At 38.5% G+C, this 123239-nt stretch overlaps 7 protein-coding genes and 1 pseudogene across 19 annotated transcripts; 5 read left to right on the forward strand and 3 right to left on the reverse strand.

The window, feature by feature from the left end:
- Positions 1–10558: 10558 nt before the first annotated feature.
- LOC104597860 (calcium/calmodulin-regulated receptor-like kinase 2) lies at positions 10559–22600 on the reverse strand. Of its 3 annotated transcripts, none has more exons than XM_010259604.3 (8): positions 22283–22600; positions 18475–18757; positions 16114–16267; positions 14089–14215; positions 13085–13170; positions 12913–12984; positions 11316–11519; positions 10559–11229 (listed from the first exon to the last, which is right to left on the reverse strand). In XM_010259604.3, exons 1-8 carry the CDS (start codon positions 22512–22514, stop codon positions 10930–10932), a joined length of 1458 nt encoding a protein of 485 aa, XP_010257906.1. In that variant the 5' UTR covers positions 22515–22600; the 3' UTR covers positions 10559–10929. The 3 variants fall into 3 exon arrangements, with proteins under 3 accessions (XP_010257906.1, XP_010257908.1, XP_010257907.1); XM_010259606.3 differs by having other exon boundaries at positions 18475–18854; positions 22283–22527; XM_010259605.3 differs by having other exon boundaries at positions 18475–18897; positions 22283–22429.
- Positions 22601–24543: 1943 nt separating this feature from the next.
- LOC104597859 (DNA glycosylase superfamily protein) lies at positions 24544–27453 on the reverse strand. Its single transcript, XM_010259603.3, has 5 exons — positions 27025–27453; positions 26307–26364; positions 26127–26210; positions 25859–26000; positions 24544–25192 (listed from the first exon to the last, which is right to left on the reverse strand). The coding sequence occupies exons 1-5, from the start codon at positions 27407–27409 to the stop codon at positions 24914–24916; spliced, it is 948 nt and encodes a 315-aa protein (XP_010257905.1). The 5' UTR covers positions 27410–27453; the 3' UTR covers positions 24544–24913.
- A 7053-nt stretch (positions 27454–34506) lies between these two features.
- LOC104597857 (GDSL esterase/lipase 7-like) lies at positions 34507–36402 on the forward strand. The gene is made up of 4 exons (XM_010259602.3): positions 34507–34810; positions 35047–35177; positions 35326–35580; positions 35700–36402. The coding sequence occupies exons 1-4, from the start codon at positions 34567–34569 to the stop codon at positions 36171–36173; spliced, it is 1104 nt and encodes a 367-aa protein (XP_010257904.1). The 5' UTR covers positions 34507–34566; the 3' UTR covers positions 36174–36402.
- A 4105-nt stretch (positions 36403–40507) lies between these two features.
- On the forward strand, positions 40508–45341 carry LOC104597856 (GDSL esterase/lipase 7-like). Of its 2 annotated transcripts, XM_088902776.1 has the most exons (6): positions 40508–40640; positions 41010–41299; positions 41405–41526; positions 41664–41912; positions 44658–44910; positions 45057–45341. In XM_088902776.1, exons 2-6 carry the CDS (start codon positions 41056–41058, stop codon positions 45269–45271), a joined length of 1083 nt encoding a protein of 360 aa, XP_088758902.1. In that variant the 5' UTR covers positions 40508–40640; positions 41010–41055; the 3' UTR covers positions 45272–45341. The 2 variants fall into 2 exon arrangements, with proteins under 2 accessions (XP_088758902.1, XP_019053431.1); XM_019197886.2 differs by lacking the exon at positions 40508–40640 and having other exon boundaries at positions 40945–41299.
- Positions 45342–56334: 10993 nt separating this feature from the next.
- On the forward strand, positions 56335–78617 carry LOC104597855 (uncharacterized). Of its 6 annotated transcripts, none has more exons than XM_088904045.1 (6): positions 56335–56843; positions 66505–67879; positions 68288–68407; positions 68523–70565; positions 70654–71048; positions 71124–76684. In XM_088904045.1, the coding sequence occupies exons 1-4, from the start codon at positions 56439–56441 to the stop codon at positions 68534–68536; spliced, it is 1914 nt and encodes a 637-aa protein (XP_088760171.1). In that variant the 5' UTR covers positions 56335–56438; the 3' UTR covers positions 68537–70565; positions 70654–71048; positions 71124–76684. The 6 variants fall into 6 exon arrangements, with proteins under 6 accessions (XP_088760171.1, XP_088760170.1, XP_088760172.1 ...); XM_088904047.1 differs by adding an exon at positions 65299–65427 and having other exon boundaries at positions 56386–56843; positions 68288–70565; XM_088904044.1 differs by having other exon boundaries at positions 68288–70565.
- Positions 78618–93107: 14490 nt separating this feature from the next.
- LOC104597854 (UDP-glycosyltransferase 89B2 pseudogene) lies at positions 93108–95184 on the forward strand (annotated as a pseudogene).
- An 887-nt stretch (positions 95185–96071) lies between these two features.
- On the reverse strand, positions 96072–97776 carry LOC104597853 (uncharacterized). 2 transcript variants are annotated; one of them, XM_010259596.2, is made up of 5 exons: positions 97654–97776; positions 97494–97561; positions 97263–97410; positions 96662–96723; positions 96072–96547 (listed from the first exon to the last, which is right to left on the reverse strand). In XM_010259596.2, exons 1-5 carry the CDS (start codon positions 97739–97741, stop codon positions 96260–96262), a joined length of 654 nt encoding a protein of 217 aa, XP_010257898.1. In that variant the 5' UTR covers positions 97742–97776; the 3' UTR covers positions 96072–96259. The 2 variants fall into 2 exon arrangements, with proteins under 2 accessions (XP_010257898.1, XP_010257897.1); XM_010259595.2 differs by having other exon boundaries at positions 97263–97413.
- Positions 97777–117016: 19240 nt separating this feature from the next.
- On the forward strand, positions 117017–121554 carry LOC104597852 (uncharacterized). Of its 4 annotated transcripts, none has more exons than XM_088902415.1 (7): positions 117017–117720; positions 118027–118063; positions 118171–118407; positions 118538–118585; positions 119699–120114; positions 120238–120320; positions 120464–120522. In XM_088902415.1, the coding sequence occupies exons 1-6, from the start codon at positions 117419–117421 to the stop codon at positions 120308–120310; spliced, it is 1113 nt and encodes a 370-aa protein (XP_088758541.1). In that variant the 5' UTR covers positions 117017–117418; the 3' UTR covers positions 120311–120320; positions 120464–120522. The 4 variants fall into 4 exon arrangements, with proteins under 4 accessions (XP_088758541.1, XP_088758540.1, XP_010257892.1 ...); XM_088902414.1 differs by lacking the exon at positions 120464–120522 and adding an exon at positions 121257–121554 and having other exon boundaries at positions 117019–117720; XM_010259590.3 differs by lacking the exon at positions 120464–120522 and adding an exon at positions 120975–121086 and having other exon boundaries at positions 117019–117720.
- The last annotated feature ends 1685 nt before the right edge of the window (positions 121555–123239 follow it).

Consider the following 123239-nt stretch of genomic DNA (forward strand, 5'->3'; position numbering starts at 1 on the left):
TATAATCTTCATCCCATTTACTTTGCTCTATATTATGGGCAGTTTGGAGTGTTAGCTTATATTTCTGTTGATTATAAGTTTAAAAAGCCAGTTATTAGATGAAGAACCCATATTTCCATACATACTTTTGCTCCACGACGTCTCTGCAATGTGTTTGTTTCTGCGCCTTCCGGTGTCAAGGAGGATCGCTGAGTTTGGATGAAGAGAAGAATGGAAAGAAGAAGCTTCAGATTCTGATAGCTGGAGGTGGTATTGGTGGGTTAGTCCTGGCTCTAGCAGCCAAAAACAGAGGATTTGATGTCAAGGTGTTTGAGAAGAATTTGAGTGCGGTGATAGGGGGGGATCAGCATCTAGGCCCAATTCAGCTCCTGAGTTGATAGTGCTATAAATTATAGATAAGAATGTCGCAAAGCAAATCATGAAAGTTGGTTGCATTACCCTCGAGAAGTTTTCTGGTGCATCCACCAGTGGCCTGTGTTAAAGATGATTGTATCATCATTGAAGTACTTTGAGGAGGATTCGTGGATCATGTTAAGTCTGAGTGTCTCTTTCCGAGCTCCAGTAGTGTTAGTAATCTTCCATTTTTTAATGAGGAATGGCAACCAGAAGAACATGATAGAATGGAATGCTTTCAGTTGCCCAGGGAATGAAGCTGCAGTCAAGGGACCCAATTAGCCTTTCAGTTACAATGTTAGACACTGCCAATCTACAAAATTGTAAAGATGAGCTTCCTTGAAGGAATGGTGTTATTTTAACTAAAAACATTCAGCAACAACGATCTGAGTTAGACCAATGCAGTGAATGTCAGAGACTGCACACAATTTAGGGAATGCCATTAAACTAAATTCAAAGATGAAGGATACAAGTTATATTTAGATTTTAAACGAACTAGATATTAAAAAAAAAAACAAATACAATTTATTCCGAATGAATAAATTGCCTCCACTGCAAAGAGAATAACTTACTATCACAACTCCCAAAGGAGAAAACATCACCATTTATACCCGTAACAGATCATTGGCTTCATGTTTCCTCTTCTTCTTTTTCAACCTGCAATGTCACTCTTCTGAATCATCCAATCCTTCATGTTCAACCTCCACAGTCTTCCTCTCTTTTTATCCTTTCTCTTCTCGTCATAAATTTCTAAGCCTCCTCTTCCTTCTCTACTGTTTCCAAGCAACTTTTCTAGCGTTTGTGCTCGAATCATCTAGTTTTCAATTCTCTGTGGAATCGGACCAGCTTGTTAAAGGAAGCGGAAGCGCGTCTCAGGTAGGCAGAAACAGCTTGTGAAGCACCGGCATCAACTGACGTAAAACTGGATAGAACTTAAGTTGCTTTCGAGGGGGTGATCGGCTTGTAAGAGACTAGCGACCCTGAAACTGCCTTCATTGGCACTTAGATCAAAGACAGAACAGGGGGGATGAGATGAACAAGAGATACATGTCTCACTCCAGGATGTTGCACTTCTCTGTGAACATCCTTGGGTGTAGGATTATACTGATCTCTCCCTCTCTGTGTGTAGGGCGTCTGCAAGACTGCAACTCTCTCTTCCTCTGTATTTTGGTTTTTGCACTTCTCTGTGAACAAAGAGAAGGGAGAAATAGAAGTCGTGTCTCTCCCTTCCTTATCTCCTTATCAAAGATGTTGCAAGAGGTCAAAGTAGAGAATGTGTAGCCGTCGGTATTATTCTTTACTACTTTAGTGGGTTGGAGATGAGATGGTTATCTAAGGGAGTGAACAAAGAGAAGGAAGGAATAAAAGTGGAGCTGAAGAGTAGTTGAGAAGCAAGTGTTGCAGAGGTCACCGCCGCGGAGTTGTCGGTTGGAGGTGGCAGTGGGGGTGGAGGAGGTGGCAGCAACGGTGTTTGTGTTTGTGGCTGCCGTGAGCGGATGGTTAACGATTAAAGATATTTTTGGGTCAGTTAGGTTTTAACTGAGAATGGCAAGAAAATGAAAATAGAGAGAGTTTAATAGGGTATTTTGGTGATTTAATGTTTTCGGTTATCTGATTTAACGGTGAAAAGGGTATTTGTCACAGTGAAAAAGTTCAAGAGGTCTTTGCTGCAAATTAAAATATAAGGTCTTTATGAATGTATAAGCGTGAGGAATCATCTCCTCACAAATGGGCGCCTCACAAACACATCCATCGTGCATTGACACATCCACCGTGTATTGGGACATCTCTCATGAATATTTATTAATAAGTATGGGAGATGTTCCCAATGTATGATAGGATGTGCGTGTGAGGTGCCAATTGTGAGAAATAGATCTAGTCTCGCATCGGTAATATCTCCCATGAATAATAACTAATAAGTACCAGAGATGTTCTCAATGCATGATAGGATGTGTGTGTAAGGCGCCAGGTGTGAGGAGTAGATTTGGGTCTATGTATAAGCCGGATGCTGATTAGGGATGAATAGATTGATGATGACATCAGAATTTATTTTAATAATGGATCTTATGAAGGGGATTCAGCAGCCGTAGATCGTAATTAGTACCATTGAAAAGTCAGTTTTTTTTCTTGGATAACTGAGTGGGTATTTATGTGGCGGGCCCGAGGATTAACGTATTGATACGATACTCTCGATATGGGGCATATCGTATCTGTATCCATGACCATGAATCATGCGTATTGGTACGATATGCCTCCGTATTGGGTCATGTTGCGTTGTATCGGTGAATACGATTCAATACACACTGATACAAAGGCGTATCCATGTCTAGTTTGACAAAATTGTACATTAAGTATTTTTGGATTGTTTTTCAACTTTAATACAAGTTAAACAAATAGTATTATGAAAACTAAAATAAATAATTTAAGATTTATTTTTTTCAAAACATTTTAATAAAAACTAAAAATTATAAAAATAATATATTTCATCTACCTTAGATGATTTATATATTTTATTTTACACATAATTATATGTTAAAAATAAAAACATTGTTATTATTTAAAAAAATAGTTACTACCTTAAATGTTTTATTTGTTTTATTTTACAATTATGTGTAAAATAAAAACATTATATGTTAAAAATGCAAAGATATTTACTATTTAAAAAATAGTTTTTATTTAAATAAAGTACTAAATTAATAAATATTTTCAAAAATTAATAAAATTTGAAAAGTATAATTATAAAATTGAAAGAATGATAATTATTGTACAATGTTTGAATGTTCTAGCGTCCCAGTATTGTTTATTTTAATATTTCTCTTCATAAACCTATTGAAATATGTCTTTATATCTTATTCATAGATAATTCAGCTTTTGATTTAGTATTATTAATGTATTTATGTGATTGTATGCATTTCTTAAGTCTATCCAAGAATCTTTCTCTCTTTCTTAAACACATGCATATGTACACATATAGCTAAAAGCAAAAATTTTGTTGGGAGAATGACCGTTCAGCCCAGGGTCAGAATTTTTAGGCCCAAAATACAGTTGAGGTGGATGCAAGTTTGGGATTGTGTTATGGGCCCGCGCGTAGGATCTCGTCACGGGTCGGTCCATCGGGAGAGACTCCTGTCTTCCCTTGCCCTTGCCCTTGCGTACGGACCCTATTGTGGCAATCGCGTGGGTGATTTGTCCAAGAGATCACCCGAACTCTCCTAACACCTTTTTTTGGTTAAAAACTGAATGCCTTTTCTTCAATTCGTAGCTCCTTAAATAGGAGGTTACATAAGGGAACTCCTTGTTGGATTCGGCTAGGCTAGGTAATCCAACTTAACTTAAATTCTTAATTACCTACTCCTAATGATAACAACTCTTAAGATAAGATAAGATAAGATAAGATAAGATAAGGGATGAGGAATGAGGTAGCTGGCGGCGAGTTGGCGAGCAGAGCTAATGTGGCAAGATAAGTGCGGACCCACTCTAATGAGCTGTCATGTTGACCTTGCCTTACTACTGCTGTCGGGCGGGGCGCCTCACAGTGCTGCTGCAGTGCGGTGCGTGCTGCTGCCGTTGGGCGCGTGCTGCTACCGTGCGGCACTGCCGGGCGGCGCGTGCTGCTATGCGTGCCGCTGCCTATGACTGCGCCGCAGTGTGCTGCCAGTCGATGTGTCCATAACATCACACCCCTCTTGGACTACGAGCTTGTCCTCAAGCTCGAGTTCGAGGTAGGCGCTGTGAAGATCGATCCAAGGGATCCAGGTGGCCTCAACTGATGGTAGTCCATCCCATTCTACTAGAACCTCGAAGGTACCATGATTGATGCGCGATCGTGCAAGAGCTCGAGGTTGGAGGATGGGCTTGCCGTCCTTTAGAGGGGGCACTTGGTCCGGGGGAGTCCCTGAAAAAGGCTTCAGGAGGGACACATGGAAGATGTCATGGATTCTGTTGTGCTCTGGTAGCTCGAGTTGATAGGCAACCTTCCCGATCTGCCTGAGAACTTTGAAGGGCCCGTAAAATTTTGGGGCTAGCTTGGGGGGTCCTTGGCGCCTGAGGGAGAGCTGCCGGTAGGGTTGGAGCCTCAGCCAGACGAACTGTCCCGGTTCGAAGGTGACTTCGCGGTGGTGCTGATCGTAGGCGTGCTTCATGCGCGCCTGTGTCTGCTGTAGGCACAAGGAGACATCGGCCAGGAGGGCGTTGTGGTCTTGGAGGCTGCGGTCTACTTCTTCCAGCCGTGTTGAGCCTAGTTCGTACGACAGGAGGCGGGGAGGGTCTCAGCCATATACCACTCGGAAGGGAGTCATGCCAAGGGAGGAGTGGTAGGACGTGTTATAACAGTATTCGGCCCATGGAAGGCACTCCACCCAGCGTCTGGGCTGGTCTCCCACAAGGCAGCGGAGGTACATCTCTATTGTCCGGTTCACCACCTCTGTTTGGCCATCCGTCTGTGGATGGTAGGCGGAGGAGAAGGTGAGGTCTGTTCCCTACAATCGGAAAAGCTCCTTCCAGAAGGCGCTGGTAAAGATTGGGTCCCTGTCACTTACAATGGACTCGGGTAGCCCATGTAATCGGAAGATGTGGCCGAAGAAAGCGTGGGCCACTGAGACCGCGCTGTAGGGGTGAGATAAGGGAAGGAAATGGGCATACTTTGAGAAGCGGTCCACCACTACAAATATCACTGATTTCCCTCCCACCTTGGGTAAGCCTTCTATGAAGTCCATGGAAATATCTGCCCAGATCTAAGTGGGGAAGGAGAGGGGTTGGAGAAGGCCTGCTGAGTGCAAGTTTTCCCACTTCTGTTGTTGACACGTTGAATAGTTCTAGATGAAGTCCCGTACCGAAGCCTTCATGCCCTGCCAGTGGAAATCTGCATGGATGCAGTGCAGCGTCTTCTGGATACCCTCATGTGTGGCGTTGTGTATGCTGGAGATAACGGAGGGAATTAAGGGGCAGTTGGTTGGAAGATAAATTAGGCCCATGTACAGTACCAACCTGTCCTGTATGCTCCAATTGGAGTTGGCCATTCCCGCCTATATTGTCTTGAGTAGATTGCTCCATTCAGGTGACTGTGGCAGTTCATTCCGAATGTCTTCCAGCAGGGAGGCCCTGGGCTATGAGATCACATGGAGTAGCATGTCGTCTTCGCGGCGGGATAAGGCATCTGCGGCACGGTTCAAGGCCCCAGCCTTGTAGTCTACCCGGAAGTCAAATCCAAGGAGTTTGCTGACCCAATGCTGCTGTGGCGAGGTGGTGAGCTGTTGTTCCAGCAGATATTTGAGGCTGTAATGGTCCGTCTTGACTATGAAAGATCTGCCCCACAGGTATGGCCTCCAATGTTGCACTGCCTTAGCTAGACCAATAAGTTCTCGCTCGTAGGCGGGCAACTTTAGGTGGCGGTCGGCCAGCTTGCGGCTGAAAAAGGCGATGGGGTACCCTTGTTGCTGTAGTATCGCGCCTATGCCGGTGCCGGAGGCGTCACACTCCACTGTGAATTCAAAATCAAAGTTTGGCAACTATAGAACCGGTGTGCAGGAGAGGGCTTCTCTTAATTTTACAAAGGCTGCTTCAGCTATGCTGCTGTGGCGAGGTGGTGAGCTGTTGTTCCAGCAGATATTTGAGGCTGTAATGGTCCGTCTTGACTATGAAAGATCTGCCCCACAGGTATGGCCTCCAGTGTTGCACTGCCTTAGCTAGACCAATAAGTTCTCGCTCGTAGGCGGGCAACTTTAGGTGGCGGTCGGCCAGCTTGCGGCTGAAAAAGGCGATGGGGTACCCTTGTTGCTGTAGCATCGCGCCTATGCCGGTGCCGGAGGCGTCACACTCCACTGTGAATTCAAGATCAAAGTTTGGCAACTGTAGAACCGGTGTGGAGGAGAGGGCTTCTCTTAATTTTACAAAGGCTGCTTCAGCTCATAGGAAGGTGTTTTTCTTGAGCAGACTTGTTAGCGGGGCTGCCAGCAGTCCGTAATTGGGAACGAACTTGCGGTAGTAGCCGGTCAGCCCTAGGAAACCACAGAGGGCCTTGATGGATTGCGGTCTGGGCCATTCTTTGATGGTCCGAATCTTGGAGTCATCCACAGTGACCCCTTGACCGCTAATCACATGTCCTAAGTAAAGGACCTTGCATTCCCCAAAGGAGCATTTTGACCATTTGAGGAAGAGCTGATGGTGTTGCAGGAGCTCAAGAACAATTCGCAGATGTTGCACGTGCTCCACCCAAGATTTACTATAGACTAGGATGTCATTGAAAAATACCAAGACAAATCTACGGAGATGGGAGTGAAACACCTCGTTCATCAGGGCCTGGAAAGTGGATGGCGCATTGCTAAGAACGAAGGGCATGACCTAGAACTCGAAGTGGCCATGGTGTGTTCTGAAGGCTGTTTTCTCTACATCTTTTGGGGTCATGCGGACCTGGAAGTATCCTGATCGAAGGTCTAGGTTGGAAAAGTACTGCGCTCCATGGAGTTCGTCTAACAACTCATCTACGACTGGGATGGGAAACTTGTCTTTGACCGTCCAAATTAAGTTCTCTATAATCCACACAGAATCTCCAAGTCCCGTCTTGTTTGGGCACCAGGAGAACTGGGGAGGAGAAGGGGGAGCAGCTGGGGCGGATGATCCCTTGCTGCAACATGTCTGCACACTACCTTTCTATTTCATCTTTCTGCCGATGTGGGTAGCGGTAGGGCTTGACAACAACGGGATCTGATCCAGTTATCAGAGGGATTTGGTGGTCGCAAGCTTTGGGAGGGGGAAGCCCCTTGGGCTCCTTGCGTACAGACCCTATTGTGGCAATCGCGTGGGTGATTTGTCCAAGAGATCACCCGAACTCTCCTAACACCTTTTTTTGGTTGAAAACTGAATGCCTTTTCTTCAATTCATAGATCCTTAAATATGAGGTTACATAAAGGAACTCCTTGTTGGATTCGGCTAGGCTAGGTAATCCAACTTAACTCAAATTCCTAATTACCTACTCCTAATGATAACACAACTCTTAAGATAAGATAAGATAAGATAAGATAAGATAAGGGATGAGGAATGGGGTAGCTGGCGGCGAGTTGGCGAGCAGAGCTGATGTGGCAAGATAAGTGCGGACCCACTCTGATGAGCTGTCATGTGGGCCCCGCCCTACTGCTGTTGCCGGGCGGTGTGCACCTCACAGTGCTGCTGCCGTTGGGCGCATGCTGCTGCCGTGTGGTGCGTGCTACGCGCTGCCTGGCAGTGCATGCTGTGCGCTGCTGGGCGGTGCGTGCCGCGCGCTGCTGGGCGGTGCATGTGCACTGTCGAGCGGTGCGTGCTACTGTACGGCACTGTCGGGCGGTGCGTGCTGCTGTGCGGCCTGCTGTGCATGCCGCTACCTATGATTGCGCCGCAGTGTGCTGCCGGTCGGTGTATCCATAACAGATTGATGCCAATTTATGGGCGGACATTGATGTATAGGATGGGGGTTTTTGAACTTTTGAATGTTTATAACTCTACAGTGAAAATTAAAAATCTACATTGAATCTGTCCGTAATTTTCCATATTTCACAGAATATTGCAACGGTATTAAAAACATTTTCCAATGAGAGGTATTCCCAATACACGCTGAGATGTATATATACCGATCACCTAACGTTCCATCTTAAGCACAGAATTCCAATTGGAAATACATTATTTGGGAATGGGAAATATGAATTCTTTAACGGTGAAAATCAAGTGAGCCCAACGTTTAGAATTTGATGCCTTCATTGTATGCCGTGTAAGTGATGCGTAATACAGTCAGCTAGCTGGATTGAATTTAAAGTCACGAAGATCAGCCGTCCTTGTCGATGTGTTTTACTTTTGGAATTATCTTATCTCTCTCACTCGCTGAACTGACGTGGCATTCCAATCTGTAACAGCAGTAGGTGGTCCAGATACTTCAGGTTGATTTCGGATTAGGTAAAAATAATTTAAATTTAAAAAAATTGAAGAAAAATTATATGAAAAATGCCTAAATTAAAAGAATTAATCTTAAAATTCTAAATATAAAATATAAAACTTAAACATTTAACAATTTAAGAGTAAATAATAAAAAGTAAAGACTAAATAGAAAAAATTAAAGAGTGAAAACTTCTAACAATGCATAAATAATCCCAATTAGATTTGACAATCGGGTCAGCAGATTGACCCATGACCCAACCCAACCCAACTCAGTTTTTTTCTTTTTTTTTTTTGGTTGGATCAAATCGGGTCATTTTCGCATTCGGGTAACTAAATACGAGACCCTAACCCTGTTTTTTCAGGTTGGGTTGAGTCGGATTCGCAGGTTGGGTCAGCTTTTTGCCAGGTCTAATGATGATGGATGATGCCATGCAGATTTGGTAGAGAAAGAAACCCAAATGACTTTGAAATGGGTTTCATCGAAACTCAAGATCATCAATTGAATAAACAGTTTGAAGATTTGGTAGAGAAAGAAACCCAAATGACTTTGAAATGGGTTTCATCGAAACTCAAGATCATCAATTGAATAAACAGTTTGATCAAGGTATTTAAACATTAAGAAGAAGAAGTTAAAGAGGTGAGATCTATAACTGTGAGTATTGTTTGTGCGTCTGTATATCCGTGCTTAGTGGGGGGGACTGCCGGACTGGAGTGGAGTGGGAAGAGCGAGGTTTCTGGGTGGATAAGCCCAACCAGTCAAAAAAAATTCAGGAAATTCAGAAAGCTGTAATGACGTTCCTTGCATTCAACTATGTCTGACAAAGCTGCTTGACCATCACTAAGGGGGGACATGACAGTTGAGCCCAGGGTCAGAATTTATAAGCTTAAAATACTGTCAGGGTAGGTGTCAAATCAGAATTTATGCTAATTCACAGACGGCATTAGAATGTGGATTATTGACCTTTTGAATATTTATAACTCTGCAGTATAAATCAAAAATCTGCATCAGGCCTACCTGTACTTTTTCGTTTTTTTTAATAAAACAGAATAATAACAGAGGGACTACACAGTGAATTTTTTTCCCTTCACAGTTGATGGACCAAATTATTCAATTGTGCTCTATATATACACGAAACATGATTTACTTTTATATTCCAATTTTACCTTTTAATCAGAAAATTAAAGAAAATATGGGATGAAAGAAATAACAAAATTTTCAGAAAGACAAAGGGAACTCTCATACAGCTACAACAATGAATCAAATATCACCTGAGAACAATCAAAAGTCCAGTCAACAAATAATTCCAATCAAGGAAGCAATTCAGTACCAAAAGACTGTTCATGTGTACACTGATGTTTCCTTTTTCGTGACACCCACACGACAGACACTAGTATAGCAATGTACTCACCAAACCATTACAGCCAGAAATCAGTGTAAAAGCACGTAGACCAAATAAAGCTGAACTATAAAATTATGGGCAGTAATTCAAAATGGCATCAAGAAAATGGTGATTTTTGCAGATGCCGAATCCAAGATAGAAAAAATCACAAGGGTACGTACCACTATATCAAAGTATCAAAACATGGTTCTAAATATCGATGCAGGGGTGTCTGTGTCGGTACATTTTTTTTAGTTTTATTTTTTTTTAAACCAGTTCAGAGGGATTGGTTTATGACTGACCCGATACAACTCCTGGAGGGGCATATCGATAAACCATCAATATGATACATATCGGCTGATACATATTGATACTTTGAACCTTGTATCAAGCAGCTTTTTTGTTGTTTACCATGTAAAGTGTTAAAACATTTTTTTATATATATAAGCAGGAAAAAGATCATGAAAGCTCATAGTATGGCCAATAGAGCTAGAAGGATCAACAGGAATATTTTGTCAATTGAAGCCACCGTTCTTGATGAAATTGTTATTTCTTAAGTGCATTGCTACCTTGCAAAAAAAGAAGGAAAATAAAACAAATAGGAGGTTTTCTCCATAGCTTTGGACTATCTCCTTCAATTGACTTCTCTAGTTGCATTAGACCAAGTAGCATCAGCAGGTGGCTTTTCATGACCAACCTATTACTCCTATTATTTTCCACCATTGCTTCAATAAAACTGCACAATCTCTTATTTGAAACTAAAGGTTTGGGATGGTCATGTCGATAGCCACGTATGGGGTTCATAAAAGGAGGTCTATTCCACCTCTGTAGCAACAATCCAGTTGCCATGTCACTGAATTATTATCCAAATGAAGATTAGTAGAAGACACCAACCAAAGATATTTTCCTTTGAAAGATTATGAGGATATCAACAAGTACAGATGGATGCACTTTTGCTTCCGTATCAGTAATACACTTGGTTGAGTAAAATGATCAAGAAGACTACCTGTACATGGTCTTAAACCTCCGTATGAGTTGATCCAACAACTCTCTGGGGGAACATGGACTATACAAAATAAAGTTTGTCGTCTCTTCTGTGAAACGCCAGAAAGCATGTCATTAGGACCTCACTGAGGGCCAATCAGCTCCTTCAAAAGCTTTCACCATTATGTTTTGAACTTCTCCCATCATCAGGAATTTTGTGCCAAGAAAAGTTTTTTTTTTTTTTGGGAAAATTTTCCACTTCAGACTAGTCCTATACACTCTCTCTGGTGCTGATTATATTACTCAACTCCACTTGTTGATGCTCTATCTGCTTTACAACTTTTGAAAGATCTCCAGTAAAAGACATGGTCATCGTCTCTTCCTTGGTGAGGTGCCGCTTTCTTATCTTTGATATAGCTTGTGAAACATCTCCAATTGATGGTCGCTTTCTTGGGCTTTTGTGGAGGCACCTATAAGCAATGCTGGCAAGGAGCCTCACTTCCTTAAGGTTGCACCTCCCAACAAGTTGCTTATCAAGTATTTCATCCACACCATCTGAGTTCATTGCCGCCTAGAGAGAGAGAGAGAGAGAGAGAGAGAGAGAGATCAGTGATGAAATTTTCTACAATATAGATTAGAGGAGGATGAGAAACTTACAAGATTAACATACTCCATTAGGTTTTGCTGAGGGTGGATGGCTGTAATAAGTTCAAATATTATAATTCCAAAGCTGTAGACATCACTCTTCTTTGTGAACCTGTTTGTGGACATGTACTCTGGATCTATGTAACCGTAGGTACCCTTTAAGCCTGACTTCCTGCCATCAAAGACCTCTTCCTTGGACAGACCAAAGTCGGCAACCTAATTGGATGGTTGAAAGTTGTAAAAACACCAATGACATTAAGATCACACAAATAACAGAAGTAAGGAAAATGAAAGAAACTTAATGCAAAATACTGTATGATATTTTTCACCGTATAAAGTATGTTAAATGGCTGAGCATTTCTTCTGTATTTGGTATGTTACGTATGAAAAAACTTGTGCATATGTCAATCATGAACCAATGCTATGATGAGGCCCATTGTTTAGAAAACCGGATTGGACCAGCCAGTTGGACCAGTTGAACTGTGACTGGGCCCCTGGCCAGTTTGGTCATACACTAAAAATCATGATTCATGAAAAACCAGCCAAAACCGGCTGATTGGCCTGGTGAACCGGTCCCAGTTTATGAAACCGCCAGGGTCGCAACATGAAATAGAAACTTAAAAATGGTGATGACAAGACCTGAATCCAAGATCTCGTATGTGTATTGCCTTGTTACCATTAAGCCATATCTTTATTTGCATTTATTTGTGCCTCTTTAATGTATATATTGCTTTAATATACATGTAAAATGTAAGTTAAGAGACTTGAACCCTGGTTGTTTATCTAAAAAAAATAAAAAACTAGCCATTTGTCCACCACATGTAAGTATAATAGTTTCTGTAAAATATATTATATGTAGTATTTATATGACCTGCAAAATATTTATGTATATACCACATCATCACAGTTCAACCTCTGGTTTAACCACAATTAAACCTCTGATCCATGAACCCCTCCCTTTTCTGGTTCTATGCCTGGTTTTGTTCTCTGAACATTGATGAGGCCTGTGTATGAGTAGGCATGGACCAAATTGTTTGTTTCTCCAGCTAAGAATATTGACATTGTAAGGATAAGATAAACGACCTGTAGTGAGGATCTTCCTCTTCTCTGTTGTCATTGTCTTTTATTTTAACCCTTTAGTTTCCTTCAGGAACTTAGGCTTCAAAAGTATTAAGGAAATTCCTACTAGTGTCTAGCTTCAAAACAGGCATTCAAGTTCCACCATATCAGGTGGTACTAGAAGCTATTTCAAATCCCTATGTGCAAAAATGATTTCCTGATTTGGACAAGGAATACAATCTCAATAAGACCTGTCAACTTTTTATTTCACAATGATGTCAATAAACTCTAATCTAGAGTATGCAGTAAAGGAATTGATTGAACTTTAGAAAATGGTGGTTACAAATAGACTGTTAGACTATCAACTTATTTTGGAGAACTTTATTGGAAAAAAAGTTTATTGTGTATCACTCAGATGGAACACTGCACTCTCTTAGGAAAAGCACAAATGTCTTATCTACACAGGGGAGTTTATTCTGAAACCTTGCATTTGTAAGTTGTATTCAGTAAGAAAATGGGAAAAAGCATGTTTATGCAGCAACCTCCATACCTTAGCTCTCATTGATTGGTCCAACAATATATTAGCGGATTTCAGGTCCCGGTGCAGGACAGATGGGACTGCCTGTTCAAAGAATCCCATTTATTAATCTCGCCAGGCTGGCTTTCTTGTGCAAATAATTCAATGCATTTCACCAAAAAAAACGTAACAACATCAAACATACCCCTTCGTGAAGATATTCAATGCCATGAGAAACATCTAGAGCAATTTGAAGCCTTTCTTCCCAGCTCAAAACCCTTTCTCCTTCACCTACATGCATGCACAATAGAGTACTATAACAGAGAACTGCAACAGCATTTTACTAATCTAAAGTAAATGTTGCATTTTCTCTAGGATCTCAATTCTTTCTAATGAACTGAAACACCATGTCATCTTCTTATAATCAGCAACTTAAACAGTAAATAGGCGTACCATGTCTTGTATAAGATGTAGCATGAAGTACATTATTGTGCCAAGCAATACTTTATTTTGTAGTCCAAACAATAGAGTCCAAATATACTCTATGTGAATTCTGCTTGATGACCCATCAAATAGATTATTTATGAATTGAATTTCCAGATTGATGACCATATGGAGCAATTGTGGGCAAAGGAGAATCAAGTGTTATGCTGAGCTTCAACATATTGTGATTCCACTTCCCTTATTTTTGTGGGTAAGTTTGAAGCATAAAAATGCCCACTGCTCATTAAAAAAAAAAAAAAATGTTTACTGCTCATCACTCATCAGTAACTCAATTTCAGCATAAGGCCAACATTCCAGGCTTAAATACCCAAGCAATAAAAGTAGAATCTTTTCTCAAATAAGAAGCAATAAAAGTAGAATCCCTTAAACAAGAGTCCTCTTAGAATCAATCATTCTATAAACACCCAGAAACAAGAAGTCTCAGACATTTTCACTGGACTATTCATTATAGAACCATTCAGGCAACATGAAACTCTAGTGAATTGTTTACGTTCTATTTCAAACATAACCTTCAAATACTGGCAAAAGTTTGTCTGTGCATCCAAGATGCAAGGGGAATATTTAATGCAATGCTTCAATTTAAATAGATCCCTTCCTTCATTATCTAATACAATATGTAAAAGAATACTATCATACAACATCAAAGTTGCACTGAAAGAGAAATGTGTCCCAGGACAGAGAAAAGGAAAAGGGACATATACTTACAATATAGAAGGTTTTCCAAACTTCCATTACTCGTATATTCATATATCAACATGTGCTGACCTTTATCTACACAGTAACCAACCAAATTCACAAGATTACGGTGGTGCAGTCTGCCTAGCAAAAGAACCTGCAGAAAGATTGGCCAAGGAACAGTTACACAAACCTCTCATTCCAATGTAAAGTAAAATTCAGGAAGGATACCAGTAGTAGATTGTTATAGGGCCAAGTTCAATTCAATAGAACCTGGGTTGCATTGGTGTTGAGGCCCAACCCAATGAGCTCATTCTTAAACCCAAGTTTCAAGGATAGGGTCAGATTAGGTAACTGTTGGTTGTGCAAGGCTTGTTATAACTTAAAATATCATATAAGCTAAAGGTACATAGTGTTGAGGATGGTAATTCCCAAGTCTAAAACTTTTTCGTGACTATGGAAAACAATAGAACCCAAAACCATAAAATTAAGTTATTGGCATCCTTACAAAAAATGCATATGAAATACAGTTTGATAAATGTAAAGCCAGCAATGGTTCGGTTGCATTGCTAGGTTCCCCACCCAAAACCAATCTGATTGAAGTCCTAAGCTGCCACCCTCAAACAAATAAAGATTGAGTAAATGAGTTGGGTTTGGGTTAAGACTGATCTGAATGACCATACCTTAAACAAAGGCAGAAGAGGGAGAATTTGGTGATAAAGTATATTTAGAAATGTATCATTTCTTACAGAACATTTCATCCATAAAACATTTTCCTAAATTTGGTTGTAATGTATTTTGCATAAACAAACTTGAACTCTAAAACCCAAACACAAAACCAAGCTTTTACAAGACACAGAAGCCTCTTCCAGGAGAGAACATGTAAGTTGGTTGTGAAGAATTGTTTTAACAATAAATTAATTTCCAAACATCACAGAAGAACTATGGATAGAAATTGCATGGATAAGGTATGTTATGTTGCTATGCAAATAGCAGGGGGCCCTTCCATACTCAACTCAACTCAGCATTAATCCCAATTATTAGCGTGAGCTAGAGTGCTAGACAAATCCTGCTCCACCCTTATGCTTTAATAAGGGCCATGTTTTCTGCCAAAGTTTAAGTTCTTGAATCATTTTTTTTACTACTTAAAACCATGTTTTCTTTGGTCTTCCACTTGCACCATTGGCCATGTATGCAGTATGCACATAACAAAATCAACTCAGTTGACTTTCTCTCATCTAGTCGTTAATTGGAGCCATTTCCAAGTCCTTTCTAATGCATTTGCTTCTTATTCTATCCTTTCTAGTGTCATCACTCGTCCATCTCAAAATCATCTCAGCCACACTCATTTTTGAGCATGTTGTTTCTTGCTTGCCCAACATTCTGTCCTTTATAGCAATGCTGGTCTTGTAACTGTCTCACATAACTTCTTATTTTAGTCTCATTGGTACATGCCAGTCAGACAGCACAACAAATGCACCTCTCTACTTCAACCACCCTGCTCTAATTCTATGAACAACATCCTCTTTAATTTTCCCTTTATAAATGATTGATTCAAGGAACCAAAAGTTGCTAGTTTGGGGTACCTCACTACCATTATTACTAATATATTTTTTAAATTGCATTACAAGTACTTTAAATCAAGGTTTAAAGTATCAATATGATACATCCCATATCGGGTGTATCGTATCATATCTTTGGCTGACTGAAATGCATGTTTTAAGGATTTTCTAGAAACTTAGTTTTTTAAGTGTCAAATACCCCTAAAACCAACCCCCCCCCCCCGGTGAAAATATCAGAGTAGAAAAGTTAAAAAAAAAATAGTGTTTTATAGTATCAAAACACCTGATACACATTTTCATGCATATAGGGTGTATCAATACTATGAACCTTGCTTTAAATCCAACTTATCTTGGAGCTTTTTGATTCTGAAGTATCTCTCCATTATTCTGGCTTTACACTCAGCCTGTCATTAGTCTTACCAACAAAACTATATAACAAAAAAAGATCAAAATATAAGACATCTAGCAAAAACATTATAAGCTTAGCACTTACTTCTGTTTGGAACTCTTTTTCTCCCTGTCTAGAATTAGAAGCAAGCACCTTTACAGCTAACACATCATTTGTAGGTAGTGTAGCTTTATAGACTGGGCCAAATGATCCTTGCCCCAATATAGTTGTAAAGTTCTGTGTGGATTTCTGAATATCCCTGTAAGAAATTGAAAAGAAAAAAGAAATAGATAAGTAGTTACAATAGAATATTCACTTAAGGTTACATTAGCCAACAATGAACTTTAAGATCTTAAGGAGAAAGACCATTTTCCATTACTTATATCTACACCTCATAGAAACTTCTAAGAACTAAAAACTCCTTGAAATGGAACTTATTGTGAGTTATCACATAGCTAATCTCCAGGAAAAGGAACAATTACACACACAGACATAAAAGATTACTGGGAAAAAGGAACAACTACATGAAAGTTAAAGGAATCCAAAGAATAATGCATCCCATTCAGCCAGAAAATAAGAAAAAGACATCCCCTTGAAATCCCTGAGAAAAAAAAAAAAACAAGAGACTATTAAATTTTAACTTGATAGATTAGCCACGATTACAACCTTCTTTGAACTGTTGCTGGTTTTAGAGTACATAGAAGACAGATCAAAATTGATAGATGAAATACATGAATCAGTTAGAATGAGTCTGTGCTCAGGATCTTTGAATATGTTTTAACTTTGGATCAACTAATGAAGTCCCTCTGAGTGATATCTGTCCCCATTTTCTTCTCATCCAATAAAAAGTTATCATCATCATAATCAGAATCTCAATAATTATGATATATTGTTTTGTGTTACTATATTTATACAGGTAACAAAGATTTCATTAGTGCAAATTGCAAACCAAAAAGGGAGACAATGCAAAGCATTGGAACAGTTTACTTTTTATTTACGGAGTAAAATAGCATTAAATCACAACTATACCTGTTCACGGGCCGGGCCAGGCTGGGTTCGTGCCTGGGTTTTGTCTATGTATCAACAGAATACATTCAGGTCCGAGCCTGAGTCCAGCCCTCATAAAATCTGAAGCCCGAGCCCGACCAAAAATTTAAAAACAGAATTTGTTTTCTTTTTTTATTGAATAAAAATGTGTTTTATTTATAATAAAAGCACTAAAAAACTCAAAAATAATAAAAGATCTTACTATTACTTGAAAAAGAGAAGATGAACAAAGAAAAAATATTGTATATATATTTTTTATTATATAATATATATTATCAAGTCGGGATCAGGTTCGGGCTGGGTTTTTTTGAGAAAGCTCGACCCCTGCCCGAAAAAAGTCGGGCCTGATGTTTTAGGCCCAATCCCAAGCCCACAGGCCTAAAATCATGTCCAAGCCCAACTTTTAACAGGCCGGACCATGGGGCTACCCGGCCCATGAACAGGTTTAATCGCAACAGTTGGGTAGGTCCATTGTGACCTGGGTGACCAGGGTTTTAATCTTGGAAATAGCCTCTTTGTATGTGCAGGGGTAAGGCTGCATACATCTGTCCCTCCCCAGACCCCGCATTGGCAGGACCTTCATGCACTGGTCTGCCCTTTTAGTGAAATAGCACTAAATGTGTTATGGATGCCTTCCTCGGGAAGACGTACCATCGCCGCCGGCAGCAACAGGCCCCGGGCCCACCGCCAGCAGCAGCAAGGATTCAGTGATGCTCATCCTACCCAGTTCGGCAACAGCAGCCTTATCTAGATTAGATTAGCTCATTTTGCTTGTTCTTATCTAATTGTTCTTATCTCTTATCTTATCTTGTTAATAGCTTATTAGATTAGGATTAGCTTAGCTTATCTTATCTTGTTAGTAGCTTATCAGATTAGGATTAGCTTATCTTATCAGATTAGGATTAGCTTAGCTTAGCTTATCTTGTTAGTAGCTTATCACATTAGGATTAGCTTATCTTATCCTTAGCAAGATAAAACTGGAAGTCTTCCCTATTCAGCAAGGAGACTCCCTTTGATTAGGACTCTTGTAATCTCCTATTTAAGGAGACCCCATTATTGAATGAGATATCAAATTATTCAGTCAAGAGTGAGTTAGGAGAGTTGGTGATCTCTTGGACAAATCACCGAAGGTGCCAAGATAGGTTCATCACGAGCAGGAAGGAACAAGATCCTATCCGTGACGAGATAGTATTCCCGGGCCCGTGACGAGATCCTATTCCCGGGCCCGCAACAAAATGATAGAGTGTTTGCCAGTCCATCCTATCTGTCTCTAATATGCACAGAAATAAGTGGATAAAGAGGAAGCAGAAAGAAGCATGCATAATGAATTAATGATGCAACAATTCTAACTTTCTTTTAATATATTACTAATAAATTCATTTAATATATTAACAATGGAAATTAATATGGAAGACGCACTTATAAGAGTATCTTGGGATGCTAGATGCTGAAGCAAACAGATCCTTGCTGTGTTGGTTCCACCAGGATTGCTGAACATTTTTTGCTGGGTGCTGTAGCCCATTAGTAGTTATGGAACTTGAGAGAGATGCACTGTAGTCAATGCTTGTATTTATGCCATTTGTGCGAATAGGGAGAGTTGTTATACTATTCTCATCGGCATATCGTTGAAGATGAAATCTACTTCTGTACCATCTTATAGCAATAAACGCACAAGATGCAATCAAGATGCCAAGAGCCACACCTACCGAGACACCAATAATAACCAAATTAACTTGATGCCTCATTCTTTGCTCTGCTCTGACATTTGGAAGGTGAGAACATCTTTCTACTTAGATGACCTTAGGATTCATATCACATTACAGACATTAATATGAGGTAAGCCTACACAACATCTCCACAAAGAAAAAGTTAGTAATGACAGCTAATGTCAAGAAATAGGAAGTGCATGTATTATGTTCCTTCTCAGAGATGTTTCTTTTCCTCCAGAATGGAAATATTCAACTAAGTAACAGAAGGAAACATGCAATTGTTAAATACTTTCAATGGTGAAAGAATCCTTTCAGAATGGATTTATCATTTTCAACAGCGAAATAATGAAAACTTCTCCAAGGCAGATCCAAAATTGTGAATGGAACTAGAAACTTGCAGAGGGGATACAAATATAGGATTAAAATTCTATATCACAAATATTTTCTGGTCATTCTGTATTACAATTTTTTTTTTCAATTAAAGAAAATCCTTTCACAGAAGTATAAACTAGAACCTAGAACCCTATATAGTATTCAAGGTGTTTGCTTCATCAAAGATAAGTTTACATGGACTCATTCTTCTAGATGCAACTAGGGCTGTCACGGACTGGCTTTGGGTTGGACCTCATCCAAGTCAAAATGAATTTGGATGGACCAATAAGACATATTGAATTGGACCTGTCCAGACTTAATGGTCCAAAAGTATTTATTGGATTGGATTGGACCTGGTCCATCCGTAATGGATTTATATTGGATTGAGTCAGATTGAACCAATATCTGGTCTGACAGAAGATAAGAATACAAGTGTCAATGGACCAGGTTTGGATTGGAATAAATCTAAATTAAAATTAATTTGAACAGATTGGACAGTCCAAACATTGAATTAGACTGGTCCAAAATGGTCCAAAGTATTCATCGGATTGGACTGGACCTGGTCCATTTGTAATTGGATTCATATTGGACTGGATCAGGTTAGACCAAATCCGGTCCAATTGACACCTCTAGATGCAACAAAGAATAAGGCTGATGTGAAACCATGCTTAAACAAATAATGAATTTAATGGAAATCGTTTAGGTTTGATTGCCTGGTGAAGAACAACCATGGGTGACTGATGTGGATGCCGGTAGCAGCAGCAGTAATTTAGTGTTCTCAGCAGCAGCAATTTAGTGTTCTCATCCTATCTTATCTATTCAGTATTCTTGCCTTATCTGCTTTCAGTAGTAAGGATTAGTAGGAGTCTTATCTATTCAGTGTTCTTATCTTATCAGTTCAGTAGTATGGATTACTAGGGAGTCTTATCTTATCTCATCAGTTCAGTAGGATAGATTAAGGGGGTCTTATCTTATCTTATCAGTTCAGTCTTATCTTATCTTATCTTATCAGTTCAGTAGGATAGATTAGTAGGGAGTTTTCCCAATTAGCAAGGAGTCTTCCTAAAAGTAGGGCTCTTATCTCTTGTAATCTCCTATTTAAGGAGCTGATTTTATTCAATAAAGGCATCGAAAATTTCAGTCAAGAAAGAGAGAGCAAGGAGAGTTAGGTGATCTCTTGGACAAATCACCATTAGGGCGTCAAGATAGGTTCATCAAGAAAAGGGAGGAACAAGGGAAAACAGGTGGTTTTCCCCGTGGACCGACCCGTGACGAGATCCTATTCCCGGGCCCATAACAGTGACCATCAGGAAAGGTTCACTTTTCTTTTTCCTTGGATCGAAATAAGGGTTTAATATAGATTCCTCTGTGACACACAATGGAAATGACCAGCATAATAACAACTGTGATGCATCCTTTCAAGGCTCCATCTTAGAGATTTTCTTGATTTTAAAAATAAAAATTACAAGTCCCTTGATTCAGTTTTTATGTTCTTTAATAAAATTAAGAAGATTCTACTTGAACAGTAAGAGGGTGCCTAAAGATTGGATGCTTGCAATTATCTAATTCTACAGATTTTGGAGCATGAGATTTTCTTGGCAGGACCAACCAACTTATGTCTCACGATGGGCTGTGCATTTATTCTGATATTATTACCTATCTATGATCTTATCTCTTTTCATATACTTGAAATTCAGGTCATAGATCCCAGAGAGAAGAAAAGGCTCATAATGTAACATGAGAAATGTAAAGGAACACCAAGATTGACATTACTTTTATCTCTAAGTACATCCAAAATAGGAAAGAATAAAAAGATGGAAACAGGAAGTACAAAGATTTCTGATAGAAAATGAGTATAGATCATCCCTGAGGGGAAAAAACAGAAAAAGAAAGCTTCAGAAAGAAACTTCACCCAGCTTGTCCTCAAAGAAAACAATGAACATTATCCAACCACTAATACAGTTTATAGACCCAAAATAAAATGAGCTATGTGGTAGACATGGCAATCCCATTAAGATCAGATAGTCAAACTTGAAATTGCTAAAAGGATTAACAGTATGTTAATCTGTACAAGGAATTAATTAAAAAAATACATAGTAAAATAATATATGTTCTGTGCATGCATACAGGCACTTCTTTTTGTATATGCCTGAGGATTTCCTGCACTCCTATATCCATTTCTAACTTCTGACATGGGAACCTCAGAAGACATGACATAGTTAAACGACTCTTATGACAAGATTAAAAATGTTACTAAGAAAACAAATTTCAGGATACAAATTGGATACCAACATATTGAGGCAAAACTAAAGCCGTCAAAATTACACAAATAGCACATAATCAAATACTAGTAAATGGAATCCTTAGGGCATGTCAACATCCTAGAAGACAAGCTATCCTTGTTAGATGGCTGAAAATAAGAAATGCAAAAAATAAGGAAAAAAATTGCTTCCTAACCAAATATACACATATGGAAGGCTGCTACCTTGTCCTACTAAAGATAAAAATTGAACTTCCAATTCTGTAGTTGTTCTATCTACAAGAAAAGTAGCATAATGGGATTCTCAATTTCCCAGCTATTCCCTGTCCTTGTTTTGGATGCTAACGTAGATTTAGATCGAAGAATTATTTTCATTTTTCTAAATGAAAAATAGCTTATTTACGTCTAAGCTAATCCTAATGTCCAAATAAAGCATAATGAGCTGAAAAATTACAACATCAAAATTGATTATATTCCCCAGAAAGATTACATCATTGGGAATCCAAATAGACCAACCCGCCTTGTTTGCAAAATGCTAAACTTTAAGCACTTAAAATCACGACGAAAGCATCAAGACTACATATGAATTGAACTCTTGTTCTCCTTTTGATGAGATAACTACAATGAAATCATTTGTTTCGAAATTTGGAACACTTGTGAGTTCAAATAAAATCATCAAAATTTCGACAAACTATTAAACCCCGAATGCCCCAGTCCATCCCTTTAAATCTACTACTGCAAATTCAGTCACTGGTCGACATGTTAACCAGTAATTTCAAATGGGTTCTCTGAAAACTCAAAATATATGAAGACCAGGAAAGCCAAAAGTATCTAAAAGTTCAAAAAAAACAGAGTAAAAGATAAGGGGGAAAAAAAAGAAACTAACCATGAAAATGCGATCGTTTCAGCAGCATGCCAGTATTCCTCGAAACCAGTAAGGATAGATGAAGGAATCCAACCTTAAGAGGTGATAATACACAAAGTATCCTCATTCGGTGGAGAAGAAGACAGAAGACCCTTAAACGGGAGGGTGGTGGGCTCGATTTGATTAAAGAAACATAAGGCTGCAGAACAGAACCGCGAAGAAGTCCACGTAGGAAATCTATCGAACAAAACATTCGGTTGGTATTTGATTCGAGCCTACCAAAGTGGAATGAGAATGTTAAAGGGGGGGGCGTAGTTGGTATTTGGTAAACAAGAACACCACCATATCATGGACACATCCACCTAAACGATTCCGCTTTTGTTTTTCGTTTTTCGTTTTTCGTTTTTCGTTTTTCTATACAAAAATGGTTCCGCGCCTCTACTACTCCACTTTCGAAGACAAACCCAATAAAGAGGGCTACAACCTTATTTATTAGGCGTATGTTTTTGGCATGTCCGATTCGAAAGATTACAATTTTAATTTCAATTTCGATTCCAACTGTAAATCAAACAGACTCTCAGATACTGAATATCATTTACTAATTAAGTTGTCACTCGTGGAGGGATTCAGATATTGCTTCACAGGGGTTAAAGTTCTTTTTTTTATTAAACAAGGGTCGAAGTTTGAATTCCAGTAAATAGGTAAATGTTAGTCTCCAACTCAAACAAGGGGTTCAGTCTTGCAGTCCACATCATCACCGTGCATTGTCCGCCCTTCCGGTATTTTGAATTTATCCAAGCCACATTGTCATTAGCACTATGTCTATGTGCCTTTTCGGAAGGTTTTCATTTTAGAATGCGTATATGGATGGGCTTGTTTTGGATGCACGTAGAACGGGCCTCAACCAATCCTGCCACGCGGAAAATTTCTAGGTCAGCATTCTCATCCACGTCATGGGCTATTGATGGGCTTGACAAAGTCCAAAGCTGAGCTTAGAAGACCTAAGTTTCGAATAGTCGAATATCACGGACACGAAATCCCTACATTATTGATGTGCCGGTATTATTTGACTAGACGCCGGCTACACGCTTAGACCCAATACTCCAACCTTACGCCAAATCTAAGCTAAGATAAATCAAGTAGTCCACTTGTCGTCCATCCATGGTTAAACACCAACTAATGAGGGAAGCACAAGGATTGTGATATATTTGAAATGCCCAAGCATGTTGTCATTGAATTAAACACCCAAAGGGAACAATGAATGCCTGTTATTATTAGTTCAGTCCACCCTAAAAATCTTAATTCCACCGTACAGATGGGGCAAATCTTGATCGTGAATTGATGTCAAATTCATAAATAGGATGCAGTTTATAAGGGGAGTTACTAGTAGATTAAGAGGGGACTGTCATTTTAGATTTTTGGGGGGGAGTGCAGTCTATTTATCCCTTATTATTATTTACTCGATCACATGATAAGGAAAAAGAAAAGAGATTGAAGCCATGTAACAAGGTTCTTAACTTCCACAAAGTAATTGAAATTGATAAAATGGTTCAAAAATGATGTAGCATGAATCTCTACTTCTATCCTCATATTGGATATCAGATTTTCTTGGTGCATCACATAGGATCCACTAATAGAAAGCGCCAATTTTGGCCAATTCATAGAGTTAGGATCCCACCCCAAATTCAATTGGTATCAATTATGTCCTGAATCTAAATCAGCCAAAATATTAGTAGATTGCATCTAATTCATTGATCACATGCAATTTTGTATTTGCCGCCAGTGTCTGTATTTAGACTTTTTTTTTTTGTGTGGAATTACAATATTCTGATCAGACAGTAGGTAGAAATTAAGGTTATGTTTGATTTGAAGGAAAAGGTAGGGAAAGGAAGGAAAATTCATACAAGGTTTATAAAGATTTTTTTTACCTTTTCTTTCTTTTTCCTACACTTTCCTTCAAACCAAACACAGCGTAATAGGGATCTAGGGTGAAGATAAAGAAGTATGCATATAAAAAGACTACCGGGCATACCGGGGAGAGTTCTGTGGAATTAATCCCACATTTGTGCTGTGGAAGTAATGTCGAGTGGTCATCTGATTCATCTCAACTACTGGGTCAGAGTTCTAATAACCCGGCCCGGATGATGAACTATTGAGCTGTTTTTTCCTATACCTAAATGGGCCAGCGGTTTAACCATCCAGATCAACAGGTAATAAAATCAAATAGCAGTATAGCACTTAGCATATAAGCCCAGTAACCGGCTGAACGGGTCAACAAGTCATTGATCGAATCAAAGGGTTTTTGTAAATTAGCAGGTTGGACCGTTGGAGGTAGTATTGTGACAAATCATTGGCCCAACTGGACTGGTCAAGAATGGGTTGAAAATACTGATTTTCATTTTTTTCAACAAAATATTAAATATGCTATTTTTCTTTAATTAAGCATAAAGAAACAAATTAAATACAATGGTTGGCAATCCTTGGATCCCACTCTCTACGACAAAGTTATTGGACTGCACCAAATAGGCTGTGTTAATCTATTTCACCCATAACTTTTAACATAAACAAACTCAATCCCCCTACACTTATAAATATTTTTGCTTTTTTTTGTTTTTTATTGTGTGTGTGTGAACTTTGAACAACAAAATGAAGCTAGCCATGCCTAAAAGGTCTCTCTGCAAGGCTCACACATTCACTAAACCTAAAGCAATCCACCAGATGATCGATGGTCATCCCTGAGGCTTGCATAAAAGAATACACAATCACAGGCCCCACAAAACGGAACCCTCTTCTCAGTAGATCCTTGCTAATGGCCTCTGCTTTTGGTGTTCTTAGGGGAACATTTCTTGGGTATCTGTAATAGCTGATCATTGGTTTGTAATCCATGTATGCCCAGATATAGCTGCTGAATGATCCAAATTCCTTCACAATCTACATTTCACAACCAAAACAATCAAAATAAATGCACAAGTTAATTAACTTGTCTCTTAAAAGTCACACAAATATTCTTGGCCTTAGCATTCATGGATTGAAGTCTAGAGTTGAGAATTTTAGGGGAGATGTTTATTCTTGACCAAATTCAGTGGCTTTGTCCAAAGCTGGACTAGTATTCGACCCTTTGGGCCTGTTTCGGAGGGTTCAACTGCATTGACCGAACCACTTTAAAGAAACTATCAAAATTATCTTCATCGGAAAGTCAATTTTTCAGCTCAATGTAAGCATTTTTAAGATTTCTCAGTTTTTCACCAAAAAATAGCTCAAAGTATCAATACCCCCTGATATTCTAGAAGAGATGTATCAGTACTCTGCACCTAACTCTAGGCCTTTTTTAAGTTTTTTTTTTTTTCTTTTTCAAAAATAAATTAGGGCCAGGGGGTAGGACTTAGGCTTGCCTACTTCCTGAAATGGGCCAAATTCACCTTGTGTTTTGAGCCTATCTTGCGGAACTCTTCCTCATACAGAATGAATCGTATTAAAATTTTAAACCTTGGTGGAGCATACTTTATAACGTCAGAAAACGCTGCATAAAAGCCCTCTTAAACGGGCACTTAATCCTTACAAAAATTACAAAACCAAAGCATGGGTTCTAAAACTTGCCTGTATTATGCATTTGGAATTGTCTATTATGCACCTCACCCTGCTCTCTGCTAATGCGAGCTCTTCGTTGGAGCTTATCTCTCTGATCTCTTTCTCCCCCAGCTTGGCAACAAAACTAGGATTGAATTGACCAAAAGCTTCTCTATATCAATCAAAATTCCACGTTAAAAGAGTAATATATATCATCGAAAGTAACAAACCATTGAAAAAAATATCTGAAGTAAAAGTATTTATTTCAATAGAAGATTACAAGCAGTAAATTATGCACCTATATAGTTCCTTTCTTTTCACGATTTCAGACCAATTGTGATCCATCAACAACCCGGACAATGCAAGCATCTCAAACAGTTGACTGTTCCAATATTATTGAACAATTAAATGTGAATTATTATCCATTAACTATTAAAAATAATAAAAAAAGATTAAATACAGAGCTTAAAGAACTCACTTGTCATTGTAAATCGGAACTCCCCATTGCTCATCATGGAACACAACATAGGCTTTATCTGTTTGGAATGACAAACCAATATGTGTAAGCCCACTTATTTAGAAAAAAAGAAATACTATTTGATTCAGAAGTGCTGAAATGTCATTTTTAGAGTCTACCTAATAATGGGCCGGATAACGACTGAAATATAAAGAGCTAATATTTTGATCCATAATGGGCCGGGCTTTCAAATCATCCTAACAACTCTAATTGCCAAATTAGATTAATATATTATGTTATGCTCTTGCATTCCCAAAACAACCCTTGGTAGAAACTAGAAAGGTTGACAATTTCTTAATTTCAAATAACTAACGCCCTTGTAGCCTCTTTGGTGAACGTTGTCTCCAAAAACTAAGTTTGGTGGAGAGAGAGAGAGAGAGAGAGCAACAAACACTGAAGCTACAGACTCAACTGCTATCTGACGGAAGGTTGTTGAGTTTGCCTTAGTTCTAAAGAATGTTTATGTAAAATGTACAGAACATTTATTTAGATTAGATTAGATAATACACCGGATGTTGCAAATTCTAATGCTCAGAGGTTGCTGTAGAATTTTCAACTGCCAATGTTAAGTGGATAGCTTATAGTCTTAGAATTTAGAAATAGCTAGACAAGAAGAAACTTCAAGTTTGAACTTCAGGGTAAGAATGATGAGCTTAGACGATTAAAATTTGGAGCTTACCACTATTCTTTGTAATCCAGTTACATCTCCTCAAGCCCCCACCACTGAAATCATGGATCTCCTGTTCGACATTAGTAACTGATGATACTTCCTTTCTATCAGGAGGTCCAAGTCCGCGAAGAGAAATTGGTGTGACTATCGGAACAGGAACCGATGAAACCTTCCTATCCAACCGAGCCCGAGAGATAGAATCGCTGAAAGAAGAATCATTGGAATTTTGTGACAGAGATAATGATGAGAGTGATAGAGATGAAGCACTCTTGTGAAACCCAAGTGGGTAAACCTTCTTGAGATGTTTGGATAAGAAGCTTTGGCCTGCCGGTTTCTCCCTCTCGAGGCCGCCGTTCCTCTGCGAAGCATGTTTTCTTGTATTTTGTTTAGACATGCTTGAGAGTGTTGAGACACAAAGCTTACAATTACTGTTCTTGAAATGGGACAATGCCAAGGTTGGTTGACATTTATAGCCGATGGCTTTCTGATATTAGATGCGATCAAAAGCGACACAAGTCCTAAGCTGGTCGGTAAAACGCGAATTTCAGGATGCATTACTATAACCTCCTTGATTCTTAAGCAAGAACGTATTAAGATAATGTTTCAGATAGACACCTCGCAACTAAAACAAGAATTGAGAGAGAGAGAGAAAACAATTTGTAGAACGCCAACAGACCCCTGAAACTGAGTTGCTCTGCAACCCAGAGTCTTGGACAACAAGCGCTGGGCCAGAACTCTCTGAGCCTACATTCTCAGCTAATTTGGGCTTTGGATAATGTAACTACGATAAATCATATCCCTAACAATTTCATATATTTTGTTCTAGCTTTTTGTTTTTTTTCCTGGTAAACTCTGTTGTGGCAAAAGAAAAATTTTGATTTTATATATATATATATATATATATATTAAAGAGAAAAGAAATAAACTTACCCCTATCACAAATTTAATTTAAACTTATTTTTCCTAATAAGGGAAAATTCTCAATTAGTTCTTTGTATTTTGGGTCTAGTGCCACTTTGGTCCCCAAACTTTAAAATGTGACAATTCAGTACTCAAACTTTTAAAAACGTGACAATCCAATATTTGCTGTTAACCATTAGTTAAGTGGCATTTGAAAAAGACACAAATGCCCTTTGAGTGTCATCTAATTTTTTTTATTAGTCATCCAAACATTTACAAAAGGTTAACAATTTCAGATCCTTGCCTCTTCTATTCAAGAAAGTTGGGATCACCAGAATGCCTACTCAAAAGTGACCCCAACTTTCTTTAATGGAAAAGGCAAGTAGGATTTGAGACTGCTAATTTTTTGTCAACGTTTAGATGGTATAAAGAAAATTAAATAACATTTAAAGGGCATTTGGGTCTTTTTCAAATGCCACTTAATGACTGATTAATAGTTAGTTAACGATAAATACTAAATTATCAATTATCTCATTTTAAAGTTCAAGGACTAAAATGACATTAGACCCAAAGTACAAAGTATTAATCGAAAATTTTCCCTATAAAATATACGGATGCTTTTTTTATATATTTTCGTTTCCTCAATTCAAAATAAGGGAATTATCTAAGACCTCCTTTGACTCTACTAATAATGTCAGAGACCCTCTTGTAAGAGAGATTCCATCAAATGTCACACAAAAATGCAAAAGTACTACCATACTCATCATTCATATGTGCTATTTTGACATATGTATTTTAATATATCCAAAACGTGTATTAGAAACATCTTCCGATAATGATACCAGAACCGATGATGTCATCATCGAAAAATGCTGTGGGGCGGAGATGTGAACTCCTTGTGATCTGACGAAGGTCACTCCCACCTCCCCCTATGTACTTTACAGGTTGATCCGAAAATATTGTTATTACTTGCAAAAATTGGTATATCATAAGAGGATGTTACAAGTTGGTGTGAGAAATGCTGTATTATAAGGAGCAAATCCTGAATTCAGAGGATCCATCAATATTCTAGCTAGCTGATGGGTGGTCATGTGCGGTGGCAACATGCATTAGTTACAGTTAAACATCACTTTAGTATATATTTAGAAGGATGCTTTCACTAAGAGATCTCTTTGGCAAGTGAAATTTGACGTACCAACTTCTGTATGTTATTTGAGCAATAAAATTAAAATAAAAGAAAGGAATTTGTCACCTTATGCTTTGACCGGATCTACTACAAACAAAATTCTAAAACGGGTAAGTGATATTCCCAATCAGAAGTAATAAATCATATTTATTATTATCTGCTAAGGGTTAACGTTTAAGTTGGGCGGGCCCGGGTTGGGAATTTGTTTTAAATATGAAAGGGATCCGCCCAGCCGGCTCGATGCAGTGTCAAATATTCAAATCAAGTATCCCACTTGTTGCACCCCTATCACCTGGTTATGTATGGGTTGTTTATACACTCTTCATGAACACTAGGGTCAGTTTTGGAGAAAGATAAAATTTAGTGATCAGCAATTTTAGTTGCAGTGTTCATCTCAAAGAAAATGTTATGAGTGAATTCCAAACTTAACTCCTACTCCAAGGACAAAGAGTGCGTGAGGGTTGAGACCTACCCTTTGCCTGCACAGAAAAAGAAATTCCATCTTTCATGTTTCTGTATTACAAAATACAAATTATACCTAGTTCAAAGAGCTCTTATTGGGGATTGTTTGGAAATAAAAACTCCGAATCACATCGATTGGATTTTCTCTCCTTACCCAATGCTGGCATGGGCTGACGTTCAAAGTTACAACAATACAGAGAGTACAAAATTGCGCACGACAACTTCAGGGACAAGCAAAAATGGCTACATGTATTCAACAAGTTGGTCAGTCTATCTCTATCTGCTGGCAATCTTAAGAAATTAAGCTCAATTCCTCACCTTATGTCGCAAAATAAAACCCGCTTTTGTCGATACGATACGTTTACCTTGTTTCTACACCATTATATATGGGATTGAACCATTGCTGTATTTATTTAATTTAAATCATCTTTCTAATAATTGTTTCCGTTTTACATATTCTTCTTTTCACTACTTCCTCATTCTTTATGTTTAAGTGTAATTGTTTACGTTGAAGTTGACGCTTTACCTCTTTGACCAATATGGTTCATTAATTTTTTAGACATGTTTGCTTTAAAAGAAAATAAGAGAGATACAGAAATTTGAGAGAAAGTTATAAAGAAATTTTGTGAATTTCTGAAGAACTTCCCCTCAATTAACTTTCTGCTAATAGCATTAGGGATGTTCGCCTATGATGATTAAACAAACACTTATATGTATGCGCTGGTCAGCTGCATGGGTACACGTTTTCATCCTTCGCGATCTTCCCTTTTTTTATTAAGGCCGTATTTGGTTTGAAAGAAAAGATAGGGAAAGGAAAAGAAAGGTATTTCAAACCAAATACAGCCTAATTGTTTTTTTACATGCTTTTTAGTAGAGCTATTTACAAATTCCTTGATGCACCCTTTTTTCCTTTAATTATCAGGAAAAAAAAAAGAAAATAATCTTTGGGCCTTTCTGTAAGGATTAGTTTAACACAAACCAATGATAATTTTCCACGCACGTAATAAATACATGAAACCCACAATTGCAGTTTAATTTCTCAGTGTGGATTCTATGTATTTTATCACTATTGTGAAGGATTACCGTTAGTTTCACAACCTGTTGATCAACTATCACGTTCAGCTGATCTGAATTCCAATAGTTATAGATCACTTAGCTCCTATCATGGTTGGATGTAAGCATTTGATCATCCAAGGGTGCCATGCCCCCCCCCCCCCAAAAAAAAAAAAAAAAAAATCTCCACTGCAATACAACTTTTCATGCAAATTTCCTCTCTCCCAATGGTTGCCCCCCTATGGGTCCATTCATATTTATTTACTAATTAGATTCTGGTCCCTCTCATAAAAAAATTCTCGGCTCCACTCCTAGTTTGATCAGTGTAGATACAATCTGAATTTCATCTCACAAAATTAGCCCACACACTGTTCTTACAGCACTTGCAGCCATGCATTTGGGAATATCTCTCTACTTGTATGTTTTTATTCATAGAAAAATGTTAACCAAAATGCATGGTTGGAAGTGTTGTGAGTACAGCAGGAGTATGAAATCCCAACTACTAATATTCCAGTGATAAATAACACCTGTCCCTAGTCATGTGACTGGAGATTTAGAGTCTAGACAAGAGGAGTTCAGATCTGCTCCTCATAGAGCGCCTTACACCATCATCATAGCGCATCACAGCCATGTATTAGGAACATCTTCCCACGGATTATAATATTATATACAAGAGATGTTCTCAATGCACATTTGTGATGCACTGTGAGGTTGATGTCTCTCATGGTATTTGGCATACCAATGTATCAGTCATCCATCGATAGGATATGTATTACATGACAAAATGTTGAACCTTGGTTACTACAACTTTCCCTTTCCGTCCCCTAGCATTCTCTTTTGTCCCCCAGTGGTGTGGGTGAGAATAAAAACAAGGAGAATACATATCCTATCGATGAGTTGAGTCGAATTTATCATTTAATTTGACTCATTGACATCTTTATATGAGATTTAAGATTTTTAAAACCGGACCGGACAGGGAACTATTCTGGGGACCGGTTTTCTAGTCGAATAGTCCAACCATCTAGTCTGAACGGACAGTCTATTCTAACAAAAAAATTAAAAAGAAACAAAAAATGACCAAAAATCATTGTCCGGATCGACAGTTTGACCATCTGGATCAGCGGTTCATTGATCAAATCAATGGTTTAATTTTGGCCAAAAAGCGATTTTGGAATAAAATGGACTGATTCCCGGTTTTTTTAGTCTGATTTTGAAAACACTTATGAGATTAACCACTTTACTAGGATTTTGATTTGAATTGTGGTCAGAACAACTAAGCATAACTCAAAAATATAATATTTGAATTGACTTGGCCCAATTAAAAATGTCATAAGTTTCTTTCTAGATCCACTTTAATTTTGCGTAACTAGGTCTATGCATTGCAATGTGTTCCAACTAATTTTAATTCAAAATTTTTATTAGGCAATTCCATTAATTAGTTATCTTAATTCTTAAATATTAAAAGATAAATCGGATGGTTCCACCACCAGACAAGTGATTCATGTGATGTAATTTGCTTTTTTTCATTAGGTTAATATATAAGTTTTTTTTAACAAGCAATGGCTAATTCATTGCATCCAATCATCTATAAATACAAAAATGTTGGGAACAATTGACCAAGTGTGGTTGATCTAACTAAATTACAAGAGTATTTTGAATTTGAATACACTACCCTATTGCTTGTACGAGGAGGGTTGTAGAAGACTATCGATTGTTGAAATATTAGTAGAAAATTCCTGTAGTCAGCAATGATTCTGTTTAATCGCCAAGGGACCTAAAAACTGGAATCCAATAGAAATCCGATTTTTCTACTTCCTTGTGTATTTATTTCCTAAATTTTAAAGGTTGCGTAAAAGAATATATTATGTTTTAGAAAAGTTTACGTTTACGGTCAATCCACAATTATTTTCTAGTATCATATATTTATGAATGTATACATTTATGAATGCATTTGCATATATATATATATATATATATATATATATAAAATCAAGTTGGATTTGAATTGGGTCAGGTTGGGATTGGACTAACCTACAGTCAGCCATGGTTGTGTTTAAATGCCAAGGGACCTCAACTGGAACCCAATAGAAATCCGAGCTTTCTTTTGTTAAATGTATTTATTTCCTAAATTTTAATGTTTTATAAAAAAAAAAAAAAACTGTTTCAAACTTAAAATTTGATGTCCAAAAAGAGGTGACTAATTAGGTGGTGTTAATCAAAATTTACAAGGTGCTTTGATTGGTCAAATCTTTCTCCTATTATAGTATGTATGTATACATTTATCAATGCATAATTGCATATGTATACATGTATGCATGAACACTGAATACACATATCCATAAATACTTATATGCATGCAAATCACTTCAGGTTGGTCAAAGCTTCAATCCTAACCCAACCAAAAGTGAACTTTAGTCCATTCCAACACAACCCAATCCTAACTTTACAGGCTGGGTTCGGGTTTGGGATTGGGTTAACATAGCACAAGTTGCAGCCTCTAAATCCAGGAGTGAGTGGCAAAGATGATTGTCGATGGTGGGGAGATGTTCCCACGTTCATACCCACAACCCATGGGGAGATGTTTCCAATAGTGATAGTTCTTGTGGGTACAGATAAGAAAACAGTTTGTGGGTAGGAGATTTGAGGTCAAATGGTACATCTATTATGCCCGAAAGACATGATATATACTAGTAAAAACAATTGGGGTAGGGCTGCAAACAATGCATGCTTGTTTGATCCAGTGGTAGTCAAGGCAATCCAAATTTGATCAGTTTATAATTGAATCCAAGATCCATCCCTGTCTGTTCTAATATGAACCAATTCTATTCCATTCAAATGTGTGTATACTTAAATATCATATAAAATTTACATCGTAGTAATTATTAGTAAAATAGTCATAAATTCAAGTTTTAAATAAGTCATTTTCAAATTCTACAGGTAAGATTGGAGGACTTGAACCAAGATATATAAAGGAATCAAATTTTGATCTTCTTATATCTAATTCAATCCAATCCCCATGCAGCTTTTAATTGGAATATTGGAATATTTAGGGAGATCACCGTGGTTATTAACTTCCAAAAACCCCTTTAATAAAATGCCTGTTGGGGTAGTGAAGATCAATTTTAATGGTGCCTTGTCTCACTCACATGGGGGAATTGGTGTGGTAATTAAAGATTACACTGGTAATTTTTGTTTTGGGAGAGTTGTGAAAGTTGAACGAACTACTACTCCTGAGGAAATAGAAGCACAAGCTGCTCTTTCTGCTTAGATTGGCGATTGATTTGGGTGCTTCTTCTGTAATTCTTGAAGGGGGGATTCCAAGATTATTATCAATTGTCTGTCGGAGATGCACTTCTCTCCTCCTTGGTGCATCAAAAATCTGATCACGAATTGCAGACTAACATTGACCAGAATCCCTCAATGCTCAGTTAGTTGGATGTGATCGCATTTCATTAATATTGCATGCAAGAGTTGGGATCACGTACCAACACTGCATGTATTGAATATTTTTTGACAGGTGATCCAGACTCTGCATGAGTCTGGATCCTGACCACATGGCAGGAATTCAAAACATTTTTATGAAGGCTCAGTTTAAAAGCAGTACAAATGCAAATATGTACAACATAAATACATACAAAATATAAGGTTTTTCACTTACATATTTGCATTTATACTTCTCGGCCTAAATTGGTGTGATGCATGGAAATGGTGTAATTAATTGCCGATGTGCAGCCAACGGAATGCCATTTCTGCGATCTGGAATTATTTAATGGCCATTCATTATCTAACAAACTAAAACTATCAAACTAACTAAGAACTATTATCGGGCGTAGTGATTGAATCGTGGGTCCAACAAAGGACCTTATTTAAACCCCCCCAAAGCCCTTTTCTTGTTTGTAGGACCCCCTCTCAGATTAGTCCCCTAAAATAATAAGGAGAGAGGCAAAAGGATGAAGACAAACAGTTATGTTCCCGTCTTCTTCTTCTGCCTTCTCCTTCACATTTTCCCTACAGCTAAATCCCAGAAACCGCTCGCACCTGCTTTGTACGCTTTCGGAGACTCCCTTCTGGATGCTGGCAACAACAATTATCTGCCTACTTCTGCCAAAGCCAATTTTCTACCCTATGGTATTAATTTCCCTAATGGACCCACTGGCCGATTCACCAATGGCAAAACCTCTGCAGATATCTTAGGTGAGATTATTATTCTTATTCTTATTAATTATTTAATTAAGTTGCACATAAGATTATGACTGTGGACTGATGGAGAAAAGCTTTATAAGTAATACTCCAATTAGTTGAGAAGCATTATTCAATGTTAGGGGTGGCTCAGATCCACCCCAAATAAAGCCAAAACTCGTTGGTTAATTTATAGGACACTAATGTTTAATCACTTTGATTGTCTTGTACATGTTTTTAATTCCTTTCAGCTGAATACCTTGGGCTACCATTCCCCCCTGCATATCTGAGTCTTTCGGAAGATCAAAAGATGGCAACCAAAACTGGTATGAATTATGCATCTGGGTCATCTGGCATCCTTGCCGGTACGGGAAAGATTATGGTAACAACTCTAACTACACTCGCGATCGATTAGTTAATTTGTACTAGTACTAATATAATAAGCTGGAATTTCATTTCCATTTGGAGGGTGGAAAAGTTGTTAAGTGAATCTCAAAGCTAGACATTTCTTGTGCATTAATTAATTGCAGGGGGATAACTTGGAGTTGGATAAACAGATGGAGCTTTTCCAGGATACTGTGAAGAATTACTTGCCAAAGCAATTCAGTAACGTGCAACAGCTTTCCCAATACTTGTCCAAGTCTATTTTCATGATCAGTGCAGGCAGCAATGACTTTATACTCAATTTTTCTTCTCAATATACACGCAATGGTATCTCAGTACCAAAAGTTACTCCCGAAGCCTTTTCTGAGAAACTCAAAGTTACACTCTCAGAACATTTGCAGGCAAGCCAAGAATTAAAATAATCTAGCTCACTCGATCTTGACTCGTCACATATTGATCATAACTGATCACATTAATTTGTAATTACTTACCGATTTGGGTTTTTCTTTTCTCTTTGCAGAGGCTATACGAATTGGGGGCTAGGAAGTTTATAATAAGCGAGGTCGGCCCCCTCGGATGCATCCCGGCGGTGATCAAAACCGTGAAACCTATAGGTTCATCGGGTTCGTGTACTGAAGACATAAATGAGTGGGCCAACATTTTCAACCAGAAGGTCGGTGCATTGGTAAAAGAGTTGAGTGCCAATCTGCCGGGGTCGATGTTCGTTAACATGAGAGTGAACTCATTAGCACTCAATATACATGACAAGCCGGCAGTATACGGGATTAGAGAAGTAAGTGAGCCATGTTGTGCAGGGGCACTCAACGGAATTCTGCTCTGCCCTCCCTTGTCACCGGCGTGCCTCCTCCCGCAAACACACTACTTCTTCGATCCCGTCCACCCAAGCCAGACCGTGAACACCGTAATCATCAGACAATGCTTCAATGGTTCAACCATATGTCTTCCAAACGTTCAACAGCTGTTGCAAGCCTAACCTGTGCGTGGGAATAAATAAGTGGGGACTAATTTGAGTTGGGGGCTCCTACCATTATCTACTTATCCCCACTTTTTATTGAAATGGCATTTTCGATTGTCAAAGGCTCTTTAATTTACTCCTCCCAATCTCACTGCATCACCGATCCATATTACATTCATTTTTGGTTTTCGCTGGTTTAAAAAAGGAAGCTTATATCCTTCGTTTGTGATCATTTGGTAAGGCAAAAGTTGGTGTCTAAGGATACAGGATTCTTAATAATCAGTGTGGTCCTACTGTAATGCCCAAACTGGCCGTCTTCCCTGCATTAGGATCATCAATTTCCACGATTCAGAAGATCCGTACACGTTAGGCAAATGCTTATCATGAAATGAGAGGTTTTTCTCAAAAATGGCAATTTCACCCATTGATCGGGTTCAGGGTGGGTTTCGGAGTAACCTGAAACTCTTATGGATTGGGGATGGGGCAGGGATGTTATTTGTCCATCCCAACCTTGTCTCCAAACCCCACCCTGAATAATAAAGTTTTAGGTAGGTTTTAAAATAAATAAAAAATAGATTCACTAGTAAGAATGACCATGATGGGTGAACTGAAATCAATCCCCACAAGGGGGCGCCCCACAACGTCCCACAGCTCATCATTTCTGGCACTTATCATTGGGAAATGTTTTTAATACACAGCCGAGCGGGGATGTGCTGCTGGACGTTGTGGGGCGCCCCCTACGAGGGAGCCAAGTATATAGTGGTGGGGGTTCCTTGGCCCCCCAAACTTTTTGTTAAACTAATATTTATATAGTTACTAAGTAGAGGGAAGGTAAAAAATGTAATAAAGTGGGTCCTTAAAATCACTCTCTAATGCTCCTCCAATTCCCAAAATTAAAATTTTTTGTTCATTTTTTCTTAAAAGAAATCACCCAAACCTTCTCACCCCATTTCCCTACACACCCTACCTCTTATACTCATCTTATTTTCTTGTTTAACTTGGCCCCTCCAAGAGAAAATTCCTGGCTTTCACCATTGGGTGGGAGAAGTGTTGGTTGTTTCCGGAACAACATTATTAATGGTTCTCAATGGGTAAAATAGGGATTAGGAAATCTTTGCTATTAACAACCCTTAAAGGTTCATTATCAAAGGGCATGTTTATGTTATGTGGGCTTGATTAGAATGCATATATAAGTAATTTTTGAAACCACAGGGTATCTTCAAATAGTTTTCTTAAGGTATATATATATATATAGCAAGACGGTCCATGTCACCATGCCTCTCCTTTCTCTAAACCCCTTTTCTTATTTTCTTTTTTTAATTCCACATAATTATCCATTAAATCTCTAATTCCTATTTATCTCCTAAATTATCTCTAACCCCTATTTATCTCTTAAGTTGTTTCTATTAACAACCCTTAAAGGTTCATTATCAAAGGGCATGTTTATGTTATGTGGGCTTGATTAGAATGCATATATAAGTAATTTTTGAAACCACAGGGTATCTTCAAATAGTTTTCTTAAGGTATATATATATATATAGCAAGACGGTCCATGTCACCATGCCTCTCCTTTCTCTAAACCCCTTTTCTTATTTTCTTTTTTTAATTCCACATAATTATCCATTAAATCTCTAATTCCTATTTATCTCCTAAATTATCTCTAACCCCTATTTATCTCTTAAGTTGTTTCTATTTTAGTACAGGGAAAACTATCTCTAATTCCTATTTATCCTCTCCTCCATTTTTTTTCTACATCTATCTAAAGAAAGTTTCAATTAAAAATTTTCAAAATTATTTAAATATTATAATGAAATTATATACTAACATTAACATATTTATTAAAAACACAAAAATATATTATAATAGATTTAATAATATTCATATTATTAATAGTTCTATATTTTTACAAAATTCATCGTGAAATTATGTAGTAACAATATAAATTATAATTTTATGAATTATTCAATTTAAATGTTGTTCAAATAATAAATATTTAACATTCAAAAATAAAACATTATTTAAATATCTAAATATCTTAAATAACATAAAATTAAAAATAGTTAAATAATTATATAACAAAATATCTAATACTACTTAATAACATTAAATAAATAAAATTCAAATAATGAAAAATTTTAAATATTTTACATATTATTTAAATATTTAAATAATGAAATATTTAGCATGACTAAATTTTAAATAGTTAAAATAACAAAATTATGTAATAAATTTAAAAACTTTCTTAAAATTAGAAAAATAATTATAAAAGATTACATAATATTCATATTAATAATAATTTAAAATTTTACAAAATTAATAAAGAATTATGTAATAATACTACTAAATAAAATTTTATGGAATAATAAATTCAATAATTAATTAATATTTTAAAAATCTAAATAACAATATTATTTAAATAAATAAATAATATTGTAAATAACTAATTCCACTTATATCAATTAATAATTATAGAAAATAACTTTCAAAAAATTAATATTTATTAGTAATAATTTCACAATAATAGTGTATATTCATTATATGTTTATATATATATATATATACTAAAATTAATATTAATTGTACTTTTAGGAATTATTTATTGTATTTTTGATGAATATTTTTTCAATAATTATTTATAAATCTATTTTTGTTTTGCTATTTAACAAAAAATTATCAATAATTATTAGAGATTAAACAACTATTATAAATTTATTTTTAGTAATTATGTATTTATTATAATTTAATAATTTATTGATTAATATTTATTAGAGATTAAATGATTATTTAATATTATACTATTTATTGACTAATTTAATATATTTTCAATTTTTATTGTATTTTCATTATAAATTTATTTTCAATAATTATGTATTTTTTGTAAAAATTTTCAATAATTATTCAATATTAAACTATTGCCATTTATAAGATATTAGACTATTAATTTAGCTGAAATTAGGTGTTCAAAGATTGGTTCAGTTCGGTTGCAAGACTATTTCACCAACCAAATCGACTTGGTTGGGTTGTGAGTTTGTCACCCAAAAACCGATTGACCATTAGTGAAAACCCACCAACTCGTGTTGTATCAGTTTGGGTCTATTTTTTGTTTAGTTTGTTTGTTCAAAAGATTTAAACCTAATAAATTACAATGGAATTATTAAAAATTAAATTTATGATATAAAATATTTTAGATTAAGAAATATGGAAATTTTCCCACTTTCCTATATTAAAAATTATATTTAAAATATAAAATAATATATATCTATGGTCGGGTCAATTCAATTTTGATCGGTTTACAAATGACCAAACCAAAACTGACCTAACTTGGTCAGATTGGAAAGTTGTTAAACGAAATTCGATCGGAAATACTAAAAAACCGACTAACTCATATCGAGTTTGATCCAATTAATTATAAAAATATTAAAATAAAAACAATTATATACTCTTATGTATTTCTATTGTTTAGCTTTCGCTTAACAAAATCAATATATTGCACAAGTCCCTACTAGTATATATATGAAAAATTTATGATGCCAAAAAGACTTCCAAAAAGACTTTGACCATCAAAACCCTTGTAAATTTTGATGAAATTCCATAATCAGTAACAATTTTTATTATGCCCTTCATTGGTTATAAACTTTTGGGGTTTTTATGATTCAGTCCACCCCTAGGTGGAGCTAGGATTTCCTAGGGTGGACCGAATCCTGCCCGTAGATTGATCATTGATACTAAATTCAAGGGTAGGATATAGTTTATTGGGGGGCTACTAATAGACTAGGAGAGGACCGCAAAAAAGATTTCTGAGAGGGATTGCAGTCCAAAAATCCCTAAATTTTTCTGATACCGTATTTTTCCATATCATAGTCAAACCCTATTAAATATACCTTAAAAAATGATGTATAAATACCGCACGCAAAGATACCAGTCTCAATGATCTGGAGACAAATTCATACACACCCGGCTGAACTATGTACGTGGGTTGAACACATCAGTGCTCACTCTGAGCCCCATCTGGGACGCAGCTATATTGAACACTGGCGTGTTGATATGTAATTCAGCCGGGGGTGTACGTTTTTGTCTCCAGCTAATTCGCTCCCTAAAGATACCTACTTTTTTTCGGGAAACGATAGTATCTATACTATAACCTCGTCAACCAGAGCTACCGTGCATTGCCCATTTCCTCTTTTAGAAGCATCAATCAAAATTTATCTTGATTGATTGAGTATTTGAGTTATCAAGTGGACTTATCCACTTAACCATGATGGTTCTCGGGCTCGGATTTTTTTGTAATGTTGGGTTGGGTAGTAGAGATGGCTGTAGGCTGTTGTTTCAGACTTTTAGTCGGAACTAGCTATGCAGAATTTGAAACTATCATGGTGCCATTCTTCTAGTTTAGACCGGAAGACCCGGGCTACGCCGAAGCCGAACTCAATGGTTCCAAGCTCCCATTACTTTCGAGAAGCGGATCAGTCTGGCACGAGCATCAAGGTGTAGTAACTCTGAGTAGAGACTACTCTGCGCAGCATTTAGTGAGGACTTCATTACTGTAATTTTTCACTTTTCTCGAGTCAAAATCGAAATACGTTGAATCCTTTCTCTCTGACTTTGTGCTCATATACTTTTGTTAAGTTTGTTCATGATTTTTCTAATGAATATAATTAAAGTTTAACAGGAAAAGAAATTCTTTCTCAATTTTTTGTTTAACTAGAAAACAAATCTGAATATGGCTGATAATCGTACGTAAGTGTTGTTAGATGATCTGCGTCTGCGACACTGCAGGCAGAGACGACTCAGTGCTCTTCACTTTTAAACTCTAGGAAATCTAAACCTGTACATATTTATTTGCTCGACGACCAGGAAGGAGCTCCCACTCCTGTCAAGTAATTTATCTGCTGGAGCAAGGATGAGGATTTGTTCTCTCGTCGTCCCAGCTGGTTTCAGTATTTTCTTTCTTCTTTTTCCGATAGCCAGAGCCGAAACACCTCTCGCACCGGCGTTGTACGTGTTTGGAGACTCTCTGGTGGACAGTGGCAATAACAATCTACTACCCACGATAGCCAAAGCGGATTTCCTGCCGTATGGGAAAGACTTCCCCGGCGGTGTCACGGGGAGATTCACCGATGGCAAAACAGTTGCAGATTTCGTAGGTAAGCTGGAAATTCCACCTCAAATATTGAAAACCAGAGTGCTTTCTTTTTCTTTTACTATAATTACTTTAATTCCATCAACGCCGCTTAATTCTTCTTCCCCAGCTGAACTACTTGGGCTACCATATGCTCCTCCATACTTATCCTTGTTGAAACATAATATATTAACCGGCTGGAATTACGCATCTGGATCATGCGGCATTCTCCCAGAGACTGGAGCCCAATTTGTAAGGAATCATGTTTATCTCCGTCTCCGGTTCTACACAGCTGTTAGCTCTTTCTTAGCATGTTTTTCCGGCGATGGTTCGGAGTAATTAATGAATTAAGTCATTAACGAATGGCCGGGGGTGTGTGCACTGTGCAGGGCAAATGCCTGAATTTGGATAACCAGATCGATTTGTTTCAAAAGACTATCAGGAGAGATATGAAGAGACAATTCAACAGTTTAAATGAACTTTCAGACTACCTGGCCAAGTCCATATTTCTGGTCTCCATTGGAAGCAATGACTACATCATCAACTACCTTGAGCATGATCTTTGTAATATTAGTAGAATCTACTCCCCTCAGGCATTTGCTCAGCACCTCACCGACAGACTTTCTGGGTGTTTTAAGGTAAACTTTCATCCACTCTCTAGCTAGTACTTAATTATATATTATTCACCTCTAGTAAATTCAACGGCTGCAATTTGCCTATAGAGACCAAGTCCACGTCACCCATATCCATGGTTAATTACTTAAGATTAATTAGTAACCTAGGCTACTGGCATGGCCATAGCTAATTAAAATGAACATTTCTTTCATCTGCTTCCAGTAATTAATTAACAGTCAGTAGCTCTAACTTCTATATAAGCCCTCCAGTCCTATTTCCAATTTTCCATGGTAAATAATTGGCCAAGGTAGACATGCAATTCTCAGTTTTTAAGTTCTTGGGCATATTTTAATATACATAGTATAAAAATATATAAATAATCAAATACAAATATATATATATATAGTACAAAAAAGAAAGTAATTAATGCGGAATATATATATATATATATATAAATAATCAGCTAAAAAAGAGATTTAATTTCCTGCATGACCCCACCTATTTCTACCATGTACAAGGACTGCCTGCAGTGGGTATGGTGGCCAATCCAAACCATCCATAAGATGAAGGGACCCACACTGAGTTTGCTACATGTTCAATTCAACAGTTCACATGAACAATATATCTCACCCCTGTATTGGTAACTTGACAATTAATATTAAGTTATTAATTCTTCAAAGTTTTGACTTTGAATAAGGGATTTACTCCCACTATATTAAACCAAAATTTACGCATAGAAGAGATCATTAAACCAAAAGTTTTCCTTTGAATGAGCCCCGTAAGAGGAGGGGGAGTGGGAGAAATTAATCAGGACTCCTTCTGAGCTACAAATAGTTCACAGCATCTAAGATTTCTATCTTCTAATCTTTTTCTCCGTATTTGTGGGCCTTGAGAAGGGTATATATATTTTAGGGGATGAACGATGAGTTAGTAATTAAGTAAACAATGACTATGCGACTCTTATTTTCTACGCGCCATACACATGGTGAAACCCATAAAAAGCTAAACCATGACTATTAAACAAACAAATTTGTCACATCTTTCTATGAACCTCACCTTTTTCTGCTTGAACGGATTGAGGAAAAAACAATAATTGTACAAAGTCCTTGTTCAGTAGCATTTCTCTTTCTTTGGTAGCTGACAAAAAAAAATATCTGATTCCCATTTACAAATTGGTAGTCCTTAAAATCTGCATTAATATGTTTTCATTATAAACAAGGAATGAGAATAATGTTCAAGATTTTAGCTTGAAAATTTTACCTTAGCTAAGCAGAAAATAACTGAATCGGACCTAGCAATTGGTGTCCTTAGCACCATATGACAAAAGGTAGAAAGTCCCACAGAGATACCACAACTAGTCCCTTTAATGGGTTTGAGAAACCTTGTTTTCAAAATTCTAAAAATCAGAAAAAAAAAAAAAACACACCATAACCGGACAGGTTTTTTAAACCCAAAAGGGTTTGATCTACTTGACCGGCTCTGATATATTTATTGAAATAATTAACTAATGATTAAGAAATTTAATAGAAAATGAGTTTTAATAATTTGTTATATTGTAAAGTCCCACAGAGATACCACAACTAGTCCCTTTATGTACTATTATTTTAAAACCTCACTGATATTTGTATATATATGTAGGATGAAGTATAGTAAACGTTTTCACTTAGCCCCATTCACTTTTTCGTAAATTATTCTTACTCAGGTAAAATACACTTCCTTAAGTATCAAGTAAATGCAGTTATCTATATTCTTTTATTTTTTAGATAAATAAGATAATGATCATTTTAATCATAAAAATGGATCATTAAAAGGGGTATTTTGTTCCACCTAAGTGTTCATAACTTTTTCTCATGTAAAAGAGTTATTTATCTATTGGATAAGTGATATCCAGGAAAATAAATTTTTTATGATCCCCAGATAAATCTGAAAAAAAGAACATGAATTTCTTAGTCTGTAAGAACCAAAATTCTATTGACCAACTTTCCCCTCTCTCAAAATCCCAAAAAAAAAAAAGAGTGCCCCCTTGATGTTAATTTTAGTATCATCAGGGTTATGGACTAAATTAGCTAAACCAATGGTTGGACTAATAATGGACCCATGTCCAAATGTCTTTTATTGGTCAATGAAGAAGAGTCTTAAGACTTCCCTTCAAAGAACGTTGTCATCATTAGGGCTGTTCATAACAAGACCCAAACCGACCAATCCGGTCCAATCCAACCCGAGTTGGCCGGTTTTTCTTCATCACCAATCAGTTTCGGGTTACAAAAAAACATAAACCGATGGTTTGGTTTGGTTCGATTTTGGTTTTCACACATGAAAACTGAAACGAACCGACCTGAACTGACTTAGATATTATATATATTTCAGCTTTATTTCAGAAATATACATATTATATATAAAATTTTTTATATATAAAGTATCAGTTTTAATCCATCAAATCATTTTTAATTTTCAGGCATCCAACCTTTGCTTTCTTAGACTTTAATCCTTTACCGTTCACATCGAATGAATCATTCACAAAACCGATCCAAACCAACCCAAACCGATTCAAACCGACCAAATCGGTTTTACTTAGTACTAAGCCGGTTTCGATTTCATTTCTAGATAAACCGACAAAGTCGGGCCGGTTGAAAAAATGCCAATAAACCGACCCAACCCGACCCATGAACAGCCCTATTCATCATCATCATCATCCTCATAACAAAAATAATCATAATCTTTTGTTTGCTTTTAATATCTTGGCCTATGAATGGATAAATATGGCACAGAGGCTATACGAATCGGGGGCCAGAAGGATTGTGATGTTCGAAATTGGGCCGATCGGGTGCATGCCAATATTTACAAGAAAACTAAAGCCCAGGGGACCCTGCGTTGAAGAATTCAACCAGTTGGTATCATACTTCAATAGCGAGCTTTCTGAAATGCTAAAGGGATTGACAACTTCTCTCCAAGGCGCCACCTTTGTATTGGCACAAATCAACAAGCTTGCATACGATGCAATCACAAATCCTTCGAAATATGGTAAAATTCAGACATATTCCACCACTACTACTACTTCTTCTTCTTCTAAGATTTTAGATCAAATATTTTTAACCCTACTTCAACATACAATCTAAGAAAATAAGTTGAGTTAATGAATCCATAATTAATGCATTAATTTTCTTCAGGGCTAACAGATGGAACGAACCCATGTTGCATTGCGGGGATTGATGGAACTTGGCCATGCATACCGAGCTTATCGTCGTGTCCTAATCCAGACCAGCACTTCTTCTGGGATGCTTTTCACCCCACTCAAGCTGCATATTCACTCATCTCCACCCGTTGCTTTGAACATCCTTCCCCCTGCTTTCCAACCAATATTCAACAGCTTGTGCAAGTTTAAGAAACACAAAGTAATGGATTAATCTTCTTAGCAAAATTAACCCCAATAAAAATCTATATATTACATTATCTTTGTCTTGTTCCCTCTTTTTTAGTCAATACTAATATTCTGTAGGGTAGGGGTGTTCAAATTTGGTTGATAAACCAAAAATCGAACCAAACCAAACTGAATAAGTTAGTTCGGTTCGGTTAATTTGGATATCGGTTTGGTTTGGTTTTTTTTCTTTAAAAATTTGGTTTTTGGTTTCAATTCAGTTTGGTTGATCTTTTCAATTGAAACAAACCGAAAACTGAATTGGTGATTGTATTTAATTAAATATATAATATTCTATTCAATACTTTATACTTAATTAATAATTATTATCTTTTTCAATGGGTAATGATCAATTCTCAATTCCCCATTGTGCTTTGGGAGGTTGGGCCTATTCTAGCTTTTAATTAATATATAATAGTTAATTAAATAGCTTAGAGACTCTAAGCAACTAGAGTATTAAAGTCTATACTAATTATTAATTATTCATTAATTGTTTGTAAAAATTGAGTGTAGTTGCTTTAATAATTAGTCATTCAACTGTTCATTAAATTATTGTAGTTGCATTAATTGTTCATTAAAACCTAGACTAAAGATTAATAGATAGTTGTTTATTAATCATTAAAATTGAACCGAACCAAACCGAATTCAGTTAGGACCGATTCGGTTTTAAATTGTAGTCTGGTTCGGTTTGATTCGGAGAGATGGTCAAACCGAATAGTTGGTTAGGTTTTCGGTTTTAATCGAATCGAGCCGAACCGATCGATTATACACCCCTACATCCAACTATGTATATGGCAATTAGAATTTAGGTAGTGGCAGAGCCATGGATTTTCTTTTGGAGGGGCCAAGTTAAACTAGAAAAATGAAATAGGGAGTAGAAGAGTAGAAGAGATACAGTTTCAAGAGAAAAGAGACAGGAAGGTTTGGGTCAATTTGATGTAATACAGGATTTGGACCAAATGAGTAAACATTTACAAAGTTGGTTTTCGAAGGCCCATCTTAGTATATATAGGGGAAGGATGATGCAGTATAAGAGAAGGCCAATAAGTTCTATGCAAGTTGGTACTACTCCAAGACACATAAGAAGTTGGGATGGTGTTACTGACCCAACCGAGTAATCAATTACCAAGTTAGCGGCTTAGCGCCAACACGGAATTTCTTAGTTCGAAATTACCAAGCTAGCGCCAGCATGAAATTTCGATCTTAGTTCAAAATTTACCAAGTCAGCATCTATCTTAATTCAAAATTACCAAGTTAGCATTAGATCATGATTTCCAAATTTTTGTTCAATTAGGACTTTCTTTTTGAGGAGTTTTAGTACGATTCTATTATGGAGTGTTTTCATAGATTATGAAACTTTCTTGTAAGATCCATAAGGATGTAAATCTATATAAAGAGTAGATAAGGAAAAGCTAAATAATAGTTTTTTATATTGATTTTCTCTTAATTATTCAGTGAAGAGTTCTTCTTCCTGTTTATTCGGCTTTTAATCTTTTATTTGAAGCTTCTCTTAATGTGGTTTGTTTCCATATTGTGCCATTTATTACAGATTTTTTAAAGAAAAAATAAATAAAAGTTTTTTTTTTTTTTTTAAGTTGGAGGAGCATTATAGAGTGATCCTTGGCATTTCAGTTCACGTTTTTTTTTTTTTTTTTTGGGAGGGGAGGGAGGACCCAACTTACTACATTTTTTACCAAAATTCCACTTACCAGCTATATAAATGATAATTTTAACAATGGGCTAAGGACCCCCCACTAGTATACTTGGCTCCGTCCTTGGGGTCCGTTTGGTTCACATTCGGAATCAAAATAGTCTATTCCCATAGTCTATTTGGTCCAAACAGGAACAAGAATGTGATTTGGAATCAATTGGAATGAGATATCATTCCCAATGGAGGAGGATGGAATGACCATTCCCTCATATGGGGGAATATTATTCCACCAGGAATGGGAATGGGATTCCAACTCCACCCAATCAAACGTTGTAATCCAAATGGCCCATTCCAATTCCAATTCCATACCCCTATACCTACGAACCAAACAAGCCCTTAAATCATCTATATAATTGGATTGAATATGGATCTAATACAATATGATCTGAAAGTGATAATATACGCCTATCCATATACCTAGGCCTTGTTTGGCAAGTATTTTTAAAAGAGCTTATGAGCTTTTAGAAGTCTGATAGACCAAAAATGGTCTTTTTCCGTTTGGCTCATGAAAGCCCGTTAGACCAAAAGACAATATCTCATAAAAGACTCTAAAAAAGACAAAATTCTATTTGGCTCATGAGCCATTTTTTGTAACCAAACCGGTACTATTGGTTTTTGGAAAACCGATAATCAAAACCAACCGGTTGACCGGGTCGATTCACTATTGGTTTTTTGATTTTTTTTATTTTTAAAATATATATTATATAAATATATAATAAAAAATTATAAATATATATAATATTATATTTTAAATAATAAATAATATATTATAAATATATATAATATAATATACATAAATATATAGAAATATATGTATACCGGTCGATTCGATTAGCCATCGGTTTTCTATATTGATTAACCAAAACTGAATCAGTACCTTCGATTTTTTAAAACACCGAACCAAAACCAAATCGATCGGTTCGATTAACCGATTTTTTGGTTTTTCTAGATTTGAGAAACTCCAATTGAAGCTTACGGTCTATTTGGGCTTTCGGCTTCCCGATACATTTTGACAAAAATACAAAAAGTAGTCGATCAAAACATCCTTCATTCTCCATTTCAATCGACAAAAGCAACTCTGCCTCTAGTGACCATTGAGAAGCATCGACGCAGGTAATACACGTTTTTCTTCTACTTCCTCCTCCTCTTCTTCAAACTTCTCTTTGTACTGGAATAGTGTAAATGCTAATTCCGAAAAATCAAAATGACTTTGATCTATCTCTCTCTTCACTAATTCCTTTGTCTGAATGATAACTCATCACGATAAAACACAATCCAAGTCATTTATATGAATTAGGTTTCCAACAAACAATCATAAGTCTTGCTTCACCCCTGAACCTTTTTTTTTTCTGTAGCTGAAAATAGTAATTATTGGTAAAGCAGTGAACTTAATTGCTAAAACATATATAATGTCGGAAGGGCATGATATATTTCAGAAAAAATTGAAACCAATCAACCAGCATTCCAGCATCTTAATTTTTTCTGTTATTGTGCAAAATTTTATAATCCGCTAATTTTTTATTTCTTTACTTGCTGAGTCCAAAAGCATTGATGTAAACCGGCATTCCGACACCATTTGATTCTCTCTAGCTTTCGTATTTCCTTAATTAGAGAATCTCCAGTTGTCTCTCTCAAGGTAAGAAGGAATGGTTGTTTTCCCTTAAATATGGATGAATATTTCTATTTCTTTAGTTTATATTCACTGCTCTCTTCTATGATTTCCATGGATGTGCAAACTTGTGTTATTTGTAGATTGATGATGATTCTCCAGTGTTTTCTATGGAATGAGCTAACGAATCCTTAATATGGGTTTCTTTTATTCTAAGGTTGTTGGAGTTTCAGTTTGATAATTTGGATATTGGAGTTTCTGTTTACTGCTTTCTCTAGATATTCTAAGGTTGTTGTGTACTTGTTTATTTTGGAAGCTACAGGCCTTAATGGTGGGCTATGGGATGAAATTGGAATTTGGTGGAGGGTGGTGGGTGAGACAAGGAAATATTGATATGCTTTACTCGGGGCATGCATGAACAATATAGATGTATGAATATATGTAAGGACAAATGTAATGTTGTTGTATGCCGATCCGCAATAAGTATCAACCTTTTACATATTTCTTCGTTTCTTTACGATCCACAAGTTTTAGATCAATAAAACCAATGAGCTCATATAAGTAGTTAAGTACACCCTCTAAATTAGATTCTCTATAAACAATTCAGATTAGATAAAGAATTAATGATTTAGGCTCAGTTTGGAAGCAGTACAAATGCAAATATGTACAATATAAATGCATACAAAATAATATAAAATATTAGGTTTTACACTCTACATATTTGCATTTGTACTTCTTCCAAACTCAGCCTTAGTTACTACATTATTTTGTTCAAAAAGTTCCACCTGTAAATGCCTTTCTAGAGGTGTTTGATAACTCTAATTTCTGATCTCTAGTTTTGAATTCTAATCTCTGAATTGCCAGCATTACCTTTATTGCTAAAGGGGTGAGTGTTTGGTATAACTCTAAGCTCTGAGCTTTAGAATTAAAAAAAAAAATCTGAACATGGTACTCAATTCTGATATCTGAATTGAGTATATTTTAAAACTTACCTCTCTCAAATCTCAATGCACTTTTTTGGTAGCCACAGCAAGAGATGAAAATTAGACTACTATCAAGCTAAGCAATTGATTTCTTAAACTAGACTAGCATAAATAGATAGTAGTATAGTACCATTTATTTAAATAGAACAAGATGCATATTCTTACAAATGATCATAGTTGTCATTACTATTCATGAATAATAATAAAATAATAACCTGTTGCTGAGGCTTCTCCCCGAGCCCTCTAATTTCTTCATTGATCTCTTCATCTTCACTCCATTCCAAGTCAAGTTGAAAGAATAGGCATTGTCTATTAGGCATGTGTAAGAAGTATAAATCCAAAGAAAAATGTGTATTAATTAGTGATCTTGGGGTGATGGATATGTTGAATTCGATTTTAGAGTTCCAGTTTGAATATCGCATGGATCGGGGCTGTTAAAAAGGGGGCTAGTATGATGAACGGTGAATCTTTGCAGTTTAGTCATGAAAGTTGATGTGTAAATAAGTTGTAGTTTTTCAAGTTTGGGGATGACATTTGATCAAGGTTCTCGTTTTGTCTTGTGGGTTGTGTCAAATGAGGGTTTTCTTGGGTTTTGGAAGTCTCAAGTTGATTTGGTTGTGTTTCAAGTTTTTTTAGTACCAAAAAGGTAGGGTGAAGGGACCAAGCAAAAATTGGGTACCAACAAAACCCTAACCCTCTGCAAGACCAAGAAACAAAGAAAATGAGAAGGGGAAAGAGAGGGAGAGCGGGAGAGACAAAGAAAAGAAAGAAAGGGTGCAAATTTCTGCATCCTAATGTAGAACATACGAACTGTCTTTGAGAAGCTGAATCTCCTCACACGTTGGAAGGGGAGTCACGTGCAAAATAACAGATTATCCTCACACACTCACTTTATTATCTGCACGTGGGGATACCATTCTCTCAACGCTGAATGCATCCACGTATCCCCATTCTGTATTAATATATAGATATAAGATACAAGATCAAATTTAGCTTTATGTTTGTCTATCATTTCCATTTAAGGTTAATCTATTACTAAGGTTTGGTAGTCCTAGCCAGGTGAGTCAATCATATTGGTATAAGCTCAACGCTGAATGTCATCTACGTATCCCCATTAATATATATAGATATAAGATACAAGATCAAATTTAGCTTTATGTTTGTCTATCATTTCCATTTAACGTTAATCTATTACTAAGGTTTGGTAGTCCTAGCCAGGTGAGTCAATCATATTGGTATAAGCTCAACTCTGCCTCAAACCAGTACATGTAATTTAGAATTGACAATATGCCTATTAAAGGCATAATGAGCCCATGAATTCACAATAGGCTTATTAAATTCTAAGTTTACTTATGTAATATGATAATGCATATGCATAGATATTGTATATAATATTCAATATTTACATACAAATAATTAAAATTTTAAATTTTCTTTGTTTTAACATATTAGAGTGGAATGAGATTAAATCCAAATCCCCATCATAGTCTGATTGGTTTTGGAATTTCAATAATTGAATTGGATTCAAATGTAGATGATTTCAATCCAAATTCGACTTGATTACGACCATAGGTGTCAAAATCCAAATTTATCAATCAAAACCTAACCAAATTTTTATTTAATCCAATCCTATTCATGGATTTAATTGCTAATAATACATGATTTTGATTTTGATTTTGATGATATAATAATGTAGTAGTTATTTTCTTTTCTGGAAAACAAAATTATTTATATGGGTGAAAACCATGGACAAGAGCGCAACATCAAAATCAATGTATTGCATAGGTAAAAACAAAAAAAAAATGAAAAAGAAAAACTTTGTTCGTTTTAAAGGGTTTGAAAATCATCAAAATTTTTTTGATAAAATGGAGCGGCATGGTTCAACTTCCACTATGCAAGGAATCATTTCCTACTTTTTTTAGGGGAAATTATTTAAAGCACCCATTGGCTTTCAAAACCTACTTAAATATGTTTTTTATAATTGTGCCATTAAAATGGATGAAAATATTCTTTTTCCTTCAATTATTTTTTTTTCAAAATTTCCAAAGTCCACCACAAAATTAGCCATACGTATTCCTGCACAGTTGTTGCCCAGTATAGGATTGAGTAGATAGGTTCTTTTAAGGCCTCGTTTGTTTTTTAGGAAATAAGAGTGGGTATATTGGTAGGTGATGATGCGCAATCTAGCAGCTCCCTGCTAGAGGACAGTTCGGATGTCTCTTTGCAGGTCGTTCCAGTGAACTAGTTGGCTTGGCATCCGAGCTACCTTCCAGCAGGGAACTTGCCAGCTTAGCATCCGAGCTGTCCTCTAGTAGGGAGCTGTTAGATCGCGCATCATCAATAGGTCTTACGGAAAAGAAATCAATCTACGTTTTATTTTCTAGTATTAGTGGGTCCCTTGGAAAAGACAATTCTTGAGAGGCTCTTTTACCATGGGTAAATTACTGAGAAAATTCCTAATCAATACCTTGAACTTTAGGGGTTGTGTCATGTTAGTCCCCGAACTTTAAAACGTGCCTATGCAATATCCCAAATTTTCAGAATATGTCTAATAGGTCCTTGTCGTTAACAATCCATTAGCTAATTTTGTAAAAGTCAAAAACTACCCATCGGTGTCGTATAATTTTCTTGATCTGCCACTTCCACATAAATCAATTTAAACAAAACTCCCCCCATTTAAATCTTGATTCCAGTAAACTATGTTGTCATTCCACCTTGATTCCAAGCAATCTTGTTTTCTGGCTTGTTGAATGATAGACTACCAATTACCAACAATTAATCCATGATTAATGAAGTCAAATCCAAACACAAGTAAATTCTGAAATAAGGAAAGAAGAAACTAAGTTATACCATTGTGATGCAACATTAACAATCAACAAAACCTTTTCCTTGCAAATGCTAAGACCAACATCATTTCCCCTTGCATCCTAGCTGGGATAGGAAGGTTGTAGCAAAAATTAAAAAAAAAAATAAAGAATATACAAAACTGTAGCAATGGTGGTTTCAGCCATTGCCGACACTTGGTCAATTCCCAACACTGTCGTAGCAATGGCACAACTCTTTAATCTCAAGGTAGAAGACAATGAACAATGTCTTCTTTCAAGGGTAGTTTTGATATTTTAAAAGTTTTAAGTGGCACATGTCATCATGTTATACAAAGAACTAATGGATTATTAATAATAGGGACTTATTAGACACATTCTAAAAGTTCGAGGTATTGCATAGACAGTTAGACACGTTTTAAAGTTCAGGGACTGACTTGACACAACCCCTAAAGTTCAGGGTACTGATCATGAATTTTCCCTAAATTATTTATCCATGCACACCAAAAATCGCTAATATGTGATGGGATAACATTGTCCCTTCAATAATATTATTCTTTTGGATAAATTGATCATTGTACACCTTTTAAAGGGAGAATAAAAGAATATTATTAATTGCCCTTATTCCGGTAAGTATTTCTTAGGAAACACTTGCCCAAATACATTTATCAAAGTAAGTCATTTACCATGACATGAACAAGGCCTAAGTCCAAATAATGGGAAACTCGTCGCCAACACCAAAGGAACAATATGACCTATTTGATGGGTTATCATCTTTTGTTCTCTTTTGTGTTTTACGTTCAGGAAAGTGATGATAAGTTGATAGCTATGCTGGAATGGGAAAATGCTAGACCAGAACCCAATCTCTAACCCAAATCCAATCAGACTTTGCAGATCTTATCAGGACCTATGGCTCAGTTCGGAAGGAGTACAAATGTAAATATGTAGAGTGCAAAGCCTTATATTTTGTATGTATTTGCACTGTACATATTTGCATCTATACTCCTTCCAAACTGAGTCTATAGCTCAATTGCCTATTTGGAGCTCCATTTATTTCTCAGCTTCCTCTGTATTGCATGTTTTGTTCTATCTTTTTTCTCTCGAGCATCAAAAGGCATATATGGTGGACGAATAACAGGTAGGATTAGATGTCCAATGGACTAGTTTTAGGTCCAATTCAAAATCAATTTAGATGGATTGAATGGACCAATAAGACATTGAATTAGACTAATAGTCTAAACTTAATGGTCCAAAGTATTTATTGGATTGGAATGGACCTAGTCCATTCGTAATAGATTTATTTTGGGTTGAGTCAAATTGAACCACTATCTGGTCCATTGATAGAAGATAAGAATGCATATACCAAATGGGTCAGATTTGGATTAGAACCAATTTAAATTAAAACCAATTGAATAGATTGGATGGTCCAGACATTTAATTGGATTAGTCCAAAATGGTCAAAAGTATTCATCCAATTGGATTGAATCTGGTCCATCTATAATGAAATTATATTAGACTGAATCGAATTAGACCAAATCCAGTCCAATTGACACCCCTAAAATTATTTAGTAGATAGCTATGGTGTTAATGTTATTGACAATGGTGGTTAATTGGTTCAGTCGAGGTGGTTATTATTGTTCCGGAGATTATCTAAGACAAAAGGATAAAATTGGGTTTTTAAACTATTAAAACAAGCAATGAAGCTTCATGCAAATGTATTCTTAGGGATCACTAACAGAAGGGCAATATTTGTTATATTAAATTAACTAGTACCTTAAGTCATGAAAACGAAAGGGTTAACTTCAACTATTTATCAGGAACCCAGGGGTATCTAAATAATTTATCCTTCTTTTTTGGAAAGAAGGGCGATTGAAACTCAGTAAGGTTTGGGTTTGGATGGAGATGAACCGACCCAAAACAGACACAATCGCACTTTTAGCTGAGCCCGGATTAGCAGCAGACAAGATTGTATGCACCCGCCTGGGCTACCTATCACGAGTGAACACGTCAGTTTGGACCTATCTACAATGAACATTGGCATATTCATTCGTGATAGGTAGCTCAGCCCGGTTTGTATAATTAGAGGTGTCAATTCTATGGATTTGGTCCAACCTGATCTAGTCCAATATGAGTTCATTTATAAATTGACTGGACCCATTCTAGTCTAAGTCCAATACAAACCAAATTCAATTCAATCCATTAAAATGTAAATGGATTGGATTGGATCCAATCTAAACCAAATGAAATATCAAAAATTATATAAAAACACTTTTGTAAAAGTACTTTGATAAAAATATTTTCATAAAAGTGTTTTTACAAAAGTACTTTTGTTGAAAAGTGCTTTTATAAAAAAACTTTTTGAAAAGTACTTCCATAAACTTTTATAAAAGTAGTTTTATAGAAGTGCTTTAATAAAAGTACCCAATTACCCTAATTGGATTGAACATACAATTCATCATATTTGGATATACCCTAATTTGAATCCAATCTGATTAATTTGCATCCGTACACCCAATTACCCAAGAAAGATTTGAAAGAAAGGGGATAAATTAATATCTCATACTTTGGGACTAGTCTCATAGTATGTGACTTGCAGTATATGAATTCTTGAAAATTAATAATTTAGTATGCCATTGTTACTTATTCATCACTCATTATCTATATCACGTGATGAACATGTGTGACTTAAATTTTTTACCCATCTTTTTTCTGACAACAGTGGTGGTCTAAACACTCTAAACCTCATTTGTTATGGATTGAATAATTGATAAAAGGATTACAGTTTACAACGGTGACATGATCTAAATCCCTCTTTTCCAACAACGTCGTCTTCTCTGATAACGTTTTTTTTCGTACCTCCACGGGGAAGCATTGGTACTTCAATAGAAAGGTTAGGATATACAGTAAACAATGGTGTTTAATTACACTATGCAGGAAAGACATGGTATGCAAAGAATTTTGATCCATCAAAACCCATTCATCAATTTTAATAAATAACACCTGATACGCTTATGATTCTAGTTGACTTTGCCGAAAGTTATTCAGAAATCATATTGCCTATTCAAGCGTCATCTAACACTAATTAATAAGGTTTTAAAAATTGACCCAGAAATAGAATCGTTTTTGGGTCAACAGTTCGACCATCCAAGTCGAACGGTTCATATTAGGAAAGGCCAAATAGTATATGAGTCATGAGAAATAGAGAAAGGAGGATCGGAGGAGTGAAGAAGAATATTTTGTCGGCTAAGAAAAAAGAGAAGGAAAGAAAGAAAGGAAAAAGGAAAAAAAAAGGAAAAGAAGAAAAAGAAAAGAAAGGAAAGAAAGAGGGAAGAAGAAGGAAGAGGAGGAGAATGATTCGACGCTCATCGGCGACGACGATAACACATCGCAAATGACAGATCTCATACGAGTTATCAAATCTCAGATCTGAGATTGATTTTTCATTTCTTTTCAGATCTAGATTTGGGATATTCTTCTTCTTCTCTTCTTCTTTTGAGATCTAGATCTGAGATCTGCAATTTTTTCTTATTCTTCTTCCTGGATATTATATATGAGTTTGTGTCTCAAATTTGCAATTTCTCATACCGTGAATCGATGTCTGGGTCAAATGAATCGATGATTCGACCGCCTGAATCAGTGGTTTTCTGAACAAGTCAACGGTTTTTTATCCAAGAATGGGTCAAAGGTAAAACGGAACCGGTTTCTTGAATGATTTCCGGGCCGAACGGTCCGACTGTCCGGATCAACGCGGTTTCAAAAACATTGCTAATTAACGAATTTGGACTAAAATGACAGTTTTTGACAATGAGGTGCAGAGGTGGTGGAACACGTTTTGAATTTGAAGACTGAAGTTCGGGACCTTCGGGTATAAAGTGAACTAGCCCCTAGTACGGAGCTACTAATGTGCAATTTACCCAAAAATAAAATAAACAGCCTTACCCGAAAAAAGCGCAACCGAATCCATAGAGTAGAGAGCAATTCCATTTGCGGTTCACACTTGGACGGGCCTATGGCCGACGATTCAGAGGAGGGTGCGTTCCCGGAAGAGCAAGGTTCCGCTAGCTCGGATTTGGAGGCATGTCCGTCTCCCAGCAAACGCCCGAAGACCCTAGCCCTTAACCCATCTCCGATCTCCAGCTCGAAAGGGAAAGAGAAAATCGAATATGAAAAGGAGGAAGAAACCATGGATTCTGTTTCCGACGTTTGTGGTATTTGTTTGTCTGACGACGGGAAGGCTATCAGAGGCTGGATTGATAGCTGCAATCACTACTTCTGTTTCGTCTGCATCATGGAGTGGTCCAAGGTTGAATCTCTTTGCCCTATGTGCAAACAGAGATTCAGCACCATTCGCCGTCCACCCAAGGAAGGAGTTTTCCTTTCCGAAAGGATCGTTAATGTCCCTGTTCGCAATCAGGTCAGATCATTCATCTTTTCTTTTAAGTGATCCTTGTTCCTCTTTCTAGTTGTAGTGATTGTGCTTATGTTTATACTTATTATTATTATTATTATTATTATTTGGTAGGCTTGTTTACCTTTACGAAAAAGAATTTCAATGTTGTATGAATATAGTTATTGGTTACCTTTTAGTGGTAGTATCTCATTTTTTTATAGGGTGTACTCAGTGACAGTGCCGAATGCTGATTAGTACCCTGGTCTGATATTGGTTTGTACATGAGCTTTCAATCACAGAAAAAAAAAGTTTCCCATGCGGTTAATGTCGTTAAGTTAACATTGACAACTAACAATAAATAACACTAAACTCTATTAATATAAGCATGTTACAAAGTTATATACTCAGCAAAGTCAATACACGATCAATGAACGGAGTTCAATAATACATTATGCAAGAAGAAATTGAAAACATGTTAGTTAGGCCACACCATGCATCAGCAACAATGTCCCTGAATCTAAATTTGCTCCCCTTGGATCTATTTCTTAGTGCGTGAGGATAGAAGTCGCCAGACTCCATGATTTGATGATCTATATTATCCTCCAGCTTTGTGCTTGTGCCCTGTAAATATTCTAGTGAACCTCCAGTAGACTTAAGTCTCAGATTAGAGTAGAAAAATCACAAGGAAAATTGGAAAGCTGGAAAAACTGTTAGAGGCCTCTATGTATTGGATCGTAACTCAAAAAGGTATTAGAGGAAAGGGGAAAGAATGTTACAATGGCATACATGACTGAGATTCTTTTGCCCCTTAAACAGAAATCCCTACACTTGATGCTAATTCAAAGTGCATTTGCTAGGCATGAGATAATATGCAAACATCTGATCATGTAAATGTTATAGTGAAGATTTGATGTTTTCCAAATTATGTGCAATTGTACAAGAGATTTGGTTTTTCATACATGGTCATTATTTCTGATACTACAACTTAGATGTGTTCAATATGCTAATATTATCTTGTCTATAGAGGGGAAAAAATTTCTAGATCATAGTTGTTAAGAAGTAAAAGGAATTTAGGTGATATTGGAGTGCCCAGTGTTCCAGGTGCCTAAATGATTGGTGTAAGTACATGGAATTTGACATCGCATCACCTGCAATAAAAACTTATTGTGAATTTGCATGAGCGGGCAACGTAGGGGTCGTATCTGTGTGCTAAAGCATTAAAATAGTAACACCGAGTTCCAGCATAGCCGTTTCCCATGACTACACTTGCTGCCCTTCCCATTTCCCCAATGCAGAAGGACCTCATAACAGTACACAATGTTGCGACCTCCCAGTGCAGTTCCTTCATGCAGTTCGTGGTGTAGCAATGATCTTGTGGCACATTGCAGTGCCCTAATCCCACATAGCAGGATAGGGATGGCAATTTCCCCCGTAAAACCGGGGCCTCGCCCCGAACGGAGTGGGTTTTCCCCGACCTTAAACAAGGACGAGGCGGGTTTTGTATATAATTCCCCGAACCCACCCCGAACCCGAAGCTAAATTAGTAAAATATATCTAGGTTTAATATTGATATTTAAAATATCTCTAAGTTTTCCCTAAATTTTTAAAATCCTAGGATCCCATAATTTTATTTTTGAATTATCCCTAAAGTATTATAATTCAATTCTAAAATACCCCCAAATTCCTATATCCTATGTATAAATTGTCCATAAAATAGATATTTTTTAAGTAATTGCCTTGGAGCGGGGAAAATTCGGGGATTCCCCGTCCCCAATGGGGAATGGATGCCCTGTCCCAAACCCGCCCCGTTGCCATTCCTATAGCAGGATCATCATGCTCACTTGATGTGATTTGCTTCTTTCTTATTGCAACCTTGTGACCTAGCATCACATTTGCGCTATTTTATATCTTATGTCACACAACCTTATCAACACTTAAACATTTTTTAGAGTAACTTCTCCTGTGACACATATGGTCAAGCTTCTAGAAGGGAAGTAGCTATATTCATGCTCACATGCGGATTCCAGGAAGAAGCGGGAACTTCAATACTGATATAACCGCATAGACATGTGGCAAAACCTAGCCCACTTAACTGTTTCAGATCCAAAAAAACTTTGGACTGCTTTCCCAAAGCGGGAAAGTTTCCCTCCTTTCCCAAGGCAATCTCTATAAATAAGGGATCTCAATGATCCCCACACAACATTCCATCCCAAACCCTATGTAAGCTCTGCTAGTTTGAGACCTCAGCTTCCCTATCCTCTTGCTCTCTGCCTCCCAGAGACCACTGCCACCACCATCTACCGATTCTATCGTCTTTCAGGTGGATATCTCCAGTGCCCTACAACTTAGACCTACAATGGGATTTTACAGTTTCCTGCAGAACATTAATTTCACTATGGGAAATGGAGAGCACATCCACTTCTGGAAACAGATGGTGTATAGCTCCTTCGAAGTCCCCCCCCCCCCCCCCCCCTGTGTTTCACCCCCAGACTTTTAACTTGGCAGTGAACAAGGATGCAGCAATCAAGGATAACTATGAAATGGTCACAGGTAAAATGCAGTTTGGTGTCCCAGGTTGTGTAGGAATAATCAAGATTGGGAAGAGCCAGAGCTGTTAGATCTCCTTGCACTATTTCATAGATACAAAATCTAAATCAGACCAAACAATGAGGATTGGATTTGGTGGATGGAATCCAGAAATGGATCTGGTCAAACACAGTTTCATCTAAAACTATATTCTTTCTGTGAACTGCTATATTAGATAGAATCCTTACAATCAACAATCTCCAATTGAGAGGGATGACCATAACCAACCAATGCAAGCTATGTGGTCTTGAGGAGCCGGTGCATCATTTATTGATGCATTCCCACTTTTCTTTTTGTGCTTGGATGCATTTTTTTAGACTGTTTGGGGTAAGCACCGCTCTTACCAGAGATGTGTGGTCCCTTGTTGTTGCTTGGAGGTGTAAGGCTTTCAGTAAAAGAGGGACCATCTTGTGGAGGTTGGTACCTGTGGTCATTTGCTGGCTCTTGTGGAAGGAGTGCAATGAGAGTGCGTTCAACACAAACAGTTCTCAACTGGAAGCACTACTAGGAAGAATGTAGAGAACCCTACATCAGTGGTCATGCATTCACAAAGAATTCAGACTGAAATATATTAAAAGAGCCATCCCATAAGCTGACAGGGAAGAGAAGTTCAAGCCTGTTAATTCCTTTTTTTCTATGATGATCTAGTAGGGTGTTCTTATTATCTGTTCTGCTGATCTTTTATGGATGCCTATATGGCCTATGTACTGTTGCTTTGAGGAATGCTTTTCCACTTTTAATAGAATTTTCACCATTTATCAAAAAAAAAAAAAAACTAAGTGCTGGTTTAATCTCTAGTTTTATATACCAGTCAACAAGAATGTAATTGAAAAAAAATAGTCATGATTTTTACCAAATAAGAGTGGATTTCATAAGAAAACATAGTTAATTACCATATCCAAAAATATATCTGTTTACTCAGAATCTATCAAATAATTCGTCAAGCAGGATGGTGAGAGAGTTCTTATTGGAGGTCAAAACCAGCAGCATAAAACTCTTTGAAGTGTGAAGATAAATGGTTCACCTTTGTAATGTTCATGGTGAGTGAACATTTGATATGATTGCAAGGGTGGGATATAGTTTTGTACAAGGCTTTCTATTTTGGGTTGATATGTATGTAGATGGTTATATTTTGATTTAAGCACTAACAATTTAACGGTGGATATGACTTTAATAGAACAGATTGGTGAAACATGATTCATGTAGTCAACCCCATATAGTTGGGAATCTTGGGATAAGTCTAGGATGACTTATCCCTTTTTCTTTTCACCTTGATTGTTGATGTGCTTGGGAGATTGATCCATAGAGCAGACTCGAGGAATTTGATAAGAGGGTGGAGAGTAGGAAGGGAGGAGGTTCCCTTAACACTTCTATAGTTTGCAGATGATACTATTCTATTTTGTGAAGGAATGAACTTCAATTGGATCCGGAATCTAATTGACAATACAACTCTTTGAGTAGATATCTAATCTCAAGGTGAACTTTGATAAGAGTTGTGTGGTGGGAGCGAATGTGAATGAAAGGGACCTAAGGGAATTTGCAGGTGAGCTAGGTTGTGCAATTTCGGACTGGCCCCTGGAAGAGTGTTAGCTTTTCGGCTCCGGTAGTGGAGAGGTTTGAGAAGAGGCTGGCAGCCTGGAAGAGAAATTATCTTTCTTTAGGTGGGAGAGTCAGTCTCATTAGGTCTACCCTAGCTAACCTACCTATCTACTATCTGTCAGTGTTTAAGATCCTCTCAAAGGTTTCCAATCTTTTGGAAAAATTAATAAGCAACTTTCTATGGGAGCCTGGAGAGGAGAAGAGAGATCATAGGGTGAGTCACTAGGTGTAAAAACTAGGAGGTATTGGGATTGGTAATTTCAAAAAAGGAATATGGCTCTACTGGGGAAATGGTTGTGTAGGTTTTCATTGGAAAGGGATAAATTGTGGACTAAGATTGTGGCTAGCATTCATGGGTTGGGATCCTGGAATCTTGGCAAGGGCTTCAGCTGCTTCTTGGAAATCCATTCACAATCTGCTTCAAATTCTCTCCCCTTGGATCAGGTATGGTCTAAACTCTGGTAACCGAATAAAATTCTGGGAACAACTTTGGGTCGGGGATTCTCCTCTGAAGGACCAGTTTCCTTCCTTGTATGCTCTATCAGACTTGAAAAATGAACCCATATCTTCCTTCTTGGTCCCTTCAGCCTCCACTTTTGGCTTTGGATGAAACCTAGGCCTGCGTAGGGCAATTAGGGATATAGACATGGATAACTTGGTAACTTTGCTAGCCTCCCTTGTGATTGTCTTCCTAAACCGTGCTAAGGAAGACACCAGATTTTGGACCCCTTCTAGCTCTGGTACCTTTTCTTGTGCTTCATTCTTTGAAACCTTAACTCAACCTCCTATCCCCTTTGGGTTGCCCTTTCCAGTTAAGGAAATTTGGAGTAAGCCTAATCCTCCTCGGGTTGGTTTTTTTTGTTGGGAAATTTTCCTGGAAAGAATCAACACTTTAGACTTACTTCAGAGAAAGAGACCCAACTATTGTCTACTTCCTAATAGATGTGCTCTTTGTAAAGCTGATGGGGAATTTGGCTACCACCTCATGGTCTCTTGTAAGGCTGCTAAAACTGTTTGGGAGTGGGTTTTCTCTCGTTTTGGGTGTTCTTGGTATCTTCCGGAGACTGTCCAAGGTTTGTTTTCTCCTTTTTTCAATTGGCCTAGGAAGCGAGGGAAGACTATGTGGAGGTGTATTAGGGCAGCGGTATGCTGGTCATTTTGGGAAGAAAGAAATGCATTTTTTTCCGACAAGGAAAGAACATTGGAAGAATTGTTAGATCGAATCCTTTTAAGGGCTGTCCACTGGCTAAAATCTTTGGAGTTGTTTCCAGATTTTCCTGTGGATGACTTGCTAAGAAACTGGAAAGAGATTGCTTCCAATGCTAGATGCAAGAGGACTCTTTGTCCGTTTTTTTCCTCTCCCCCCTCGGGCTTTATAAAGCTGAATTTTGATTGCAGCAATGCAAGGAATCCAGGGCCCTCTAGGATTGGAGGAGTCTTCAGGAATGAGGAAGGGATTGTTATTGCTTTATTCTCTGGCCCTATTGGAGAAGGTGACTCTCTTAGGACTAAGATCCTTGCAGCGCTTGAAGGAATTCGAAGAGCAAAGGAATTAAGTATCAGCCGTTTGATCCTGGAAGGTGATTTGAAGGTGGTGGTTAGTTGGTTGAAGACAGAGGACAGTGGTTTGTGAAACTTTAACAATGAAAAAAAACAGTTCTTATGGCTGGGTAGGGACATTGAGATTCAGCATAGCTGGGTGAAGAGGAGTGCCAACTCATTTGCGGATGGGTTGGCCAAGCAAGGAGTGAATAGGGAGTCTGTTTTTTGGGCTAGTTTTTAATCTTTTCTCTTTGCACTCCCTTTGTTTTTTGTTTTTGGGGAGCTAAGATATTTTATCTCCCCTCTGAAGGGATGGGATATCCATCACATGGACGCCCAAGACTTGTGGAATGGATAGGGCGAATTTCAAAAATTTCTCCCATCTTTGCAGGGAATCAAATTCCCTATATTTAGAAAAACATGTTTTTTAATGATCAATCTTGAATCAAGAACCAAACCAGATCTGAACCAAAAGGAGTAGGGGGGAGGATGTACCTGATACAGAGAAGCAATATCTCCCAATGGAGGTGTTCACGCCCAAGGAAGGATCCAAAATCTGCTCCCACTGAAGATGGCGCAGTGCAGGATGGAGCAGAATCAACAATGTTCTTCCAAAAGAACTTGACCCTTCGCAAGAATCAATTGGATGGCTTGTGAGTACAGCTCCAACCAATCTTTTCCCAAAAGATTGGAATCAAGATCAGATCTTGATTTCTCCCAAGAACTGGAGATCGAATTGAAGGTGATGGCGGCGGTAGGAAGGAGGCGGCAAGAGAGAATTCGCAGGGTGCAGAAATCTCTCTTCTTGTGATTTTTAGCTTTGAAGAAAATTGAACATCAACCACTAACTCTTGCCGCCCCTTTCTTCTTTCATAATCTTAAAGGGATCAGCTCCTAATTCCATTAGGAGTTGCTAATCCAAATCATATTTGGATTAGAAGTCCCTTTAAGTGATAAAGGATAACCCTTATCTTATCTGCAGATCAGATCAGCCATCTCCTAATCTAATTAGGAGGCTTTCAGATCTAAATCTCATTTAGATCTTGGACTCTCTAAGTGGATAGGGTCTAGGCCCAATCCTATCAGCTGATCCATCTCAGAATTCGCCCCTTTTAATTGACTGATCAAATCAGCCCAATTCGAAATGGGCTTAAGGCCCATTTAAGGTTATGTACTCACTTAGCCTTCCAAACTGCTGCCCAGTTGGGCTTCCTTGTATGGCATGGGACCCAAACATTGATCTACACATCAGCCACATAGGTTCAGCCCAACCTTTGTTACAAGGCCTGGCCGAATACACTGTTATGGACAGTGCACCCCCTGAAACCCATCTTATGGGCTCTATGGGCCCAACACTTACCCTAAGTGGTCCCTGGGCCAAGCCACCTTATAACACCTAGGGACTTGTGGGCAGATGCAAGATTAGCCCATCAGGTATTATCCTCAATGGTCTTACACTTAACCTCTCAGCCCATAATGATCAAACACTGCCCGACAAGGGAGGACCTCTCCCTCGACTGCAAGGAACAGTGTTGCACTCTCCGCTTACATGGATCCCGGGAATTAAAACCTTTTGCAAATCATTTCGAAACCATAACATATATATATATATATATATATATATCTTTATATAAATATATTTTGCAAAACAAAATCTCAACAATTGAAATCGGTTGCTGGCAGTCTTGGTTTCCATCAGAGAGAGTGCATCCCCGATCATTACCTTTGTCCGACAAAGGGGTTGATCCTGTCACTATGATCACCCACTCAGATGAATTCTCGGACTGTCCCAACATACCCAGGTTTTGACCCCCACTAAGGATCTCACTGATTGGTACATCAAAGACAGCCCAATCCGACACCTAGTGTAGTATCATAATCGAGTCTAGGGGTTAGGTGTAACTTTCTAGTTTTGCCCATCTATCTCCAAGGTCCAGGGCAATACTGGAAATCTGGTCCGGTTTAAAGGTTCTATTAATCCTACACTGCATGTGCTTCGGGTCTCACCCTGGTAGCTGAGACAAGCCACCCCAACAGTTGGCCGCACACCAGTGTCAGCCTTGGCAGGATAAATCTCCCCAGACTTACCCAATGGCTATGAACATTCTAAACTAACACAAGTCTCATTAAGTATCTAGTTTAAGGGTATTACACAGAAACACACCACAGGAACATGAATCAAATGTGTACTTTATTCATTTACAATAAATTCATAATGTACATAATTCTGATTGAAGCTAAGGGCATACAACTGTCTAACACCCTCTTGTATCCATATTCCTTCTTTTCTTTTAATTTAATGAAGCTGGTGTTATTGATAAAAAAATGTCTTGGATGACGGCGATGATGATGATGATGATGATATTATAATTGGAGGGGATGGGGTCATGAGCGTATAGGGATATTTATTACATCTTTTATGTTTGTTGGTTTTTGTTGTTGGTTATTTGGGTTGTTTGTATGCCAATAAAAAAAGTTATTTGGGTTGTTTGTATGTGGAGTGGTGTGGTCTTAGCTGGGTTTGTCTCAGTGATACCTTATGACCTGATGTTGTAGTTATTGGCTTTTTTCTTTTTAAAATTTTTTATTTACTATAAAAAAGGAAAGTATTTTCTAGATTTCCTAGAGAGAAAATGGTCGTTTTTGAAATTTAAAGGAGTAGTTCTTGATGTTTTGACTTTAAACAATTACACATTAGGAAAGTTGTGGCCAGCAACGAAAGTATTGGTTGGTAACAAGTTTCTGGTTGCAGTTGGCTTATATTGAGGATTGGCATTCAACCCATGTCATTTTGCTAGATTTTGTCGGATGGTCAACCATGCATGTACAGATGGTGCACATTGCAAAGCTGTACAATGAGTGATACTTTAGAATCAAATGTGTAAGTATGACTAAGTTTCTTCTCTAGATCACTGATCACACCTTTCTCACTTCCAATGAGGAGATTATGTGGCATACTGTCCGTTATATAGTTATGCTAACTTGCTAAGTCCATCCCAGCTCTATGGTTCATGCATTGGACTTTTTCTCTAATGATGTTGGCAATCGTAAGCCCAAATTTATTACTATAAAGCTTCCATGAAAAACATGCTTTTCTGTTAGGGTAAAATTTTCTGCTCGAGTAGGGTTTTAGGGTTAATCATGCTGAGCCCATTTTTAACACCTAAGCTATCATGTAGAAGAGTTATTGGTTTTCTGTTTTCCTTTTCTATACAAATTATCTAGCAATCCTATCCTCATGTATGTTTGTATTTTTACATTTATGCATAGAATTTTTATCATTTTATGTATTACAAGTAGAACGTAAAAGTCGAATATTCTTTGAAGATAAATAAAGAAGAAAATATCAAGGATTACAATAGGTGATAAGGCATCACCCGAACCCCAGAATCATTCCAGCCCTGTCTTATTTTCAAAAAAAAAAAACATCAATTACAGATCAGACCCAATTAATCTCTTAAAACTTCCCACATAGTGATAAGGCATCACCCGAACCCCAGAATCATTCCAGCCCTGTCTTATTTTCAAAAAAAAACATCAATTACAGATCAGACCCAATTAATCTCTTAAAACCTCCCACATACAGAACCCTAAATTATGCAACCAAAGCCCCTCCCTATACCATTTCTCCTGTCTTTCCCAGAGCCCAACCAAGAAAACTACCCATCAAAACCCCTTCCTACATGCAGACAGCAATAAACCTTCACTTCAAACCTTCATCAGTAGAAAATAAAATCTCCTTTTTTCTCTTCATAGCTCTTCTTGTCTCCTTTACCCTTTTATTAATTCCGACCCCAAATAGATCTCCACTTAATCTAGCAAAAACCTTTGAAACTGGTAAGTTTGGAAATTTTCTGGTGCTTCTTAAAGTGGAATTTTCCATCACTGCTATAAAAATAAAATAAAGATAATCCTTCGTCTACCGAGCTTACTATTTAATTGTTGGTATCTTTCCCAGGTTTACCATCCTCTTGGAAATTCAATGATTGGACCTTCTGACCCTTATGCAGAAGTTCGGTGTACTGAATGCCATAGTACTGCAGATGAAAATCTTCTACTACTTTGTGATCTTTGTGATTCAGCTGCTCATACTTACTGTGTTGGACTTGGTGTAACTGTACCTGAGGGTGATTGGTATTGCCATGATTGTGCTGTTTCTAGGGATGACCACAGTAACAGTCAAACTGACATTGATGGTTGCAATCAAAATTTTTCCAAAAGCTTTGGTACCAAAGTAGCTGAAACACATGTTTCAATTTTTGATATTGTACGAGAATCAGATACCCCTGAAGGTGATGTCTCTCCCTCCATTGTAACTCAGAGGGGCACCTGTTCAGCATCTAGAGTGAGGGAAACCTGTATAGCTCAAAGGGACACAAGTGCAGCATCTCGAGTGAGTGATGCCACTGTAACCCAAAGAGACACCAGTGCGGCATCTAGAGTGAGGGATACCAGTGCAGCATCTAGAGTGAGTGATCCAAGTGCGAGAACATTGCGACGCTGCCGCAATGTCCAAGTTCGTATACAGGCCTTAAGAGAAAATTGGAGTGCTTTACGAAGTGGATCAGTGCGCTTCTCATCTAGTTTACTTGATTCATGTGGCAAAAGGAATACAAAAAATAGTAATGGGGCAATAATTTCTGACAGATTAAGTCTTTCACGATCATCACCTTCCATGAGTTCTCAGCAGATAACTTCCATGGACAGCGTTTCTGGTGATACGTTCAGCAGTAGAGGTTCATATGATATTGATAGAGCCTGGAAAATGTTGGACATTGCAAAATCATTACAACGGGCTCCTAAAGGGACCCACAATGACCATCAGGACTCTACTTATCCCTTTACCAAAAGGCATTCCCCAAAAGAAGCAAACAACATAACCTCAACATTTTCTGTACCCAAAAACAAAGCATTCACTGGCACTGATCTGGGAAATGTTAAAATAGAAAAAAGCTATAATTGTCGAACCTCTGAAAAGGAAAAGCCAAGTAAGGAAACAATCAAAGAGAGAGTTAAGGTGAATGCATCTCAGAAGCATGGAGGGAAAATCGAACAACCTTGCTTCAGTGGGGGATTGACAAACTCTAAGGATGGAACAGATGGGAGTGCTTGTCCGATTACCCTGGTTAATTCAGCACCAGGGTGTTCTGAGGTATCTTGTGGCAGACCAGAGTTTGGTGTATCTCTACTTAGCAAGGTAGGGACTCCTATAGGACGGGGTGAACTGGAAAAGGAACTTGCTGAAGGCACAACAAGAAAAGATGATGCTAAGAGTGAGGTCCAGTCTTTGGTGAAACTTAACCTGAAGTTGCTAAACAGAGATAAAAAATTAGGTATGGTTTTTGATAGTTTTTTTTTTTATCAATATGGCTTTTGATAGTTCCATTTCAAAAATAAAACATTTTCTTTTCCTGCTGCTTTAATGATAGATGGTTTATATTTCTCCAAATCCAATGTGGTAAAAGATGTTTCCCAGATAAAAAAAAAAGATTCCAACTAAACAAACTTTTTTTTTTTTTTAAATCATGAATGCTTGCATGTGGTTCCTTTTCTTGTCATATTCATCCATGTGATGTAGCAAATGCATTTAGGTTGTGTTTGTGAGCCTGCGACTACTCTTTGATTACTTTTTTGTGGCATCATCCTAGAAGGAAGTCTTTTTTCACATTTGGGTACCCTTTGGAACACCTCATTTCAGTGGATCCTAAGATCAGTCAATGAGTTAGTTGTTTCTTGGCCAGGGGAAGAATATGGAGAGGACCAGAGAAGAAATACATTGGGGCTTGTCCCTTCCAGGCTAGTCCTTGCCTCCTTGGGTTCTAGGGCTGTTATGGTCATCCTGTGGAGGAAGTTATCAGAAGGTAGTTTGCTAGAGTATGTAGAAATTCAAAAAAAAAAAAAAAGGAAAAGGGAAATGGTTCCTTTAATTGGTCAAGAAGTAATGACCACTAAAACCTCCTTTTGGCTTTTCTGCAGAAAACAAAAATTAGAATATGATCATAAATTGGCTGATAAGAAAATGGAAAAGGAAAGAGAAAAAGAATATTGATGGTGCACGATCTGGATGCTCCTAGCTGTAAAGCAGCTCGAACGCCTGCCGCTAAGTAGGTCGCTCGAACTGCAAAGAAAAGGAGGGATCAGAAAACCTAGGGTGGCTAACCCGGTGAGGAGGGGAGTAACGTACCAGTCAATGATAATATGTGAGCTGAATATTTGAGAACAATGAGCTAGAATGCACTTCATTGCACGTACCGGGGTCCTAGGGGGTTGATGCCCTTATATAGTTGAGCTTCCGTGGGTCTCATGAAATGACTCCGGGATCTTGGGTCCGTGTAGATGGGATCCATTCCGCTTTAGGAGGGGAGTAACGTACCAGTCAATGAAGTCTATCGTTACCGTCCGATCCGGGCGGGGAGAGGATAAGTCCTGCCGTTACGCGGCGTGATCCCGAGAGATTCAGAGTCCACTGAGAAGTTTCTGGAGTTGATTACGTGATCAATTGCCCCCCACTCCTTGTGCCAAGGGTCCTGACCCGGCACGGGGAGTTCATGACGAGCCCAGGTGGATTTAGCACGATGTCTAGGTGATACGAAGGGCGGACCTTTGGTCGGACCTGTATGACCGCTTGGCTCGACCAAGAAATGACCCAGATCGCATATCAGGTATGCGTGGACATCACGCCGATTATAAACTTCGCGGACGTCACGCCGATTATAAACTCCGCGGACGTCAAAACGTGTGCTCAACTGATTTCAACCTCAGGTGGCGTGCAGTCGGTTTTCATGGGAGCCATCGGATCACACAGATCTTGACTGTTGATCCTCGGGATATGGTGACTATAAATAGGGGCCAAAGGGCCCATTTTCCTCGCCACAAACCGCGTGACTGAGCTCTTTGAGATCGCGTTCAAGTCTCCTAGCTCGGTGTCAGCTATCCCCATGTCCGAGGTCGTTTTGCTTTCTTTAGTCTTCTTTGGTGAGTTCGCCTTTCCTTGTTTCCGATTCCATTGTCCATTCCATTAGTATGTCTAGCCTTAGTTTAGATAGTCTTTTAGATGGGGAGCGGTGAGTCCGCTGGGGCCGAGGCGGCAGAGTCTCGTCCTGTCGAGGTGGGCACCTTGGCGTAGGATGTTGACTCCAACCCGTCCGAGGCGGACTCACCTCGGCAAGAGCGTGAGGCTTCTGGTAGGCCGGCTTCCACTTTGCGTCAAGGTCGATGATGGGGAGTGGTGAGTCCGCTGGGGCCGAGGCGGCAAAGTCTCGTCCTGTCGAGGTGGGCACCTCGGCGCAGGATGTTGACTCCAACCCGTCCGAGGCGGACTCACCTCGGCAAGAGCGTGAGGCTTCTGGTAGGTCGGCCTCCACTTCGCGTCGAGGTCGATTGCCGGACAGCTTCGGCCCGTCTTCAATGACAGTGGACAGGCTCTTGTCCTTAGTAGCTCGGTATAGGCTACCCAACAACTTAGTATACAACATTCCCTTAGGCAACTTTACGTGGGATCACGACCATGACGAGATCGTGGTCTTCGAGGAGCAGCTTGTAGCCGGGCTTCGTTTCCACTCCATCCCTTCATAGTTGAGATCGTCAAATTTTTTGACATCGCCATAAACCAGTTCCATCCGAACTCTATCCGTAACGTTGTATGTACCATCTCACTTTTCCACGATTATAACCGACCCCTGGACCTCGACACCTTTTCCTCAATCTTATCTATCAAAAATAATTCAGCCTGTGTTTTCCCCGAGCACAGGCGAAGCTATAATATGTCTCCTCACCCTGGGTATAAATTGTTGCACGAGCTCCCAAACAAAGTCTCGGCCTAGAAGAGGTGTTATTTTGTAGTCCATAACACCGAGGAGTGGCCGTTTCCAACTCACTGGAGGGCTGCCATCCAGGACCCCAGCGTCAGATTGGATCAAAAGTCACGGGAGGAAGTCCGATCTTGGGCGAAGCTCGGGCTGAAGTTCGATAATTTCGTGACCGAAGAGAAGCTCGTACAAGCCGGGCTAAGTCCTCCTGGTAGGTCATCATCACAACTGTTGTACTTGTTTTCTTTGTTTTATTTTACTTTGATGTTGTATCTAACTCTGTACGTCATCTTTTGCAGCTGCCATGGCTGACATCCCCGCTGACGAGCTTTTCAGGAGCATGTAGAAGGGGAAGCAGAAGAAGAGGGCCTCCTAGAAGGCTCGCCTCCATGAATACACCACTACTCCCGACATCGGCACCACCGTCCCTGAGCAGCCGCCAGTGATCAACTTGGTCAAAGAGGACCAAGGTAAAACTTCTCCGCCCCACTTGCCCGAGGAGACCACATCTTCCGAGCCTCAACATGCTTAGGCGACCACCCGCTCGAGTGGTGACACCTCAGTTCGGAGCATCTTGACTCCGAAGTTCGGTCTCCTCAAGAGCAAGGACGCAGTCTTTGCCGAGGAGGTTGCTCGTTGGGCCAATTTACCGGTCGCTTAGCTCGGGGCTAGAGCAGCAACTCATTGCATGGTGGTACGTACTCAACCTTTGGGCTATATTATTCATAGTTTTTTCTCCATACTTAGATTTTGTTTCTTCTCTTGGCAGGTGAACTCTTCGATCCATGCCCTAGCCTACCGGTCCGAGGTGAACCTGAAGCAAGCTCTCAAAGCCGAGGAGTCCTCCTGAAGTGCCCACTCCGAATTGAACCTAGCTCGCAGCGAGATCAACAAGCTACAAAAAGATGCGCGAGCTAAGAAGGAATTGTTGACTCTGTTGATGGCAGAGAAGAAGGAGCTAGAGGAGCGCGAGGCGACTCTTAAGAGTGAGAACGAGAACCTCGAGGCGCTGGTGAAGGAGTGGACTGATATTTTGCTCAGTGCAATAGAGGAGGCCAAGGTCAAGGCCATCGAGGAGTACAAATCTTTGGCGAAACATTGTGATTTGTTGATTGATGCTGGGGCAGTGGGCTACCGCAAGGGCTTTAAGCTTAGCAGATGGTTGACCCGGTGTGAATTCCCACATCTCGATCTCAGTGCCATCACGACGTCGAAGATCACCAAGGAGATGGCCGTTGAAGCTGCTAAAGACCCAGACTCCGAAGAGGAGAGCGATGATGACCTTGGTGACGAGACATCAGAAGAGGGAGAGGGAGATGGTGCCGCCGAGGATCGTATAGAGACTGACCAGTCTATCGATGCTTCTACTGGGGATGAGGAGCCCCGAGTTGATTGATGCCTCTTTTCTTGGAACCCCTGTATATACTCGATGTCCTGAGTCTCCGAGCTCGGTTATATAGTTGTAATCTTCTTGTTCTTGCTCCCCCCTTTTTTTTTCTTTTTTTCTTTTTCTATGTACCTGAAATGCTTCATTAATGAATACAACAGTTCAAAAATTTCTTGTGTGCAAAAAATTTTTCTAAGTATAGATTACTCCCGAGCTAGTGAGCTAGAATCAAATAGGAGCAAAGATTTTTCTAAGTATAGATTACTCCCGAGCTGGCAAGCTAGACTCGAATAGGAATAACCCAACGTCATTGTACGTCGAGGTGAACAAACACTGTAGGGTATATGCCCGACTTGTCTGTGCCTAGGCTATTTTTGCCTTACCCATGCCAAAGCGATTGGGGTTTTCGGTTGCCCATGCCGAAGCGACTAGGTCTTAGTGAGCCTATGCAAAGAGGCGAATAGGTATTACATTGTGCCGATGTCTCTTATCAGCTCGTTACCATAGCCCTTAGGCTTCTAAGAGTGACTTGGAGTCCTCTTTCCAGTTCGTCGTCCTTAAGATTAGCTTGGTGATCTTGTGGACTTAGTTGTTTTTCAGTTGCATTGGGGTTTCACAGATAGTATCTCCTTAGGTTTTCAATGCTCCAAGCTCGAGGTACTTGTTTTCCTTCCATAGTTTTGAGCTCGTAGGTTCCTTCTCCAAACATTCGTCTCACCCGATATGGACCTTCCCAGTTCGGGCCAAGCTTACCCATGTCGGGCTCAGGTGCCATTACCTTATAGAGGACCAAGTTGCCGACTCGGAGTAGTCGCTTCTTGACCCGGGCGTTATAATACCGAGCTACTCTTTGTTGGTAAGCCACAGTTCGAATGGGGGCCAAGTCGTGCACTTCTTCAACCAGGTCTAAGTTAGTCCGGAGCTCGTCATTGTTTGCCTCTTCATCATACACTTCGAGCCGCAACGTTGGTACTTCAATCTCTGTCGGAATCACGAATTCCGTCCCATATGTGTGGTTGAAGGGTGTTTCAACGATCGCGATCTTGATGGTAGTCCGGTAGGCCCAAAGGACACTGGACAACTCGTCCACCCACAACCCTTTGGCTCGCGCAAGGTGATCTTTCAGTCTGCGGAGAATAGCCCTGTTCATCACTTCGGCCTATCCATTTGCTTGCGGGTGTGTTACCGAAGTGAAATTTTGCTGAATTCCCATCTCAGCACACCAGTTTTGGAATTTGATGTCCTCGAATGCTTCCCGTTATTCGAGATCAACACTCTGGGCAGTCCGAAATGACATGATGTTTTTCCAAAAGAAATTCTGCATGTTCCGGGCTGTGATGCTTACCAACGGTTTGGCCTCCACCCATTTTGTGAAGTAGTCTACTACCACGACCAAGAACTTCCTCTGCCCAGTTGTCGGCGGAAATAGACCAAGGATGTCAATTCCCCACTGCACGAAGGGCCATGGGCTAGTCAAGTACTTCAGGTCGGCGGTGGACTGATGGAGAATGTTGGCATGCCTTTGACATCTGTCACATTTCTTGACAAGCTCGAGCACTTCTGCCTTCATAGTGGGCCAATAGTAGCCCTGCCTTAATGCCTTTTGGGCGAGCGCTCTATTCCCCAAGTGTCCTCCGCATAACCCTTCATGGATGTCGCGAAGTACGAACTCAGCTTCTGAGGGTCACAAGCAACGTAGGTAGGGGAGCGTGAAGGACTTCTTGTATAGTCGTCCGTCTATAAGGACGTATTGAGCTGATTGACGCTCTACCCTTCGAGCTGCATTACGTTCTGCAAGTAGGGTTCCGTGGAGTAGATAATCAATGAGCGGGTCAATCCAGCTCGGTTCCGCTTGCAACACGGGAGCGACCTCTTCTGCCCCCTCGAGAATGCTAGGCTGAGGTAGGTCCTCTATATACACAATTCGCATGGTGTTGCTGCTGCTACTTGCTAGTCTTGACAGGGCATCGCCTTCAACATTCTCGGATCTTGGTATCTGCCTGATGAAACAAGAGCGAAAGCCTGGTAGGATCTCCCTAACTTTGGCTAAGTAGGCCGCCATAGTTGAGTCACAAGCTTTGTAATCACCATTGGCTTGGTTAACTACCAGCTGAGAGTCGCTACACATGATAAGATGTTTTGTACCCATTTCCTTCGCTAAGTTTAGCCCGACAATTAGTGCCTCATACTCATTGTTCGACGCTTCGAATCCGAATTGGAGAGCGTACTCCAGCTTCACTTCGCTCGCTGGTTGGATGAGTTGTCTACGTGGAGGATCCAGGGCTCCTCGTCACAGGTCGATGTTTCTCTAACCGGGACCGGTGCCACGTTGGTTGACGCCTCTGACACGTTAGTGGGCTTAGTCGGTTCAGGGGCCGGCGTGTTGAATGTGCATTCTGCTATGAAGTCTGCCAAGACTTGGGCTTTGATCGCTAGCCATGGCTCAAACTGGATGTCGTACTCACTCAGCTCGATGTGCCTCAGAGGTCTATTAGTAAGGACAACGATGGTATGGGCTTGGAAGTATGGGCGCAATTTCCGAGCTGCTACTACTAGCGCGTACGCTAGCTTCTCGGTGTTAGGATATCTAGTTTCCACGTCCTGCAAAACTTTACTTACGTAGTAGATGGGTCGTTGGACCCAGTCTACTCTGATCAGTATCAAGCTGACCACCTCGTCACTCGCGAAGAGGTACAACATCAATTCATCTCCTTCCTCAGGTCGTGTTAAAATCGAGGCGGTACGTAGGTACCTTTTTAGCTCATCGAACGCAAACTGGCACTTTTCGATCCATTCGAAATTTTTGTTCTTTTTTATTGCCTTAAGAATGGGTAGACACCGACCTGCCGATTTAGACATAAATCGGTTTAGGGCAGCTACATAGCCAGTTAGTCGTTGGACTTCCTTGATTTTTTGGGGTGGTCGCATATCTAAAATAGCCTTAATTTTATCCAGATTAGTTTCGATGCCACGTCAGTTCACTATGTAACCGAGGAGCTTGCCCGACGTGACCCCGAAGACACACTTATTTGGGTTTAACTTCATATTATACTTCCTTAAAATTTGAAAAACAACATTTAAATCATTGATCAAAGATCTAGAAAACTGGGTTTTCATGACCATGTCATCAACATAACACTCCACTTTATTGCCAATCAAAGGTTCAAAAATATTGTTTACAAATCACTGGAAAGTTGCTCCAGCATTTTTCAAACCAAAGGGCATGACTTTGTAATAGTACAACCCGAGTTCGGTTACAAAAGTAGTTTTATCCTAGATGGCTATGTCTATCCTAATTTGGTTGTAGCCAGAGTAGGCGTCCATGAAACTCAGCAACTCATGCCCTGAGGTCGCGTCTACTAGGCGGTCTATTCTGGGCAGGGGAAAGCAATCCTTCGGGCAAGCTCTGTTCAGGTCGGTGTAGTTGACGCACATGCGCCACTTGCCGTTGGCCTTCTTCACCAACATGGAGTTGGCGACCCAGCTCGGGTAATGGACCTCCCTGATGAAGTCTGCGGCGAGGAGCTTCCTGACCTCCTCATCGACTACCCTCCACCGCTCTGGGGCAAGGTTGTGTTTTCTTTGTCTAACTGGCCATTTAGTTTATGAGTTATCACACTAGGGTCGATTCCAGGCATTTCTGCCGTGGACCAGGCGAAAGCATCTAAATTATTGAGTAAGAAACTTACTAGTTGTGTTCGGAGCGGTTCGCTTATCAGGGCACCGATCTGGAGAGTCTTGGTCGGCTCGGTCTCGGAAACCGGTATGTGGACTCTCTTCCATCGGGACAGCTCGCTCCTCGGTGCAGTCTACTGGTTGTTCCAGTTCGACGTCTTCCGCCAACTTTGCTTTTCCCTTGAGGGTAGCCTCGTATGACCCCTATTCCGTAATCGGTCGGAAACTTTATCGGTAGATAGTAGGTTGATGCTATCGCACGTAAAGCGTACGTGATGGGCCAACCTATGATCGCGTTGTAGGGGGACGGAGTCGCGACCACCAAGAAGGTATGTTCGAACCGCTCGGTGTTCGGCCACGTGCCCGCCTCCACCGGTACTGTGGCTCGACTGATAGGCCTGACTTCTTCTCCGTTGAACCCTATTAGGGGAGTATCCGCCGGTTTCAGATTGCTTTACTGCAATTGTAACTTGTCAAAGGTCCCTTTGAAGAGGACATCGACCGAACTGCCTGAGTCCACCAAGATCCACTTCACTTCGAAATCGTTGATGATGAGCTTTACGACAAGGATGTCGTCATGAGGGTACTGAGTCCCACGAGCATCATCCTCGGTGAAATAAATGGGTTCTTCTATCCGAGGTCGCTTTGGTGGGTTCTCTGCCTCGTGCTCCAGTTCTCAGACCGAAGTTTTCCCTGTTGCTGTTGTGCACCCCGCTACAATGGATCCACCAGTGATCATGTTGATCACTCTGATGATCGGTCTTTCTTCTGATAGCGGGCAAGGTGGCTACTCATTCTATCTACTAGTCTCTGGGGCTTCTTCCGATCTCCCAGTCGGTCCCCCTGCCCTTTCTCCTCGCGCAAAATGTAGTTTTTCAAATACCCGCGGCAGATGAGTTCCTCGATCTCGTCACGGAGGTTTCTGCAATTCTCCGTGCTGTGACCATGGTCCTGATGAAAGTGGCAATAAACATTTGGGTTCTTGGTCGCTGGGTCTCTCCGTAGCTTGGGTGGCCATCTGACAATGGAGGAGTCCTTAATGGCCATTAAGATCTCTCCTCGCTTCGCGTTAAGGGGAATGTAGTTGGTTCTCTCCACTGGTGGGGTCCTGGAATGCCGAACCAACCTATAGCTTTAGGAGGGGGACTTGCTCCTCGAGTGTGGCGATTTGCTTCTTCTCCTCGGCGACTTGCTCTTTTTTCTTTTCTGTCTGTCAGCTGTATGTAAATCATTCTTTATATCACAATTAGTAAAATTTGATTGTTAGTAATAAAAGTTGCAACTTTAAGTCATTTTCTGTGCGCCTGAAATGCCTCTTTATTCCTTTCAATAAGTTCTATAAAAGGCAAAACTACTGAGGAGAATAACATGTCAAAAGAAAAAATAAATAAATAAACTATTGACGAGAATAACCATCATCGTCTAAGCCTTGGAAAAGGGTAAAAACTATCTTGAAATGGTTATAGGCTTATAGCCAATGTTTGGATCTTTACTTGAACTAAATTAAGTGTTTGGCTTTGATGAATTCATGACTTCAAAACCAGTTGGACGGATTGCACAAGTTTTTCACCATTTTAATTATATAGTGAATTTTTGCAATTCCAGCCTACCATTTCATCTGAAGTTGATAAAAGAATATTTAAAAAAAACACGTTTATGTGCTGATTTTCTTATGTGTTTTAAAGTTATTATTATTATTTTTATTTTAAGACTACAGACTGTTGGAATTTTAGTTAAATACAAAATAGACTAAGACATTATCGGTCATCTTTTTGTGGTATTTTAAAAGGGTGAAAACAAGGAGAAAGATACATATGACATTTTTTATAAGTAGCTTAAAGGTAAAAAATGCAAACGAAAAAAACAAATAGTGCTGGATATTTGGTTATACAGGAATACAAGATAGAACTACTTTGTTAAATTCAAAATAAGTAAATATATTGGATAAGATAAATATGCTGATATTTTTGTTATAAGAATCAGTATGAAAAAAAATATTATAGAAGATTTTTAGTGAGTTTGGTTAATTAAATATATTACATGAAACTTTAGTCAATTAAAAATCATGCATATAGGCACTCTGCAATTGCAGCAAGTTACTTAAAAAGATTTAATTGTTGATACTTCCAGCAGAATGTATGGATTTGAATAGATTGGGAAGTTGAATGCAGCCATCACCAAATGGTTGGTGGAAGGCTTCAATGGTTATTAAAATGGAGGTCTTTATTTAAATTTATACAGTAAACTATTATTATCACCTGAAAATATGAAGCAAAAGGGCGGTGTTTCAGAATCTAGAGAAGCAATGAGTAAAGGGATGTTACTATCTAATTTTGTTATTTATTTTGAGGGCAGATTTGTAACACCAATTTGTGAAGAAAATCTATTTTATACAAATAAATAATATGATGGTAAGACATAATCATTATACCTGTAAAGAAGATGGTATTTACTGTAGCGTTTACTTAAAAGGCAAATCTATTGGGGAGGATAACCATCATCGTCTAAGCCTTGTGCCAATTATATGGGGTCAGCTACATAATCCTGTTCCTCCATTATTTTCTGTTCAGTGCCATATTGTGGAGAATAACGATATGGGGAAGAACATCACTATTGGAGAGAATAATGATATTATTAATTTGGATGAGAAAAATTGCCATTGAGAAATCAGGAAGGAACTAATTACCTGATGCTGCTTTCAGGAGAAAGTAATTAGAGACAGCAAATTAGCAATATGATATAGAATTCTGAATTGCTATAAATAATTGATGCATCAATAAAACAATAAGAAACCAACATACGGTGTTTATTGTTCATTTTGCAGGGGTTGATGGATTCAAAGAAGTTGCAAGGCTTGCTACTCATACCATTTTGGCAGCGTGTGGGTTGGAGCACACAAAATCCTGTGTCCGCCCCTTTCCTAGCTCAATATGCGCCCACAACGTGCAAAGCCAGCAGCTCCATATGTCAAAATTAATGCCTAGTTCATGCAGAGAATGCTTTTACGTCTTTGTAAAGGATGTTGTAAACTCCATCATGGCTGAGAAAATAGCCAGTGCAGGGCTGTAGGCTCATCATGTTAAAAGCTGTTGAAGTTTCTATTTGATGGAGGCTCGTCATTTCTTCCTATCATAGCACCACAAGAGAAGTGGATTAATTATAGAGCTTCAATCGATCAATATTTCCTTATTCTGTGACTATTAATTATTTCCTTGTTCATATTATAGTATAATGCATTGGCACATAGAAAAGGCAAGAGTTTTGTTATATAATCAAAGCCTAGGTTAGATTTTTTGTATCCTTTTCTATTGACCATTAATAAACATTGGAGTTGAACCTGGAAAAAAATTGACTCAACCGGCAAATCCGACCCAATCCAACCCGAACAAACAGGGTTAGGATCCCATATTTAGCTATCTGAGTTCCAAGCCAGAAAGAACTGGGTTGGGTTGGGTCATGGGGTCAACCAGTTGACCCGTTTGTCAAGTCTATTGGGACTATTTATGTATTGTTAGATGTTTTCACTCTTTATTCTTAACTATTTAGGTTTTACTTTTTGAATTGTTGAGTGTTCAAGATTTTTATTTTATGTTTGGAATTTTAAGGTTAATTCCTTTAATTTTGGCATTTTCATGTTTTTTTTTGTTTTTTTAAATTTCAATTATTTTTAGGGATGACCCAAGATGAACCATGGGTCAACCCTAACCCAAACATTTAGGTTAGGGTCTAGCATTTGCTTATCCAACCTGAAATTCATCCCAACCGGAAATCAACCCAAAGCTTCTTAACCCAACCCAATTGCCAAGTCTAAGGGGAATGGTAATCATTCCATTCATCAAAACACCCTAATTTTAATTTCCAAAATTACCCCTTGATATTCTTTCTATTTGCTTTACCGTTCGTCCCATCCGTCAAAACACCAATTTTTAAAATTACGCTTCACTAATTTTTCTATTTGTTTTACCGTTGTTTAAAATCTAATAGTTTTTGTCTTGAAAGCCCTGATTTTTATTTTCAAAATTACCTTCACTATTTTATTACCATCTATATGCTTTACCCCCATTAACTGTGTTTATTAGTTTATTTTTCTTGAAAACCAACAAAATGATTGGTCAGAAAAATGGGCAAACAGATATAATGAAGGTTCTTAGACACTTGGCACTAATGGAGTTCCAATTGTTTATGTGCTTCATTTTCAATCATATTCAGTCTTTTTCCAATCACCCCAATAAGCTTCAATAGCAATATATGCTGACATTATACTCAATATCATTTTTATCACAATTGCAAAGTTCTCTTATTTCTTTCACTCTTTTAAGTTTTGAAAATGCAATAGGAGTTTTGGTTTAATTTCAAATTTTGTATTCCTTTGATATTTTTCCTGTTTAATTAGTTTAAAGTAGTTAGGGTTTTGGTTTAATTCCACCGAGAAAAGGAGTTTAATTCCTCCTTTTTTATGATAATTTTATGGATAAATGGCTTAAACATACCATGAGTTGTAAAATCCTATTTTGCCTTTCCTATGCGTTTTATCATATGAAATCTTAGCTCTTTTAATAAAGGGCGATTGCATCCCTCCTCTGTTTTATATTTGCTTCAATTACAATTCATTTGGAAGGAGTACAAATACAAATATGTAAAGATACCACGTTGGGTTAATCAAGATGTGTAACAGAATCAAAAGCTAAATCTGTCGTTAGACATAGTCTTCCCCCTAACGAATGCAGAATAACCACAATTCAGGAAGCCTTGGTTTCCTCTTTGGTACAGACTACAGAGCTTTCCCTTACTGCTTTCATCTTTTGATGGTGTTGAAGCTCACAGCCCCTTCTCGTGTAACTGAATCATGCTTTTTTTTTACAAAGAGAGATACTTACACAGATCTAGTAAAGCAACATCCTAGGTATATACTAAAACAAAATACTCCAAGTCTCTATGCATGGCTCCAACTTTAAGGAAGTTTGCTCGATGACCTTCACTCACCAACCAGTCTGCTGCTTGATTACCTTTCCTGTGAGCGTGTGAGTGAGAGACCTACAATCCGCTGTCTTATCAGTTTCCCGCACACTTCTATGATCGTTTGACATCTCCATGTAGTGACTCTTCCTTTTAGGGCTTTATTTGAATCACCTTCCATGATCACCTTGCCCACTCTTATCTTGTTCCTATTTTTCCAATGTTGTCATAGTACGTAAGATATTTTCTCCCAACATAGATCACCCTTTTATTCATTTTTCTCTTATTTCCATCCAACAATCCGAGTCACAATTAAACCTTTACTAAATAGTCCTCCTTTTGTTGGGAATCTCCTCGTGAGGATCCACAAGAATATTTTTATCTTTGAGGCACAACCTATTTTGTTTATTTTCTTACTAAGACATTTTATCCTTTCATCTTCCTCTTCATCCTGTTTTAAAGTCACATAAGCCAACTTAACCAAAAAGGGCTCCCTAAAAAAAAACTTTTCCACTTGCGGGATTATCATTGCTTGAATCCTTTTTGCTATCTAAAGCATATTATTAATTTTTGTCATATCCCAATTATTATTTCTCATAATCTTCTCCACTTCACTATTTTCCATTTTTCCTGACTAAGCGCACTATTATCAATGGGCCTAAATTCAATTAATGGGCCATTTCTTGCCTAGCCATCTAGCCAAAGATTACTTCTTTCCATTTCCATTTTTCCATGTTATATCTTTTATGATATTCTCTTTGATTGCAAATACTTCTCCAGCACCAACTTGCATTTTTTAGAATTTTAGCATGGAAAAATCTTTATTGTTTAGATATTTCCCTTTCACCAATTTTACCCATCGGTTATCACTATTCTCCAATCTAACTTCATTAGGTTTGCTGCATTGATGTATACCATCTTAAAAATAAACAAACTTCCATTTGATCTAAGCATGCAAACTTTATTCCACTTTTCTAGGCACAATGATTTTAATTTTTTTTGCTTCCCCTTAGAAATCTTTTTTGCAATTTGGAAATTGAAATAAACTCATCCGGTATTGAGCTATATTAGCTACCAAGCCTTTAACAAGGTGATTCTATGTTATAAACAGATTTTTGCTTTTCTAGCCTTCCATTTTATTTTTAATTTCTCTATATTCTCTTTAAATGAACTATATATCCACTCTTCCATATATTATCGGAGCTCCAAAGTATTCGCCTTCTATCTTAATTTTGCGGACTTTAATTTCCCCATAATCTTCTAGAATTTTGAGGGGATACTTTTAGAAAACATTAAAGTTGATTTCTTGTAGTTTGGTTTTTGTTTCAATGCTTTTGCAAATATTTTTAAAATTTTCTTAACTTTTATATTTATATCTATTGACGCTTTTGACAAGATTAGACAATCATCTATTAGGATATTAGGAGCATTTCATACAGGTTTAAGCCCACCTTCCTATTCCCTATTTGTTTAAAGATATTCTTTGTAAAAGCCTCTCCACATAACATAAAAATGTATACAGATAAGGCATTCCCTTGCCTAATTCCTCTTCATCAACAAAATCTTTCGGTAATCCATAAATCAATACTTATAGTTTATTAAGGTGATTGATTCTCCTCAATCCGAGTTAGTACACGAACTGAGGAGAGCAATTAGATAATCCTTGTTGATTGGGCGGTGCCGTGCTATATAATCTGCGATCAAGAGAAGAAGTCAGGGGCCCGAGGAGTTATTCCCGGGTAAGTACTCCAACGCTCAAGTCAATGAGGGTGATGAATGGTCGGACCGAGCAATGAGGGTGTTGGTCCGAGTAGACTAACGGTGTGGGTGCTAGAAGTTGGGGACCCGTACTTTGGGCATGGAGTACCGTTTTATAGCCGAAGATCCGTGTCCTGGTCGGATTAGGCTTTCAGGGTTGTCAGGATGAGGTTAGCTTCCGAGGTATTTGGGATAGGTTCCCATTCCCCAGCGGAGTTGTCTTCTTTACTCCTCTTTATCTGCAGTTGTGCTCATCCGTGTAACGTGTAGCTGACATGGCGAAAATGATAAGCTGGGGGGCCACAATAGTAGCATAGCTCGATCGAGCTATGTCGACGTGGCCAGGTGATGACTAGGCGGCCATGTGTCTCTCAAGACCAGCTCAGCCATGACCCGAACACCACTCCTCTAGTTCTGAAATCGAGGATTGAAGTAGTCCCAATTCGTTTCTCGGCTAGGGAACTTCCGTTGTCCATGCAGTGTTGGTCGTTGCCGAGGAATCCTCCAAACCACTCCCCTAGTTCTGCTGTCGAGGAGGGGGAATGCTCGGCCAGACTGTTGCGCGACCATGTAGCCTTGTCTGGCGTCAGGGCTCGGCTCCAGTTGGTGTTGAGCCTTGTGGTTGGGCTGGCGTTCTTGGGCGACTCCTCCGAGGGTCGACATTGGTGGTTGGACCGGTATTGAGGGTCGAACCAATGCAATTAATGGTTGTATTCATTGCATGTTGGGGCCGTCACTTCGGTTTTCGATGCTTCGCGCATACGTCAGCGGTCGCGTCAATTAGTCCTCTGAGGCATTGTTAGAGGTGCCTCATCTATACTGTCGATCTCTCCTCAGTCCATGCCCCTGGTGGCTATAAAAGAAAAAGGAGGGGACCCCCCCTTTGTGTCGTTTGCGAGGGAGGTAGCTTGCATTGCTTGGCGGTGGCTGCTTGGCTATTTTCCATTTCTTGGCTCGGTATGTCTTCCTTATTCCGTCGGTCCTCTTCTTCTTTCGAGTCCTCCAGTAGTGGTTCTGCTTCCAACTCTTCCCATGGCTCCAACTATGAGCCGGAGCTGAGGGATTTTGTGGCCACCGAAGTCGAGGAGGCTGAGGTTGGCCCTTCTGGGACGTAGGTGGAACTCCCCCTACGGGCAGATCGCTGATTTGGCACCACGCCCTATTCCTTGGCACCCAGGGATATGGCTAAGATCCGAGCTTTGTACGTCATTCCCGCGGAGTTCCAAGTGAGGTGTCCGTAGCCCGGCAAAATGGCCACTGATGCTCAGCCCCGCAAGATATGTGTGTACGAGCATAGCTTGGAGGCTAGGCTGAGGTTCCCATTGAGCGAGGGGGTCGCCAAGGTACTGAGCTGGTATAGGGTGTTGCCGGTGCATTTGATGCCAAACTCCTTCAGGTTCTTGCTCGGCCTCATGTCCTAATGTGTGGTTCGTGATATCGAGTTGACTCTAGGGATGGTTCAGCTGAAGCACCATCAGCAGGGCCACTACTATTTTTCCAATAGGCGGAATGTCCGGTCTTTGGTTGGGGCTCCTTCTTTTGTGAAGCACTGGAATGAGTCGTTCTTCTTCGTGTGCATTCTCGAGGGCCTCCCTTTTTCGCCCGAGCTACAGGATCCGAGGACAATTGTGCCACAGCCCCAATGGACGACGCTTACTTGGGAGGAGCGGTCGGCCTTGAGCATGATCCACAAAATAGATGTTATCACGTACACATGCTCAGAGATACTGATGCTTGCCGGGTTGATGGAGAGGGTGGCCAGTCTGTTTCCTTTACTGCTTATTTGCTAAGTTATGGTTTCCTTGTTGGCTTTCTACTTATCTCGGGTGTCTTGTGTCTCAAGTATAAGGATGGCCAGCGAAAAAGAGATTGTTCGTCGGATGAGGGCACTTCGGCAGAGGCAAGGGCGAGCTGGTGCGCAGCCCGAGGCAGCAAACTAGCCACGATCCGTGGATAGGGCGGCTCGTTGGCACAGGAGGGTTCGACAGCGAGAGGCCAAGGAGGATGATGTCATCCTAGTTGATCCTGAAGGGGTTCATCGTCCTACAGGTGCGCCGGGGACAAAAATGGGTGGTAGCAGCTCGGGTCAACACATGTCGCGGTGGTCGGTTCGCGTTGACGAAAACTTAGAGACGCTTGGGGTTCTCGAGCAGTTGCTTCGAGGGATCATGACTATGTCGATGGCTTGGGAGTCGGTCGGGGTCGGTAGTGGAGCCTTAGAGTGTGCGCTTCTGCGGTCTGTTGCCTAGGTGAGTTCCTTTCTTTCTTATCCCTTGTGTTTTTGTTTATGTTTATTTTATTATTTTTTTTTTGCATACACTCATCATTTTCTTATGCAGAATGCTTGTGTGGCAGTCACGTTGATCTATCATCTTCGAGACCTCCGATCAACGTACGAGCGAGAACACTACAAGTATCTGCGGCAAAAGGCCCAACTGACCGATCTTCAGGCTACCGGGGAGCGGTAAGCTATGCTAGAGAAGGAGGTGGCCGAGCAGGCCAGCTTGTCCATAGGCTGAAGCAAGAGATCGCTGAGCTTAAGGCAGAGTAGGAGAGGTTGAGGCAGGTTGTCGAGGAGGCAGTTGATTGGTACAAGGCGTCGGAGGAGATGAAGCAACAAATGGACGAGGAGCTAGATTTAACGTCTTCCGACGAAGGGTCCTTCACCGCCACCCAGAGTTGACCGAGGAGTCGCAGGGCTGGGGAGCTTGTAATCCTGATACTCTGCAGGGTTCTGCCGAGGAAGTCGATGAAGAGGTTAGCGACGAGGCTGAAGCTATTGATGGGGCTGCTGACTCTGCCACTGGGGATTGAGTGGTTGTTTCTTCCAACTTATGTTTTTCCTGTCTTTGTCGTGCTCTTGTTTTTTTCTTTTTTGTATTGGCTCGGTATGTCGAGCCTCAAATGATGTAATGGACTATCTTAAGCTGAATATCAGCTCTTCTTTGTGTTGACTACATACATGCATCTTATTGTCGTTGCTATTTTTACTTGTGTGTTTTTCTTTTTCTGGCCGAGGTGTGGCCGGTCGGGCTATTGCGCGGGCCGAGCCAGGCTATGCCTCGGTGTCCCTAGTCATTTGCTGACCGAGGTGTAGTTGTCCAGGACCTTTCAGTTTCTTTTGTTGGCCGAAGCATGGTCGGCCAGGCTATTGCGTGGGCTAAGCCGGGCTATGCCTTGGTGTCCCCAATCTTCTGCTGACTGAGGTGTAGTCTGAGATCTTTCAGTTTTCGAGCTCTCATCATTGGTCTTGGTTGACCTTCGAGGTTTTTGAGTCTATAAGTGCTCGGTCCGAGGACCCTGGTGATTCTGAATGACCCTTCCTAGTTTGGTCCGAGCTTACCTTCTTCAGGTGCGAGGACTATGACTTTGCGTAGGATGAGGTCCCCGGCCTTGAATTTGCGTCTTCTGACCTTGGAGTCGTAGTGCTTTGCCATCCTTTGTTGTTGTGGGGCCATTTTTACATGTGCTCGGTCCCGGGCTTCTTCTACTAGGTCCAATTCCACGCGCAGATCCTCGTCATTCTGCCCCTCGTTGAATAGCTCGGTCTGGAGAGCTGGGGAACCTATCTCCATGGGGACTATGGCCTCAGGCCCGTAGGCCAGACTAAAAGGGGTCTCTCCGGTGGCGGTCCACGGGGTCGTCCTGTATGCCTAGAGAATACTCGGTAGCTCCTCAACCCACCTTCCCTTGGCTTGATCTAGGCGCATTTTTAGGCCATGTAGTAGGTTCGGTTGGTTACCTCGGTCTGCTCGTTACTCTGGGGTCGATGCACTACGGTAGTTCGACGATCAATCCTTAGGTTGGCATAAAGGGCCTCGAACTTCTTGTCGGTGAACTGTGTCCCATTGTTTGTGATGAGCACATGAGGGATGTCGAAGTGGCATTCTGCTTCATCGTCGGCTAGAAGTAGCCCAGCCAGAGTGCTTTATGGGCTAATGTGTGCATACCAGGGTGATCTCCGCAAATGCCCTCATGTATCCCCTTAAGGACATAGTCTGGTTCATCTAGGGGGAGACACTTCAGGTATGGGAGAGTGTGGGAACGACGGTAGAGTTGGCCCTATATAAGGTAGTACTGAGTCGCTCTGTGTTGGAGCTTCTTCGCTTCTGCTCGGTCTTCTGGGAGAGCGCCTTTTCAAAAATACTCGGTTATGGGGTCCATCCAAGATGGTACGTGCTATAATGGGAGGACGAGAAGGGCCATTGGTGCGATGCTCACCTAGGCTAACGTATCCAGTGGGGCAGTTGAGTCAAGGTCAGTCTACGACAAGCTGGCTAACTTTGGAAGGGCGTCGAATCGGGTGTTCTCAGCTCGAGGGATCTGTTGAATATTGAAATGCTTGAGCTGCTGATTGAACTCCTACACCTTTTGTAGATAACTCGCCATGGAGGGGGTCCGAGCCTCGAACTGGTCGTGGATTTGGTTAACCACTAGCTGCGAGTCACTGAAGGCCTCGATTCTTCAGGCCCTGAGGTTCAAGGCAAGGCGGAGCCCAACAATCAAGGCCTCATACTCAGCCTCATTGTTGGACATCTTGAACTCAAACCTGAGGGTGTATTCCAACACTGCGTTATCTGGACCGAGGAGGATGAGGCTGGTGCCGCTACCCTAATGGTTTGATGAGCCATCTACGTGCAGAGTCCATACTAGGGGCAATGGGGCCGGTTCCTCAGTGGTGAATGTACATTCTGCAATGAAGTCTGCCAGGGACTGGGCTTTGATCGCCAGTCGGGGTGCATACTCGATGTTGAACTCACTTAGTTCCACGCTCCACTTGACTAGGCGACCAGATATTTCTGGCCTCTGTAGTATCTGCTCAAGGGGCTGGTTGGTAAGTACTCGGATGATGTGGACCTGAAAGTAGGGTTTGAGCTTTCTGGCTGCTGTGATGAAAGCTAAGGCTAACTTCTCCAGGTTGGAGTACCGGGTCTCTGCACCGCTGAGGACTTTGCTGGTGTAGTAGATCGCCCTCTGTACCCGGTCTTCTTCCTTAATCAGTACCAAGTAGATAGCCTCATCTTCAGTCGAGAGGTAAAGCAATAGCTCATCCCCCGGGTTCGCCTCGGTTCAAAGGGGCGGTGAGCTCAAGTACTACTTCAGCTCCTGGAAAGACTACTCACATTCTTCAATCCAACGAAAATCTTTTGGCCACTTAAGGGCTTTGAAGAAAGGAAGAAAGTGATTCGCGGATTTGGACATAAATTTGCTAAGGGCGGTTATTCTACCGATGAGTCGCGGCACCTCTTTATGGGTCCGGGGAGATGGCATGTCATGGATGGCCTTTATCTTCTCCAAATTCGCTTTGATCCCTCTCTGTGTTACCATGAACCCTAAGAATTTGCCTGAGCCAGCCCCAAAAGCGCACTTGGTTGGGTTTAGCTTCATCTTGTATTTCAGAGGGTGTCGAAGACTTCACAAAGGTTGGCCAAGTGATGCTCGACCTTCTCGCTCTTCACGAGCATATCGTCGACATACACCTCTATATTCCAGCCGTGCTGTTCTTTAAATACCTCATTCACCAACCGTTGATAAGTGGCGCCAACGTTCTTGAGGCCGAAGGGCATTACCCTGAAGTAGTACAGGCTGCGGTTGGTGATAAAAGTTGTCTGCTCCTGGTCATCCGGGTGCATCTGGATTTGGTTGTAACCTGAGAAGGCATCCATGAAGCTCAGTAGCTCATGCCCCGCCGTTGCATCGACGAGTTGGCCGATCCTCGACAGGGGGAAGCTGTCTTTGGGGCAGGCCTTATTTAGGTCGGTCAAGTCGATGCAAATTCTCCACTTTTCGTTGGCCTTCTTCACCATTACTACGTTGGCCAGCCAATCGGGGTACTTGACTTCCCGAATAAAGCCGGCATCGAGCAGTTTTTGTACTCTGTCAGCGATCACTTGCCACCATTCTGTGGAAAAGTTCCTCTTTTTCTACTTCATAGGTCGATAGCGAGTGTTGACGTTCAGCCGATGTGTGATCATTTCAGGGTAGATCCCGGGAATGTCTGCTGCTGACCAAGCAAATACATCGGCATTGTTCCTCAGTAGTTGTATGAGTTCTTCTCGGAGGTGGTTGTCTAGTAGGGAGCCGACTTGGACTGTCTTTTCAGGATCTTCTTCAGAGAGGGGGACCTGGATGAGGTCTTCCATGGGTTGGCCGTGTTGTGCCTTTACCTCATCACGTAAGTCATAGGCCTTCGCCATCAGGGTATCGGCGATTGGACGTAATCCTCGGCAAGAGAGCTGATAGCAGTACCGCGTTGTTCTCTGGTCTCCACGTGCCACCCTTATGCCATACTCGGTTGGAAATTTCATGGCGAGGTGGTATGTCGAGACTGTGGCTTGTAGGACGTTGAGGGTCAGCCTACCGAGGATCACATTGTAAGAGGAGGGGCAACGCACCACGATGAAGTCTACCATGGTCGTCGCAGTGACGTCGTCGTCTCCGATCAAGAGGGGAAGAGTTATTCTCCTAGTGGGTAGGAGGGGCTCTCCCAAGAATCCCATCAAGGGAGTGTTGACCGGCATGAGCCATTGTCTATCGATGCTGAGCTTTTCGAATGCATCTTCGAACAGTACGTCGGCAGAGCTCCTTGTGTCGACTAGGATCCGTTGCAACTCGAAATTAGCCACTTCGGTCGTTATGACCAAGGCGTCATCGTGCGGTGTCTAGACCCCTCGGAGGTCAACGTTAGTGAAGGTGATAGATGTGTTGTGCTTCTTCCTGTGACCCCATTCATCAATCTCGCATAACCAAGCATATCTTCCAACCCAAGTTGCTCTCCCCTCTGGTGGTGGTTCCTCCTGATATGACGTGGATAATGTCGGATGGGGGGTCTCGGGGCAGTAGTTGTCAATCTTCATCTGTTCTTTGCTCCTCTTGGGCTAGTTTCTCACTTCTGTCGATGAAGCCACTAAGTTAACCACGCCTAATCAAATCTTCAATATGGTTGCATAGGTCAAAATAGTTCTCTGTGTCATGGTCATGGTCCTTGTGGAACTCACAGTATTTGTCTCGGTTCCTCTTGTTATTTTGTGTCTTCATCTTCTCAGCCCACCTGACATAGTTGCAGTTACGGATTTGCATCAGAGTTTCAGACCACGGAATATTGAGCAACGTGAAATTTCGTTAGGTCTGTGGAGGGGTCCGAGGTCTATGGTCTGGTCGGCGATCCTGTCTCTTGTGATCTCTGTCCGACCTCTTGGACTTCCGTTCGTCGGTGTCTGTCCTCTGTTGTCGAGCTTCTCATCTCCGTCTCTGAGTTGCGCTTGAGCCTCTTCAACGTTGATATACTTCTGCGCGTGGCTCATTATTGCGACTAGCGTTTGGGGATGATTTTTGGAGATGGAGAAGTTGAATGGGGAAGGGCGGAGCTCATGCTGTATGGCCGTAACTGCGACTGATTGGTTCAAGTCCTTGACTTGGAGTGCCTCCTAGTTGAACCTTGCCAAGTAATCTTTGAGGGTCTCCACCTTTCTCTATCGGATTTGCATGAGGCTGGTCGAAGTCTTCCAATGCTTCTGGCTAGCAATGAACTGCGCCAGAAACTGGGTCTCCAGCTAGTCCCATGACGTTATGGAGCGCGACGACAGAGAGGAGTACCACGCCAAAGCTAGACCTTGCAAGTTGGCTACAAGGGCTTTGTATATCAGTCCTTCTAACGCGTCGTACAATATCATCTGAGCTTTGAGTGCCGCGACGTGGTCGAAAGGGTCTGTGTTCGCATCGTATTTGTCGAATCGGGGGGCTCACCATCCAGCGGGGGGCATCTCATCTATGATGTCCTGGACGAAGGGCGGCTCCTTGATGGTATACGTGGCAACCCGTGCTGGCTGGTCGACGGTGGGCGTCACACTCTTATGGGTTTGAGTGCGTTCTAGTTCTTCTAAACATTGTCAGAGCTCTTTGATCTTGGCGCCTCTATCGTCCGGGGCCGCAGTGTGGGTGGCCTTCTCCTTCTTAGGTCGTGCAGGCCAGTCCTCCACTGAGCTTGACTCGGTAACAGAGATCACGAAGGGCAGTGTGACTATTCAAGTAATAATATAATAATAAAAAGATTATTCAAGTAATAATAATATAATGATATTTTAATAAAATATTCATAAATTAATGATAAATACTAATAAAATAATAAAAAGTAATAGTAAAAGGCTAAAATATTATTTATTAAATAATAAGAATAATTAAGAAAAAATAATATATATAATATATAATTAAAGAAGTAATAAAATTCTAACATATTAATTATTCAATAATAATAAAACAAAAATCAAAATGATAAAAATAATAAACTAATAAGAAAGTAATAATAAAATGAAATAGCTTAATAATAAAGACTAAGGTATTAATTATTAAATACTAATAAAATAATAATAACAAAGTACTAATAAAATAATAATTATATATTCATAAAATATTAATAAAGTAATAAGAAAATAATAAATGGAATAATAAAATCACTTTTTGTCCTATTCGCAAATCAAATGGACCATAAATCTCAAATTTTTCAACATTGAACCAAAAAATAAAATTGTCCGTTCTATCTAGGTAGTATGTAAGCAATTCAACCATCTAGGTTAAATGGGTCAGGCCATTATGTCATAATTAAATAATAAAATTAAAGAAAGACAAACTCAAAATATACAAAAAAAAATACTTAATTTTTGTAGAAAACATTTAGAACATCTCTAATATAGAATTATTTTATAGACAGAATATTAATCTCATTGGGACATAATATTTGAATGTATATTACTATCTTCATCATCTAAAATCGCCACATGCAAAGCACATACAAATTTACTAATTAATTAAAGTGAAAGAACATTTCTCCTTGTAAACACCACCCCCTCCATATTCAAATTCTTTTGCATCTTTCTCCTTCATCTGAGATCAATAAGCTATCTTCCATGTTGAACAAAACAGGTTTAAACTTGACTCTGCATAACATGAATCACGTATCACGTCAATAAAATCAGTATTAAGACCAACTTAATTTATGGAAATGATGGCTCCTGCCTACTATATTAACAATGTTCGGGGAAGTCAGAATCGCATGCAGTCTATGAATCTCAAATTGTGCGATTCAGACTTAAAGTGATTGCGCAGAGACAAGCCACTACTAAAACAAATGTAAAAATAGAAAATTATTTCCATTGATCAAAGTAAATGCTTATAGCTATGTGGAACACTTTGAATACATTCCTTTAGAAGTTCAACTCTTGGATATTCTCTTTTCACTACAATGGTATCTCGAGTGAAATGTACAGATGCAGATGCCCTCGTCTAGTATCTTTAAATGACAAAATAAATTAAGTTTAGTTAGCAGGGAATTGCCCTAATGTTAGAATGCAGATTGTCATTTAATGATTCCACTACATGTGCATCTCAAAAACCATTTTCTCATGATTGAATATTGGTGAGTGCCCAGTTCAACAAGACTCCTACTTGGAGTCTACTCCTCGATAAAGATAGATCTCTAGAGGATCAATAGATTAGGACTCTGTATAGATAACTTTGCCCTGTAACTTATCTTCTCCTATTGTAACTAAGACACTTCATATATAAATACATTGGACTGCCACAAGTCGGCAGTAAGCCTTTCAACTTGTTGTTAATCTCGAATCTGGTGTGTTTTTACATCATTATTGAACAGATTTTTCTATGGCCTCAAACAAATAGATTGAATAAGCAGCATAACTATGTAACGCTTCAATCTGTTTAATGTCGGTGTTGACCCACCTTCATTTGCGTGAAGAATCCCACCGGTGTAAGGTTTCAACCTATTGAAAAGAGAAAACAGGAAGTCCCTTCCTTTGTAAAAAAGAGGCCATAAAATGTACCGCCAGAGCTCTCGCCACCGATGGCCGCTAGTTGAGGTCACCATTCGTTGTGGTAAGGTCGTGAGTGTGTGGATAGGGTTTGGTGGAGGAAAAGCAACGAAGCCCTGCAAAATGGGAGGGAGAATGAGGGAGGAACACAGACTAGGTGTTTTTTATTTTTATTTTTTTGTCTTTTTGTGGCCGGTTGAACCGGCTATCCCATGTTAACAGTCAAAGGCCCGTTAGCATTATGAATCTTAGCCATGAACTACATGGTCGTCGATTGTGATTAGTGGATTCACGCCGAATCAGCCCCCCACAACACATCCCCGCCATGTATTGGGAACATCTCCCGATGATGACATCATCATTCTTGATATTATCATCAAACGATAGAGGTGTGCTGTGGGAATTTGTGGGGGGCAGTCTATAGGGGGCTGATTTGAACTCATCCGATGAACCCACTGGTGTACAGAAAGCAGACTCAAAGCAAGGGGTCAGAAGAGAACATATTTTCTGGGCACAGGTATAATTTTAAAAGCAAACTATGCGTTATGCCTGTTTGTTTTTTCTTTAACTGTTGTACACAAACTTTGCTATTCTTTAGGGAAAATTCCCGATCAGTACCTTATACTTTGGCTCGAGTGACAATTTGGTCCCTAAACTTTAAAATGTGACAATCCAGTATCCGAACTTTCAACATGTGACGATCTAGTACCCAAACTTTCAAAATGTGGCAATCCAATAACTGTCATTAACCACTTCGTTAATCAACCATTAAGTGATTTGAAAAGTCAAAAATGTCCTTCAAATGCCATCTAATTCTCTTTATCAACCATTTAAACATTGACAAAAAATGAATAGTCCCAACTCCTAGCCTCTTCTATTCAAAAAAGTTGATGGATATTTAGACGAATCTAGAATTTGGGACTATTCATTTTATTGTTAATGTTTGGATGATTGATAAAGAGAATCAGACGATATTCTTAAGGCATTTTGAACTATTTAAATGCCACTCAAATGGCTAATTAAAGGATTAACACATTTTTAAAATTCTGAGTACTGGATTATCATATTTTGAAAGCTTAAGTACTGAATTGTCACATGACGAAATTGTCACTCGAGCCAAATTAAGGTACCAGATATTGATCGGAAATTTTCCCTGTTATTTATTAATATAAGCCTCCACTTTTTACTTATTTAAAAATAAATAAATTATTGTGAGTAGGACGCGGGTAAAGAAAATGAGTACCAAACCTGTCCGCATTCTAAACAGCGACTTAAGCCTTTTACGTGGTTCAATTGCATTGGCTTGGACGGAGACAAAATCATGAACACCAGGCTGGTGATTTCCTCACAAAGCCTTCGGAATCATTCGCCTGGAAGCTGTAGCAGGGCAAAATAAATATTACAAAATTCAAACACCGGTCATCCTCTGAACAAGGAGATGTCCAACTCTCACTCCAACCGTGAAGGTGAAACCATGTCAAACTCCGGTGGCGAACATATATTGGTTTTCCCATATCCGGCGCAGGGTCACATGTTGCCCCTTCTCGACTTCACCCACCAACTAGCCCTCCGGGGCTTAACCATCACCATACTGGTGACTCCCAAAAATCTACACATACTGAATCCTCTTCTCTCCAACCACCCTTCCATCCACACCCTTGTCTTACCTTTCCCGACTCACCCCTCTATACCTGTCGGCGCAGAAAACGCCAAGGACGTTCCATCCACTGCCTTCCTTCCTATGATTTGCGCTTTCGCCCGACTTTATGATCCTCTCCTCCACTGGTTTCAGTCTCATCCCTCACCCCCTGTTGCCATCATCTCCGATTTGTTTCTTGGGTGGACTCACCACCTCGCCTCCCAACTCGGCATCCCTTGCATCGTCTTCTCTCCTGCCGGGGCAATGTCTGTATCAGTGGCTCGTTCCCTGTGGCGCGATCTTCCCCAAAGAGATGACCCCAACGACCCTTGCTTCCCCATTTCTTTCCCCAAGCTTCCTACTTCCCCCACATTCCCCTGGTGGCAGCTCACCCTTTTCTACCACAGCTACATCTCAGGGGACCCAGATTCGGAGTTCTTAAGAAAAACCTGTCTGGCCAACATTGCTAGCTGGGGAATCGTTCTCAACTCGTTCACCGCGTTAGAGAGCGTCTACTTGATTCACATGAGGAATGATTTGCCGCACCAGCGGGTTTGGGCTGTGGGGCCTCTGCTTCCTCCTGGTCCTGGTGACAACCCATCGGGACTCACCGAGACCGAGAGGGGTGGTTCCAATTCTGTTGCAGCCGGAGACGTGCTCTCTTGGCTGGATTTGTGTACAGATCGCTCTGTGATATATGTGTGCTTCGGGAATCGGGAGTCAGTCTGTGTTGATCAATGAACAGATGGAGGCACTGGCTGCCGGGCTGGAGCTAGCAAAGCGGGTGTCCCTTTGTTTGGTGTGTCAAGGAGGCAACCGAGGGACACGGAGTGGTTCCTCCAAGCTTCGAAGAAGGTATGAGAGGAAGGGGACTGGTGATAAGAGGCTGGGCTCCGCAGGTGCTGATACTGAGGCACCGCGCTGTTGGTTTGTACTTGACGCACTGTGGGTGGAACTCTGTGCTTGAGGCACTAGTGGCGGGTGTGCCTATGCTTGTCTGGCCCATTGGAGCCGACCAATTTCCAAATGCTAAGCTGTTGGTCGACCAAATGGGGATGATAGTCAAGGTTTGTGAACTAGGGTGTGGAGACGGTACCCAATTCAATGGAGTGAGTTGGCTAAGGCCATCACTGACTCAGTGCGTGCAAACAGGTTCGAGTGGATGCGAGCCATGGATTTGCATAAGGCAGCACTCGATGCGATCAAGGAGGGTGGGACTTCGTTCAGAGGCTTGGAAGGGTTGGTGGAGGATTTGCGTCGTTGTGTGAACTTAAATTCAGTAACAACTCAGTTGACAAGCTAGCACATCTGATGTGAGCGACTGAACTCTCCAAACTCCAAAGAAACTAGTAGAATGGTGGATGAATTTAAACTTAGAATAGATCCAATTGGAGAGAGCTATCAATTCCTGTACCATCCATCAAATTAAGGCATCTCTCTCTCTCTCTCTCAGATAGGTATGTATGTATGTATATCCCATATTATGTTATATTACAGTAGTTCAACATTAAGGGAGCTAAATTTACGATTTCCAGCCAATTGCATGGATAAAGAATACAGCGGATCAAAATACATATTAAAGTAATTTTCATTATGCTTGGTCCTTGTTCCATTGGTGGACTAAACAAGGGGTAGCAATGGTTTTGCCCCAACTAGTACCCTGTCATATGCACTAGCAGCAAGTATGGGTTTCGTGGACCTGAGCAGGGAAACTGGTTATATTGACAATTTCAAATAGCTAGAAAAGATTGATTGAAATTTAAATTATATATGTTGCAGTTAAATGTTACAATCAACAATTATTTATAACTATATAGTCATTATTCCTCCATCAATGCCAACAGTTTTGGAGACCTAGGCAGGAAAAAAAATCATTTTTTTTAGGAAAAGAGCGTTTGGTCATAGCAGTATATTTTCTCATTCTGCCCATTTTATCTATTTTATTCATTTTAGAATTTTATCTTGTGTAAGGATAAGAAAGAAAGAAATTATTGAAACAAACATGGTCTAATTATCTCAAGGATTTTTTTCCCTGGCTTAAGTTATCTTTTGTACGTGACTACATACAGTTAGAACTGAATGAGATCATCTCGATGGAGTCATCTAAGTGAGAACCATGCATGCATGGACCTCTATTTTCCTTGATATGCAATTAATTAAAATCTCAACTTGAAAAACAAAACACTCCTTCAGATGGTTTCCCCGTTTGTCAAATAGTTAAATAGGAAAGATGACATACATTCCCAAACTGGAATAAATTAATTAATTAAGGTCCTACATCCAAAACATATATCTAAGAGGGATGCCACAAGAATTTGTTGCAAAAATTAATCTTAACCAGTCCTGTGACCATAAATTGCTCAGAGAAACATATCTTGATCCATCTTAAAGATGCCAGAGCAACAGCTAGCAGCAAGATAAACTTAGATATATAATTCATAAAACAACCTAATAATTTCATTAAAAGAAGTGCTTCAGAAGGCATATCAATTTACAGTTTTCTACTAGTTCTATCCCAACATATTATTAAAACAAACCAAACTATATTATGTTCGACTTTATAGCTGGTCCATGAAGAGAAATGAAAAGGTTTGTCGTTGGAAACAAAAGTGAGGAACTTCTCCCTTCCTTGGGAGGAACAAAATTGTGAACCTAAACCTAACTAACTACGGTTTCATAGACACACCATTGTTGATTGGCGGGCTGTGACGAGGCTTTTTGTTTGCACTGTAATCCTTATGGATCAGGGCCACTAACTCATTAGCAGCCTGAAGAAGCTTCTGCCTTTCAATTTTCTGAAAGGCATAATAGAACTCTACAGAACCTGATCCTTTTGACCTTGATGAACATTCCAACTTGTCACAAGTTGAAGCAGCCTTAGACTCATGGTACCTGAGTTGGTTGGTTGTGTTTGGGAGTTCAACTGGCTTCCCTTGAACTTCCTTGAGGATTGGCTGCAACATGTGGAAGTATTCTGTGTTAGAATAGGAGAGAAATATATAACAATCTGATGTAGGGCATGTATGTGGAGTAGAGAGAGAGAGAGAGAGAGAGAGAGAGAGAGAGACCTGATCATTCATGTTCTTTAGCAATCTTCCAATTGAACTCTTAGAAGCATTTTTATCTCCTCCTGCACCCAAACGACCAAATATTCAAATTGAACTACAAACCAGTAATTCCCCCCTACAACCCATATCAAAGAACTCGGCTGAATGATTGTTTAAACAATCCAACAGTCTATGAAATGAGAATTAAGCAATCATCATAAATAAATTTAATTAGTGTCCCACGCAATTGTCAAAAATAGCAGTCGTTAATGCAAGAACTTTGAGCCACTTGGTATAATAATTTATTAGAACATCAGAAGTCTATTCCGTACATACAAGTATGATGTATTCCACTCGGTTTCCCTAGGACCTCTATAGATAGAAACACGATAAAGGCAAAACTGGAGCTAGCTTTTTTTTTTTGTTTTTTGAAGAGCTTCACTGCTTTTTCCTCAGTTATTCTTAGGTGGGTGAGGTCTTGGCACACGATAATCAGCACTGAAAGCTATAAAATCAACCACATTGACCTTCACATTTAGAAGACTTCTATCTTTCGGTTCACATTCTACATTGGATTCTCCCTTCCCTCCATGATTACATTTTCCAACAGAATGGGCTGCACCTGAAATCTTTGGATTTGGAGTTCCTCCATTCCAAGCTTCCTCTTTCAATATTGAATCCTTCATCAAGACTTTTCCGGCTGCCATTTTCCTTCCTCCGAGCTTCTTGTTTCTTGTGGAAGCTGTAGCCGGTACACCAACAAAAAGTTCCTGCTAAAATGTTGAAATTAGGAGAAAAATTTAACTCTCCAAAGAAAGATTAACAAAGAGTTGCTGAAGTAATAACTTACTACCTTATTAACAGACACCGCATCCAATCCACTGGCCGCAATTCCATCGACAACCATCTCCGTCTCCAAAGCTACAGAAGGAAAGAGCAAGAATTAATCGCTTTTAAACCATATATAGAGAACGAACTAACTATGAAGCTTATACAAATAAACACGTATCTACCTTTCTGGGTATGTGCTACAGAGTTGCTTAGGGAAAGCAAAGCGAAGAGAAGCCCTACTACTAAGCGTGTAAACATTGTGAGCGCCATCTTTTCCTGCGATCTTTAGTATGTTTGTTTGCTGTTAACAACAAAAGAGAAGAAAGAAAGACAACACAAGCTGGTTTTATAGAGAGTTGATGGTCCAATCCCAAGTCAAAGCTCCTAGGGTTCCGACATCTCATCTTTCTAAAATAAAACTAAAAAATTTGTCTCTTGTCTATACGTACGATTTGGGGAAACTCTAAACAACAGCGTTCAAAGCTTGAAAAGTTGAATGTGGTCTTTTGGGTTTTGGCTTCAAGTATTAAGAGAGAGGAGTAAAATAGCGTGGAATGGAAGATACGGGTGTTTTGCGCTTGTCTGCTGCCATGCATGCAACGAGGAGAGTGAATTTGGTGGTTGAGATTTTGGTGCCCACTAAAGCTAGAGCTTCGATATCATTTATATATGGTTTTATTGATGACTCTAGTCCCCATATTAGCCATTTTGTATTAATATCATGCAATGCGCCCAAAAGTAATTAAGTTAATTTCAAGCGCGCAAGAACAGAACAAAGATCAACAGCCACAGCTACCGACCTGCCTTTGGCACAGTTTCATATGATAGTGGACTGTGGAGGCTACTCCCTATTCGCTTAAGCTTTTCCATGTGTGAAAGAGTATTTACCAGCCAATAAAATGGGTGTTCTGAGCTTGTTTCGGCATTGACTAAATTAAAACTGGTCCTACTTATCGGGACAAGTACCTCTCTTGAAAAAAAAAAAAAAAAGAGAAAAGCCCATCGGCGGTTTTGAACAGTTCTGAGATAGCATCTCATTAGCTTCTGATTTCTAGAAAGTCTCAGCTAACCTTTATATATTGCTTTCATTTGTTAAACATGATCTATTAACTTCGGAACTAAGAGATTGTTCGCCTGATATATTCGTGTACCAGCTCAAATATGAGAACAAAATTTAAGAAAAAATATGCAACAAATCATCATACAACTGTGGAATCTCTTATTTCAAATTTAAAACAAAGGAAAAAAACTTACAAATATGGGATATAGTAATAGGGGTGAACAAGAAAAACTAAAAAATCGAACTGAATCTAAAATTCAGTTAACCAAATCGATCGATTTAGTTTCAGTTTGGTATTTTTAAAAAACCAAAGGTATCAGTTCAGTTTTGGTTAACCAATATAGAAAACCAGTGGTTAATCAAAACAACCGGTATACATTTATTTCTATATATTTTATATATTTATGTATTATTATATATAATGTATAATTTATTATTTATTATTTAAAATATAATATTTTATATATTTTGAACTTTTGTATTATATAGTTATATATTTTTCATAATATATATTATAAAAACAAAAAAAAAACTGAAAAACCGACGAACTGAACCACCAATTAACCGAACAACTTCGATTTAATTTCAGTTACCGATTTTTCATATACCGATATTATCGAATCGGTCTCAAAAATAGCCCAAGGTTCGGTAAGCACCCCTATATATAGTACTGAATCTGAACATAGACAGACTTCCCTCATATCTCATCTAGTTCAAGAAATTACTCCTACTATTTTTGTCATCATCTATTAATTTTATGAAGTCTCTTAATCTCCTACAATTTTACTTACATATATTTTCATAAATTTGCCTTATTAGTAGCCGCAAGGAAAGGGGTTTTCCTTTGAAGTGATCACTGCTTTTTCTTTTCTTTATTGCATTTTGTTTTGCATCGGAAGATGGGTTGGGGCCCAATATGAGACAAATAGACTACTTCAAATCTCTTCGAACATGTGGGCAACCGGGCAAGGAGCAAATTAACCAATCAAAAGATTATTTAACTTCAAAATAGAAAAATTACTTCTTTTATTTGGAATGATGTCCATTAGTTTTTTTTAGCAGAAGTATGGGAAATATTCCACAAAGTGTAGAAATTAAATATCTAGTTTTCTATGTAAAAAATTAAAAAGAAAAAGCTTTCAGAGCAAACCTTCAACTCACTAAACAACAGACCTAGAATATTCTTGTCTTGTTTTTATTTTATCGGCAAGATATATAGTAGCCGGTGATTAGGAAGGAAAGCATAGGTCCCAATGGAGAATGGGCATGCATCAAATTAAGAGCTGAAGGAACATGGGCAAGTGATTACTACATTGAATCACTAACCCTATCATCATTAACAATAAATAATACTTAATAAAGAAAGGCGATGGTCCCTGTAGTTTAGAACACGAGGGCGTGAATTCCAACTTCGTATTGGTGCATGGGTGGCCTTTGAGAACAGTGTGAGCTGTAACCAGTCGGTTATTCTACCTTGCAAAACCATGGTAGAAATCTGAAAACCATCCAATCTCAACATTTCCATCTACGTGGAAAATTGTGCCATGTGGCGTGCAATGGTCGGCAGTTTGCCACATGCATCATGTGTCACATGTCTTGGTAGGTGGTGGAAGATATTTTGGAATATCCATTTCCATTTCACAGGAAAAAATTGTAACGTACGTCTCCAAGCTCTACGGTGCAATGAAGTTGGAATGGCGATCTGCAAAACTGATCTAATTTAATTTGATAATATATTAAACTAGTTAGGACCCTTTCTGCCTTTGGTTTGACAAAGAATTAATTGGCATACTATAGATAATTTCTCTTCCTTTTTACAGTTGATGGGCATGAAGTTAAAAAGATTGGCGTTTTTCTTTCTTTAAATTGAAATATTTATACTTTTATCTGTTAGCTAAATGAGTCCTGTATATATATGACAACCAATCCCAAACGGACCTGTATTCACAATAAATAAGATTGTGGCTTCATTCACCAATGTTATGTAGTCTTCTTCAATCTCATTTGTTTTCTTGATACTTCAACTTAAATTATACTAATCCTTTTCTTATGTGGGTCAGTAATCAGTAATACTTTATTACTAATTAAATCAAACTGATCACTAAGAGTAAGTGAGTAACCTTTGATTGAAACGCAAACCAAGACTTTGAACGTTCTTTTGTTCAAGTTCACTCGTTCTCACCTTTTGAGTTGTTAGTTTGTTACTACTACTGGGGTTCAATCAATGAGGGAAATTAAAAACCAGCAGGAGAGACATTGGACAGTGGCTTGGAAGAAGTAGCTAGCTAGCATTTAGCGGTGCATGTTCTCTTTATTGGATTTTGTTCTAGGGTTTATGGCTTGTATTCCTCTGTGTGTGTACGGAGATGGACCTTTATAGGTTTAGGGATTCTGAGTTTATTTGGATACCAACTTGTATGCAATAGAGTTTCATTGGAAAGAACGTTGGTGTGGGATTTTGTTTGCTGCTAATTAAGATTAGTTTCAGATCTCAATGCATGAAACCAAACTCTGTTTTGCCTTTTGAAGGCAGAGGCACATGGCTGCCACCAACACAATCTTCTTTCTCATGATAATGTAATAAAAATTAGGGAATGCCCTTGTGGTCCAGCATAGTTCAGACTTCAGACTTCAATGTTCAAACAGCAGCCGCATTCTCAATCCAAGCTATATATGAACAAAATGAAAGGGGAAAGGGGAGTGATCAGTCTGAGTGATCAAGGCACAACTATTTTTTTGTATAAACCCGGCACATCCCCGGTGAAAAGACTAAAAAGTTGAACATTAGTTGTCATCGAGGAAGCCAAAACATTGGGGTGTTTTTGTCTTTGAGTATTGATTTCATTAAGAAAATGGGATGTGCCCAATGAAAAAGCAACCGCCTTTGGAAGTTGGAACTACCTATACTAGCTAGGGTGATCCCAGTGGTCTTGTAGAAAAATGAACAAAACATGCTTTGCTTGGCTTGGCTTGGCTTGGCTTGGCTTGGCTTTGCTTTGCTTTGCTTTGATGGCATGGCAACATGCAGGGGATCCTCTCTTCCCAGCTTGACTTTAGGTCTGGGCTAGGCTAGGCTAGGCCAGGTCTACTAATTAAGCCCAGTCAACTTTGGCATTTTCCAGGTCAGATTTTTGAATTGCGGGCTAAGTTAGATTTAGTAGCAGTAATCTTGTCATGTATAATACAGAGCCATTTGCTTCACTCAGCTATTTAATTCAAGTTGCAGAACCAATTAACAGGCGTAACTGCCGCTTCTCCTAGTTCTTCTCTCTGGTAGGTCGGGTTCTGATTTATGAAAACGCCTGTTTTATTCATGTCTTAATTTGTGTACTTGCCCAATGTTATATTAGTCTTCTACAGCTTGGGAAAAAGAAGGTTTTCAGTTTTCTACACGGGAAAAACTTAGATAAACTCCCCCTGTTCTGCCCACGTGGGGAAATTCTATATATGGCCCATTTCTGTACTTTCCTACTTGCATCCCATGACTGAATTGAATGTACGTAGTCTCCTGTTTCCTGAAACTTAACATGATATCACATCAGATCAGAAAAGACCATTACCCAATGATGGTTCCAGCCTTGTATGCATTGTGTGTTCTCAGACTTCTGCAGATTCGATCTCTTATTCATACTTATTCCCTAAAAGGATTCTTGGGTTAGACTTCTCTAAATGACCCACCCAAACATCTATCCCTTAGCCTGTGTTTGGTTGCAGTGCAAATAAAATTGCACTAGTATAAATGTATAGGAGTGCAAATGAAAAAAAGTGCAAATTTTCATTTATTTTGTTATGGGTTTTGCTTTATTTTGCTTCATGTCTTAATTTACTTTATTTGTAATACAGTCAAATAAAATAAGCTAAAATTTGAAACAAAAATATATCATAATTTACACTCAAATCATTTGCACTGCTAATGTTTCATATCAGTGCAACTTTATTTGCATTGCAACCCAATACAGCCTTAATCTCTAAGTATTAACCATATATGATATAATTTATAATAATTAGAAGCTAACTGCTTTCCTCATGTTACATTTTTATTTTTTATTTTTTTATTTTTGTTACTTAGCCTGCCTGACCGTTGCTCTGGTTTAAAGCTTTGATAAATTCAAGATACGTTTTTCTTTTCTTTTATTTTTATATTTTGCAAACTTGACTTTGTTAGGCCAAAATTAAGCTTATGCATTCATATTTAATTTAAAGTTCTCCTTGTGGCTTGGGAAATAAATTTTCTTGGTTAACAATGGCATTTTTGCTACTTCCGGTCAGAATTGGAACAGAAGCTACCATATTTTAGGACAGAAATTAATTCTGGGACTTATTTTAAAGTTAAAATGTCAATGTTTAATACATTTTCGAAAAGTCGCTGTTCCAAAACTACCATAATATTTTATTTTAATTTGAATGGCATTATGCCCTCTATAATTGAAAAGGCATCTTTTTAATAAATAAGGCCCTTTTTCTTTTCTGACTAATCACAATTCATTACCATTCAAACTTCATTTTTATTTTGAAACTAATTTCATATGTTTAACCCCTTAAATTCATCTTAGTTTCTCAACACTAGAGGCCTATTCGTTTTTTGGTAAGTTATTTATATGGAAAAATGCATTTATCCATGTTTTTTTATTTTTCAAGTTAATAAGATAATGATCATTTTAGCCATAAAAATCCATTATTAAAATGGGCATTTTTATTCCATCCAATTGTTGGCAACTTCCCCTAGGTGAGAACATAGATTTCCTAATCAATGTGATTGTTTGTCCCATTGACCATCTTTCCCCTCTCAAAATTTGAATAAAGTGCAAAAACTTCATAAAATAGTTATTAATTAATCTTTAAAACATGATGAAGCTAAGTCTTCCTACTCAACTTTTCTTTCTACATACACGAAAAAAAAAAACAGAAGGTTGATCAATTAATGAAAAATTTATTTAACATATTATTATTATTATTATTTAAGCCTTAAGAATTGCCCTAAATAATGAGTTATCCATTCAAACTTCCAAGCCAGCAATGACAAGTAATGTTGCGCAGAGTCCCATGCAAATTATCTGATATTACCACGGAAGGAGCGGAAAGTACAGTCGAAGTTGATATTTAAATAAATTTTTACGGTCACTGAAATGGAAGCTTTTTAATGGGTATGACCGTATGAGAGACATGCTCTGTGATTATGCCATTTGCCCGACATCCATAAAAATTTTAAAAAAGAAAAGAAGAATAAACATGAGGAATAATGTGACCATGAAAACGAGATTTTCCACTGGCAGCAACAGAGAGATGTCTCTTTTGCGTGGCAACACGCAACACCATGGCCAAATGAATAAAAGAAAGGAGCGACAAGGGCTAAGCCCATTTGTCCTCTGTCAATGCTCAAATATTAGGGGAAGGTTAGTCGGTCTAGCTTGGTCCAGAACAGAAATGGATTTATCAAATGCATCAACGGTTAAGATGGTGTTTGGAAGTGTAGGCGTTTTTTAAGACTAATTTTAAAAAAAAAAAAAATGTTCATACTTGTTAGATCCATTTTTCACAAAAAAAATGCATTGATATGTATGGGAGTGTTTATGTCATGTAGCCAGTGAGTAACACTATGTTATTTGATAAAATAATTTTCATCACCATTTTTCATGTATGTGCTGTCACATGGGATACACGTAATCACCAATCAGTCAACAATTGGGGGCAATGGTTCACCGAAGCATGAAACGCTAAATTTGATGTTTCATGCAATGGTTGGGTCCCATTTTATGAAGCATGTCCGTTTTTCAGCATTTTTTCAAAAAAAAAAATGTTTGAACCAAACAATCATGTATGTGGGCGTTTGTGAAATCGTCTACGTGGATCCAACGTGGTACCGTTTTTTAGAAAAAACGGCCACACTTCCAAACATCCCCTAAAATGCCAAAATCAAAGGGAACTTTGTTCAAGAAGTTAATTAAGGTGGTGTTTGGAATCAATGCCATATTCTAAGAAGTTTTTTCTCAAGAAAATGGTGTTGCATAAATATGTTCTTTTAGAAAACATTTTCACAGGTTTTCGTTTTGCTACCATTATTGTTGCTTCCATATAATGACATGTGTTTTTCAATGCATGTCAGCATATCGTTGCTAGTAACACTAGAAACATGAGTAGGGGTGTTCACATTAAATGTCAAACCGATTAAACCGACCAAATCGGCCTGACCCAACCCAAGTTGGTCGGTTTTGGTTTGTATGAAAAAATAAACCGACAACTCAGTTCGGTTTCAATTTTCATGTATGAAAACTGAAGCCAAACCGATCCTATATTTTTAAGTAATTACTAATTAGTCCCTACCCTATATGTTAAATGTTGATATATTTTATTTGTGTTTTATTTGAACTTTGAAAAAAAATTGGTCATTTATGATAAAATTTAAAAACGTAAAACCAATACAAATATAATACAATGGTACAATATTTAATTCTGTTCTGTATAAATTTAAATATATATTGACAAAAAAATCAATTTTGTATAAAAAACTAATCGATTTAAATATATATTTTGGTTTTGCATAAAAACTAAAAAGAAATAAACTTAAATATAAATAGATATTTAGATATAGATATTTTAGTTTAAAATATATATAAAAACCAACTAAACCGATAAACTGACCCAAACCGACCCTTCATGTTTGGGTCGGTTTTGCGTTAGGGTCATTTGGTTTCGGTTTAGACAATAAGTAAACTGACTAGGTCGGGTCAGTTGAAAAAATGACTCAAACCGACCCAACCTGACTTGTGAACACCCCTAAATATGGGAAAACACCAAACAATGTAGTTTTCTCATACCACACCTTTCCGGATTTTCAAGGTATGGTATGGTAAAACATTTTTCAGAAAAACGACTAACCAAACAGTATACATTTTCTCAATAAAAAATGAAATTTTGATATTTGCACTGATGTGATATCGTTTTTTGAAAAAACGATATTGATGCCAAACACCTACTAAGATATTCATAGGCCCAAGGCCCTTTAATCCTCCAAACTACTTTCTCTTACGGTCTAAAAGTTTTCAGAAACATTGGTCCATTGGGTTGTTTAAGGTTTAAAGTTTTGGGTTCGGTTCTTCCTAAGCCTAGTTTGAAAGGAGTATAAATAAAAATACTTGAGTGCAAAATCCTATGCTTTATATTAATTTATATGTATTTGCACTATACATATTGGTATAGTTGTATTTGTTTTCTTTTCAAATTAAGACGCAAGGACTGGTTCAATTATTAAAACATGTGAGTTTGGGGAAAAGGTCACATTATCTGCATTGGTTTTCCAAGTCAGCCAACCCCACCATTTGGTGTGAACCAGGTCTCAAAGCTTCGATTCCAAGGATGGTGTTGTGCATAAAGAAATTATGTATATATTTGGTTCCGTGAGCATTTATAGATGGGTCATTTATTGCTTTAAATGTTTATTTATACAATATTAATTTAAATGTTATTTGCTTTTGTTGTTTGGTTGGGCATTATTTTAAACATTTTTTACTTTTCACCTTAGATTAACACCCTATAAAAGTGTGCCACATAAGCATTTTATTTCAAGAAATGTTGGGGCATTGGGGAAACGAGAATTTGATGCTTCTCCAAATGCCCCATGCATATAAATCAAAGCATTTCTGTTTTTTAGTATTTATTTGATAAACGATAAAACCAAACAGCAGTTTTGTATGCAATAAACACCAATGCCTATATAACTGTGATATAGCAGTGTTTTTTCAATAAATGTCCATGGAACCAAACAACTTCTATATCTATGGTTTAAGTTGATGGATGTTTTTTTCTGGTATGTTAACAGGATATCGAATAGTATCGATACCACGGACCCACTAACGGGCCTATTGGTCAAAGTAAATAAAAAAAATTAGGGGAATAATTGAGGTGAATAAGGATCCATTGTTGAGATTTTTGTGGATAAATATTTACTTGAAGTCTGTTAAAAGTCATAAATTGAGTTTAAGTTGTTGGGTCATGTTGGAAAGTTATGTGGAGAGAGATCAAATTGAGGTTGAGATAAGTGGGTCAAGTTGTTACTTAATTTTAGGATAGGAATCAATTATTATCCAAGAATCAATTTTTCTCTTAATTAACACTTTATGAGAATTGTCTTTTATTAATTGAGAATTATCTCTTTGAAGGTATTTGTCTCCCTCGGAATAGAAACACTTGCTCATGGGTTAGCGCAGGGAGATGAGAGGTCTACTAGAATCGGGCCTTTTCTCGTATGTTATCCCTCCGTGGTTTTTGGTTTTGGCTATCGTTTCAATATAATTCCTCATTTACCAAAAATAAAAAGATAGTAATAATGAATGTCAATAATGCATATCATCGCTAATGGAATCGGGGCGTTTTTGTATGACTTCCGCATGTGGCTTCCGGTTTTTTGCTGGCCGTGATTCAGATAGGCCTCGCCTTTGTCTTTTAGACTTTATATATGCTTCATTTCAATTTCTGGTTCTGGTTCTGGTCTTTTGTAAAAAGGCAGATCAGTGCAAAGGCTCCCACCAATGCGAGGTCTGGGGAGGAATAAATATAACTTTACCCTTGCAGATACTCCAAGATTTGTATTTTCGTCACTCAGGTCGCAATGTAGTAACCCAAAGGTTGCAATGTAACCCTTACAGAATGCCAATAATGCATATCATATAGGGTTGCAATTTCAGATCATAGTATCATTGACCCAGACTACATTCACCGATTGAATTGACCACTCTCAATCGGCCGGTTTATTGGGCTGTTGGCAAGGTCAGCCATGGGTTGAAAATGCATCTGTGCTAATGTAAAAAGTAAAAAAGTAATGTTTTCAATGTCATTTGAACGCAAGACATTCAAATAAAAATAATAATAAAAAACAGTTACGTTTTACCCTTAGGCTATGTCTTATTAAATTACTAAAAATGGTTTATTTTAAATTTTAAGGCAAATCAAAATTGTTAAAATGTTAATGGATTGGGTTGGGTCAAGGGGAGTTTGGATTAAACTCAATACATCTAGGACCCATTGGGTTTACAATTGGAATTAGAATCAGAATTGGAATCGTAATCAGAATGATCTATTCTCATAGATTGTTTGGTTCAGATAGGAATAGAAATGAGAATTGAAATCAGCTGGAATGAGATTTCATTTCCAAAGAAAAGAGAGGAAATAGCCATTCCCTCGTCAAATGGGAAAATGGGGTTCCGATTCCGTCCAACCAAACCCAACCGCCAACCCACACAATTGTCACCCCTATCATTCCCATAAATTGGTTATGGCCATTTTTAGCCGAATCGTAAACCCAACCAGTTATTTCGGTTTAAGTTCAAAACCAGTAATTAATTAATAGGTTGATTTCGATCCTTTTTTCTTTCTTTTACTTTTATTTATATGTTTTTTTTATTGTATGTGTGTGAGGGTAGGATTGATTAGTTTTGGGCCCTAGGCATAGACTGCCCTCTATATCTTGAATTCCTTCATGCTCTGGATTACTGAAAATTGGGGTTCAAACGAACCGAGCTGAGAGAGCTGGGCTGAATTAAGCTCGTTAACTAATCCAGAGCTCAGGCTCATTTGAGTAAAGTTAATAAATTTAAATTGGGCTTGTTTCTTCTTATCTTACATATTATTTTGATATTAGCTAGCACGGACCATCAAAACACAACCTTAGAGCCCAATCCAGTCAATAACTAATACATATACATTAAAAGAAAAAGAATATAATAGAAAACTATAATATGTAGATATATTTTATAAAACATATTAATCAATGACTATGCATCTTGTTTATAAGCAAAGCGAGCTTAAATAAAATTGAGCCCACTAAGCTTGGCTTGGGCTCCTAAAACAAATGAAACATGTAAGAGGAGCCCACGAACGACCCTACCTAATTCGGGATAGCAGCCCATGATCCATTGGTATATGATTAGGTCAAAATAACTGTAGCATGACTAACTCGATCCAAAATAATTTCTTGAATGAGCATTTAGGCTTTGTTTGGTTTGAAAGAAAAGGCAGAGAAAGGAAGATAAAGGTAGGAAAACGTATACAAGATTTATAAGGGTTTTCTCACTTTTCTTAGTTTTTCTTTCAAGCCAAAAGAAGATAAAAGAAATTAAATCTGGCGTTTGAGACCATGTACAGGACTTACAACGGTTAACGGATGGTTCAAAATTGGCTATCGTGTAAGCCGGCTTATTTGCACCTATGGGATGTAAACGTAATTGAGCGAGAGCGGAATGCTGAAGAGTGGTCTTCGATAGGAAATAACAGATGGATGACGTTATGGCAACAGGGTGGGTTTTCTAAATTTTATAACTTATTCTCTTCCTTAAACTTCTAAACTTGTACCGTCCCAAAATCTATAGCCAGTTGAATTTTGAGAATTCAAATCATCTTTACACATGAAAATGTAAAATCATAATCCTCCTCGATCCTACTCTCTTTATATTTAAGGGTAGAGCAAGTCAGGTTTAAAATTCGTATCTAATTTTCTATTATTCTTATTATATATAAGTAATAAATAAGTAAAATATTTTGAATAAAGATCAAAATTTTTAATTATTTGATTAAGATATGTAAAAAACACATAACCTATCAATTATCTTTCACATAAAATTCACCTAATACATAAATTCCATATGCTTTCCAAGGATATGCAAATTGGGGAGAGTTGGGTTTTGATAGGATCGCCTCACTGAACAGTTCTAATCCAGTTTTTATATAGAATTGATAAATTTAAAAAAAAATAAATAAATACAGTTCTGCCATATACATTTGATTTTACTCATCTGTCAAACTGTCATCCATAAGAGGGATTATAAGTGACTGGATTTGATGGGCCCAAGTGGAGGAGATAAAGTGAAAATGAAAGTAATGAGCCAATTGTGGGAAAGAGCTCAAACGATTTCATTACCTTTGAATACATTTACATATAATTAGAATTGAATGAATAGAAAAGAATGAAGAAAATAAGGAGAGAATTTCTCAGTTACAACCTGCTATTTTATATCCAATTGATCACTTAGCTTGCAAGGTTTAATGAAGATCTTGATAAGATCATAGCTGATCCATAATTGGAAGCTGCACAAAGCGATTATAAATCAGGGTACCACACTGAGAGACTGGACTTCTTAGACCATATATATCCACCATTAACTCTCCATGTCAGAAGAACATTAAGTTTCTCATAGGAAAATCAAAGGGGGCCTTTTCAGGTAACTCTATTGTCTTGTGTGAATTGAAGGGGGAGAGAGATCATTTGCAATTGATTACACGATCACCATTCTCCACACAGCTGAATGCAGTGTGGAGAGAGAACATTTCAATTGTATGACCCCCGCGTAGAACATCTCCAATAAAAGTTAACCGTGTTTTTAGGTCGTTGTGTTAATGGTGGGAGCCAGGAAGATGGTGCTGGAGCTTTGTTCCATCCAATTCCAACCCAAGCCACATCAACGCCATTAATGTAGCCAACTGGTAACCAATCAGCATGCATCTACCAGCTCTCACGAATTTAACAACAAATCTCATAAGCTATTATTGCTTTTAATTTACTTGTATTTACAGTTTGCATAGAAATAAGAAAGGGCCCATAAACTACAATGATTACAGTGCAGTGCAATTTTGAATCCATCCCTTATTTTTATTAGGAGAATGCAAAGCCAAGCATGTGCAATTGCTACTTTTACTCAACCTAAGTCTTCTTCTTTTCTGCAACAAAGTCTGCATTCATTTCCCTTGAAAAAAAAAAGGATATCAGTAACTTACAAGTTTTTACAGATTTAAAATTTCTCTTCTTTGGAAGGGCAGAACCAAATTTAAGTTTAAAAGTATATCAACTTCTGAAAAATGAAAACAAGTATTTAATTAAGAGCAAACTAGCTTGCATGCCATGGACATACATTGTTGTTCACGCTTCAAATTTAAAAGTAGTATGGTTCAGTCATGACGTTTCTGAAACCCTAACCAATAACCATATATAATAATTTTAGCTGGACCAGAGCACATAATGGCCATCACGAGGTCGCTTGAACTCTCTAATTCCCAAATCATCGCAAATGAGTATACTTTGATAGGCATTTGAACGACTGTGCAACGATCAAGCACTTCACTCGCCTGCCCTACCATCCTTCTCAGTCTATTTTCTTTTTTTCGAATTAAGATGGTGAATGTGGCCATTACTATACCCCACTTGGATCACCTATAATTTCTTCACTCAATTGCTATTTTGGATTTCTAAAATTCTCCTTTTGTTAAACTGTGTTGCTCTGTAAGCAGGGTGGCGAAGGTCAGGGTAGGGCCCCAACATTATATTTATATACAATTGCTTTTAATGTCCCTTTGGGACCCAGCTATTTGTTGGTGACCACCAGCTCAGCCCAAGTAAGATCAATTCTGGAGCAACAAAGCAATCAAGTGGTTAGAATTTTATGCTTAGAAAAAAAAAAAAAAAAAGTTAAGTCGTCAACTAGTGATGTCAAAATGGATAGATTAGGTTTGCTGGGTCGGATGACGGTTGAAGTCCCAATATATCCACCGACCACCAACCACCCTTATCCCATATTTCTTATACTTGCATGGATTGTTAACCCAATTAATTAATATTCAAACCCATATAACTTCATCTTTATGAAGAAAATACAGATTATATATATATATATATATATATATATATATATATATATATATATATATATAAATTAAGTCAACTTCTTCCAAGTAGTTGTCTGTCAAAAACAACTTATGTCTTAACCCAACTGGATAACCATAACTAAAGCCTTTTTAATTGGTTCAATTGCTTAAACCCATATTTCTGTCATGGATGGGTTGAATGGGTCAAATGACTTGGGTTGGATCAAAAATTGCCACCCCTAGCCCATCCACTATTGTTAGTCAAAATCTAAATCTATAGGGCTTGACCTATATCTCTACATATCATGCAAAGTGTAACTAACCTCTAAAAGCAATCCATACATTGAACTAACTACTCCTGCACACCCAACTTGAAGATTTGAAGGTATGAGATTTTGAGATCTTTGTACAACCCCTTCACGTAAGTTCCATCCAATTAAAGTTTTATGGTGAGCGAACCCTATGACCTAAGTGACCTGCCACGACTTTTAGATATATGAAAACATTTGTAATCTTTCTTTTTCTTTTCTTCTTTCAAAATGTTGGGTCCAGGTCACGTTCTTTGCCAACCCCAGTTTTCCTACCCTGAGAAATAATTGAAGGATACCATTGTCTGTTAACACTGATGAAGCCCTAATTAACTATTACTCCTTAATCCTTGCACGAATAAAACTGCTTCTCTGTTTAGAAAGTGTTACATCATTGAACCAAGAAATTTTTCATGTGGTTAGGCTGTTTGGTTCGATCATTTAGTCCAACAACCTAATGTGATCACATTTACCAACTGATGGTGATGGTGGGTCAGTTGATAGTATCTCTGACTCATAGTAATAGAGACCTGGGATAACATCCCATTACCACCAGGGTTGGCCGGTTGGGGTGTCAATTGGACTGGATTTGGTCTGGATTTGATCCAATCCGATTCAGTCCAATGTAAGTCTATTACAAATGGACTAAGCCCAATACAATCCAATGAATATTTTGGATTATTTTGAACTGGTCCAATTCAATGTCTGGATCGTTAAATTTGTTCAAACTTATTTTAATTTAGATTAATTCTAATCCAAACCTGATCCATTGACACCTATATTCTTATCTTCTATCAATGAACAAGATATTGGCTCAATCCAACCCAATCCAGTATAAATCCATTAAGGATGGATTAGGTCTAATCCAATCCAATGAATAGTTTGGACCATTAAGCTTGGACTGATCTAATTCAATATATCTTGTTGGTCCGTCCAATCCGTCTAAATTGATTTTAGTTTGGATGGGGTCCAATCCACCCCTACCACCAGGGTGGGGGTTAAGGGGAAGAGCGGATGGGCTACCCTCCATGTGTAGCCCCATGAAACAAATAATAACAATAGTAACAATAATGATGATAATGATAATGATCCAATCCCTTGTAACCTATGTTTTAGAGGTGGATAAGGTGAGGTGGTCCAGGTGGATTCAGCCCGAACTGGTGAGACGTGCACCCCATTTAAGAAAACTAATTTATATTCTACAAATTTAAGAAAACTTTTTTTTTGAAGGTCTCAAATTTAAGAAGAAAACTTGATCATTTAGTTGGTTAGATTCAAAAATCTTTAATTAAATCCCCTTGTTTTTCTCTTACTCATTTAGTTGGTTAGATTCAAAAATCTTTAGAAGACCGACAGTCCATATTTTCGTATTTTTCCGTTCGGTTGGAATTTGGAAAAAGATATGGTTGTCAAAAAATGCAGTCCCGAAAAGACTCGGAAAAAGACTATTTTTGAGAAGCTCCAAATGGACCTTTTACACTTATTTCGTCTCATCTTTATGCGAAAAAAACACACCTCCAACCAAACAGACTGTGGGCTGCCAAGATCTTTATGTAAAAGTCAATACGTTTTTTGTCTGCCAAATCTTTTAGAAGATTTTTCGAAAAAGATTTACCAAACAGTACCATAAATTATTCAAGCAAAATTTAACTGAACACTTTAACTGTTTAATGGGCTATGAAATCAATGATAAGATTCTACACCAATTCACATCTTTACAGTGAGACCCATGAATTTATTACTGACGTAAAACCTCATCATTAATTTCACAACCCGCTAAACAGTTAAAACATTCATCTAATCCGAATTCAAATCAGATACCTGAATTGTACCCCTAAAATCTCAATGAATGACGTTAATGATCCAGTAGCTGAAAAGCCTGAAATAATTAGGCATCACCCAAGATCAACTCAAACGCATGTAGCTGCAAATTCTCCGTGGCAAGGTCGGTGGATGTTACGTGTACCTTGCTGTGTCCCTACCCTTGATTCCTCTGTAATGTAATTCGTAATATGTAAAAAAAAAAAAAAACAAACAAACAAACAAAAAAACAAAAAAGAAAGAAAGAAATGGACATGTGAGATTAGTATTTCCATTCCTATGTTTACATCATTTAAAAATATATAAATTAGCTTCCGTTGGAAAATATACTAGAATAAATGTAAATAAAGAAACCGTTATTTTATTTAGATAGAAAAGGTTATAAATATAAAACAAAATGCAAGATAAAATTTAACAATTGTCATGTTAAAAAGTAAATATACACTATGAAAGAAATAAGTTGTATTTGAAAATGTATAAAGAAATTATAAATAATCTTATTGGTCCGTCTGATGAAAATCAAAATTGACCACAAAGGGTGAGGATGGAAAGTTGCCGGAGTAGGGTGTCATTTTACATGGATTGTCACCTCGGCTACTGAGAGAGAGACTTACAACCATAAGAGATGTCAGAGGCCCCGGGTGATATCCTAAGGGTGTGAATTCCAATGGTTAAGTCAATAACGCCAAGGAAAAAAAGTGAGTCAGAGAGTCTCTCACACATGGTCGGAGCTCGGTCCACTTGTCGCATCCTCGGTTGACACGTTGTGTGCAACATGGTAGGCAATGGGCCTATATGGAGTGCACTGGCATTGATGTCCTGATCAATTCGATCACGTGTTGTTTGTGCATGTTATTGAATTGGCATCAGATCAATTCGTTAAGACCAGATCAGCTTATAGCTCGTCAAGACCAAGGTAGTTCATAGCTCATTAGAACCAGGTCAGCTCATAGTTCATTAGGACCAAGTCAGCTCATAGTTCATTAGGACCAGGTCAAGTCATAGCTCGTTAGGACAAGTCAATTGACAATTTTGCCCCCAATATACTACCACTTAGCGGTTTTTAACTGAGGTCAGTTTTGACCTTATCACCATTCAAATTGATTTTGATTTAGACAGATCCAACCCAAAACCGGCCAATTAACACCCCTTTTACTTGTATTCCTATTCCTCAACTTTCCAGCACCCAATCGCCTGTCTTTGCTTTTACATAAACTCTTAAAACCTTATTGTAAGTCAACAGTTAACATAGCATGCAGCGTGCCTGTTTGTTTGTAGGAGTAGCTTGAATAGGACCATAGATTACTAGCAAGGGACAGATAAACCTGTTAAAATCATCAGTTGTGCATGAGATCCCATATACCTTTCAAGAGATGAAGACAATAACACTTTATGTAACTAGACTTCTGTTTGGTACGCCAAGGACTTGACGCAGAAAGAACGACTTTCACATAACGTGCAACTGCAAAGTTATATAAAAACACTTCAATAAAACATCAACTCTACAGTTTAGACATTGATTTGTAATGGACCTAAAGCTCAGTTTGGAAGGAATATAAATACATATATACAAAATAATATAAAATACAAAGTTTTGCATTCTATATATCTATATTCGTTCCTTCCAAATTGAGCCTAAAACTTTATATTTTGTAGAACGTAAAATCTTATATTTTGTATTATTTTGTATGTATTTATATTCTATAAATTTGCATTTGTACTCCTTCCAAATTAAAATTAATGATCGTGATAAGAATGACTTCTACGTAACTTAAAAAGACACAAGGATAAAAGCACTTTTGTGGATGGATATTTGGATCACGATTTCTGGTTTAAATAAAAAAAAAATGGGGGTTAGATGTGGAAAGAGTTGAGCAAAAAGGGTGAAACTTAAAAAGCTAGCTGCCAAGAAAGAAGATTTTAAGGATGAGGGCCGTGGGGCCATGCTCCTCATTAGGCTTTCTTTTATACGCATATATTTCCAACGATGGATCATGGATGTGCATTGATAACACCTTACCACCAAACGTCAAGATTACTGGCACTCCATTGCTGTAATCGATTGTTTCCTCCATCTCAACCCCCCACAATCTGTACAAAAGTTCCTTTTTGACACTACTTTTCTCCATTTAATTACCTTTTTTTTTTCTGTAGTGTTACAGCTTAAAGTGAGAAAGGACCATTTAAACGTTGTACTCTTTCTAAAGGTTCAGGTCAACTTTGCAGAGTAGGTTTGAGAAGTTCCCAGCCAGAACCCGACCCATATTCACATGTATCTCTAGGCTCTCTTTGTTTGTCGAACCAGAGTATTGTATTCCAGTTCGCACGTTTGTTTGGAATGTGAAGTAATGATTATTAAAGTAAAAGTATTTTTTGACAGTTTTGTATTTTGAGAATAGAGTATTATTGTACTTATTTTTTTGATACAATTTTGTATTTTTTTGATAATTAATTTTTTGATCAAAATTAATGCATTAGAGTATAAGATAGTTGGAACATTTAATGATAGATTCATACCTTTGTATCGATTTCAAACAAATAAGATAAATGCAAAAATGATTTAAAATGTGAACTGTATTTATATTTATAAACCAAAAAATAAATAAATATATAATATACGTATTTATATTTGCATTACAACCAAACACAGCCCTAATAGATTAGATTGGCCAATTGACCAATTGGAGCGGATCCAGTCAAGCATGGCCCAGCCCGGTCCAACAATTGCCATGGACATTGTGTGGCTCTCCGTGGTCCACTGCCGTATACCTCCTCACAGATGGCTAAAATGGAGCGGCTTGTAAACTTGTTTAGCCATGGGTCCTAAAAGGGCCATTCCAACATTCCCTATATCAAACAAATTCATAACCAAATAAAATAAAGCGTAGGGACCAGACGAGGCATTTTGCAATGTAAAAGGTCGTTCGGTGAACCGAATTTGGTATTCACCCTAACAAAACGACTTATCTTGCCACATGGCAAATGATAAGAAGCTGACGTGGGGACATGCATTTTTTTCTTACCGCCTTCTAATCTCCACGTGGAGATCCATATCGTTTGGAAAGTTGAAACTTGGAAGTGAAAATTCCAGAGCGGCTTCTATCAGAACAAATCTGTGCTCATACTATTCTAATAGCCTTTTACAATCTTGGATTGCATCGAGAGAATATTTTGCCATGAAATAAAACACAATTACGAAAATATTTTCAATGCAAGGCAGTAAAAGCTGCCCGAATTGCTTTGCCCGGATTGAAGCCGATCTCAAAAATTCCATCGCCTTTTCCCGCGCTGAATACTTTTGTATTTACGTTTTGTTATCACCGAACCAAAACGCTTAAAAAGGGTATATCCGTATATATACACAACAGCAGCTTTCTTGCTCCGAAACAAACGCGCCCCAGTTTTTTGGGGTGTTCCTCATTTTACAAGGGAGGAGATCTATACCTAAATTAACGTACTAATCTAATCAACTTTAGGTTAGATGACTATTGAGTCATCATCACGGTCTCGTTAATACACAAAACGTTGACTATTTGACTATTCTACTTGACTCAATAAAATAAATCATAATCACGCAAATCAGTTATTTTCTCTTAAAAAAATGTAATTTCAGTGATAATTTATGATGGGGAGACCGGAGACCGGGAGGCGGGAGCTTGCTTAGACCTCGTAATTTACTTTGAAACCTTCGAGTAAGTGTTCGTCCGCTTTAATGATACCACACGTGCCGCTTCCTTTTCGACGCCGGAAATCCCTCCAAATTATACACCGTGGCTTCTGCCTTCCCTTTATTTTTTATTTTTTTCATTTTTTCCCTCTTCCTCTGCCTTCTTCCATCTTTCCCTGTTCGATCACACTCTCAATACCAACCCCAGAACTCCAGAACCAACGTAGATCCGAACAACTCCACAGGTCCAGAACCCTAGATTTTTCCACTTCCGCTTCTCCATTGAGACCGAAAAGCTTCAGAACTTCACTCTCACCTGCAGTCCCAGTCTCTGTTCTCTCTCTCCAAACTCGTTCGATGCAGAAACCGAGATTCCGACGCTGTTTTCACCCTCCGATCTGATCCAAACTATCAAAGGCAGAAAATACCGATTTTTTACTTTATTTTTTTACCTTTAACTTAAAATGGGGGCTGTAACGTCATCAATGGCGGCAAAGTTCGCTTTTTTCCCTCCGAATCCGCCATCGTATAAGCTCGTCGTCGGCGAACATACCGGAAAATTGTTAATATCGGACGTTCCGCACAGAGAAAACGTTGATGTACTAAAGCTCTGTACGAAGAGAGGAAATGAGATAGTTGCGATGTATGTCAAGAATCCGTCGGCGTCGCTGACTGTGCTGTACTCTCATGGCAACGCTGCTGATTTGGGGCAGATGTATGAGCTCTTCACGGAGCTTAGTCTTCATCTATGCGTAAACTTGATGGGGTTAGTTCCGATTTTGCCTGGTCAAAAATTTTGAATGTCAGTATTTCAGTTCAAGTCTCTTTAGCTTTAAATCAATTTGGAGTTTCGTATTTCTGAGTTCTAATCTAATTAGACTTCTCTACTATTGTTATGAGATGTTTTTGGCATTAAAGAAAAGATCGACTGATGAGCAGTACAGGAATGTTGGGGACCTGGGAACCTAGATTCTCTGTTTTTCATTTCTTTTTCCTCTTTTTATCTCCTCTCCATGTCTCTTATTTGAGGAGCTCCAAGACAGAAAAACTTGATTTCGTATATGATTTACAGGTACGATTATTCTGGGTATGGACAGTCTTCTGGGAAGGTATCGTGTCTGTACTCTGTACCAACAGAGTGTGAAAAAATATATATATTGATTTGTTTTGACTGAGTAAAAATTACTGATTTATGATGTTTAAATCTTACTGGTAGCCGAGCGAGCAAAACACATATGCGGACATAGAGACAGTTTATAGATGTCTTGAGGAGATTTATGGAGCCAAGGAGGAAGACGTTATCTTGTACGGTCAGTCAGTTGGTAGTGGCCCTACTTTGGATTTGGCGACCCGTTTGCCTCGACTGAGAGCTGTGGTTCTCCACAGTGCAATCATGTCTGGCCTGCGAGTCATGTATCCAGTAAAACGAACATACTGGTTTGACATTTATAAGGTTTCGGGTTTTTTTTTTTTTTCCTGTCTGAATTCTTTGAAGCCCTAATCTTTCACCGTTTGGTGATGCTTTGTTGGACTCGATTTCCATTAACGAGTGCTCTCAATTTTCTTCTTTCATCTCTGTGCAGAACGTTGATAAAATTCCATTGGTTACTTGCCCAGTTCTCATAATTCATGTGAGTATTGTATTTCTCCTCAGGCTTCCGTGCTAGTTGGTTTTTGTTTAAAGTAAATTAGGTTTTTTTTGGGTAGAAAAGTAGGTAGAGCAGTGTGATACAGTTTTTGATGCACCATGATAATAGTTTTGTCAAAGATTATTTCCATCTGTTTCCTTGGAATTAATTGGAAATGCATATTGGTTAATAACATTACCAAAATTGACCATATGACTGTTAGGCATTCTACATATGCTGGCAGATTTCAAACCCATAATGAGCGGGGGTTTAATTTGAATTTATGGTATTCCACTGTGGAGTGAAGATTCAATTCCTTTTATAACCCTGAATTCCGTGTTAATCCAAACACAGCCATCCTCTTATTAATACATTTACTTGTTGATTTGTTAATTTTCCTTTTATCTTTAGGGGATGTTTGACAATATGGTTTTGCTTTTGTTTTCAAAACCAACTATGTTGTCAAACACCCCCTTAGTTATTATCTCTTTTAAGGTGTTTGAGACTTTCGAGTCTTGTAGTAATATTCCATTAACTGTGTTTGAGACCATGATGTAGGCACAACCCTTGTCATTCATCTCCTTCTCTACCGCTTCCCTTCCCTACAAACAGATAACTCCGATGGGCAATATGCCCGAAGCCCAAAAATCCTAATTCCTAACCGACTCTTTTTTTTTTGAATTGCTGAATCGAACTACCTGGTGTGTGCCCCTGCCCAAATAAAGTTTGATGCATCCGATTCCAAAACAACAATTACTTTTGCCCTCCAGATCGTTATTTTTGGTTGTGCCATCTAGATTGCTCCATTGCCTGAGTATCCACATCGATTGGCCGGAAGGCAGTTCACCCTTATATGTTATTATAAATCTGAAATTTTGGTTCATACTGAATTTTCTGCCTACCTTAAAATGGAATTGTTCAACTTGGTGAGCTTTAAATGTGCTTAAAAATATGATGTAGCTCCTGAGGACATATGATGGATACCAGCCACTTCCTACCTAGTAATTAAGATGCATTTTGAATGCTTGATAGGGATCCTTGTTGTGAAATGCATTACCAATAGAGCTAAAGCGCACTCATTTGACCAGCTGTTCACTCAATTATTGGTCCTTGCAGGGAACTGCAGATGAAGTTGTAGACTGTTCCCATGGTAAGCAGCTTTGGGAACTCTGTAAAGAAAAGTATGAGCCGCTATGGCTTAAGGGAGGGAACCACTGTAACTTGGAACTCTACCCAGAATATCTAAAGCATCTCAAGAAGTTTATATCAGCTATTGAGAAATTGCCAAATCCCAGCAGTGGATGCCAACAGAGTACAGATCAGCCAGAGCCTCCTCGAAATAGTACAGACCAGAGAGAGAAGTCCAGGCCCAGTATTGATCAGAGAGAGAAATCTAGGCCAAGCACAGATCGGAGGGAGAAGTCAAGAGCCAGCACAGATAGGAGAGAAAAATCAAGAAAAAGCACCGATCGCCCTGAGAAGGCAAGAAGTAGCACAGACCAGCCAGAGAGAGCAAGGAACAGCATTGATCGGTCTGATAAAACTTGGACTGGCTAAGATTGTTTTTCTTTCTTTTGTCTGTTGTGGACAATATTACTTAGGATGTAAATATATAATATCTTGTTTTCTTGACTATTGGAATGGAATGGTGGCAGCTTCGGAGATATGATGAGATCGGTCGGATTGTGCAATATCGATTGTTTCAAGCCTACAGCATCTGGGATCTGAGGAATTGAAGGTTAGTGCTTGAAATCAGGTTGTATCTTTGTTTTTTGTTTCTTTATTTGATTGATCAATTTGGATTTTGGGTGATAACAAATGTGGTTTTTTTTTTCTTTCCTCCACGTTTTCAGATAAATAATAGGAAATTAATTTAAACAGGCAGATCTTGTATTTCAACTTATCACTCTCAATAGTAATAAGTCGTATTTCTACATACATCTATGTTCTTCAGTGGATTGATATTACATACAAGATCCTGCTTATACTTGGAGGGGCTCCCAACTCTTTAACATCATATTGATAAGTTTTCTAGTACAGGAGTACTTGAAGAAGGAAACAGAACTCCAACAGACTTGATGATAATGGGCTTTTAAGGCCCATGAATTATAGTATGCCTATATCTATTACTGTCCCAACAATAGTTGCTTGTTATGTGAATTAAGCACTCATTCAACCAAATGTGGCGTGGGTAAATGATAGAGCCACAAATTCAAAATTAAATCTGATTTGCAACTTCATCATTATAAATCTAAAAGCCATGGCACAGACTTTAGACCAGGCTGTGCCTGGTAGTGGAGAGTTTGGAGCTTCTTTGATATCAATTATTTTGTGCTTCTTTAGTTTAAGTATTCTTTTTATATTGGTTGACGTACTGCATCATAATTGTCAGGTCTCAAGAGTCTGGTCTACTCGATCAAAAAGAAGGAAAAGAAAAAGAACAATGACCTGTTCAGACTTCAGACTTTTAATATTAAAATGAATGGAAAATTTTGGATTTAGCATATAAGACCAATGCACCTGTTTCGGGCTTTGTATGCTATGTACCAACTACCAACCATTGAAGCATTCCTACGTCGGAGATGTGTTGCACAAAAATTGGCATGATCAATAACTGCAACCATGCACTTATTACTCATCTAAATGGGAGTTCACTTTTGGCCTTTTGCTACAGGCTACAGTTGCAGTGGGCCAATGAAAGCACGGTCACATTCCTCCATGGTCGAGACAATTCTTTTTAACTTAAAAGTAATAAAAGCGTGATCTGATCAAAAGTGAACCCCAACAAACAAAGCTAGCATCTTGCAATGCAATCTGAGGTTCTCTATTCTCCGAGTGCCTCGATACACCATAGACGTAGATGTAAAATAAACATCCTATCTGTCCTATATATGTCAACCCAATCAGTTTTTTCTCTGGTTTTTAAGGGTTTCAGGGTACATATTCATGTTGCCACCATGGGATGAACTGAACTAGTAGTGCATTTTCGTTAATGAACATTGTTGGCTAGCTTCTTAAATCAAGCATTGCCCTCACCATAATACTCAAAAATGATGCAACTGAACCTGGGTTCATCCATTACTGCTCTTATACAACACAATGTTTAAACTCGACATGGCTAAAGTTTATGATAAAGTTGAGTGGAGGTATCTAATTCGAATCCTTAGGAGTGTGCACTTTTTTTCTAAGTTGGTTAAGATGGTTGAATTATGTGTCATGCCTTTTATCTTTGGCTATCCTTGTTATAGGGATATTCTCATGACTTGGAATTCTAAATGAATGGGCCCTTTGTTTTTTGGATTTTAAGAGGGGGAAGTTGGTCAATGGGATGTTTCCATTGACTAAGATATCCATATTCTTTCTTCAGATTTATGTACATGGGTAAGTAATACCCATTTCCTAGTTTTGTTGGTAACTTTCCCATGTGGAGGGAAAATTGCCAACATTTTGATGGGACAAAGTTATCCCTTTTAATAATGAATTTTTATGGCTAAAACAGTCATTGTCTTATCTACCTGGAAAATAAAAGAATGTGTTTACCCGAGGAAATAGTTCCCAAGAAACACTTACCCAAGGTTGTGGGCTGTGACTTACAGGGTTTCAAGTTGGGCCTGTGATCAGACTTGTTGAGAAATTTCATTGCTGAATGCAAGTTCTCTTCAAATGTTTAGCTGGATTCAAGTAAGATATCCCCCAAAATTGTAAACCTGCAGTCCACAGCAGATTGGCCAAATATGCAACATCACTCTTACAACTGGAAAACTTTTTCTGTTGGTAACGTTCTTGGGAATGCCACTTTACCATGCGTGTAGGATTAAAGAGTAATTGCCCTCAAAAATACAAGTGGGGACTGAATGGATTAATGTGTCATGCAAAAGAAACTCTTCAGGCTGTTAGCCTCTAATTATCAAATCTTTTGGAAGGCGTAAATGGAGATGCAAACGGATCAGATTAGATTTGAATCAGGGTAATATCCAAATCAGATCCGATTGGATTTCACAAAGGTCAATTCAGATCCAAATCTATTAAGGATATTGAATATCCAATTCTGATCTTATCCGATTTAATTTCTGTAAAATTTAACAAATTATTAAAAAGGGAAAAAACATAACAATTATTATAAAGAACAACAAAAAAATATAAGCATTTTTCAACAATTTTCATTATATATATATATAAAGTGGAAATGCAAAGTGAAAGTTTTGTTAGACTAAAATTATCCTCTATTTCATTGTTTGAGAAAGGGATTAAAAGTCATTTTATTATAGTTTTAATGCCAACTTCAATTGTTACTAAAATGCTTATTGTCTATTTAGTGCATCTCTAATTGTAAGGGTTGAAAATGTAACTTTAATTATTACTTTTCACCTCATTTAATCTCCTCTCATTAAGTCTTATAATTTAAAGTATTAATTCCCATTTTCTCTTATTAAATCATATATTAAGTTATTTTTCACTAATAAATGATACTAATTAAATCTATGCCAATATTTTTAATAATATAAACCTATATATTTTAAAACTAACTCAATAAAAAAGCCATTCTTTATCAAAGTGGTGGCTAAGAAATTCAATCATCTGAATCAAATTGATCAACATATATAGTCATAGTTATGTAATAAAATTTTTAAAAATAGAAATAAATATAAAAAATTAC

The sequence above is a fragment of the Nelumbo nucifera genome, chromosome 4, assembly GCF_055504915.1.
Source record: "Nelumbo nucifera cultivar China Antique chromosome 4, China Antique-T2T, whole genome shotgun sequence".
Classification (NCBI taxonomy): Eukaryota; Viridiplantae; Streptophyta; class Magnoliopsida; order Proteales; family Nelumbonaceae; genus Nelumbo; species Nelumbo nucifera.

Excerpts from the sequence above, each read along its gene's own strand:
- LOC104597860 (XM_010259604.3), bottom strand. The coding sequence starts at position 22,514 with ATGTTTTGTTCGATAGATTTCCTACGTGGACTTCTTCGCGGTTCTGTT. Across the intron at positions 12,985-13,084 it reads TTGAATATCTTCACGAAGGG|GCAGTCCCATCTGTCCTGCA; the intron begins GTATGTTTGATG and ends TTCTTTGAACAG. Across the intron at positions 11,230-11,315 it reads TAATGGAGTATGTTAATCTT|GCGGCAATGAACTCAGATGG; the intron begins GTAAGTTTCTCA and ends CTCTCTCTCTAG.
- LOC104597859 (XM_010259603.3), bottom strand. The coding sequence starts at position 27,409 with ATGTCTAAACAAAATACAAGAAAACATGCTTCGCAGAGGAACGGCGGC. Across the intron at positions 26,211-26,306 it reads GTTCCGATTTACAATGACAA|TCAACTGTTTGAGATGCTTG; the intron begins GTGAGTTCTTTA and ends ATATTGGAACAG. Across the intron at positions 26,001-26,126 it reads AAAAGAAAGGAACTATATAG|AGAAGCTTTTGGTCAATTCA; the intron begins GTGCATAATTTA and ends TGATTGATATAG.
- LOC104597857 (XM_010259602.3), top strand. The coding sequence starts at position 34,567 with ATGAAGACAAACAGTTATGTTCCCGTCTTCTTCTTCTGCCTTCTCCTT. Across the intron at positions 34,811-35,046 it reads AACCTCTGCAGATATCTTAG|CTGAATACCTTGGGCTACCA; the intron begins GTGAGATTATTA and ends AATTCCTTTCAG. Across the intron at positions 35,581-35,699 it reads CACTCTCAGAACATTTGCAG|AGGCTATACGAATTGGGGGC; the intron begins GCAAGCCAAGAA and ends TTCTCTTTGCAG.
- LOC104597856 (XM_088902776.1), top strand. The coding sequence starts at position 41,056 with ATGAGGATTTGTTCTCTCGTCGTCCCAGCTGGTTTCAGTATTTTCTTT. Across the intron at positions 41,300-41,404 it reads AACAGTTGCAGATTTCGTAG|CTGAACTACTTGGGCTACCA; the intron begins GTAAGCTGGAAA and ends CTTCTTCCCCAG. Across the intron at positions 41,527-41,663 it reads CAGAGACTGGAGCCCAATTT|GGCAAATGCCTGAATTTGGA; the intron begins GTAAGGAATCAT and ends TGCACTGTGCAG.
- LOC104597855 (XM_088904044.1), top strand. The coding sequence starts at position 56,439 with ATGGCCGACGATTCAGAGGAGGGTGCGTTCCCGGAAGAGCAAGGTTCC. Across the intron at positions 56,844-66,504 it reads ATGTCCCTGTTCGCAATCAG|GTTTACCATCCTCTTGGAAA; the intron begins GTCAGATCATTC and ends TATCTTTCCCAG. Across the intron at positions 67,880-68,287 it reads AAACAGAGATAAAAAATTAG|GGGAAGAATATGGAGAGGAC; the intron begins GTATGGTTTTTG and ends TTTCTTGGCCAG.
- LOC104597853 (XM_010259595.2), bottom strand. The coding sequence starts at position 97,741 with ATGGCGCTCACAATGTTTACACGCTTAGTAGTAGGGCTTCTCTTCGCT. Across the intron at positions 97,414-97,493 it reads ATGCGGTGTCTGTTAATAAG|CAGGAACTTTTTGTTGGTGT; the intron begins GTAGTAAGTTAT and ends TCAACATTTTAG. Across the intron at positions 96,548-96,661 it reads TAAAGAACATGAATGATCAG|CCAATCCTCAAGGAAGTTCA; the intron begins GTCTCTCTCTCT and ends CACATGTTGCAG.
- LOC104597852 (XM_088902415.1), top strand. The coding sequence starts at position 117,419 with ATGGGGGCTGTAACGTCATCAATGGCGGCAAAGTTCGCTTTTTTCCCT. Across the intron at positions 117,721-118,026 it reads CTATGCGTAAACTTGATGGG|GTACGATTATTCTGGGTATG; the intron begins GTTAGTTCCGAT and ends TATGATTTACAG. Across the intron at positions 118,586-119,698 it reads GCCCAGTTCTCATAATTCAT|GGAACTGCAGATGAAGTTGT; the intron begins GTGAGTATTGTA and ends TGGTCCTTGCAG.